This window comes from Hemitrygon akajei, chromosome 11, assembly GCF_048418815.1.
Source record: "Hemitrygon akajei chromosome 11, sHemAka1.3, whole genome shotgun sequence".
In the NCBI taxonomy this organism is placed as follows: domain Eukaryota; kingdom Metazoa; phylum Chordata; class Chondrichthyes; order Myliobatiformes; family Dasyatidae; genus Hemitrygon; species Hemitrygon akajei.
Window position 1 is genome coordinate 68,078,551 of NC_133134.1, and position 118,919 is coordinate 68,197,469.

At 43.2% G+C, this 118,919-nt stretch overlaps 1 protein-coding gene across 7 annotated transcripts; it reads left to right on the forward strand.

Annotated features, from left to right (window-relative positions):
* The first annotated feature begins 10,554 nt into the window (after positions 1-10,554).
* Positions 10,555-113,126, forward strand: rai1 (retinoic acid induced 1). Of its 7 annotated transcripts, none has more exons than XM_073061003.1 (7): positions 10,555-11,032; positions 30,342-30,499; positions 78,105-78,258; positions 79,785-85,117; positions 97,914-98,007; positions 99,145-99,194; positions 112,904-113,126. In XM_073061003.1, the coding sequence occupies exons 4-7, from the start codon at positions 79,811-79,813 to the stop codon at positions 112,925-112,927; spliced, it is 5,475 nt and encodes a 1,824-aa protein (XP_072917104.1). In that variant the 5' UTR covers positions 10,555-11,032; positions 30,342-30,499; positions 78,105-78,258; positions 79,785-79,810; the 3' UTR covers positions 112,928-113,126. The 7 variants fall into 7 exon arrangements, with proteins under 7 accessions (XP_072917104.1, XP_072917099.1, XP_072917105.1 ...); XM_073060998.1 differs by having other exon boundaries at positions 78,105-78,212; XM_073061002.1 differs by lacking the exon at positions 30,342-30,499 and adding an exon at positions 16,734-16,788 and having other exon boundaries at positions 11,003-11,032; positions 78,105-78,212.
* The last annotated feature ends 5,793 nt before the right edge of the window (positions 113,127-118,919 follow it).

Here is a 118,919-nt window from a genome sequence, read left to right on the forward strand (position 1 = left end):
AGTAAGGTGTGGACATGCTATATTGGAGAGGGTTAGTAAGGTGTGGACATGCTATATTGGAGAGGGTTAGTAAGGTGTGGGCATGCTATATTGGAGAGGGTTAGTAAGGTGTGGACATGCTGTACTGGCGAGGGTTAGTAAGGTGTGGATATGCTATATTGGAGAGGGTTAGTAAGGTGTGGACATGCTGTACTGGCGAGGGTTAGTAAGGTGTGGACATGCTATATTGGAGAGGGTTAGTAAGGTGTGGACATGCTATGTTGGAGAGGGTTAGTAAGGTGTGTAGATGCTATGTTGGAGAGGGTTAGTAAAGTGTGGACATTCTATATTGCAGAGGGTTAGTAAAGTGTGGACATTCTATATTGCAGAGGGTTAGTAAGGTGTGGACATGCTATATTGGAGAGGGTTAGTAAGGTGTGGACATGCTATATTGGCGAGGGTTAGTAAGGTGTGGACATGCTATGTTGGAGAGGGTTAGTAAGGTGTGTAGATGCTATGTTGGAGAAGGTTAGTAAAGTGTGGACATTCTATATTGCAGAGGGTTAGTAAAGTGTGGACATTCTATATTGCAGAGGGTTAGTAAGGTGTGGACATGCTATATTGGAGAGGGTTAGTAAGGTGTGGACATGCTATATTGGAGAGGGTTAGTAAGGTGTGGACATGCTATATTGGAGAGGGTTAGTAAGGTGTGGACATGATGTACTGGCGAGGGTTAGTAAGGTGTGGACATGCTATATTGGAGAGGGTTAGTAATTTGTGGACATGCTGTACTGGCGAGGGTTAGTAAGGTGTGGATATGCTATATTGGAGAGGGTTAGTAAGGTGTGGACATGCTATGTTGGAGAGGGTTAGTAAGGTGTGTAAATGCTATGTTGGAGAGGGTTAGTAAGGTGTGGACATGCTATGGCGGAGAGGGTTAGTAAGGTGTGGACATGCTATATTGGAGAGGGTTAGTAAGGTGTGGACATGCTATATTGGAGAGGGTTAGTAAGGTGTGGACATGCTATGTTGGAGAGGGTTAGTAAGGTGTGGACATGCTATGTTGGAGAGGGTTAGTAAGGTGTGTACATGCTATATTGTAGAGGGTTAGTAAGGTGTGTACATGCTATGGTGGAGAGGGTTAGTAAGGTGTGGACTTGCTATATTGGAGAGGGTTAGTAAGGTGTGGACATGCTATATTGGAGAGGGTTAGTAAGGTGTGGACATGCTATATTGGAGAGGCTTAGTAAGGTGTGGACATGCTATAACTGGCACGTGAAGCATGGCAACACGAGCACATTCTTGGGCTGTGCTATTTGTTGATGCAAACGATTCATTTTACTGTAACATACATTTGAGAAATAAAGCTAATCTTTTATCTACTAAGATACCATTTCCCTTCCCTCATGCTTACCACACCCACATGTTGACTTACAGGTACTTGAGTAGAAGGATAACTTTGAACATCAATATTAACTAATAACTCACCATTTGAAAAAAGTCTGCCTTTCTGTTTTGTGTATCGAATCACAGTCACAGTTTTCTGTGTATACATTGCATTTCTCATGTTCTACTCACTGATGGTTTGTCTATTTCCCCTTTATATGTCTCTACATCCCTACTCACAATCTTGTCCTGTTTGAAATGATCAAGAAATATGGAAATCATGTTTGATTTCATCAGCCGTAATGATTGTGAATCATTGGGTGCCAAATACCTATTCCTGTAGTACAGTACCCAATTAATTACAGTACAACAACCTGAGAATGATCTGTTTATCCCACTCTTGGCCCTCTGTCCGCGAGCTAATTTTCAATCCATGTACTGTATCTCCAACTCTGTGTGGGCAGCGGAGTTCAGTGTTCAATTACGATGTCACCTGTAAGGAGTTTGTACATCCGCCCTGTGGAATGCATGGGTTTTCTCCGGGTGTTCCTGTATCCTCCCACAGTCTAAAGTGGTTAAGTTAATTGGTCCTTGTAAATCGTACCATGATTAGGCAAAGGTTAAACCAGGAGTTGCTGGGTGGTACGGCTTGAAGGGCTGTAAGAACCTGTTCCTTGTACAAACTCCTGACAGATGACATCTGAATTGAACTCCAAATTCTGGCACCCCGAGCTACAAGAGCGTTGCATTAATCACTAGGCTACTGTGGCGCTCCATAACTTACCAGCAGAGGCTTTTATGCAGATGTGTGACTTGGTGACCCTAACAGAAAGATATTCCACACTGTATCTCTAAGTAAATTATTGATTGCAGGGGACATTATCTACTTACTGCAGAGGTCCCGAACACAAGAAGATTTCTAGACCAGACTTGAAATTTGCAAGAATGATTTATTTTTAAAACCAGACTTAGAATAATATTCTTCAACATTTAAAATTGCTTACTTCACACAAAAACTTGTGAGACTCTGGAACTCCCTCCCTGAAAAGACATGAGGCTTTAGGGTCAAGTTCACACTTTACAAATGAGAACGGAAGATCTTTGTTAATCACTGCCTTATGCAGAGTTGTATCATTTTTCCAATAAAGAGATCAACTATGGACTAATTAAATGGTGAAATAGCTCAGTGGGTTCAATGGCCGGAATGATTAATTCTTAGGCTGATATAGAGAAAAGTAAAATTTTAAAATGCAGGCATGGAGCAGAAGAAGGAGTTTCTAGTTGCCTCAAAACTGTATTCCGAAATGCTCTGAAAGAGATGAGATGAGATAAATGGAACATAAGCATCAGCACAAATCAGATGGGCTTTATGGCCAGCTTTTATGCTGTAAAATAGACTGAAAGGACAAAACATGAAAATACAGCTCTACTGGACAGCAGGCAGAGAAACACAGTTTACACATGAAAAATTTCACCAGTTTCATCTCTGCAGGTGGTAGTGGCTTAGCTTTTAATTAGAAATCTCTAATGTATTGTTAAGCAACTTGTGATCTGCTTGCTGTTGCCTAGTTCTAACCGGAAGTTTCTATGGTAATCTGTAACCTCAGTAAAATGAAAAATGAGGAGCATGCATGAAGAGCAGCAAAGAAACGAGGCTTATATGACAATGCCACATCAGGAATCATTCTTCTAAAGAGAGCTCACTGGAATTCTTATTCCATCATGTCAATTGGACAGTTACATTTTACGTATTCTGTGCTGTTTAAGCATTATCTGAAGGAGGAATGCTGCTGGAAATGATGCTGTTCCTGTGGGGTAGGCAGTTTACTGAAGTGAGGTCATGAAAACAATTCTCTGTCCTATTTGAGAGTGCAGGAGTTTCCTTAGTTAGTAGCACATTTGCTTCAATCAAAATGCCTTTGATTCAAAACCCCACCGTGGAGACGTGAGATAAAATCCATTCTGATATTTACGTGTACATATACATATACAAACATTGTACATGTACTGTACATACATGTACATTTTCTGATATATTTAATGAAATATGAAGGTAAGCAAGCCAATAATATCAAAGTTAGCTACCAAAAGTTGTTTTTCAGATATACAAAGAGAAAAAGAGAGGCAAGAGTAGCTGTCAGATGGCTGGAAAATCATGCTGGAGTATTGGGGGACAAGGAAATGGCAGGCGATCTGAATGCATTTTGCGCCAAGTCTTCACACTAGCAGTATGGTGGAAGTGTGATAGATAGATAGATAGATACTTTATTCATCCCCATGGGGAAATTCAACTTTTTTCCAATGTCCCATACACTTGTTGTAGCAAAACTAATTACATACAATACTTAACTCAGTAAAGAATATGATATGCATCTAAATCACTATCTCAAAAAGCATTAATAATAGCTTTTTAAAAAAGTTCTTAAGTCCTGGCGGTAGAATTGTAAAGCCTAATGGCATTGGGGAGTATTGACCTCTTCATCCTGTCTGAGGAGCATTGCATCGATAGTAACCTGTCGCTGAAACTGCTTCTCTGTCTCTGGATGGTGCTATGTAGAGGATGTTCAGAGTTATCCATAATTGACCGTAGCCTACTCAGCGCCCTTCGCTCAGCTACCGATGTTAAACTCTCCAGTACTTTGCCCACGACAGAGCCCGCCTTCCTTACCAGCTTATTAAGATGTGAGGCGTCCCTCTTCTTAATGCTTCCTCCCCAACACGCCACCACAAAGAAGAGGGCGCTCTCCACAACTGACTTATAGAACATCTTCAGCATCTCACTACAGACATTGAATGACGCCAACCTTCTTAGGAAGTACAGTCGACTCTGTGCCTTCCTGCACAAGGCATCTGTGTTGGCAGTCCAGTCTAGCTTCTCATCTAACTGTACTCCCAGATACTTGTAGGTCTTAACCTGCTCCACACATTCTCCATTAATGATCACTGGCTCCATATGAGGCCTAGATCTCCTAAAGTCCACCACCATCTCCTTGGTCTTGGTGATATTGAGACGCAGGTAGTTTGAGTTGCACCATATCACAAAGTCCTGTATCAGTTTCCTATACTCCTCCTCCTGTCCATTCCTGACACACCCCACTATGGCCGTGTCATCAGCGAACTTCTGCACATGGCAGGACTCCGAGTTATATTGGAAGTCTGATGTGTACAGGGTGAACAGGACCGGAGAGAGTACGGTTCCCTGCGGCGCCCCTGTGCTGCTGACCACCGTGTCAGACCTACAGTCTCCCAACCGCACATACTGAGGCCTATCTGTCAAGTAGTCCACTATCCAATCCACCATGTGAGAGTCTACTCCCATCTCCATTAGTTTGTGCCTTAAGATCTTGGGCTGGATGGTGTTAAAGGCACTAGAGAAGTCAAGGAATGTAATCCTTGATTACAACTGGCCCCATCTAGGTGAGAGAGTGATTTGTGCAGCAAATACATGATAGCATCCTCCACTCCCACCTTCTCCTTATACGCAAACTGAAGAGGATCCTGGGCGTGCGTATGAGAGTGTCAGGGAGCAGAAGTGAATGAAATTGCCATTGCTAGGGAAACTGAAAGGTCTGAAGGTAGATAAGTCACCTGAAGCAGGCAGACTATGCCCCAGGGTTCTGAAAGAGGTGGCTGAAAAGATTGTGGTGGCATTAGTAATGGTCTTTCAAGAATCAATAGATTCTGCCATGGTTCCAGAGGACTAGAAAATTACAAATGTCACGCCACTCTTCAAGAAGGGAGGGAGGCAGAATAAAGGAAATTATAGGTCAGTTAGCCTGACCTCCATGGTTGGGAAGATGTTGGAGTCAATTGTTAAGGATGAGGGTTCAGGATACTTGGATGTACATAATAAAATAGGCCATAGTCAGTATGGTTTCCTCAAGGGAAATTTTTGCCTGACAAATCGTTTGGAATTCTTTAAGAAATAACCACCAGGATAGACAAAGGAGAATCAATGGATTTTGCGTACTTCAAGTTTTAGAAGGCCTTTGACAAGGTGCTGCACATGAGGCTGCTTAGCAAGGTAAGACTCCATGGTATTACAAGAAAGATACTAGCATGGATAAAACAGTGGCTGACTGGAAGGAGGCAAAGAGTGGGGATAAAAGGAGCTTTTCAGATTGGATGCCGATGACTAGTGGTGTTCCACAGGGGTCAGTGTTGGGACTGCTTCTCTTCACATTGTATGTCAATTATTTGGATGACGGAATTGATGGCTTTCCGATCAAGTTTGCGGACAATACAAAAATGGATGGAGGGCTAGGTAGTGTTAAGGAAGCAGGGAGCCTGCAGCAAGACAGATTGAAAACAGTGTTGGGAAGTGTACTTTGGCAGAAGAAATAAATGCATAGACTATTTTCTAAATGTGGAGAAAATTCAAAAATCCGAAGTGAAAAGGGACTTAGGAGTTCCCTTGCAGGATTCCCTAAAGGTTAATTTGCAGTTTGAGTCAATGGTGAGGAAGGCAAATGTGATGTTAGCATTCATTTCAAGAGAACTAGAATATAAAAGCAAAGGCTTTATAAGACACTAGTGAGGCCTCATTTGGATATAGTAAGCAATTTTGGGCCCCTAATCTAAGAAAGGATGTGCTGAAATTGGAGTGGGTTCAGAGGAGGTTCATCAGGATGATTCTGGGATTAAGAGGGTTTGATGGCTCTGGGCCTGTATTTGCTGGAATTTAGAAGAATGGGGGAGCAGGGGAGTCCTTTTAAAACCAATTGAAAGGTGAAAGGTCTTGATAGGTGGATGTGGAGAGGATGTTTCCTATGAAGGGAGGACCTAAGGCCAGAGGGCTCAAGCTCAGAATAGAGGGTCAGCTGCTTAGATTAGAGATGAGGAGGAATTTCTTTAGCCAGAGGGTGGTAAGTCTGTGGAATTCATTGCCAAGGGCAGCTGTGGAGGCCAAGTCGTTGGGTGTACTTAAGGCAGAGGCTGATACGTTCCTGATTAGTCAAAGGTTACGGGGAGAAGGCAGGAGAATGGGGTTTAGGGGGAAATGGATCAGCCTTAGTGAAATGGCGGAGCAGACTTGATGGGCTGAATGGCCTAATTCTGCTCCCATGTCTTATGGTATTACAGGCTGCACTTTTGGAAATAACTGTTTCAGACAAGAAAATAAGATTGGCAGGAAGAACTGTATTGTTTCAAACATGAAGAAATCTGCAGTTGCTGGTAATCCAAACCAACACACACAAAATGCTGGAGGAACTCATCCATGGAAAAGAGTAAACAGTTGACATTTCAGGCTGAGACCCTTCTTCAGGACTAGAAAGAGAGAGGAGACGTCAGAGCAAGAGGGTGGGACAAGGGGAGGAAGAAGTACAAGGTGGTAGGTGATAGGTGAAATGAGGGGGTGGAGTAAAGAGCTGGGAAGTTGATTGGTGAAAGAGATAAAGGGCTGAAGAAAAAGGAATTTGATAGGAGAGGACATTAGAGCATGGAAGAAAGCAAAGGAGAAGGAGCATCAGAGGGAGGTGATGGGCAGGTAAGGAGAGAAGTGAGAGAGAGAAACAGGAATAAGAAATGGTGAGGGGGGGGGGGGTCACAATTACCAGAAGTTCAAGAAATTGATGTTCATGCCAGATTTTAGGCTACCCAGACAGAATATAAGGTATTTTGTTCCTCCAACCTGAGTGTGGCCTCATTGTGACGGTAGAGGAGGTTATGGACTGACATGTCGGAATGGGAATAGGAAGTAGAATTGAAATGGGTGGCCACCAGGAGATCCTGGCAGGTGGAGTGAAGGTGCTCAGTGAAGCGGTCTCCCAGTCTATGTCAGACCTCACTGATGTACGGGAGGCCACACCGGGAGCACAGATACAGTAGGTAATCTCTACAGACTTACAGGTGAATTGTCACCTCACCTGGGCCCTGAACGGTAGTGAGGGAAGAAATATAGGGGCAAGTGTGGCACTTGTTCCACTTGTAACTGTATTGTTGTTGGGATTTTGCTGAGGCATCTTATCTACAACTGATGTACAGCCACCACCTACAAATAGAAAGAAAGATTGTTGTCGGTACCTCTTGCTGCATAATGAGGTTGTAATTCAATAAACTGAGACTGTAGTACTACTTTGGTCAATAATTATCAGTGAGCTGATGTCATTCAGGCAGTTTCCTTAGACATTATTTTAATAGTTATAGGAGTGCAAATCAGCTGCTGTGTTTCTTGATAATGATGATAATGTTTCAAATATATTTCGTTACTGAGGTTTTGAAAATTAAATTAATTTCTTTCAATGTAAAGATCATATAAAAGCACTTGTTTTTATTTAGGACAAGGTTCTGTGTGCAAAGACTGCCCTAAGCCACCACAATGCTCTGCCAGTAATCCTGTATAGCCTTTTACCTCTCTAATTTGTGCCCAGTGGAGAATCCTTCCCTTGCAGACAAGAGACAAGGAATGTAACAGGAAGGTCAAGAGCTTTAAGTACATTGAAATGTCAACACCTACAAGGACCTCTTCCAATCACACAACATTCCAATGTTTCATCATCAATCTCTTATCATTCTTTGATCAACATCAAGAACGTTACCCAACAGCAACCTCATCACAAAGTTGCAAAGAGTTTGAAAGGGTTCTAAAAGAAGTGACATTAAACAACAGTCTCGGTGGTGACATTCATATCATGAATGAAAATTTAAAGCAATATCAAGTGGAAAATTAGAAAGGTTATATGAAAAACTTACACACTTTATCATCTCAGGACTTCTCACAGTGCAGCACTCCGAGAACAATTGAACTGTTTTTTGAAGTGTAGTCATTGTCATAAGAAACAGAATGGCCAATTAATTGCACACCACAAGCTCTCTTTCAAAATAATGTTTTTTTAAAGTTCCTTCTAAGATATACACAATGGGCACTTTATTGGGTACCTCCTGTAGTCCATCCACTTCAAGTTTCGATGTGCATTCTAAGATACTTTTCTTCATACATGGTTATTTGAGTTACTGTAGTCTTCCTATCAGTTTGAAGCAATCTGGCCATTCTCCTCTGACTACGCTCATTATAAAGGCATGTTTGCCCACAGAATTGGCACTCACTGGACAGGTTTTGTTTCGTGCACTCTCTAAACTCTAGAGACTTTTGTCCATGAAATTCCCAAAACATCAGAAGCTTCTCAGATCCTCAAACCACCCCACCTGGCACCAACAATCATTCCACAGTCAAAGTCACTTAGAACACATTTCATCCCCATTGTAATGTTTGGTCTGAACAACAACTGAACCTCTTGACAATGTCCACCTGCTTTTATGCATTGAGTTGCTGCCACATGATTGGCTAATTAGATATTTGCATTATCGAGCAAGTGTACAGATGTCTACAATGAAGTGGCTTCTAAGTGTATTGACTGTATATTGAAAACTGGTATTCAAAATAGTGCCAAATCTTTTATACACACTTGTATAGATAAATTAAATTTGAATTTAATTTCCCAACCAAAATGACAATGTGACACTTCCTCATAATACTTCAGTAAGTCAGTACTGAGTGGTTTATAAATCCCTGACATTTGTGTCTTAGAACCAAGGCTGATCTACTGTTCATGAGTCACTGCTAAGATAACCTCTAAGTCTGAAGCTTGAGCTTATCAATGCATAACATCATGAATATCATGGTAAGGAGCTTCACCCATGTTATCAGAGATCATAAGAATGCAAAAAGACCAATGCACAAAGAACACACACAAAATGCTGGTGGAACTGTGTGTTGTTTGAATTTCCAGCATCTGCAGATTTCCTCGTGTTTGCTCAATGCACAAAGAAATAGGTTCAAATATCTGAAATATAACATCAGATTTTGTCAATGGCATCCAAAGGAAAACTATAAGAATTTGAAGTAAGCATGCTCCCTATGCCTGCTCTCTCACCATTCCTCAATCCTTCTGTATCTGTAAGTACATATAATAACTTATTGAGTCATACAACTTTAAATTTAGCATTAGTTTCAAGTATTTCAAAAATAATAAACAGTATTAAGAAGGTGTGGTTAACTTGTTAAACTGATTAATATTGATTAGGCTAACTGTAATCATATTGCTACTCTTCTAATGTTACATTGGGACCATTGCACCAAGGCACCTTTTCATATTTCAGTTGATGAGCAGCCCCCTCCCTCCACCCCAGGTTTATAGATAGAAAGTGCCAATCAGTGCAAAACCTCTGTTAACATATCAGAAGATAATAATTAGAAGTAGCAATTCTGATTCTGGCCAGAAGGAGCTTACATATTGAAATTCTATGTGACAAGAGAAAGTGAGAATGGATTGACTCATTAGAATTCTGTGGGCTGGAACAGGAAGATGAGCAATAGAAGGTGGAGAGGGTTGGTCCTGTCCATGTGTACGGATGGGTGGGAGGGGATAAAAGCAAAAATACTTGAATTGATATAGCATCTCACATTCTTTTCAAGATATCCCAAAGCATTTAACAATCAATAAAGTAGTTTCAAAATCGTCATTGTTGTAAAATAGGAAATACAGCAGTCAATTTGCATATGACAAATGCAGGTAATAAGAGAGGCAGTGTGAGGGGTAAATATTGGCCAAAACACCAGGAAAATGGCCTTACTATCAAAATGAGTATTGTAGGATCTCTTAATTCTCCTGAGAGCAGCCAGGATCTCAGTATAACATCTCAGTTGAAAGACACCATTATCTGCTTCCTCATTACAACACTGGAATATCATCAGCTTGGTGCTTGGGCTGTATTGCTCTGCTTGAAATATGTAATGTGGGTAAATGGGAGGATAATTCATCCATAACTTCTATATTTTAGGAATAAAATGAAATGCATTGCCCATTTCAAATATGCCTGATAGGAATGAATAGAAAGACACTATAGTCTTCTTTAATTGTACAAGAGTGAATAGGAATGATGTGTTTGATCTAACGGAATCCTGCTTTGGAACAGGAATGTTGCACGTGAGTAACTGGATATGCCTCTAAAACAATCATTAGTTTCCACACTGAACAGAATGTGCCATTTTTAGAAAATGTGACAGGATGATACAAATTTGCCCCTCAAAATAAATCTCCCTTTTCTCTGTGCTTATGGGTACCTATTAGCATTTTAAACAAATGTAGTTATTGTGGATGAACGATGAATTCATCTAACAGGCTTTACACTTCTAATTAAAACATCCATAATTCATTAAGAAAGAGTACTCATTAGGATGGAGAGCTGGTCATCAGCTTCTGGAGCAGGTCCTGACGTGATCTCCTCTTCGCTTCCTATATCCCCAACACAACACGACAACTGCCGGAGTCTACCTGACGAGGGGAAGTACCTCTTCACAAGGACCTCCCTCCCCTGCCCAGCTGCGAGAAACCTAGGATTTAGCCATGTGAAAAAAAAACAATTGTACTGGGTGGACTTCGGAGATGAGTACCCATCCATTTAGATGCCAGTGGTCTTTAATTGTTTTCACTCTCGCTCTCTCTCTCGTGAGTTGGAACAACATGGCTGCTGAGATTGCGCAGAAAGAATGAAGAGTTAATAAAAATTCTGCATTTTTCCCCTCTCTGGATTTCTGAAGGATCTAGATTGTATTTTTTGGAGTCTACCCCACCCCCACCACCCCGCCTCCCCCCCCTCCCTCTCTCACACACATATTCCCCGTGGAGCAGATAAAGAAGACCCGGGAAGCAGAAAATGACTGCAGGTAAATCTTGCAAGCTATTAACAGTACCCGCAACAAAAAAAAATACAAAGCACCTACACGAGGGCAAAGGATTGTTGTGAATTAATGTGTCTGACTTGATCTAGTGAGCGGGAGGAGGCGGAACTGTGGGGGTGGCGAGGGGGTTGTAATGTTGGGGAAGATAGGACTCGATCCTGGTTCAGATCGGCGTCGTATAGCTCAGATCCGAAGTGGCCAGTGGTAGCTGGTTTTCGTGTCTAACGCATGCTTTGGATGTTCGATTTCTTTCTGCAGCAGGGAGACTGGACAGGATCAGCTGAGCATTTTAGTCTCTGATATTTTCAATTGCAAACTCTAATATATTTTAAGAGGAGGAGGGAAAAGTACTGTTGTAGGGAGAAATCTTTTCAGAAACTGAAGAAGCAACATCCTATGTAAGTCGACTTGTCTTTACATTTTTTCCTCTGCATTGCTTTTCTCTCTTATTCCCTCTCTCTCTCCCTCTCTCTCTGGCGTGTCTTGGAAAAGAGGAGAGGCCCTTTGGCTGACTGCTGTTGCAGTCCCTATTACAGAAGGCTCGAACAGGATAGTATCTGGAGCACTGGCAATGCAAATTGTAGCCCCCGGATTTTTTTTAAAAACTGACTTTAAGTGCAAGGCTGCCTGCTTTGAGAGGCATTGGCAGAGATCAGGAGGGAGGATTCAATATAAAGAATCATTATAATTATGTTTGCGTGTACAGTTACATTCGGAACCGAGGTTTTATAATTGCTAACCTGACTGAAATATAAGGGCTACATGTTACCAGCAGGCTACTACACACTCTGGGCTTTATCTGCGTCACTCGGTGTGGGGTCGGGAGGGGGGAATCCCTGTGTCTCTCCTGTTAAATTAGGTGATGGAGTTCAACAGGGTAACAGTTTACTACAGGTTATAAATATGTGGTGTCCTGGCTGCATGTCGACATGAATTTACTTGGTTAGTACTCTGAATAGTAAAGCTCAATGGTTGAAAGGTGGTGATAGCACTACTTTCAGTCAGAAGGTTGGGGGTTCAAGTCCTGCTCCGGGCTTTTAAACAGAACAGTGTGAGTATTGAGGGAATGCAATACTGCTTATCTTTCATGATAGTAAATATAAATGATATTAGCAAATATATTGCAGAAGAATTCTCACGGTGCCCTGGCTGAAATTTATGCTCCAAACTGTATCACTATAACAGATGGCCTGTTTGTCATGTTGTTGTTTATGGGAGCTTAGTGTTGACAGGTTTCTAGTGTCACCACAGTGACCACATTTCCAACAGAAATCTCCATTTGATGATGAATGCTTTGTAAGGTCTGATGTGGTCACAGGTACAAATGATTTTTTTAACCTTTAACCAGGCAAGCGGTGAAGTAATTTGCTAATTCTACGTTCATCAAGTTGGTTCTAAGGTTGAAAACTCAAGCTGTCCAATGCAAGGTGCATGCTCCTTCCATCTAACCATTTGAATTGAATGGCAGGTTGTTTTCTCACTTGCACCATCTGCAATTTATGAAACTCCACCAACTTAAAACAAACCTGGAAAATACTGGAGGTTTCATCTCTGAAAGGTTATTGACCTGAAATGTTAATTCTCTTTCTTTTGCAACAGACTTTCTTTTCTCTGTTTTTCACAAAAAAAGCAAGTCACATTCTATTCTCACATTCCAGTCACAAGTAGGGAAGGACTGGTGATTTGGAGGCAATGACTGGCCATTAATTAAATGTGGTCCAAGCCAGTGAGTGTCCAAGAGACTGTAGAGAGAGAGAGTCAGTGAAGTCCTACTTTCATGTTCCTATTCCTACCCCGAGACAAAGAAGAACCATCCTAACCTCGTTCAAGTTCAGTTTATTGTCATTCGACTGCACATATATACCGCCAAATGAAACCTCCGAAGTTCCTCCTGATGAAGGTACATATAACTCACATGCATAACACAGTAACGTTACCACGAATAAGGTGCCCAAAGGACTCAAGTTAAAAAGTAAACAGTACAATGCTCCTGGCACTCGGGCACTTCATGCATTATGAGACCTGTGTGGTGACAGAGAGTTCAGTAGTCACACAGCTTGGAGGAAAAAGCTGTTTCCCATTCTAACAGTTCTTGTCCAAATGCTGTCTGATGGTAAGGGGTTTGATTATAATGTTAAACCTACATTAAAGTCACAGAACTACAGAAATAATTTGTTAAATGAACTCAAAATAATTCACTTTGAGTTCATTTGGAAATGTGAAAAAATCCTTGTCCTGATAATTCCGTTCCATGGGCATCAGTAGATTCCTCTGAAGTCCGTATTCCACAGTCAAATACAGCGGCCAATTTTCACCTATCCTGCAAATAACAATGTTATAATGATTCTTGTGGACAATTAGATGTTGGTCATGATGCTACAAGTTACTCTGCTGCCCACTTTAATCATATATTCAATATTTCACTTCCACCTGAACAGATAGTGTTTCAGTTTAGCATTTTTTTTAAACTGGGAGATGCCTGCATTGACAGTGTAGTACTTCCTTAACAATAGCACAGAAAGTTGTTTAAATCATGTCCATGTCTGGAATTGTCCTTCTGATAGAGATCAAATAGAGCAGCAACGCATAGCTTAATCCCTTATCCATTTTCATTAAATTCCAGGTCCTAGAAGTACTGCGTGAAAAATTAGCCTGCTTCCATGTTACAATTCTAGGAAAAAACAAAAAGTGAAGAAAATCAAAAGAACAGTCCTGGATGGTCCAATGTGGTTGAATATAGAATATCTTCTGTTTCCCTTAGTATGTGGTTATCTGCCAGGTCCTTGTATCCCTAACCAATCGACACTAGTCTTTAGTAGAAAACCTGCATACCCATAATTGCCCCTTTCTCTGCCTGAATCTATTTGAGATTTCCTTGGAGACATATCACCATGGAGACAGAACAAAATGTATTATGGTTATCTTTGCTATTTTTCTAGAAAATTATTAATGGCTGGATTCTGTTAATGGTGGCTGGGCTTTCTAGTTTTGAACACCCAAGAATTTTCAACTGTATTCTTTAATTGTATATCTTTAATTCAAGAGTTGAGGTGAGTAATGTTGAATATATTTCTGGTGACTGACCATGTGACCCCCAATGTCATTGTCTTTGGTTCCTCACATATCTACAGTTGTGAGCCACAGCTAATGAGAAAGAGAACAGGCACATACCAGAATCAGGAGGAAAAACGGATCGTACAGCATCTGTGGGAGAAAAGGGATTGTCGATGTTTCTTTCATCCTGAAGAGTGGACGGTTCCTTTCCTGCCACGATGCTGCGGAAGTTGTTCTGTTGGATAGAAAGCAGAATCTTTTACCAAACGGGATGATCCTTGATTCTCATGCAGTCATTGTTCTCCATAACTGGTAAACAAGTGTTCAAAGGGGAACAAATCAGTGAATCTCATCTCCCCCCCGCCACCACAGTTTGTGAGCCTTTAAGGTTTTTTTCTGCTAACTTGCATGCAAATGATTCTTCAAATTAAATGTTACAAGTGGATTTGAGATGTGAGCTATCACAAGATCAAATGTAAAACACTTTAGTTCTTTCACTTCTATGGTTCACAATAACTGTTGGAATCTGATTATGTCTATAAAATAATGACTATCAAGACTTTAAAGATGCTGTGGAGACAACGTTTCTACCTACTCTCTCAGTGAAACTAAAAAGTTAAATTATTGCCCACCCCCCCCCCCCCACCGCATGATTAATCAACCTCTGGTGTTATCGGTGACACACATTTAGAAAACCATTCAGAATTTGGAGACACAGAATGCTGGAGGAATTCAGCAGGTCAGGCAGTATCGATGGAAGAGTTAAACAATTGATGTTTCGGGCCAAGACCCTTCATCAGGACTGATTACTCTTTTACATGGATGCTGCCTGGCCTGGTGAGTTCTTCCAGCATTTTGTTTGTGTTGCTTAGATTTCCAGCATCTGCAGATTTTCTTGTCAGAATTTGGAGAGACCAGAGTCGGTCAGATTGTTTTCTGCAAACTATGTGGCTGCGGAACTGTTTCCGTGACCAGAAGTATCTTGAACTAAAATAACACAGATATAACTAATTCACCAAAGAATCAAAGGTGAGAGAATATCATGTGCATAATAATTATGCAGGCCTCCTGCCCACTGAGTCTACCCCAACAATTGATCATCCATTTACATTAATTCTACAATAATCCTTTCTTTACCTCATATTCTCATCAACAACCACCACCAGCTGATTCAATCACCCACCTACATAGTAGGGGCAATTTGTGGTGGCCAAATAACTGGCCGATCTGCAAGTATTTGGAATGGGAGGAAGCCAAAAGTCACATGGTCATAGAAAGAACGTGCAGACTCCACACAGACAGTGTCAGAAGTCAGGATTGAGGCTAGGTTTTCAGTGTTCACAGCTCTACTAGCTCTGCTGATGTGCAGCCTGATACATGGAGAATTTTTGACGTTCATGGGCATTGCAGGGTAGCCCAACCCATTTCCTTGACATCACTCAAACACAGCTTACCATGAGAACCCTCAAAACACTGACTATCCGATCACACTGCGCCACAACGAAGCCCAGTTCTTTCCTCATCCAATACGTGCGTACACAACATGAAGAACGAGAATTTCTTTCCCACAATAATGTGGTGCCAAGCCTAACCTTGTACTCAGCTGTTACCCTGGAAATAATCGGTCAAGATACCTGCAAATCCATAAATTATTATGACTTGCAGTTCATTGTCTTAAAGGATGCTGGAAAAAAAAATCAGTGGTAACTTTCAAAGGAATTTGGAAAGTATTTTGCTCTCAAAATCCAGTGATTAATCATAGGAACAGGCAGAGAGTACTTTGAGCCTCCTGCAGTTCTCCCATTAATGAGACCACGGCCAGTCTGTGACCCGACACCACATACCTGCTTTTATCCTGCCCACTCTTTCAAGCGGTCTCACCTTTTGACAAACATCCTGACCTGCTTAGGACTTTTAAACTACATTTTATCCATCCAATTGATCAATTTAATCCACTCTACTCATGGGTCTGCACTTTGAATATATAAATATACTGAATAACTAAGGCCTTGTGAAACAATTTACACACCACGGTATCATCCCAGTTAGCATGGCACTATTATTAGATTAGATTCAACTTTATTGTCATTGTGCTGAGTACAGATACAAAGCCAATGAAATGCAGTTAGCATCTAACCAGAAATGCAAAGAATAGTGTTATTTACAAAATAACTGTGTATAAAAAGTAAGTACTACAGCATACGGATATAAAAGTACTGAGACAGTACAATATGGGTGCAATACTGCTTAACGCTGTGATGTGAGGGTCAGCAGGGTCACAGCCTCAGGGAAGAAGCTCTTCCTGTGCCTGTTGATGCGGGAGCGGAGGCTCCTGTAGCGCCTACCGGATGGGAGGAGAATAAAAAGTCCATGGTTAGGTTGAGATGCATCCTTGATAATGCTTTTCGCCCTGTCCAGGCAGTGTTTATGGTAGATGTTCTCAATGTTGGGCAATTGGGTGCCGACAGTCCGCTGGGCAGTTTTCACCACACGCTGGAGTGCTTTGCGGTCCGATATGGGACAATTGCTATACCACACTGAGATGCAGTTGGTGAGTGTGCTCTCGATGGTACAGATGTAAAAGTCCGTTAAGTATCCTGGGACAGAGATGAGCTTTCTTTATGCTCCGCAGGAAATAAAGGCGCTGTTGCAGCTTTTTGATCAGGATGGAGGAGCTCAGGGACCAGGTGAGATCCTCGGAAATGCTGACACCAAGGAGTAGCTCAGGCATCACAGTACAGAGTTCGACACTGGAGCTGTCTGCAAGGAGTTTGAATGTGTGGGAGAGCAAATAAACTGCTTCCTCTGGATGCCCTGGTTTCCTCCCGCAGTCCAAAGATGTACTGGTTAGTAGGTTGTAAGCTATCCTGTGATTAGGCTCGGGTTAGAGCAGTGGGTTGCTGGTTTCTGCAAGGACCTGTTCTGCAGTGCATCTCCAAATAGATAAATAATATTCCACATATGACAATACAGTAGGACATCCACAACTTCCTCACCCATTTCCTTCAAAACAGTGGGAAAAATGGGACTTGGCACTCATTAGAGCCATTATTTTCCTAATTATTGTGACTTTATTTCTTTATTTTTGTCCCCATCCCTGATTCAATATTACTTGAGATGCCTAGCATGCTGTCATCTTCCCCTGTTGTAAATACTTAAACAAGTAATTACTTGGCACAACTGTAATTGCTTTGGTTCCATTTCAATGTCAACATGATCCACTTTGAAGATGGTACATTTTGCTCATGACTACCCTTTTCAACAAAATTGTAAGGATATTTTGATTGTAATATCCATTTAATACTCCTTTATTGTTGATGTTATTATCAGTTACACTTTGGAACTGGGATAGATACACAAGAGCAATCATTGCAGCATTTGCATTAATTGTAGATTTTCCTTCAGCTTTATTTTGTTCCTTTTCTCATTAGTTGCCCATGACTGGTTTTTATTTGGAAAATAGAGTTTTTCCTTCTTACCAGTTTTAAGTGTTATATATTTTTTAATACTTCCTGATGATCTTGTAAATTTGCTCATTAACATTTTTTTTCCAGTTTATCAGGGAGTCGTCTTCTCCACAAAGAAATTCTTCCAGAAGTTTAGAAAGATGAGAGTTATTTGTAATTTTTCCCTTTCAAAAGCAATACTGTTTAACTATACTATTAGCCAAATCTCTGGTTTATTACTCCTTAATAAATCCAATGTTCAGTTTCTAGGACTAATTGTTGCTGAATACCCTCGAGAACATGAGTTAGAATGCTTTCAGGAAAAGACCTGAGCTGGTGTATTTGTCTCAATCTGTATGAAAGTTATCACTCGTTTAAACTTTAAACCTTTCTCTTTATGTTTGTCTAATCTCTGCATTTACAGTGCCAACAAAAAGTATTCAACCCCCCTCTCAGAAGTTTTCATGTTTTATAGTTTTACAACATTGAATCACAGTGAATGTAATTTGGCTTTTTTGACACTGATCAACAGAAAATTCTCTTTTGTGTCAAAGTGAAAGCAAATCACTACAAAGTTATCTAAATTAATTGCATAAGTATCACCCCCTTTAATATGACACACCAAATTTGTATTAGAAGTCACATAATTAGTTACATGGAGTTTCAATTGACTGTGGTAAAAATACACCTGTATCTGGAAGGTCCAACTGTTGGAGAGTCAGTATCCTGGCAAAAACTACATCATGAAGACAAAAGAACACTCCAAGCAACTCTGCGAAAAGGATATTGAAAAGCATGTCAGGAGATGGATACAAGAAAATTTCCAAATCACTGAATATCCCTTGGAGTACAGTTAAGTCAATCATCAAAGAATGGAAAGAATATGGCACAGCTGTAAATCTGCCTAGAGTGGGCCGTCCTCAAAAACTGAGTGACCACGTAAGCAGGGGACTAATGAGGGAGCCACCAAGAGACCTATGACAACTCTGGAGGAGTTACAAGCTTCAGATGGGAGAGACTGTGCATACAACAACTGTTGCCCGGGTGCTTCACCAGTCACAGCTTTATGGGAAAGTAGCAAAGAGAAAGCCACTGATGGAAAAAAAACTCACATGAAATCTCGGCTAGAGTTTGCCAGAAGGCATGGGGAGACTCTGAAGTCAGCTTGAAGAAGGTTCTATGGTCTGATGATCAAAATTGAGCTTCTTAGCAGCAAAATACAGGGAAATCCTGGAGGAAAACCTGATGCAGTCTGTAAGAGAACTGTGTATGACTTGGGAGAAGACTTATTTTCTACCAAGACAATGACCCGAAGCATAAAGCCAAATCTACACAAGAATGTCCTAAAAACAACAAAGTTAATGTCCTGGGGTGGCCAAATCAGAGTCCAGACCTCAATCCAATTGAGAATTTGTAGCTGGACTTAAAAAGGGTTGTTCATTCACGACCCCAAGCAATCTGACAGAACTTGAGCAGTTTTGTGGTGAGGTGAGGTGAGGGCCTCTGTCAGTCAAGGTTGACCATGGCTATTGCATCCTAGCTGTCTGGATACACAAGCCTGGACAGTACGATATGGAGAGCAAGCTGTTGCTCGTGTAGCAAGCTCCCCCTTTCTATGCATCTGACGAACCCAATTAAGGGCAGAGACTGATACACCTTGGTACCAACAGCATTACAGGATTTGCCAGTCAGCGTAGGACTGCCTTAGGGACTCCAGCTCTGGGTTTTTCCCTCGGGATTTACTCCTGAAGCCTTCCCCATGAGTGGGTTTGGCACAAGGCAGTGGAGGTTTGAGATCAAGAGTTTTCCTTCTCCTCGATGAGCTACCAACCACAGCCGACAAGCCCCATCTGCCCAAAGTGACTGGTTTCAAGGTGCCTGTAACCCACCTTTGCCCCTTCTATCAGTAAAAACAGTTCTGCCGGGCTTAGTAGCTAAGGCCAGGAGGCGGACTTGGTTGTCAGAGGCTATTTGAGATGCACGCCATTGGGAGCGTTTAATAGATAGTGGGAACTTGTCCCCATTACCACCTTTGGCTATAACAATGTCAAGGAACCTTTATTTGTAAAGAAGAATGGGGAAAAATTCCAGTACAGCTGTACAAAGCTGATAGAGACCTATCCACACAGACTGGAGGATGTAATTGCTGCCAAAGTTGACTTGAAAACTGACTTGAAGGAGGGGAATACTTATGCAATCAATTATTTTGTGTTTTATATTTGTAATTAATTAAAATCACTTTGTAGGGATCTGTTTTTACTTTTGCATGAAAGAATCTTTCCTGTTGATCAATGTCCAAAAAAGCCAAATTAAATCCATTGTGATTCAATGTTGTAAAAATAAAACATGAAAACATCCGGGGGAGGGGGCGCGTGAATACTTTTTATAGGCACCGTATATGTTCCGCCAATCTTGGTATTGGAGCCTTCCAAATCACATCCAATTTTTTAACGACTGGTAAAGTCTCTGTTATCTACTTTCTTCAACCATGCTGTTTCAGAGCTGTGATATTTAATCCTCAGTCATTGCTTTTCTCCATCTATCAGTTTTCCTATCTTTCCACCCAGTTGTGTAGCCTGAATTCAGTTCCCAGTTTTGACTGTGTAGGGGCAGTGCCTCTGCAATACCTGTTATATCATTACCCTGTATCCCATTCAATCCTTTCTTTATACTGCGTGGTCAGTGTCTCACATTTTAACCTATTTTAGTTATTTTAAAGGTGTACTTCTTATTTCTTTCTCCTGGTTCAGTTGATTTGTTTTTCCTCTGATTGATTTATTTATTATTCAGACACAAGAAGGAATAGGCCCTTCCAGCCCCACAAGCCGCGCTGCCCAGCAGTCCCCTAGTCTGATTCTCGCCTGATCATGGGACCGTTTTCAATGACCAATTAACCTACCAACTGGCACGTCTTGACTGCGGAAGGAAACCAGAGGGAACCCACACGGCGAAGATACAAACTCCTTACAAGCCGTGACGGGAATTAACCACATCGCCTGTACTGTAAAGCGTTGTGCAAACCACTACGCTACCATGCTGCCCCTGTGATTTATATACTTTGCTTTGGTTTAGCTATTTATTAGGAAAGCACAGAAGATTCTTGAAAAAATATTCGCAGGTCAAATCTAGGAAAATGCCAAGGTGTTCTTTAAATACGGGAAGGGTTAGTAAAAATTAGGAACTGTGGCCAACCAGAGTCTGGATCAAAGCATATATAGAGTTCTAAAAAGAATACTTTATGCCTGTTTCCATTAAAGAACATTGACACTGAAGAGAATATGAAATATTAGAAATGGTAAACATAGAGAAATAATATTTTAAGGGGGCCAGTTCTTTAAAAAGAAATATGTTGTCAGGCCTGGATGAAATACTCTTAAGGAAAGCAAGATGAAAAGTTGCAGAACTGATCAGCTTGTAGCCCTTCCAGATTAAGGGCTCTGTAACCAGAGCACCAGAAGACTGCTAATATAGTATTGTCATTTTAAAAGAGAGAAATAAATAAACAAGATAGCTAGTGGTGAAAAAATTATTGGAGAACATTGGAAAAAATTCTGAGACCATGTTAATCAAGAGGGGGGGATGGAGGAACAGGGTTAAATGAGGAGGAAATTATCAAGTAACAAGGAGATATATTGAGAGAAAGCAGGCTGTGCAGAGTTTATGGATGGATTTAAGAAACCGGCAAGAATTTAAGACTGCTTTGGGAATTGTTTAAAGGGTCTAGGCAGCAGCTGTGAAGTAGCACAGGTTAATCAGGAATTTTTTTTAAAGGGAAGGTTCTGTCTGATTAATGATTCACCCTCTTTGTTACCTCTTCAGAAATTCAGTGATGGAGGTGCACATGATTGTAATATGGCTTTTGACATTGTGCTACATGGCAGATGATCAGGAAATTAGCCCATGGGATCCAAGGCAAGGTGGTAGGTTGTATTAAAAATGAGCTCAGTGGGTAATGGTCAAAGGGGGGGGGGGCTTACTGATTAGAAATCTGTATTTAATGTGGATCTACAAAATTTTGTTGTAGATCCCTTACTTTCTGTGTACATGTAGCTATCTAAATTTAAATATAATGACTATATTTAACAAGCTTGCTCCATACTGGTAGCTACAAGCTTGGATTAACATTAAAATGATACTGCTTTTTGGGCTGGCCTGGATATGGAAAGCTGATATGTGATTTTTCTATGATTATTCTCTTTATTTGAGCCCTTTACTACTTCATCCTCAGCCCTTCCTTTCAACACAAACCGGAAGCTGAAGGAACACCTGGAAGAAGCTCGTAAGACAATGAGATGCATAGATAGGGTCAGGGTTTTCCCCAGGGTAGATGTAACAAATATCATGAAATACATCTAGGGTGAGAGGGCGAAAGTTTAAAGAAGATACGTACGTGTAGGTGCCCGAAGTCATGATGGAAGCAGATATGGTAGTGGCTTCTAGAGACATGAATATGCAGGGAATGGAGGGATACACATCATGTGCAGAGAGAAATGATTTAACTTAATTTTACATCGTGTTCAGTACGGATATAGTGGGCTGAAAGGCTTGTTCTGTGTGTTGTACTGTTCTGTGCACCTGATGCCAATTTGGTTCACATGGAGACTGTCTTAGCATATTCTGACCCAGTACTGGTGAAAGAGTCGTACAGAAGGAATCCTTTTTTTCACTGTACCACTTCAGCCATGTGCTTGCCTCCTGAATATTCAATTGTCTGTCCAGAGATGATAGATTTTTGCATGTTGCTTTGTTAGTTCCTGCCTCGTGGCACTCTCCAGGCTAGATTTCTTGCCTATTTTCCCCTTATGTTGTTGGTTGTAATATGGATGACATTTGTTTGATCCTAATTCTTCCTCCCAGAACAGGCTAGCCTGAACTGCCCTATGCATGTATTCATGGGATGTTCAGGCTTTTAGTTAGCTGACCCTCTGTGGGCCTGAAGTGGCTTTATGTCAGTTTCAGAGGAGAATCAGGAGTGATCCACATCCTAATGGGTCCAGAATCACATTTAGGCAGACCAGACTGTTAAGTATATTGCGTCAGTCTTCACTGTAAGATACCAGCCATATGCCAGAAATTTGAGAGTGTCAGGGAACAGAAGTGGGTGCAATCACTATTCCTAAGGACAAGGTGCATGGGAAGCTGAAAGGTCTGAAGGTAGATAAGTCACCTGGACCAGATGGACTACACCGCAGAGTTCTGAAAGAGGTAGCTGTGGAAGCATTGGTATTGATTTTTGTACAATCAAATAGATTCTGGAATGGTTCTGCAGTATTTCCAGTCCTGCAGTATTACAAGTGTCACTCCACTCTTTAAGAGTGAGGGAGGCAAAAGACTATAAATTATTGGCCAGTTAGCCTGATGTTGTGGTTGGCAAGATGTTAGGCTCCATCATTAAGGATGATACTTTGGGGTACTTGGTGGCACATGATAAAATAGGCCAAAGTCAGCATGGTTTCCTTAATGGGAAATCTTACTTGACAAATCTTTGAGGAAATAAGCAGCAGGATAGACGAAAGAGAGTCATGGGTGTTGTTTAGTTGGATTTTCATAGGCCTGTGACAAGATGCTGTTCATGAGGCTGCTTAACAAGATAAGGGCCCATGGTGTAACAAGAAAAATATAAATGTGGACTGGTTGACTGGCAGAAGGCAAAGAGTGGGAAGAAAAGGGGTCTTTTTCTGTTTGGCTGCCAGTGACTCATGGTGTTCCACAGAGGTTGGTGTTGGGACTGCTTCTTTTCACATTATATGTCAGTGATTTGGATATGTGGCCAGGTTTGCAGACCAAAGATAGATGGAGGGGCAGGTAGCGTTGAGAAAGCAGGGAGTCTGCAGTTTAGGAGAATGGCCAAAGATGTAGCAGATGAATACAGTGTAGGGAAGTGTATGGTCATGTACTTTGGTGGAAGGAATAAAGGTGTAGACTATTTTCTAAATGGGAAAAGAATTCAGAAATCGGAGGTACAAAGGAACTTGGTACAAAGAGCCCTAAAGGTTAATTGCAGGTTGAGTCCGTCATAAGAAAGGCAAATGCAATGTTAGTATTCATTTTGAGAGGACTAGAGTATAAAAGTAAGGATGTAATGTGCAGGCTTAATAAGGCATTTGGTCAGACTGCACTTACAGTATTGTGACCAGTTTTGGGCTTCTTACCTAAGAAAGGATATGCTGGCGTTGGAAAGGAGGTTAATGAGAATGACACTGGGAACGAAAGGATTTTCACAAGAGGAGCGTTTGTTGGCTTAGGGCCTGTACTCACTTGGAGTTTAGAAGAATGAGAGGGATCTCAGTGAAACCCTTTGAAAATTGAAAGGTCCAGATAGAGTTGACATGGAGAGGATGTTGCCTATAATGGAGGAATCTAGGACTAGAGAGCACATCCTTAAAATGAAAGGACGTTCCTTTTAGAATAGAGATGAGGAATTTCTTTGGCCAGAGGGTGGTGAATCTGTGTAATTTATTGCCACAGATGGCTTTTGAGGCCAAGTCATTGGGTATTTTTAAAACAGAAGTTGATAGGTTCTTGATTAGTCAGGATGTCAAAGGTTAAGGGAGAATGGAGTTGGGGGAGGAAAATAAATCAGCCATGATGGAATGGCGGAGCAGATTTCGTCGGCCAGATGACCTAATTCTGCTGCTGGGTCTTGTGGTCTTATGGATTTTCAATGGTTCAGTTTAATATCAGATATTCAGTATATAACCTGAAATCCTTACTCTTCGCAAACTACAATCCTGTAGTTTCATGGACAGCATTACAGATTTTGCACATTTTTAAAAATCCAATTTTTTTTTAGTTATTTGAATTTCAATTCCAGAACCCATGTAGTAGAATATAAATTTTACGTATTCAGATCAATAATTCTGTGTTTTAACTGCAGTGCTGCTCTACCACAGATAGTTGGGCAACATCCAATATAGTGTTATATGTTCCTTTCAAAAAAATTATCTCCTTCCTAATTATCAAATCCACTTCAATTACAGCATTACATTTCCTCTTTTCATTTCTCTTGCTCCTGAGTGCTACGGTCCACTTTCGAGTTATCCTTCCGACAGATTTAATCTATTTTCTCACAACAGCAAATAGATAGTTGTCTGTTCGATAGGATCATTTCTGAAGTTTTTCACAATGCCCCACATCTGGATTCCTCTATCAGTTACACCAATCCTCCTCTGATCTTGCACCTGTACAAGCTGGCTGAGATGTGGAACCCACAGTACGACGATTCCTGCCTCTCTAATGTACGTTGCAGTGAAATGCAGGATCCCCTTTTGGTGCCTCACTCATGTGCAATTTGCTCACAAGTTTGCTGGCTGTGCTACCATTTCTTCTAGAATTGGAAATGGTTTATTATTATCACATGTACCAAGATGCAGTAAAAAGTGTAAAAGTACTGTTCATGTGTATCAGGTCATTACACAGTGCTGTGACGAAGCACAATGCAGAATAAAGAGTACCAGCTGCAGGTAAGCAATAAGATGCAAGCTGATAACGAGTGGGGTCAACAGTCCGTCTTACTGTACTAGGGAACCATTTAATAGTCTTATCAAACAATAATGTAACATGGAGGTAGAAGCCGGCCTTCGGCTTGGTGATACGTGCTTTCAGATTTTTGTGTCTTCTGCCCGATGGGAGGGGGAAAAGAGAGAGTGTTTCTGGTGGGTGGCTTCTTTATTATGCTGGCTGCTTTACTGAGTCAATGAGAAGCATAGACAGAGCCGAAAGATGGAAGGCAGGTTTTCGTGATGTCCACAAATCTGCAGTTTCTTGCAGAGCATTTGCCACAGCAAGCTATTGTGCATCCAGGTGTTGTATATGTAGATTTCCAGAAGGCATTTGATAAGGTGCTGCATAAAAAACTTATCTGTAAGCTAAGGATGCATAGAGTTGGGGGTGATGTTTTGGCATAGAAAGAGTATTGGTTAACTAATAGAAGGCAGAGAGTTGGGATGAATGGATGTTTCACAAACATGAGAAAATCTGCAGACACTGGAAATCTGAATGAAGGGTCTCGACCTGAAGTTTCGACTGTTTACTTTTTTCCATAGATGTCTGGCCTGATGAGTTCCTCCAGCATTTTGTGTGATGAATGGGCCTGCACCCATGAATAGACCGTAAGACAAAGGAGCAGAATTAGGCCATCTGGCCCAGCGAGTCTCTCCACCGTTCAGTCATGGCTGATCCTTCTTTTTAATCTCCTCCTTCCCGGCCTTCTCCCCATAACCTTTGATGCCAAGTCCACACTTGGAGTATTGTCAACAGTTTTGGGCCCCTTATCTCAGAAAGGGTGTGTTATCATTAGGGAGAGTCCAATGGAGGTTCACAAGGACGATTCTGGGAACGAAAGGATTAATATACGAGGAGCATTTGAAAGCTTTGGGCCTGCACTCACTGGAATTTAGAAGAATGCGTGGGGATCTCATTGAAACCTACTGAATGTTGATAAGGTGGATGAGGAGAGGATGTTTCCTCTGGTGGGGGTGTCCAGAACTAAAGGCACAGCCTCAAAATTCAGGTGTGACTTTTTAGAACAGAGATAAGGGGGAATTTTTAAGCCAGAGAGTGGTGAATCTGTGGAATGCTCTGCCACAGACTGCAGTTGAGGCCAAGTCCGTGGGTATAATTAAAGTGGAAGTTGATAGATTCCTGATTGGTCGGAGCATCGAGGGATATGGTGAGAGGGCAGGTGTGTGGGGTTGGGGATCAGCCATGATGAAATGGCAGAGTGGACTTGATGCACTGAATGGTCTCCTATGTCTTATGGTCTGATGGGTGTTTCTCTAGTTGGCGAGCATGGTGCCGTAGGTATTGGTGTGGGCCGACAACTCTTCAAAACGTGCATTCACGGCTTGGAAGAGGAGGCTGAGTGCAGTTATCAAAATTTGCTGATGACACTAAATTGAGTGAAAAGCAAATTACGCAGAGCAAATGGAGAGTCTGCAGAATGATATAGGTAGATTAAGCGAGTGGGTAAGGATCTGGCATTTAGAGTACAACAAGGAAAAAGAAGATCAGATTAATATTTAAATGGTGCAAGATTGCAACATGTTGTTGTGCGGAGGGACCTGGGAGTGCTTGTGCATGAATCACAGAAGGTTGTTCTGAGGTGCAACAGGTAATCCAAAATGCAAATAAATGTTGGCCTTCATTGCTAGAAGGATTGAATTTAAGAACAGGGGGGTGATGCTTCACCTATACAGAATACTGGTGAGGCCGTATCTGGAGGAATGCAATGCCAGCTTTGGAGGCAATGCAGAGGATGTTCAGCAGATTGATCCTGGAGATGAGGGGCTAACCTGTGAGGAGAGATCGAGTCGCCTGGGACTATACTCACTGAAATGAAGAAGAATGAGAGGGGATCTTATAGAAACATGAAATTAAGGAAGAGATAGATAAGATAGAGGCAGATGCTAGTGGAACTCAGCAGGCCAGGCAGCATCTATGGAGAAAAGTACAGTCGATGTTTCAGGCCAAAACCCTTTGGCAAGACTGGAGAAACAAAAGCTGAGGAGTAGATTTAAAAGATGGGGGGAGGGGAGAGAGAACAACCAGGTGATATGTGAAACCTGGAGGGGGAGGAATGAAGCAAAGAGCTGGGAAGTTGATTGGTGAGAGAGACAGAAGGCCATGGAAGAAAAAAAAGGGGGAGGCGCAGGAGGAGCACCAGAGGGAGGCGATGGGTGGGCAAGGTGATGAGGTGAGAGAGGGAAAAGGGGATGAGAAATGGTGAAGGAGGGCGGGGGGGGAGGGTCATTACCGGAAGTTTGGGAAGTTTGAGAAATCGAAGTTCATGCCGTCAGGTTCGAGGCTATCCAAATAGAAAATAAGGTGTTGTTCCTCTAACCCAAGTGTGGCCTTATCCCGACTGTGGAGGAGGCCATGGATGGGCATATCAGAATGGAAATGGGAAGTGGAATTGAAATCTGTGGCCGCTGGAAGATCCCACTTGTTGTGGCAGACAGAGTGTAGATACTCGGTGAAGTGGTCTCCCAGTCTACGTTGGGTCTCACCGATATACAGGTGGCCATGCTGAGAGCACCAGACACAGTATTTGATCCCAACAGACTCACAGGTGAAGAGTCCCCTCACCTGGAAGGTCTGTTTAAGGCCCTGAATGGTAGTGAGGGAGGAGGTGTAGGGGCAGAAGGGTGCACTTGCAGAAGGGAGATCAGTGGGGAGGAACGAACGGACAAGGGAGTTACGTAGGGAGCAATCCCTGTAGAAAGTAGAAAGTTGAGAGGAGGGAAAGATGTACTTGGTGGTGGAATCCTGTTGGAGAGGGCACAGGTTTCAGAGAATTATGTGCTGGACGTGGAGGCTGGACGGGTGCTAGGTGAGGATGAGAGGAGCCCTATCCTTGGTAGGTTGGTGGGAGGATGGGGTAAAAGCAGACGTGCGTGAAATGGAAGAGATGCCGTTGAGTGCAGCATTGATGGCAGAGGAAGGGAAACCCCTTTCTTTGAAAAAGGAGGAAATCTTCCTTGTTGTAGAATGGAAGGCCTCATCCTGAAAGCAGACGTGGCAGAGGCGGAGGAATTGAGAGGAGGGGATGGTGTTTTTTACAAGTAACTGGGTGGGATGAGCTGTAGTCCAGGTAGCTGTGAGAGTCTCTGGTTTTGTAATAGACATCGGAGGATAAGCTATCTCTGGAGATAGAGACAGTGAGATTGAGAAAGGGGAGAGAGGTGTCGGAAATGGACCAGATAAATTTGAGGCCAGGAAGTTTGAGGCAAATTGGATGAAGTTGATGAGTTCAGCATGGGTGCAGAAAGCAGCACCAATGTAGTCATGGATGTAGCATAGAAAAGTGTGGGATGGTCACTAGTGTAGGATTGGAACATGGACTGTTCCACATAGCCGACAAACAGGCAGGCATAGCTGGGACCCATGTGAGTGCCCATGGCTACCCTTTTTGTTTGAAGGAAGTGGGAGGAGCCAAAGGGAAAATTATTTAGATTGAGGACAGGTTCCGCCAGACAGAGTGCTGGTGGAGGGGAACTGGTTGGGTCTGGTGTCCAGAAAAATATTGAGAGCTTTGAGGACTTCCTGGTGGGGGTTGGGGGTGTATAGGGACTGGACTTCCAGAGGAAAAAATAAGATGAGGGGGGCCAGGGAACTTGAAATCCATGAAAAGATCGAGTGTGTGAGGTGTCACAGATGTAGGTAGGCAGGAATGCCCCTCAAATCCCCCCCCAAACCCCTCCTCCTCCATTTCCCATCTCCTTTTCTGTCCTTCACCTCATCTCCTTGCCAACCATCACCTCCCTCTGGTGTTCCTCCCCCTTTTACTTTCTTTCATAGCCGTCTGTCTCTTTCACCAATCAACTTCTTAGCTCTTCACTTCATCCTTCCCCCTCCGGGTTTCACTTATCGCCTGGTGTTTCTCTCTTCCTCCTCCACTCACTTTTTAAATCTACGCCTCAGCATTTTTTCTCAAGTCCTGCCGAAGGGTCTCAGCCTGAAATGTCGATTGTACTCTTTTCCATAGATGCTGCCTGGCCTGCTGAGTTCCTCCAGCATTTTGTGCGTGTTGCTAAGGTAGAGGCAGGAAAGTTGATTCCACTGATAGGTGAGACTAGTACGTGGGGATATAGCCTCAATATTCGGGGAATAGATTTAGGACGAAGATGAAGAGGAACTGCTTTTACCAGGGAATTATGAATCTGTCAAATTCTCTGCCCAGGAAAGCAGTAGTGACTACCTCATTAAGTATATTTAAGACACAGTTAGATAGAGTTTTGCGTGGCAGGGGAATTAAGTTTTATGGAGAAAACAGGTAGGTGGAGCTGAGTCCACAACCAGATCAGCCATTGAATGGGAGAACAGGCTGAGTGGTCCATTTCTGACTCCTGCTTCTAGTTCTATGTTCTTGCGTCCTTAAGTTCAGCTAGGATGCTTTCTGTGCTGCATTGATAAACATTGTTAAGGATCAAAGGAGACATGCCAAATGTCTTCAGCCTCTTGAGGAAGTAGAGACACTGGTGAGCTGTCTTACAGGACAGGACAGGCCGTTGGTGATGTTCACTCATAGAGTCTTGAAGCTCTCAACCTCAACACTGTTGATGATGACAGGCGCACGTGCACAGCCTCCTTCCCGAAGTCAATGACCAGCTCTGTCGTTCCACTGACATTGAGAGAAGGTTGTTGTCACGACACCATGTCACTGAAGTTTCTTTCTCTTTCCTGTACTCTGACTCATTGTTCTTTGAGATACAGCTCACTACATTAGTATTATTTGCAAACATATAGAACAAGGGTTCCCAACATTTTTTAATAGCATTAAGCAGGGCTTTGTGGATCCCAGGTTGGGAACCCCTAATGTAGAATCTAATCAGAAAGTTATTGATGTACAGGGAGTAGAGTAGGGAGCTGATGAGGCAGCCTTGTGTTTAAAATAATTGTGGCAGAGTTGTTCTGTCTATCCTTACTGATAGTGCTCTGTTGGTCAGGAAGTCGAGGATCCATTTTTTGAAGGAGGCTGGAGTTTGGTGATGACTTTGCTTGTTATTAAAGTATTAAAGAGGGAGCTGTAGTGGATAAACAGTAGTCTGACATCGGTGTCTTTACTGTCCAGATGCTCCATAGATTAATGTCTGGGAGGGAGTTGGCATCTGCTGTAGACCTGTTTTGGTAGTAGGTGGATTGTAGTGGATCGAGATTGTCTGGAAGCTGGAGTTAATGTGTGATGTGAACAGCTTCTCAAAGCACTTCATGATGATAGATGTTAGAGTTACTGTGCTGTAGCTGTGTTGGTGAGTTATCATGTTACCAGGATGATAGTGGTCTTCTTAAAACAGGTGGGAACCACAGTTTGGAGCAGGGAGAGGTTAAAATGCCTGCAAATACCCCAGGCAGCTGATCTGCACAGAGTCTAAGGATATCGCCAAGGACAACATCCATGCCAGATGCTTTTCATGGATTCACTTTCTGGAAGACTAATCTTGTGTCTGCAACGGTGAGTTTGGATTTTGGTGCACTGGAGGTTATGGGGGGGGGGGGGAGGGGTGGTGGATTGGTTGAAATGACATACAAATTCTCTTCTATTCAAAATGTGTATAGAATGCATTAACAAACACAGATGCTGGAAATCCAAAGCACACAGCTGCTTCCTCCACCCATACTGACTCGTCGACTTCATCAACTTTGCTTCCAACTTCCACCCTGCCCTCAAATTTATCAGGGCCATTTCTGACACCTCCCTCCCCTTTCTCAATCTCTCGAGATAGTCTATCTATTGATACCCTTTGTAATCCCACAGCTTCTGGACTACCTTTTCCCACCCTGTCACTTGTAAAAAATGTAATCCCATTCTCTTAGTCTGCTGTATCTGCTCTCAGGATGAGGCTTTTCATTTGAGAACGAATGAGGTGTCCTCCTCCTCCTCCAAAGAAAGGAACTTGCCTTCCTTCCACCGTCAATGCCGCCCTCACCTGCATCTCTTCCATTTTGCCCATGTCTGCCCTTGTCCCATTGCCGCATCAGGGATAGGGTTCCTCTTGCCCTCACCTACCACCCCACTAGCCTCTGTATTTAGCACATAATTCTGTGTAACTTTTGCCATCTCCAACTGGATCCCACCACCAAGCACATCTTGCCCCCACCCCCCTCCTGCTTTCCACAGGGATCGCTCCCTAAGTGACTCCCTTTTCCACTCATCCTTCCCTGCTGATCTCCCTCATAGAACATAGAAAACCTGCAGCGCAATACAGGCCCTTCGGTCCACAAAGTTGTGCCGAACATGTCCCTCCTGACACTTACCCCTGCAAGCAGAACAGGTGCTGCACCTGCCCCTACACCTCCTCCCTCACTACCATCCAGGGGCCCTAACAGTCCTTCCTTGTGCAACAACACTTCACCTATGAGTCTGTGGGGTCACCTACTGTGTCTGGTGCTTCTGGTGTGGCCTCTTGTATATAAGTGAAACCTGACGTAGATTGGGAGACTGCTTTGCCAAGGATGTACGTTCTGTCTGCCAGAAAAATTGGAATCTCCTGGTAGCCACCCTTTTCAATTCTACTTCCCATTTTCATTCTGACATTTCAGTCCATGGCCTCCTCTGTTGCCACATGAGGCCATATTCAGACTGATGGAGCAGCACATCATATTCCGTGTGGGTAGCCTCCAACCTGATGGCAGGAACATCAATTTCTTCAACTTCTGGTAATTCCTCATTCCAGTTCCCTTTTGTCACCTATACCTTATCTCCTTATGGTGTTCCTCCTTCTTCGCTTTCTTCAATGGTCTGTCCTCTCCTATCAGATTCCCCATCCTCCAGCCCTTTATCTCTTCACCAATGGACCTCCCAGCTCTCTACTTCATCCCCTACCCCTCCGGTTTCGCCTATCACCTTCTTCCCTCCTCCCACCTTCTTACTGTGAATTTGCATCTTTTTTTCTCAGTCCTAATGAAGGATATCGGCCCGAAATGTCGACTGTTTAGTCTTCTCTATGGATGCTGCCTGGCCTGCAGCATTTTGTGTGTGTTGCATTACATTCATCAGGGAGGCCTGTTGTCTGCAATGTTGCCCAACTGCATTTTATAGCTTGTAAGCTGATGGCTGGTCAGGGACTTCACTTTGGCCTGGTGCTGTCTCTTAGCATCATCTTTAGCTTCATGGAGGTTGTATCTCACCTTGTTCGTTGCTCCTCCATACTACTTATAGATGTATATTCTTTCAGATACTTTTTAGCTTTAACCGGTCAGATAACACCAAACAAACTTCAATCATTTAGAGTTTTAACAATGCAACATCTGCGAGAGGGAGGATAGGCAGGTGACAGAGAAGGGAAGCATTCAGACTGAAGGTTTGAGATGCATCTATTTTAACGCGAGGAGTATTATGAACAAAGCAGATGAGCTTGGAGCGTGGATCAGTACTTGGAGATATGATGTGGAGACCATTACAGAGACCTGGATGGTTCAGGGACAGGAATGGTTACTTCAAGTGCCAGGCTTGAGATGTTTCAGAAAGCACAGGGAGGGGGGCAAAAGAGGTGGGAGCATGGCACTGCTGATCAGAAATAGAGTCTCAGCTGCAGGAAAGGAGGAAGACATGGAGGAATTGTCTACGGAGTCTTTGTAGGTGGAAGTTAGAAACAGGAAGGGGTCAATACTCTACTGGGTGTTTTTATAGACCACCCAATAGTAACAGGGACATTGAGGAGCAGATAGGGAACAGATTCTGGAAAGGTGTAATAATAACAGAGTGGTTGTGGTGGGAGATTTTAATTTCCTAAATATCAATTGGCATCTCCCTAGAGTGAGGGGTTTAGATGGGGTAGAGTTTGCTAGGTGTGCAGAAAGGTTTCTTGACACAATATATAGATAAGCCTACAAGAGGAGAGGCTGTACTTGATCTGGTATTGGGAAGTGAACCTGGTCAGGTGTCAGGTCTCTAATTTTGAAGATAGTGATCACACTTCTATCTCTTTGCTGTAGAATTGGAGAGAGATAGGAACAGAAAGGTTAGGAAAGTGTTTAAATGGAGTAAGGGGAAATATGAGACTATCAGGCAGGAACTTGGAAGCATAAATTAGAAACAGATGTTTTCAGAGAAAGGTACAGAAGAAATGTGGCAAATGTTCAGGGGATATTTGTGTGGGGTTCTGCATAGGTACGTTCCAATGAGACATGGAAACGATGGTAGGGTTACAGGAGCTGTGGTGTACAAAGGCTGTTGTAAATCTAGTCAAGAAGAAAATAAGAGCTTACAGAAGGTTCAAGAAACTAGGTAATGATAGAGATCTAGAAGATTATAAACCTAGCAGGAATGAGCTTAAGAATGAAATTAGGAGAACCAGAAGGGTCCATGAAAAGGCCTTGGCGGACAGGATCAGGGAAAACTCCAAGGCATTTGACAAGCATGCAAAGAACAAGAGGATAAGATGTGAGAGAATAGGACCAATCAGGTGTGACAGTGGAAAAGTGTGTATGGAACTGGAGGAGATAGCAGAGGTACTTAATGAATACTTTGCTTCAATATTCACTACGGAAAAGGATCTTGGCAATTGTAACAATGACAGTGGACTGAAAAGCTTAAGCAGGTAAATATTAAGGAAAAGGTTATTAAGGAGCTTTTGGAAAGCATCAAGTTGGATAACTCACTGGGATCGGACAGGATGTACCCCAGGCTACTGTAGGTAGCGAGGGAGGAGATTGCTGAGCCTCTGGCATCTTTGCATCATCAGTGGGGACGGGAGAGGTTCTGGAGGATTGGAGGGTTGTGGATGTGTTCCCTTATTCAAGAAAGGGAGCAGAGATTGCCCAGGAAGTTATAGACCAGCGAGTCTAACTTCAGTGGTTGGTAAGCTGATGAAAAAGATCCTGAGAGGCAGGATTTATGAACATTTGGAGAGGCATAATATGATTAGGAATAGTCAGCATGGCTTTGTAAAAGGCAGGTCGTGCCTTACGAACCTGATTGAATTTTTTGAGGATGTGACTAAACATATTGATGAAGGAAGAGCAGCAGATGTAGTGTATAGGGATTTCAGCAAGGCATTTGATAAGGTACCCCATGCAAGGCTTATTAAGAAAGTAAGGAGGCATGGGATCCAAGGGGACATTGCTTTGTGAATCCAGAACTGGCTTGCCCACAGAAGGCAAAGAGTGGTTGTAGATGGGTCATATTCTGCATGGAGATCGGTGACCAGTGGTGTTTCTCTGGGATCTGTTCTGGGACCCCTACTCTTTGTGATTTTTATAAATGACCTGGATGAGGAAGTGGAAGTATGGGTTAGTAAATTTGCTGATGACACAAAGGTTGGGGGTGTTGTGGATAGTGCGAGGGCTGTCAGAGGTTACAGTGGGATATTAATAGGATGCAAAACTGGGCAGAGAAGTGGCAGATGGAGTTCAACCCAGATAAGTGTGAGGTGGTTCATTTTGGTAGGTTAAGAATGATGAGTCCATAGGACAGTTAAAGTTGCTGCGCAGTTTGACTCTGTGGTTAAGAAGGCATATGGTGCATTGGCCTTCATCAATTATGGGATTGAGTTTAGCTGCCAAGAGGTAATGTTGCAGCTATATTGGACCCTGGTCAGACCCCACTTGGAGTACTATGCTCAGTTCTGGTCACCTCACTACAGGAAGGATGTGGAAACTATAGAAAGAGTACAGAGAAGATTTACAAGGATGTTGCCTGGATTGGGGAGCATGCCTTATGAGAATAGGTTGAGTGAACTTGGCCTTTTCTCCTTGGAGTGACGAGAATGAGAGGTGACCTGATAGAGGTGTACAAGATGATGAGAGATATTGATTGTGTGGATAGTAAGAAGCTTTTCCCCCAGGACTGAAATAGCTAGCATGTTGCTAGCAAAATGGGCATAGTTTTAAGGTGCTTGGAAGTAGGTAGGGAGGAGATGTCAGGGGTAAGTTTCTTTTTACTCAGAGAGTGGTGAGTGCGTGGAATGGGCTGTTGGCAACAGTGGCAGATACAATAGGGTCTTTTAAGAGACTCTGGGATAGGTACATGGAGTTTAGAAAAGTAGAGGGCTATGGGTAACCCTAGGTAATTTTTAAGGTAAGAACACGTTCAGCAGAGCTTTGTGGGGAGAAGGACCTTCTATGTTTCTATCTGCTCTTACTCAATCTCTGCCTTCAGTTCTTCCATTTTCATAGGTTGTTTTTTTTTCTGTCAGGCTAATTCCCCTCTGCTTTTTCTCATTGCTTTGAAATAAGGAAAAATATCCAGCACAATGTATGATACTGCACTTGCTCAGTAATGTTGCAACTAGACTTGTAAAAGGAGACTTGATGAATTTGTTTGTAATGGAAAAGTTGAGTGAAATAAACACAGCAAATGTTAGACTAATATTGTTTACCGTAGTGCTGGAGAGGGATAGGAACAGACAATTTGGGAAAACATTGAATTGGGGTCGAGGGAAATATGATGCTATTGGGCAGGAACTTGGGAACATAAATTGGGAGCAGATGTTCTCAGGGAAATACACAGCAGAAATGTGGCAAATGTTCAGGGAACATTCGCATGGCATTCTGCATAGGTATGTTCCATTGAGGCAGGGAAAGGATGGTAGGGCAAAAGAACCATGTACACAAGAACCGTGTACACATGGTGTAGAAAATCCAGTCAAGAGAAAAACATTGCAAAAGGTTCAAGAAATTAGGTACTGTTAGAAAATTACAAGGCTGGCAGGAAGGAGCTCGGGATCGAAATTAGGAGAGCTAGAAGGGGCCATGAGAAGGCCTTGGCAAGCAGGATTAAGAAAAACCCCAAGGCATTCTACAGGTATCTGAAGAGCAATAGGATGAGCTGTGTGAAAATAGGACCAATCAGGAGTGAGAGTGGAAACGTGTGTGGAGTCAGAGGAGGTAGTGGAGGTTGAGGTACTTACTTAATACTTTGCTTCAGTATTCACCAGTGAAAAGGACCTTGGCAATTGTGGAGATGACTAACAGTGGACTGAAATGCTTCAGTGTATAGACATTAAGAAAGAAGATGTGCTGGATCTTTTGAAAGGTATTAAGTTAAATAAGTTGCTGGAACTGAACAAGATATGCCCAGGCTACTGTGGGAAGAGAGGGAGGAGAATGCTGAGCCTCTGGCGATGATCTTTGTATCATCAATAAGAGTGGGAGAAGTACCAGAGAATTGGAAGGTTGCAAATGTTGTTCCCTTGTTCAAAAAAGGGAGTAGAGATAATCCAGGAAATTATAAACCAGTGTGTCTTACTTCAGTGGTGGGCAAGTTGTTAGAGAAGATCCTGAGAGGCAGAATTTATGAGCATTTGGAGAGATATAATCTGATTAGGGATGGTCAATGTGGCTTTGTCAAGGGTAGGTCATGCCTTATGAGCGTGATTGAGTTCTTTGAGGATGTAACAAAACACATTGATGAAGGTAGAGCAGTGGATGTAGTGTATAAGGATTTCAGTAAGGCATTTGATAAGGTTCCTCATGCAAGGCTCATTCAGAAAGTATTGAGGCATGGGATCCAAGGAGACCTTGCTTTGTGGATCCAGAATTGGCTTGCTCACAGAAGGCAAAGAGTAGTAGTAGATGGTTCATATTGTGCATGGAGGACAGTGACCAGTGGTGTTCTGCAGGGATCTGTTCTGGGACTCCTCTTCGTAATTTTAAAAAAAAATTAACCTGAATGAGGAAGTGGAAGAGTGAGTTAGTAAGTTCGCTGATGACACAAAAGTTAGGTGTTGTGGAGACTGTAGAGGGTTGTCAGAGGTTACAGCAGGACATTGATGGGATGCAGATCTGGGCTGAGAAGTGGCAGGTAGAGTTCAACCCAGATAAGTGTGAAGTTGTTCATTTCGGTAATGGGTAAGACACTTGGCAATGTGGAGGATCAGCGAGATCTTGGGGTCCATGTCCATAGGACACTCAAAGCTGCCACAGGTTGACAGTGTTTTTTAAGAAGGCGTATGGTGTGATGGCATTCATCAAACTTGGGTTTGAGTTCAAGAGCCGTTAAGGTAGTGTAAAAGCTATGTAAGACCTTTGTCAGACCCCACTTGGAGCACTGTGTTCAATTCTAGTCACCTCACTAAAGGAAGGATGTGGATGCTATAGAGAGAGTACAGAGGAGATTTGCAAGGATGTTGCCTGGATTGGGAAGCATCCCTTATGAAAATAGGTTGAGTGAACTCAGCCTTTTCTCCTTGGAGCGACGGAGGATTAGAGGTGTACAAGATAATGAGAGGCATTGATCATGTGGATAGTCAGAGCTTTTTCCCAGGGCTGAAATGGCTAACACGAGGGGGCATAGTTTTAAGGTGCTTGGAAGTAGGTACAGAGGAGATGTCAGGGGTAAGTTTTTTACAGAGAGTAGTGGGTGTGTGGAATGCACTGCCAGCGATGGTGGTAGAGGTGGATACAATAGGGCCTTTTAAGGTAAGTACATGGAGCTTAGAAAAATAGAGAGCTATGAGGTAGGGAAATACTAGGCGGTTTCTAGAATAGATTACGTGGTCGGCACAACATTGTGGGCCGAAGAGCCTGTAATGTGCTGTAGATTTCCATGTTCTATGGTCTATGTTCTATCAAGCTGAGATGGAATGTTAAATGTTTCTCACTCCAAAGATGCCAATTTATCTCCATTGCTGAATATTTCTAGCGTTTTCAGTTTTATTTCTTATTTCTAGAAACTTTTGTGCTTTTTGAATCCGCGGTGAAAGTTTGGGATATGACATTACTGCTCATGTTGGATTCTAAAGATAGTTGCATGATAAATAATATTGCCAGTCTTGATTTGAGTCAATGATTCAGACAAGTCCACAAAGGTCTCCATGGCCTGCTTGGTCTTAGGCTTTTACCACGTTACCTGATCTCAGCCAAAACAAAGTGATGGTAATATAATTGGCCTCAGAGTATTGGAAGTTTGGAAAGGAAAACTGTGTAGTCCTCTAAAATGTGCATGTATGTTTATCATCTAAGATTTGGGTCACATTACGTCGGCTTTTACAGCTCCATCTCATCCCTAGTCATGTATCCTGACCACAGTTACCAACATAGAATAGTTTGGAAGTAACGGGGTTTGGGCATGTTGCTGGAGATGTGTGCCTTGGGAGGTGAAGAGAAAATGTTAATCAATATATGCATAAGATTTCAGTGGAAAGAGCAGTATGGTTCCATCACGAAGTCTGTGCCTGTCTGTTGCTGATTTTAACACGCGCAACAGATGGCTCCATTCTGACATTCAGCAGGCTAATGAGGAAGAGACATGACTCTTGGAACATCTTCAGTGAGGAAAAGATGTAATTCCTGGATCAGTTCAACGATAGCAATGTGTAAATGTAGAGGGAAGAAAGACAATGACAGGCAGTGAGAGTAGGGGCTTATAAATTTGACAGAAACTATGAGAGAGAATATGAGGACACAATGTGAGCAAAAAGGGATGGATTATGAGAGGGACAGAGAGCCGATGCAGAGAATGAATGGGGAAGGTAAGGGCAGAGAAGGACTAAATGAGACAGGAGCCAGTAACACTTATCACTTGGGAACAGAGTGATGTATCAGACAGCAAAAAGAGAAAGCTTGAAATCACCTGCCAAATAGAAAAAGCAAATCAGAAGGAGATATAATCTGTAAAGTGTGAATGCATGTAATCTGTTTTTTTGTTGGTACAGTTTTTAAACTGAGGTGGTTTTAGTGTTTTTGGGCAATGCTTAGTGCACTGATGTGTGATTCCCTTATTCCAGCTCTAGGACTGCATAGTTTTACCTGCCTGTAATACTACAGCCTGTCTGCTGCTTAAATCAACATACATACTCATGTTGCCTTCCAACTCAGTTAGTCTGCTGATCTCCTGACTGGTCTCCCATCCTTTGTCCTCCACCAACGAGTTCATCTGACACTTTGCTCAAATTTCTTTGACATGAAGTGAAATCATTTGGCCCATTGAGTTTCTGCTGCCTCTCAGAAATATCCTATCACTTCACATATTTCGCTAGAATAAACTCTCTCACATGTACACACTTCTCTTCTGAATCAGGGGTACATTTGCAGCAGCTATATTAACCTAAATCAGTATGTTTTCAGGAAACTGGCCACTCAGCAGAAATTCATAGGGTCATTGGGTAGAGCGAGTAGGTTCAGGCTGGGAAGTCAGACTTGAACTCATGAAGCTCAAGTACTCCCTGCTTCATTACTGTGTCACCTCTGCCACTGACTCCTGGTCTACTAATGCCTCAAGTTAAATTGTCATTCTTATATTCGTTCTTCATCAGTCTTCTACCACTCCTCCCTCCTTCCGTCTCATTAATCTTCCACTGTACACTGAAACAAGTTTTCTTTATACCTGAGTATTTCAGATGCATCTCAATACTGTCAGTCTTGCCCTGTTGACTTACTTAGAGTCTTAGAGCACTACAACACTGACACAGACCCTTTGGCCCATCTATACAGTGCCAGCTGCTATTCTAGCTCATTGCATCGACCCACATTTCCACTATAGCCCCCATACCCCTTTCATCATGCACAAGCTCCTCTTAAATGCTGCACTCAAGCCTGCATATGCCATCTCCACTGACAGCTTGTTCCACACTCGCACCACCCTCCGAGTGAAGAAGTTCTCCTTTAGGTTCCCCTTAAATATTTCACCTTTCATCCTTAACCCATGACCTCTAGCTCTTGTCTCACCCAACCTCAGTGGAAAAAGCTTGTTTGCATTTCTCAATCTATACCTTCCATAGTTTTGTAAACCTCGATCAAATGTCTCCTCATTCTCCGATGCCTCAGTGGATCAAACCCTAATGTATTTAACCTTTTCCTTTTTCTCAGGTCCTTAAGTCCCAACAACATCCTTGTAAAATTTCTCTGTGCTCTTTCAGGTTTTTTGATATCTTTCCTGTAGGTAGGTGGTCAGAACCATAGAACATTACAGCACAGAAACAGGCCTTCTGGCCCTTCCAAACCATTTTTCTGCCTAGTCCCACTGACCTGCACCTAGACCATATCCCTCCATGCACCTCTCATCCAAGTTTTCTTAAAAGTTAAAAGTGAGCCTGCATTCACCACTTCAAATGACAGCTCATTCCACACTCCCACTACTTTCTGTGTGAAGAAGCTCCCCCTAATGTTCCCTTTAAACTTTTCTTCCTTAACCCTTAACCCATGTCCTCTGGTTTTTTTCTCCCCTAACCTCAGTGGAAAAAGCCTGCTTGCATTCACTGTATCTATACCCATCATAATTTTATACACCTCTATCAAATCTCCCCTCATTCTTCTACGCTCCAGGGAATAAAGTCCTAACCTATTCAACCTTTCTCTGTAACTCAGTTTCTCAAGTCCCAGCAACATCCTTGTAAACTTTCTCTGCACTCTTTCAACCTTATTAATATCCTTCCTGTAATTTGGTGACCAAAACTGCTCACAATACTCCAAATTCAGCCTCACCAATGCCTTATACAATCTCACCATAATATTCCAACTCTTACACTCAGTACTTTGATTTATAAAAGCCAATGTGCCAAAAGCTCTCTTTACGACCCTATCTACCTGTGACACCACTTTTAGGGAATTATGTATCTGTATTCCCAGATCCCTCTGTTATACTGCACTCCTCAGTGTCCTACCATTTACCTTGTATGTTCTACCTTGGTTTGTCCTTCCAAAGTACAATACCTCACACTTGCCTGCATTAAACTCCATCTGCCATTTTTCAGCCCATTTTTCCAGCTGGTCCAAATCCCTCTGCAAGCTTTGAAAACCTTCCTCACTGTCCACTACACTTCCAATCTTTGTATCATCAGCAAATTTGCTGATCCAATTTACCACATTATCATCCAGATCATTGATATAGATGACAAATAACAGTGGACGCAGCACTGATCCCTGTGGCACACCACTAGTCACAGGCCTCCACTCAGAGAACCAATCCTCCACTACCACTCTCTGGCTTCTTCCATTGAACCAATGTCTAATCCAATTTACTACCTCACCATGTATACCTAGTGACTGAATCTTCCTAACTAACCTCCCATGCGGAACCTTGTCAAAGGCCTTACTGAAGTCCATGAAGACAACATCCACTGCCTTCCCTTCATCCACTTTCCTGGTAACCTCCTTGAAAAATTCTAATAGATTGGCTAAACATGATCTACCACGTACAAAGCCATGTTGACTCTCCCTAATAAGTCCCTGTCTATCCAAATACTTGTGGATCCTATCTCTTAGTACTCCTTCTAATAATTTACCTATTACTGACGTCAAATTTACCAGCCTATAATTTCCCGGATTACTATTAGAGCCTTTTTTAAACAACAGAACAACATGAGCTATCCTCCAATCCTCCGGCATCTCTCCCGTGGATACCGACATTTTAAATATTTCTGCCAGGGCCCCTGCAATTTCAACACTAGTCTCTTTCAAGGTCCAAGGGAATACTCTGTCAGGTCCTGGGGATTTATCTACTCTGATTTGCCTCAAGACAGCAAGCACCTCCTCCTCTTTAATCTGTAGGGGTTCCATGACCTCACTATTTGTTTACCTTATTCCATAGACTCCTTACCAGTTTCCTTAGTAAATACAGATGCAAAAAACCCATTTAAGATCTCCCCCATTTCTTTTGGTTCCATACATGGCTAACCACTCTGATCTTCAAGAGGACTAGTTATATCCCTTACTATCCTGTTGCTCTTAATATGCCTGTAGAAACTCTTAGGATTATTCTTCACCTTGACTGCCAAAGCAACCTCATGTCTTCTTTTAGCCCTCCTGATTTCTTTCTTAAGTATTTTCTTGCACTTTTTATACTCCTCAAGCACCTTATTTGCTCCTTGTTCCCTATACCTGTCATACATCTCTCTCTTCTTCTTTATCAGAGTTCCAATATCCTTCGAAAACCAAGGTTCCTATATTCTTATTCTCTTTGCCTTTAATCCTGACAGGAACATACAAACTCTGCACTCTCAAAATTTCTCCTTTGAAGGCCTCCCACTTACCAATCACATCCTTGCCAGAGAACAACCTGTCCCAATCCGTGCTTTTTAGATCCTTTCTCATTTCTTCAAATTTGGCCTTTTTCTAGTTTAGTACCTCAACCTGAGGACCAGAACTGCAACCAGTACTCAAAATTTGGCCTCACCACCATCTTGTACAACTTTAACATAACATTTAACTCCTGTACTTAATATATTGATTTATGAAGTGTGCCGGAGTTTCTTTTTACAACCCTGTCTATCTGTTGCATGACTTACAAGGAATGATGGATCAGTATTCTCAGATCCTTGTGTTCTACCACACTCCTCAGTGCCCTGCCCTGCCGTTCACTGTACAAGTCCTACCCTGGTTTGTCCATCCAAAGTGCAACACCTCACAGTTGTCTGCATTCATTTAAATCTGCCATTTTCCAGCTGGTCCAGATCTTGCTGCAAACTTTGAAAGCCTTCCTGGATATCCACTGTGTCCTGCAATCTCGATATCATCCACAAATTTTCTGATCCAGTGTATCACAGTATCATCCACATCATTGATGTAAATGACAAACAACAGTGGACCCTACACCGATCCCTGTGGCATTCCACTAATCAGAGAAGTAACCGTCTCCTACCACTCTCTGGCTTCTCCTGTGTCGAATCCAATTTACTACTTCATCCTGAATATCAAGTGACTGACCCTTCTTGACCAGCCTTCCATGCGGTACCTCATCAAAGGCTTTGCTAAAGTCCATGTAGCATGTAGACAACATCCACTGCCTTTCCTGGCAACCTTCTCAAACTCTTTAATACTGGTTAGACATGACCTACCACATACAAAACCATGCTGACTAATCCTAATCAGACCCTGTCTATCCAAAGCAACACACACAAAATGCTGGAGGAACTCAGCAGGCCAGGCAGCATCTATGCAAAAGAGTAAACAGTCGATGTTTTGGGCTGAGACCCTTCATCAGGACTCCACAGATCAGATGTCTGCAGATTTTCTATTGTTCTGTACAAATAGAGTGAATTCCGATTAATTGGGCCACCGGTTAATCAGGGCAGCCCCTTATTTGGGACAACTCTTAAATAACAAAAACTAATTGAGAAACTATTCCGGATTCCGGATTCTGGATGATACAAAGATAGGTGGAGGGGCCGGTAGTGCTGAGGAAACAGAGAGTCTGCAGAGAGACTTGGATAGATTGGGGGAATGGGCAAAGAAGTGGCAAATGAATTACAATGTCGGAAAGTGTACAGTCATGCACTTTGGTAGAAGAAATAAACGGCAGACTATTATTTAAATGGGGAGAGAATTCAAAGTTCTGAGATGCAACGGGACTTGGAAGTCCTCGTGCAGGATACCCTTAAGGTTAACCTCCAGTTTGAGTTGGTGGTGAAGAAGGCGAATGCAACGTTGGCATTTATTTCTAGAGGAATAGAGTATAGGAGCAGGGATGTGATGTTGAGGCTCTATAAGGCACTGGTAAGACCTCACTTGGAATACTGTGTGTAGTTTTGGGCTCCTTAGTTAAGAAAGGATGTACTGACATTCAAGGGGGTTCAGAGAAGATTCACTAGAATGATTCCAGGAATGAGAGGGTTAACATGTGAGGAACGTTTGACCGCTCTTGGACTGTACTCCTTGGAGTTTAGAAGAATGAGGGGGGACCTCATAGAAACATTTCAAATGTTGAAAGGCATGGACAGAGTGGATGTGGCAAAGTTGTTTCCCATGGTGGGGGAGTCTAGTACGAGGGGACATGACTTGAGGATTGCAGGGCGCCCATTCAGAACAGAGATTCGAAAAAAATTTTTAGCCAGAGAGTGGTGAATCTATGGAATTTGTTGCCATGGGCAGCAGTGGAAGCCAAGTCATTGGGTGTATTTAAGGCAGAGAGTGATAGGTATCTGAGTAGTCAGGGCATCAAAGGTTATGGTGAGAAGGCGGGGGAATGGGACTAAAAGGGAGATTGGATCAGCAGACACGATGGGCTGAATGGCCGACTTCTGCTCCTTTGTCTTATGGTCTTATGATTCTGTTTATTTGGTACACTATGCTGCTTAATTGGGACAGGACATTGTTATTGAACAGTTTCTAACTAGCGTCAGTCATGCACGCTTTGTGGCCATTAAACACCACATTGTACTTCAAGCAAACAATTTTTATATAGAGTCAGTTACATGTGCTTGTGTTCAAAAAAGTAGTGATTTTTGTCACTGATATTTGGCAAGAGATGAGCAGTGAGGCAATTCAGAACTGCTTTGCTCATTGTGGTTTCAAGTATTCAAACTTGGAATTGCATAAAACGGCTGGGAGTGAAAATGAAGCGACTCCACTACTACAGCAGGTTAGGAACTATGAAGAATTTGAAGGCAGCAACAATCATCTTGAATGCTACCTTTGGTTCCTACTGGACATTCAACTCCCACCTGTGGCTCCGAGTTGTGGTTTGCATGCAGCAGCGGCCACACTAGTACACCACTGCTACAGGCGGACTGAACCTGGTGAGTGTAGCCAGTGGGTCTCACGCTCGTACACCACTGCTACAGGCGGACTGAACCTGGTGAGTGTAGCCAGTGGGTCTCACGCTCGTACACCACTGCTACAGGCGGACTGAACCTGGTGAGTGTAGCCAGTGGGTCTCACGCTCGTACACCACTGCTACAGGCGGACTGAACCTGGTGAGTGTAGCCAGTGGGTCTCACGCTCGTACACCACTGCTACAGGCGGACTGAATATCTTTCAATAATTTATCCACTACTTGCAGCAGGCTCACTAGACTATCATTTCCCAACTTGCTCTTTGAGCCTTTCTTAAACAATGGAACAACATTAGCTAGATTCTAATTCTCTGGCACTTTTCCCATAGTTAACGATGTTTTAAATTCCTCTGCTAGGGTGGTCTATATTATTATCCCATTAACATGGTCATCCCTTTCTTATTCCTCAGTTCCATCCATATAACTTCAGTAGAAGAGCCCTCCAGTTTGTACTGTCTGAATGCTGCTGTGATATTTTTCTGCACAAATAATGCCACCCTTTAGTGCCTCCTGCTCTACAATGGGATCTACCCTACAACCAAGACTCACTAATGACTACGATGTCATAATTCCACTTGTTGATCCATGCTCTAAGCTCATCCATCTAAACTACAATACTCTTTGCAATGTAGTGGACAAACCTAAGTACATTCGTCCCACCAAGCTCAACCTTTCCTTTCCTGTCTTTGTATGTAGGCTTAATGTCTACTTTGTCCACAACCACTCCACTAGCTGGCCTGGTACTGTGGTTCCCGTTCCCCTGCAACTCTAGTTTAAACCTTCTGGAGCAGCCCCAGCAAGCCTTTCTGCAGGGATATTGGTTCGTTCAGATGCAAGCCACGCTGACTGTACAGGTCCCACCATCCTTGTATGATGGCCCAATGATCCAAAGATCTGATCCCGCCCCCCCCCCCCCCCCCGCTCCATTTTCTTAACCCTCTGTTAAATTGGATTATCTTTTTATAGTAGAACTTTGACCTGCGACCAATCTGGACGTCAGAAGTTTGGAGAGGAGGGAACTTAAGTCAGGTCCACTGCCTGAGGATAAAAGGCAGGAGTGGGTTGTGGTAGCGTAGTGGAACTTTGACCAAAGACCGATCGGCGTATAGGATTGATTAGTGAGAGCAAATTAAGGGAGGGCAGGGGCAAGCGTAATGGCCATCGTCGGAGTGGACAGAGGCAGAGTTTTGATCTGGAGGCTTCACTCAGAGAAAGCAAAGGAAAGAAAAGCTCATTTTTTGCTTCTCTTTTTTATATTGGCTCAGCTAAGACAATAGAGATGCCAGGCAGGATAGTGGAATGCTCCTCTTGAGGGACGTGGGAAGGCAGGGAGATCTCCAGTGCCCTGATGAGTACAACTACAAGAAATGCATCCAGCTGCAGCTTCTAACTAACAGTATTAAGGAGTTGGAGCTGGAACTGGATGAACTCCAGATCATTTGGGAGGCTGAAGGGGGGATAGATAAAGACAGATAGAGAGATCGTTACATCCAAGGTGCAGGACACAGGAAACTGCGTGACAGTCAGGAGGGGGAAAGGGTCAAGGAGCCAGTTCATAGTACCCCCGTGGCCATTCCCCTCAACTACAGGTATATCACTTTAGATACTGTCGGTTGGATGACCTATCACAGGAAAGTCACAGTGGTTGGGTCTCTGGCTCTGAGTTTGCCTCTGTGACTCATAAAGGAAGGGGAGGGGGAGAAGAGGCATGCTGTGGTAATTCATTAATTAAGGGAACGGACCGGAGGTTCTGTGGGTAAGAATGAGATTCCTGGATGGTATGTTGCCTCCTGGGTGCCAGAGTCCAGGGTTATCTCAAGTCAAGTCACTTTTTATTGTCATTTCAACCGTAACTGCTGGTACAGTACACAGCAAAAACGAGATGTTTCTCAGAACCATGATGTTACATGACACAGTACAAAAACTATACTGAATTACATGAAAACAACACAGAAAAATGCTACACTAGACTACAGACCTACCCAGGACTGCATAGAGTGCACAAAACAGTGCAGGTATTACAATAAATAATAAACAAGACAATAGGCACAGTAGAGGGTAGTAAGTTGTTGTCAGTCCAGTCTCTGGGTATTGAGGAGTCTGATAGCTTGGAGGAAGAAACTGTTACATAGTCTGGTTGTGAGAGCCCAAATGCTTCGGTGTCTTTTCCCAGATGGCAGGAGGGAGAAGAGTTTGTATGAGGGGTGCATGGGGTCCTTCATAATGCTGTTTCCTTTGCGGATGCAGTGTGGAGTGTAAATGTCCGTGATGGTGGGAAGAGAGACCCCGATGATCTTCTCAGCTGACCTCACTATCCGCTGCAGGGTCTTGCAATCCGAGATGGTGCAATTTCTGAACAAGGCAATGATGCAGCTGCTCAGGATGCTCTCAATACAACCCCTGTAGAATGTGATGAGGATGGGGGGTGGGAGATGGACTTCCCTCAGCCTTCGCAGAAAGTAGAGACGCTGCTGGGCTTTCTTTGCTATGGAGCTGGTGTTGAGGGACCAGGTGAGATTCTCCGTAAGGTGAACACCAAGAAATTTGGTGCTCTTTACGATCTCTACCGAGGAGCCATCGATGTTCAGCGGGGAGTGGTCGCTCCATGCCCTCCTGAAGTCAACAACCATCTCTTTTGTTTTGTTCACATTCAGAGACAGGTTGTTGGCTCTGCACCAGTCCGTTAGCCGCTGCACCTCCTCTCTGTAAGCTGACTTGTCATTCTTGCTGATGAGACCCACCACGGTCGTGTCATCGACGAACTTGATGATGTGGTTCGAGCTGTGTGTTGCAGCACAGTCGTGGGTCAGCAGAGTGAACAGCAGTGGACTGAGCACACAGCCCTGGGGTGCCCCTGTGCTCAGTGTGATGGTGTTGGAGATACTGCTCCCAATCCGGACTGACTGAGGTCTCCCGGTCAGGAAGTCTAGGATCCATTTGCAGAGGGAGGTGTTCAGGCCCAGTAGGTTCAACTTTCCAATCAGTTTCTGAGGGATGATTGTGTTGAATGCTGAACTGAAGTCTATGAACAGCATTTGAACATACGTGTCTTTTTTGTCCAGGTGGGTTAGGGCCAGGTGATGGCAATGCTGTCGTCTGTTGAGCGGTTGGGACGATGTGCGAACTGCAGGGGGTCCACTGAGGGGAGCAGCAGGGTCTTGATGTGCCTCATGATGAGCCTTTCGAGACACTTCATGATGATGGATGTGAAAGCAATGGGATGGTAATCATTGAGGCAAGACACTGAAGACTTCTTCGGCGCGGGGACAATGGTGGCGGCCTTGAAGCACGTTGGAACGATGGTGCTGCTCAGGGAGATGTTGAAGATGTCAGTGAGAACATCTGCTAGCTGGTCTGCACATCCTCTGAGCACTCTACCAGGGATGTTGTCTGGTCCAGCAGCCTTCCGTGGGTTGATCCTGCACAGGGTTCTTCTCACGTCGGCCACGGAGAGACACAGCACCTGGCATTTGGAGGAGGGGTGGAATTCCTTACCGCCACGTCATTTTCCACCTCAAAATGAGCTTAGAAGTTATTCAGCGCATCTGGGAGGGAGGCATCACAGGCTCAGCATTCATAAGGGGGAAGTTGAACAGCCAGAAGTTGGGCTCCACGTAGGTACCAATGACATGGGTAGGATGAGCGACAAGGTTCTGCACAGGGAGTTAGGTACAAAGTTCAAGGGCAGGATCTCCAGGGTTGTGACCTTCAGGATTGCTACCCGTGCGGCGTGCTAGTGAGGCTAGAACTAGGAAGATTATACAGTTTAATATGTGGATAGGGAGTTTGTGTAGGAGGGAGGGCTTCTGATTTCTGGATCATTGGGCTGTCTTCCAGGGAAGGTGGGGCTGGTTGGTACAGAAGGAACAGCTTCCACTAAGCTGGAGGGGACTGATACCCTAGCGGAAAGCTTTGTTAACGCTGCACGCTGGGGTTTAAACTAGAGCTGCAGGAGGATGGAACTCAGAGTGCCAGAACAGTTAGTGGAGAAGTTGAGGAGACATGTTGTTAACACCCCAGCCAAAGTCAGGAATCAGAAGGTTGAGCATGGTACGACTAGTGTCCTGAGCTGTGTATATTTCAATGCAAGGAATATCGTAGGGAAGGCTGACGAGCTCAGGGCCTGGATCAACACTTGGAATTATGATGTTGTAGCCATTAGTGAGACTTGCTTTCAGGAGGGGCAGGACTGACAGCTCAGTATTCCGGGTTCATGGCAAAGTGGGAAGAATTAAAGAGGGAGGGGTGCTTTACTATTCAGGGAAAATGTCATGACAGTGCTCAGTCGTGACAGACTGGAGAGCTTGCCTAGTGAGATGTTGTGGGTGGAACTGAGGAATAACGAAGGTAAGACTACGTTACTAGGCCACCCAGCAGTCCATGGGATTTAGAGGAGCAAATCTGTAGAGATCACAGGCTGCTGCAAGAAACACAAGGTGGTTATGGTAACTTTCAAAAGGACTAGATGGGATAGAGTTTGTCAATTGTGTTTCCTTCATCAGTATGTGGATGTCCCAACGAGAGAGCACACAATGCTGCATCTGTTATCAGGGACTGAGACAGGGCAGGTGACAGAAGTTTGTGTAGGGGAACACTGCAACCAGTGATCATAATGCCGTAAGTATGGGAAATGATGGGTCTGGTCGTTGAGTTGAGATTCTAAATTCTAAAGGCCAATTTTGATGGTATCTGGCAAGTGTGGGTTGGGACAGGCTGTTTTCTGGCAAAAGTGTACTTGGTAAGTGGGAGGCATTCAAAAGTAAAATTTTGAGAGTACAAAGATTGTATCTTTCTGCCAGAATGAAAGTTAAAGATAACAAGTGTAGGGAACCTTGGTTTCAAAGATTCAAAGGTCAAATTTAATGTCAAAGAAATGTATACAATATACATCCTGAAATGTTTATTCTTCGCAAACATCAACGAAAACAGAGAAGTGCCCCAAAGAAAGAACAACAGTTAAACGTGAGAACCCCAAAGTCCCCCCAGTTCCCCCGCGCGTAAGCGGCAGCAAGCAATGACCCTCCTCCTCCGCCAGCAAAATAAAACGCGCTTCGATACCATCACTGAGCTCCAGTGTGTGCTGACCAGTAGCAAAGACACAGACCAAGGTTACCCCAAAGGCTTCGTATTTCATCCGACATTCAACAAACCAAAGGTTTTCTCTCTCCCTGGCAAGGGAGAGGGAGGTACCCCCAGTTTCACAGCCAGTGGGAGACATGACAACAACCTACTGGTTTAAAATGTTAAAGTCAATTTTGTTGCTTTTTTCAAGCTCTGTGTCCGAAGATCACAAAGATCTTGGGTCTTCGGGCCCACAGCAAAATATTTTCTGGCCTCCCTGACGACACACGAGTCTCCTGCCATGACACCAATCCTCGATCCACCATCTCCAGAGCCCCGAGATCTTAGGCTTCCAAACACGATCAAAACTCTCAGCCAAACCCTTGGCTTGTTGAATAGTGGCCAGTCATGGAACCCCGAGAATGGGTCCCATTCCCGCAAAGAGCCGAAGCCTGCACGTAACTCCAGGTCAGGGTCTTCAAAAGAACCCTGAAAGGGAAAAATAAAGATATTAAAGATGGAAATAGAGCTGTTTCCGAAGATGCAAGCAAAGGAGTTGCTGTTAGGCGCCATTATCCCTCCTAAGCTCCTCAATATTTCAAGAGATATTGAGGCCCTGGTTAAGAAAAAAAAAGCAGGTATCAGCAGGGCTAAAAGAAGGCATGAGATTGCCCTAGTAGATGAGGTGAAGGAGAATCCTAAGGGATTCTACAGAAATGTTAAGAGCAACAGGATTGGAAGGGATAAAATTGGTCCTCTGGAAGATCAGAATGGTAATCCATGCGTGGAGTCAAAAAAGAGAGGGCAAAATCTTAAATGTTTTTTTGCATCTGTATTTACTCAGACAGACACAGGATGTAGTCTATATGGACTTTAGCCAGAAGAGAGAGGGAAGATCTTAAATGAATTTTTTGCATCTGTATTTACTCAGAGGGAGTGAGGCAAAGCAGCAATCAACAGATTACAGATGAGGAGATGTTTGGTGCCTTGAAGCAAATTAAGTTGGATAAATCCTCAGGGCCTGACAAGGTGTTCCCTCAGGCCCTGCAGGAGGCAAATGCAGAGGTTGCCGGGGCCCTAGCAGAGATATTTAAATCATCCGTAGTAACAGGTGAGTTACTAGAGAATTGGAGGATAGCCAATGTTGTTCTGCTGTTTAAAAAAGGCTCTAAATATAAACCAGGAAATTATAGGCTGGTGAGCCTGACATCAGTAGTGGGAAAGATATTAGAAGGTATTCTAAAGGACTGGATATATGAGTATTTGGAAAGACATGGACTGATTAGGGATGGTCAGCTTGGCTTCATGCATGGTAGGTCATGTCTAACAAATCTTGTAGAGTTTTTTGGGGAAGGTGCCGGGAAAATTGTTGAGGGAAGGCAGTGGGTGTAACCTTGATGAACTTTAACAAGGCATTTGACAAGGTCCTGCATGGGAGGCTGGTAAAGATGGTTCAGTCACTCGGCATTCAAGATGAGGTGGTAAATTGGATTAGACATTAGCTTTGTGGGAGAATCCAGACAGTGGTAGTAGATGGTTTGCCTCTCTGACTGGAGTCCTGTGACTGTGCCACATCGCTCGGTGCTTGGTCATTGTTGTTTGTTATCTATATCAATGATCTGGATGATAATGTGGATAACTGGATCAGCAAATTGCAGATGACACCAAAATTGGGGGTGTAGTGGACAGCGAGAAAAAGGATCAGAGCCAGTGGAATCTGGCCAGTTGGGAAAATGGCAGATGGAATTTAATGCAGATGTGTGAGGTGTTGCCCTTTGGTTCGACCAGCCAGGGTAGGTCTCATAGGGTGAACTGCAGGGCACTAGGAGTGCAGTAGAACAAAGGGATTTGGGAATACAGGTTTGTAATTCATTGAAAGTGGCATCACAGGAAAATAGGGTTATAAAGAAAGCTTTTGGCACATTGGCCTTCATAAATCAATGTATTGATTACTGGAGATGAGATGTTATGGTGAAGTGTGTAAGAAGTTGGTGAGGCATAAATTGGACTACTGAGTGTAGTTTTATTCACCTGCCTACAGGAAAGATGTAAATAAGTTGAAAGAATACAGAGAAAATTTACAAGGATGTTACTGGAACTGGTGGACCTGTGTTATAGGGACTTTATTTGTTGGAAATTAGAAAGTTGATGGGAGATTTGATAGAGGTATACAAAATTATGAGGGGTACAGGTAGGGTAAATGCAAGCAGGCTTTTTCCACTGAGGTTGGGTGGGACTACAACTTGAGGTTGCCAGTTAGAGTGAAAGGTGAAAAGTTAAAGGGGAACAAGAGGGGAAACTTCTTCACTTAGAGGGTGGTGAGAGTGTGGAATGAGTGGCCAGTGCAAGTGGTGCATACAAACTCGATTTCAATGTTTAAAAGAACTTTGGATAAGTACATAGATGGTAGAGGTATGGAGGGTTATGGTCCTGGTGCAGGTTGATGGGAGTAGCAGTTTAAATGGCTTGGCACAGACTAGATGGGCAGAAGGGCCTGTTTCTATGCTCTACTTTTCTATGACTCATAGTTAAGGAAAGGGATGAGGTTCCTGAAGAGAGAATGTAGGGAGCTAGGTAGGAAGCTGAGAGCAGGACCTCGTGTGTACTATCTCTGAATTGTGCCTGTGTCACACCCCAGAGTGGGTAAACTGGAGATGAATGTGTAGCTAAGGAATTGGGCAAGCTTTCAGATTTGTGGGTCATGGGGATCTCTTCTGGGAAAGTTATCCTAAGGGATGAGTTACTCCTGAACTCAAGGGGGCTGATATCCTTGTAGAGAGGTTTACTAAAGCTGTGGTGGGGAGTTTAAAATAGAACCAGAGTGATAGGCCAGAGGGTTGTTGCTTGGTGCAGTACGTAAGGACTCTGAGGAAGAATAGGCAGTGGATGAGCATTCTTGCAGTAGTTTGGATGGGTTGAAATGTGTCTATTTCAGGGGTTCCCAACATTTTTATGCCATGGACCCCCACTATTATCCGAGGGTTGTGTGGACCGCAGGTTGGGAACCCCTGGTTTGTTTTTGATGTGAGAAGTATCAGGAGCGAGGGCAATAAATTTAGCGCATAAGTCAGTAAATGGAAATACGATATGTGGCCGTTGCGGATACTTGGCTGTCACAAGGGCAGGATGGCTGCTGAATGTTCTGCAGTTTGGATGTTTCAAAAGGGACTAAAGAGGTGAGGAATGGCATTGATGGTAACCAGTGGTAGTATCACAGCTGCAGAAAGGGAGAACACCTGGAGGGATTGTCTCCTGAGTCAGTATGGGTGGAAGTCTGAAACAGGAAAGGAGCAATCACTCAATTGGGAGTATTCTATAGGCCCCCCCACCCCCAATAGCAACTGAGACAGTTGCAGATCAGAAAGCATACCTTGGAAAGGTACAAAGATAACAGTGTTGTTGTCAGGGATGACTTCAGCTTCCCTAACACTGATTCACACCTCCTTAGCACTAAAGGTTTAGAGGGGCATAATTTATTAGGTGCATCCAGAAAGGATTCCTGACACAATATGGAGGACAGGGTGACTAAAAGAGGGGCCATGTTGGATCTGGTCATTGATAGTGAACCTGGTCAGGTGACACATCTCTCAGTAGGTGAGCATTTTGGAGACAGTGATCACAACTCCATGACCTTTACTACACCCTTGAAAAGGGATAGGAATTTACCATAAAGGAGCAGAAGGTATGGTAAAGTAATTAATTGGGGAATGGTGAATTATGATGCCATAAGGCTAGAACCTAGGAGCATAAATTGGAGATATATATACTCAGGAAAATGCACAACAGAAACGTCAAGATTGCTAGGGAACATTTGCTTGGGGTTCTTTCATGTGTAGTTGCCAGGGTCTCCTGTTTTCCCACATTCTGCTAGACAAAAACTCCATTGTCCTGATCGTCATTCCCATTGTTCTAACTAGGCAATAAGACAGAAAGAAATTTAATAGAAGCTAATTCAAGCTTTGTTTCTTTAATTGAAGCCTCTTGAGTTAAAAGCTGGGCTCCCACTCTTAACACTGCTACGATCCAACAATGGCTGCTCCCACAACGACTGTTCCACTTACACCTAGCTTTTGTTTTTATTGACCCTTGACAATAATCTGCATGATCGCAAGTTCCAAATAAAGTCCAAAAGCCCCCTTGCTCATTAAATCTGACACATTTTTCTTCTACAATTAACCACTCGCTCTATCCTCCCCAAAACACTTTAAGATCTATCTCATGGTGACCTTTGGTCATCAAAACTTCCTTTGAGTAAAGTCAGTTTTTTTGGTCTGTTTATCCTCCTGTGAACCTACTTAAAGCAATTTTTGAGATATTAAATTTGCTATATACAGTTCCAAGAAAAGTTTGTGAACCCTTTGCAGTTACCTGGTTTTCTGCATTAATTACTCAGAAATGTGGTCTGATCTTCTTCATCTAAATCACACTAAAAGACAAACACAATCTGTCTAAACTAATAGCACACAAACAATTGTACTTCTCGTCAATACTGAGTACACCATTTAAACAATCACAGTTGAGGTTCAAAAAAGTATGTGAACTTCTGTGTTAATGCCTTCTGCAAAAGCTATTTGGAATCAGGTGTTCCAATCAATGAGATGAAATTGGAGGTGTGGATTGTAGAGGTGCCCTGCCCTAAGCAAGACACACAGTCATAGATCTGTTTATGTGCACCACTCCTCAATCAAAACAACTTTTAGAGGACCTTAGAAGAAGAACTGTAGCGATGCATGAAGCTAGAAAAGGCTACATAATCATTTCTAAACTCAAACGTTCATCTGTCCATCATCATCATCAGGTGCCATGCCCAGTTTGAGCTTTGACTGCCATGGCCCACACACTCCTGTTTCAGGTCAAGTGGATCAATTCATTAGTATTCATTTCCAGTTCTCTGGCTGCTGTCTCCATTATCATCATTTGTCTTTGCCTTCCTCTCGCTTTCTTCCCTTCAATCTTTCCCATAATTACCATGCATTCTAACTCCTCTTTCCTAACCACATGTCCAATGAAGTTACGTTGCCTTTTCATGATCTCTGTTTGTGCTTGCTCTGTTCATGCCATCCTCATTAGATATTTGTTTTCGTCCATGATATTCTTCGCAACCTCCTCAAAAAATCACATCTCTGCTGCTTCAATTTGTTTCTCATGTTACTAGACATTCTGAACCATATAACATAACTGGATAAACGTAATGTTTCAGTACTCTGAGGCGTGTTGTCATGCCTAGTTTAGTGTTGGTCAGTATACTCTTCATCTCGTAAAGGTGTCTTTTGCCATCCCAATTTTTGATGTCCATAGTAAGAGAAATTGTCTACAAATGGAGGAAACTCGGTACTGTTGCTACTGTCCCTTGGAATGGGCATCCTGCAAAGATCACGCCAAGAGCACAATGTGCAATGCTGAGGGAGGTGAAAAGGACCTGCAGAGATCTCTAGAGCCTGCTAAAGTCTCTGTTCATGTATCGACTAAAAGAAAAATACTGAAAAAGGGTGGTGTCAATGGAAGGACACCACGGAGGAAACCACTGCTCTCCAAAAAAAACATTGCTCTGCGTCTCAAATTTGCAAAAGACTACCTGGATGCTCCAGAACTCTCATGGGACAATGTTCTATGGACAGATGAGACAAAAGTTGAACTTTTTTGGCAGAAGTACACATTACCATGTTTGGAAGAAAAAGGGACTGCACACCAACACCAAACCCTCATCCCACTGTGAAGCACGGTGGAAGGAGCATCATGGTTTGGGGCTGCTTTGCTGCCTCAAGCCCTGGACAGCTTGTATTTGTTGAGGGAACAATGAATTCAAAATTGTAACAAGACATTTCACAGGAGTATGTCAGGGTAGCGGTCTGTCACCTGAAGCTTAATAGAAGTTTGATTAAGTAACAAGACAATGATCTGAAATACAAGAGTAAATCAACAACAGAATGGTTTAAAAACGAAAATTTGTGTTTTGAATGGCCAAGTCAGAGTCCAGACCTTAACCCAATTGAGATGACCTGAAGAGGGCTGTTCATGCAAGGTATCCCAGAAATGTTGACAAACTGAAAGAGTTTTGTTTGGAGGAATGGTTTAAAATTCCTCCTCCCCGTTGTGCAAGTCTGATCAGCAGGTACAGGAAACGTTTGGTGGAAGTTATTGCTGCTAAAGGATGTTCTACCAATTATTGAACACAAGGGTTAGATACTTTTTCCAGCTTGGACTGTGAATGATTAAACAATGTATTTAATAAAGACATGAAAAGTACATTTGTGTGTTATTAGGTTAGGCAGATTGTTGTGACTTATATTGTGACTTAGATGAAGATCAGGCCAGATTTTACGAGTAATTAATGCAGAAAACCAGGGTTCACAAACTTTTTCTTGCAATTGTAAATACAAATCATTGTCATTTCAGGATGGCCAATGTTTTAAATTAACCAGCAATTGTAAATACAAATCATTGTCATTTCAGGATGGCCAATGTTTTAAATTAACCAGCCAGGTCTGATATAGGAAATGAAAATAATTTGTACGTTTGCCTGCTCCTTCCTTCATTTTATTGTTTGAATCTGAGATCTCACTTGAGTATCACGTAGGGCTGTTGTTTCTTGTTGCAAACCTGCTTCTTGTTGCTGAGGTACATGGAATCTGTACCGTTCGAGGTACTTGCAGTTATATTTAAAGCATTCCCAAAAGACCTTCCGTCCAATACAAGTTGCTTGAAAAAGGCTTACTCAATGATGCTTGATAGTTTTAACATCAGGTTGGAGTATACATTGATGTACAGAAGTGGAGGCGGGATTAGCAAAGAATATGAAAATATTCTTAGCAATAAAGGCATTTTAAAAAACCTAGCCTCCTAGCAACCAGGCTCCACTGGCAACCGTGGAGAGGATTATGCTCTTGCATTGTGTTTCCTGGATTGGATTAACTGGTGTATGGTTGGTGGTATTTTGAAATGTTAAAACTTTTAACTCTTGCTGGTCAAAAATGATCTTTGTTCGTCCTCACCTGGAAAAAGCAACTTGTTGGTATTCCAAGGTGTTCCCCCCCCATTCAGCAATCCTTATTTCCCACCCCACTACTTCCGTTTCAATCAACCCTAAACAAGAGAGAATCTGCAGATGCTGAAAATCCCGAGCATCACACACAATGCTGGAGGATCTCAGCAGGTCAGGCAGCATCTGTGGAAAGGAATAGAGAGTTGACATTTCGGGGTGAGACGCTTCATCAGGACCAGCTGAGTTTCTCCAGCATTTTGTGTGTGCTACTTAATCAGCACTGAGCTTTTCCTTTTCCCCAGGTGCGTACAAACAGGCAATTGATAAGACACTGCTAGACTGAGAATAATTTTAACACTTAAGATGTATTAAGGTTATTTGAGTGCTGTTTAACAATAGGATCAGAGTGAAACTTGATGGTCACCCAGTGTCCGTGCAGGACAAATTCCATTATCCCATAGTCCCTCAAGAGCTGTTCACCATCTGAGACATGAACCTCATTTTAACCCCTTCTTAGCACAAAGGACAGGATACCCTTCCCCATCTCACCTGGCCAGCTGAGGAGCTGCTCTGAGGGAAGTAATCAGGGAGAAAAAGTCTGAATTAAACTTATAAAATGATGCAAATATTTGGCCAGTCAGGCAGCATCTGTGGATTGCAGTGTATGTACCACATTGGGACACTGCAGGGTAGCACAGGGGACAGGATATGACCAACTACTGCAGGCTGGCCAGCCCACTCCTCTCAGCTGTCCTAGCAATTTGCCACAGATGTGTTCTATTACAACACTGTGAGCCATAGATGAGACCAAACAGCAGTCCACCCTCTCCCCGAACCAGTTACTTGCTACTGCGAAGTGGTCATCAGTGAGCTGCCTATGGGTCTTCCACCACTGACCTCCTCAGCACCCTGTACCACCAGCCACTGTGCACATGAGGCACATCCTTCTCATCCTCCCTACACTGCTCCTCTCTGCCCGGCCCTCTGATCCTAGACTCTTCCCATCAGTGGAAGCATCCCCTTCCATATCCACTCAGTATCTCATAGTATTCTCATAAACCCCTCTGGAACTTAAATGCGGCACACCCTTCCTTAGATAAGGGGCCCAAAACTGCTCACAATACTCCAATTGTGGTCTGACCAAAGCCTCAGCATTACATCCTTGCTTCTATATTTTAGTCCTCCAGAAATGAATGCTGACTTTGCATTTGGCTTCCTCACTACAGACTCGGCCTTTAGGGAATCCTGTGCTCCCTTTGCCCCTCCGATTGCTGAATTTTCCACCATTTAGAAAATAGTCTATGCCTTTGTTCCTTCCAGCAAAAATGCATGACCAAGTGTATCCAAAAACATCTTCCATCTGCCACTTCTTTACCCATTCCCCTAATCTACCCCAAGTGCTTCTGCAAACTCTCGCTACTTCAATATGATCTGCTCCTCGACCTGTCTTTGTATCATCTGCAAACATGGTCACAAAGCCATCAATTCCATCATTGGCATCATTAACATTTAACATGGAAATTCTGCAGAACACCTTTATTCTCACTTAGCATTTTCCCAGGCAGCCAATCTCCTGCCCATGCTAGTACCTTCCTTGTGATAGCACAGGCTCTTATGTTGGTCAGTTGCTTCGTGTGCAGATTCTTGTTCAGGGCTCCTGAAAATGCAAGTACAAAAACATCCGCTGACAGATCAATTCCAAATCATTCGGGAAGTAATGGGCAGCATAGTAATTTGCCAGGCAAAATCCTATCCCACAACCACCCCCCTCTGCACACACCTCCCTTCTCTTCCCACCCACTCCCCCCTCACAATGCTCCTCTCTATCTGTCACATCTGTCCCCCAAGCCCCACACTCCCCCCAGTCCTGCTCTCTCCCCCGTCCCGCTCTCTCCCCCCGTCCCGCTCTCTCCCCCCGTCCCGCTCTCTCCCCCGTCCCGCTCTCTCCCCCCGTCCCGCTCTCTCCCCCCGTCCCGCTCTCTCCCCCCGTCCCGCTCTCTCCCCCCGTCCCGCTCTCTCCCCCCCAGTCCCGCTCTCTCCCCCCGTCCCGCTCTCTCCCCCTGTCCCGCTCTCTCCCCCCGTCCCGCTCTCTTCCCCCCGTCCCGCTCTCTCTCCCCCGTCCCGCTCTCTCTCCCCGTCCCGCTCTCTCTCCCCCGTCCCGCTCTCTCCCCCCGTCCCGCTCTCTCTCCCCCGTCCCGCTCTCTCTCCCCCGTCCCGCTCTCTCCCCCCAGTCCCGCTCTCTCCCCCGTCCCGCTCTCTCCCCCCGTCCCGCTCTCTCCCCCCAGTCCCGCTCTCTCCCCCCCAGTCCCGCTCTCTCCCCCCCAGTCCCGCTCTCTCCCCCCAGTCCCGCTCTCTCCCCCCAGTCCCGCTCTCTCCCCCCGTCCCGCTCTCTCCCCCCGTCCCGCTCTCTCCCCCCAGTCCCGCTCTCTCCCCCCCAGTCCCGCTCTCTCCCCCCCCAGTCCCGCTCTCTCCCCCCCAGTCCCGCTCTCTCCCCCCCAGTCCCGCTCTCTCCCCCCCAGTCCCGCTCTCTCCCCCCCAGTCCCGCTCTTTCTCCCCCGTCCCGCTCTCTCTCCCCCATCCCGCTCTCTCTCCCCCATCCCGTTCTCTCCCCCCCAGTCCTGCTCTCCCCCCCCAGTCCCGCTCTCTCCCCCCCAGTCCCGCTCTCTCCCCCCCGTCCCGCTCTCTCTCCCCCATCCCGCTCTCTCCCCCCAGTCCCGCTCTCTCTCCCCCGTCCCGCTCTCTCTCCCCCGTCCCGCTCTCTCTCCCCCAGTCCCGCTCTCTCTCCCCCATCCCGCTCTCTCCCCCCCAGTCCCGCTCTCTCCCCCCCAGTCCCGCTCTCTCCCCTCCGTCCCGCTCTCTCCCCCCAGTCCCGCTCTCTCCCCCCCAGTCCTGCTCTCTTCCCCCCGTCCCGCTCTCTCCCCCCCAGTCCCGCTCTCTTCCCCCCGTCCCGCTCTCTCCCCCCCAGTCCCACTGCACTCTGACTACCCCGCCACTCTCCTTCTCTACCACCCCCACCCCTCTCTCCCTCCTCCCCCTCTCTCTTCTCTTCTTGTCTCTTCTCTCCACCTCCCTCCCTTCCTCTTCTCTCCTCCGCCTCCCCCTTCTCAATAATTTTTGTCTTTCTGTCTCTCCATTGTGTCCTAGTTACTTCTTCCCCTCACTGTAACCAGTGTGATTTTTGTAGAAGATATCTTGATCTTTGAATCTAGTCTGGATTTAAAACACGCTTAATGTACCTGGATTCTCACCCTCCCCCTTACCTCTGGACTGGCAATATTCGCTTTGTCCTGATGCCATCCTCACCTGATATGGCAGCCTCTCCTTTGCCTGCACAGATGCCACTCCTGCACCGTCCTGTCCTGCATCAGGCTGTTGGCATATTGATCCAATAATCTGCAGCATCTTACTTGAGAAGGTGATTACCATTTTGGTTCAATTTCATTCTTTCGGCCCAATGAACTGGACTGGAAGAGAGATCTTTCAGCTTGCGGAGAATATTTTGGGTTTCATTCATTCTGGTAATTTTGTATCTGGCCTCCTGAGCTCAGTGGGATGTTTCATTTGTTTTGAATAGAGCTGTAGCCAATTTTGACGTTGTCTGCATTGGTCTGACTGCAGATGAGCCTTTTTATGTTAGTTGAGTCAAGGGATCTGCATGCATTTTCAGTTTAACAATGAGGAAAAGAGAGTACAGAGTGAGTATGCTGGTGGAGTTGAGAATAACTTTTTCACATTGAGGAACGTGTCTGTCATTTCTTTTGACAGGTTTTCCATACCAGCTATTAATTACATAGGCTTGAAAGTGAGAGGTCTTGGGGAATGAAGATCCAAGACAAATTGGTGACTATCTTTGCTGCTCAGATTGAACATAATGTGATTCTGTTCCTGCACACAGATGTATTCTGTCCAGACACACACCCTTTCATATCTCCCATTCTATTTCCCTCTAAGCTGTGCGCGTGTGTGTGTGTGTGTGTGTGTGTGTGTGTGTGTGTGTGTGTGTGTGTGCGTGTGTGTGTGCGTGTGTGTGTGCGTGTGTGTGTGCGCGTGTGTGTGCGTGTGCGTGTGCGTGTGCGTGTGCGTGCGCGTGTGCGTGCGCGTGTGCGTGCGCGTGTGCGTGCGCGTGTGTGTGCGCGTGTGTGTGCGTGTGTGTGTGTGTGTGCGTGTGTGTGTGCGTGTGTGTGTGTGTGTGTGCGTGTGTGTGCGCGTGTGTGTGCGCGTGTGTGTGCGCGTGTGTGTGCGCGTGTGTGTGCGCGTGCGTGTGCGTGTGCGTGTGTGTGTGCGTGTGTGTGTGCGTGTGCGTGTGCGTGTGCGTGTGCGTGCGCGTGTGTGTGCGCGTGTGTGTGCGCGTGTGCGCGCGTGTGTGCGCGCGTGTGTGCGCGTGTGTGCGCGTGTGTGTGTGCGTGTGCGTGTGTGTGTGCGTGTGTGTGTGCGTGTGTGTGTGCGTGTGTGTGTGCGTGTGCGTGTGTGTGTGTGTGTGTGTGTGTGTGTGTGTGTGCGCGTGTGTGTGTGTGTGTGTGTGCGCGTGTGTGTGTGTGTGTGTGTGTGTGTGTGTGCGTGTGTGTGTGTGTGTGCGCGTGTGTGTGTGTGTGTGTGTGTGTGTGTGTGTGTGTGTGTGCGCGTGTGTGTGTGTGTGTGTGTGTGTGCGCGTGTGTGTGTGTGTGTGTGTGTGTGTGCGCGTGTGTGTGTGTGTGTGTGTGTGTGTGTGTGTGTGTGTGTGTGTGTGCGCGTGTGTGTGTGTGTGTGTGTGTGTGTGTGTGTGTGCACACGTTTTTCAACCAGCGCACAAAGGAAGTTAATGTGCGCACAAAAGGTTAGTTACCTAAAATAGTGTAGTAACTAATAATTATACTTAATGAAAATAACCTTTTAGCTAAATGTTTCTGTTAACTAGTTAACAGAATATGTATGTTATTTTGTTGTTATTCTGTGCAGTTTTATGTCAAATATTTTGTGAACCTACATAAACTGTGCCATGTGTGCATTCAGTGCACACATACCATATAACCATCTAAGCATATAACAATTACAGCACGGAAACAGGCCATCTTGACCCTTCTAGTCCGTGCCAAACGCTTACTCTCACCTAGTCCCACCAACCTGCACTCAGCCCATAACCCTCCATTCCTTTCCTGTCCATATACCTGTCCAATTTTACTTTAAATAACAATAACAAACCTGCCTCTACCACTTCTACTGGAAGCTCATTCCACACAGCTACCACTCTCTGAGTAAAGAAATTCCCCCTCGTGTTACCCTTAAACTTTTGCCCCCAACTCTCAACTCATGTCTTCTTGTTTGAATCTCCCTTACTTTCAATGTAAAAAGCCTATCCACGTCAACTCTGTCTATCCCCCTCATAATTTTAAATACCTTTGTCAATTCCCCCCTCAACCTTCTACGCTCCAAAGAATAAAGACCTAACTTGTTCAACCTTTCCCTGTAACTTAGGTGCTGAAACCCAGGTAACATTCTAGTAAATCTCCTCTGTACTCTCTCTATTTTATTGATATCTTTCCTATAATTCGGTGACCAGAACTGTACACAATACTCCAAATTTGGCCTCACCAATGCCTTGTACAATTTTAACATTACATCCCAACTCCTATACCCAATGCTCTGATTTATAAAGGCCAGCATACCAAAAGCTTTCTTCACCACCCTATCCACATGAGATTCCACCTTCAGGGAACTATGCACCATTATTCCTAGATCACTTTTGTCACAGGAAAACAATTTTCACAACATAAGATTTTTGTGCACACTGACTATAAAAATTAGAGGGAACATTGCTCCCATTCGATATCCCACTCCCCTAACTCCTCCATTTTCTCTTGGTCCCCTCCTCTCTTTCTCGAAGCACTGGCTTCTCTCAGCCTGCTCCTTTCCTTCACCTCTCTGCGCATTCACCCCATCGCTTCCATTTTTCTCACTCTACTCTCCTCTTCCCCTCCCACTTTGCCCCCCCCATTCCCTCTGTTGTTTTTTGGTGCACCCCCTGCTTTCTCTCTTACTGTGGTAGCACAGTGCCCTCCGCCACTCACCACAGGGAGGTAAACGTACTGTTTGTGGACACGGGTTGCAGGTCACTCAAACTGACGGTCCAGGAAACCCAGAAAGCTCCATTTGATTTTCCAGGACGACTCGAGTGCCTGTAGCAGTAAAAGCACCATAACTACAGCCCAGATACTGGTCACTGACCTGCAAGACTTCAAACTTAGGCCTTGCAGAGCTGCTTGGCTCTGAGGAAGTGAAAATAATTTGCTTCCAGCAAAGACCAAGATCAGGAAGCAGTATTTCATGTCATTGCAAGCTTGAAATCCTGTCATTCAGAACATGGATTGCACTACCTGTATGTACAATTTATATTTTCATTTATATTTATCATTATTATTGTTATGAGCAGAGAGACAACATCTGCCGGAAGTAAATTCCTTGTATGTGCATAGGTACTTGGCGATTAAAGTCTGATTCTGATTCTGATACAAGGGAATAGGGTATGGAATGTCATGGGTTCCCTGAATAACTAGCTTCAGTAATCTCCCAATGGAACTGTAAATAGAAGTGAATGAGTTATTAAGGATATCTCCAATCACCATCTTGGAAGAGAGCATTTTGAAAAGCGGGTCTGTTGCTCCTGAGTTTCAATGGCCCAGGTTTGATCGTGATCTCTGGTCCAGTCAGTGTAATGTCAAAATGACAGGTTTTATGGGGCGAAGTAGCCCATTTGAGTACATCATGAGTCTTCGTTTTTCTTTGTGCTTTCACATGACTCTATATCAACAGCACTTCAAGGGGTGCTCTTGAAAGAAACTGCAACTTCACAACTATGTTACATTTGTAAGTAGCTGCATTTGCTGATAATTGATCTTCAGAAGGGCTTTTATCCATATATTTCCTGTCACCGTGAGTGTCTGCCCTGTAATGTGTCTCACCTTGATCATATTCACCCTGCAATTTGAGAGAGAGAAGCTAAAGTCGGATGTATAGTATTACAGTGGAGTAAAGGGGATTACAGAGACCTGAGAGAGGAGCTGGCCATTGAAAAGGGACACTAGTAGTGATGACGATGGAGCATCAATGGCTGGAGTTTCTGGAAGCAATTCGGAAGGTGAAGGATGGATGCAATCCAAAGAAGAAGTAGAATTTTAAAAGCAGGATGATGCGACCATGACTGACAAAGGAAGTCAAAGCCAATTCAAAAGTGAAAGAGAAGGCATATAATAGACCAAAAATTAGTGGGAAGTTAGAGGATTGGGAAGCTTTTTAAAAACCAACAGACAGTAATTAAAAAGAACCATAGGGAAGGGAAAAGCTAGCCAATAATATCAAAGAGGACACCAAACATTTTTTTCAAACATATAAAGAGTAAAAAAGAGGCGAGAGTAGATATTTGAATGCTGGAAAGAGAGTAATGTGGGACAAGGAAATGGTGGATGAACCGAATAAGTATTTTGCATCAGTCTTCACTGTGGAAGACACCAGCAGTGTACTGGAAGTTTGAGAGTGTCGGGGCAGAAGCGAGTGCAGATGCCATTACTAGGGAAAAGGTGCTTGGGAAACTGAAAGGTGCCACCCTTTGGACTGATTAGCAAAATAAGAGCCCATGGTCTTACAGGAAAGACACTAACATGGATAGAACATTGGCTGATTGGCAGGAGGCTAAGAGTGGGATAACAGCTTTTTCTGGTGGATCTCTGGTGGGCCTGTATTCACTAGAATTCAGAAGAATGAGGGGTGACCTCGTTGAAACCTATCAAATGGTGAAAGGCCTTGATAGAGTGGATGTGGAAAGGATGTTTCCTATGGTTTCCTAAGACCAGAGGATAGCCTCAGAACAGAGGAGCATCCTTTTAGAATGAAGATGAGAAGGAATTTCTTTAGTCAGGGAGTGGTGAATCTGGAATTCTTTGCCACAGGAAAGGAAGCTAAGTCCTTATGTATATATAAGGCAGAGGTTGATAGATTCTTGATTGGTCGAGGCAAGAAGGGATATGGGGAGAAGGCAGGAGATTGGGCTGAGAGGGAAAATGGATCAGCCATGATGAAATGGTAGAATTCTGCTCCTTTATCTTATGGTTATGATCTTGTATCTGTCCTAGCCCAACGAAAGTGGAAATTATGAATGTGTTGCTTCAGCATTCTCAATTCATCCAACACTTCCTATAGCTTGATCTCCATTCTCAAAGTCCTACTTCTCCTCAAAGTCACCCGTGTCTATTGGAGTGGCATGGTGGCATTGTGGTTGCGTAACACTTCACAGCTGCAGTGATGTGGATTCAATCCCTGCTCCTGTCTATAAGCTATCCGCTGTCATATATGAGAATTGCTACATTTACTGCCTCTCCCTAATTGCTCTTTAGGCACGTTAGTCATCTCATATCATTGCAGTTTGTTTGGTAGGAATAATCCAATACTTCTGTCTGGTTTGTAATTCTAGGAATTTGGCCTACGGGCAAAGTGGGATGCAAGTGAAGATAATGTATATGATTTGAAGGAGATTTTGGGGGTGGTAATATTTGCCTGATGGTTTTTTTACTTGTCTTTTGACTTGATAAAAGTTGTTGATTTGCAGTGTGCCATCAAATAAGCCTTGGTGAATAAGTGAAGTTCACCTTGTAACCGTGATAGGCCAGTGGTGGAGAGCAAGGTGAAAGAGGTGATGATTTTTAACCAGTTTGCTCGTCCAGGTGATGTTGTGTTTACTGAGTGTTCATGGAAGTTGAGCATCTTTAATGTGTGCATTACTTTAAATGGTAAGGGGTTGACTACCTCATAATTCTAGTCCTCTGACCTGCTCTTGTAGTCATGGTGGTCGTGAGCAGAGCTTGTTAGGGTTCTGGTCAAAGCTGACTCTCAGGATTGACAGAGTTAGAGGGAGTTCCGGTGGGAACGAATTTCACAATGATAATGTCAGTCTCTTTGAAGATGGTCACTGCAGGTCAACTGTTCAGAATAACTTCTGGTTTTTGTCCCCTTTCTTCCTAGTCCTGATGAAGAGTTTTGACCTGAAACATAAACTCTTTATTCCCCTCCATGCTGCATGACTTGTTGAGTTTGTCCAGCATTTTATGTGGAATGACATTCTCCTATTTGCTGAGGAATTGTTAATGGAACATCTCCCCACTCTTCCAACATCCCCATCCCATGCCTCCCCCATCTCCTTCACCCCCATGTCCTGGTGTCATCAATGAAGCAGATAAAAATGGCTGGTCTGACGATGATTCATGAAGGAATTTCTGTGCTGATATTCTGAGACTGAAGTGATTCATTTCCTTAATTTCCAAAAACCACAGCCATCTTTTTCCAGAGAACTCCCACTAATTTTCATTTTCACCTGGGCATTTTCAGATCACACTTATTCAAATGCTAACTTGAGAGCAAGAAGAGTGGTCACTCTGACTTCTGTTCATTCAACTGAAACGGAGCTAACTAGACATGGCAGATCTCAAACTGAGCATCTATGAGCAAGTAATTGCTGCATCAGAGTGCTCCCAATAACGTTTATTTGTAAATGTGTTGAGTATTGTGGATTGCTGGAATGGTAATTAGTTGCCTACATTTCCGGGTAACTTTCTGCAGTATTGGGTTAATGTCGTTATTACAGGAACAGCTAAACCTGGGATGGGGGTTGTTCTAGAGAACACTGCAACTGGGGTGTGGTGGGCTTCTGCTCTAAGCTGGTACCTTCAGATGTTGCTTGAGACGTACTTGAATCAAGTTAGCTGAAGACTGGTTTCCATAATGGTGTGACTGCTAGGAAGATGGATCACACCCTTTGTTCTTTTGCCAGAAAATGGATATATTACATCTATTTATTTGCACTTATGAATGTATTTCCAGCTTTGAGTTGAGAATATTTAAAGTGCTTCCTCCCTCTAATGGTTGTTTTAATGATTTTATTCACAATGGGAGCAGAATTGGGCTACCAGGCCCCTCAAACTCACCCACGCACCATTCAACATGATCATAGCTGATCTATGCTAGCCTCATTCCTCTTCTGTGCAGTACCCCAGAACCCTCAATCCCCTGATCTTACAAATATTTATTTACCTTCACCTTAGTTTTTTCTTTTGTTCCCTTCCGCACCTTGTGGCACATCAGGCAGCAACCTTGCCATTTCTTTAACATTTGTTTGTTTCTAACGAGGCCAGATTGCCAGCTTGATGCTCAACCCAGCATGGATGGAAAGTGTGCAAGGAGCCAACCAGATCCAAACTTAGGACCACTGGTCTTGAAGTTCGGTGCAGATACCATTACACCACTGGCCAGCATATCTTCACCTATAAATTTATCTAATGATTTGTTCGCCACTGTCTTTGGAAGCATTCGTTACCCTCTGAGAGAAAATTTCTACACACCTCATTGTTAAATAAATATTTATAGCTCTGCCCTTTTCTTCATAATTTTCCCACTGATCAAAACATCTCGATGTCTATCTTCTTCAAGCCCCCTTAGGAATTTTATCATTTATCTAAACTCTAAGCAATAGAGACTCAAGTTGTACGGCCTCTCTTGATAGGATAGTCCCATTATTCCCAGGAGTCAGCCTGGTGAATTCAACACTGGCAGAATTGAGAGTTTTGATCTAGGCTGTTAGTTATGGGACTGTTCAGATCTATTTTGTGCATATTTCTGATGTGTAGCACACTTGTGATTCTGCATTGTAGTTCAAAAGGTTTTTCATTGACTGGTTGAGTGGTGTTGCACAACGATCTCACACTCAACGTCAGCAAGACGAAAGATTTGATTGTGGATTTCCAGAAGGGGAAGTCAGGAGAACACACACACCAGTCCTCACTGAGGGGTCAGAGGTGGAAAGTGTGAGGAGTGTCAGCATCTTGAAGGATCAGTCCTGGTCCCAACACATTGATACAGTCGTGAAGAAGGCACACCAACACTTTGAGTTTCAGGTTATTTGGTATGTTACAAACACTCTTGAAACTTTCTATAGATGTATGGAGCATTCTGATTGGTTCAGTGAGAGCCTAGTAAGGAATATCCAATGTGCAGTGTCACAAAGGGGCTACAGAGGGTGGAGATTCAGCCAGCTCCATCGTGGGTGCAGCTCTTGCCTGCATGGGGGACATTATCAACAGGCAGTGCCTCAGGAAGGCAGCATCCATCACCAAGGACTCTCACCTCTTCTTATTCCTACCATCAGGGAGGGGGGTACAGGAGCCTGAAGAATTTTTCTTCCCCTTCAGCATTAGATTTCTGAGCAATCTGTGAAGATGAATTCATCACACATATTTGCACCATTTGTTTATTTTGTAATTTAGTAATTTTATATTGTATCTTTGTACTGCATTTCTGCTGCAAAACAGCATATTTCATGACATTAGCCCTGAATATAAAGTATTGAATCTGTCCAATTGGTTTTGCCACAAACAAAATGGCAAGTATTCTCCATGTAAAACTGGACCCCTGCAAAACAACAATTATGCAAAGGTCAGCCCTTCCATATTGACGGAGGCTGATACATTTGCAAAAGATGGATTGTCAGAACAGGATCAAACAGTTATTCTCCCGTTGGTTCTCTCGTAGTTTGCTGCATATTTTCCCTGGCACTTGTATCGTTCATGACCTGACCAGTTTAATTGGCGACGTTACTGTTGTGCCTGTGCAACTACATATCAATTAAATGAAAGCACACATGCGGGAGATGGCTTTAACTGGGGTATTCACATTGCAGCGAGAGGGAGAGCAGATCACATGTGCAGACAACAGATCAATACACATAGCTAAATTATCAGTCCATACGTACTGCTAAGGGGAGTCATTGCTTGTAAAGAAATAGATCCGTACATTACACTTCCCCATTTAGATTAATGTAGCATAAAACTGTCTAAGTACAAAACATTCAATTTCCCTTTCACAAACCATGTTCAAATAAACATGCTTGTAAGATGAAGGTCCATACCTAACTTCACTGTACTAAAGACTCAGTCTTTTGGGTGACACTCTGCATCTTTCAGGATACAGGTATCCCCCTCCTTTACAAAGGTCGAGTGTTCCTATGAAACCTTTCTTAAGCCGAAATGGTGTAAAGCGAAGAACCATTAATTTATATGGGAAAAATTATCATAAAAGCAAAAATCCTCTTTGTAATGTGAAAACAGGTTACTAATGTAGGTCTTTTGTAAAAGTGAAGTGGCGTAAAGCGAACATTCGTAAAACAGGGGACACCTGTAGCACCTCTGGCCTGTGGAGTGGCATCAGGTTTGGTAGGTGTCTTCTCTAAGACAATGTTCTCAGTTGCCGGTGTCACGTTGCTGTTAGTGACATCATCATCACCGAGAGGTAAGTCCGTTGACTGTAATGTGTCCGTCTTGTTGGATGCAGTCGACTCAGGAATGTTCTTTGGCTGAACATCCGGTATCTGCTCCACATGACATCTCCAACAACCACTCTGTACATCTGTGGTCCAGTTCTTGTAGCTATCCTACCAGTTGTCCACTTGTCTTCTCAGTAATTATGCACTAGAACTTTGTGTTCAATCCTGAAGCTCCTTGCAGATTCACTTGGCAACTGGCTGAACTGTTTATTCTGCACTTCCCTCCGTCGATCTGGTTTAGAACATAGAACACAGAATAGTACAGCACATTACAGGCCCTTCAGCCCACAATGATGTGCAGACCCTTAAACCCTGCCTCCCATATAACCCCCCTACCTTAAATTCCTCCATATACCTGTCTAGTAGTCTCTTAAACTTCACTAGTGTATCTGCCTCCACCACCTTTCTCTAATATCCCCCTTGAACTTCCCACCCCTTACCTTAAAGCCATGTCCTCTTGTATTGAGCAGTGGTGCCCTGGGGGAGAGGCACTGGCTATCCACTCTATCTATTCCTCTCAATATCTTGTACACCTCTATCATGTCTCCTCTCATTCTCCTTCTCTCCAAAGAGTAAATCCCTAGCTCCCTTAATCTCTGAAAATAATGCATACTCTCTAAACCAGGCAGCATTCTGGTAAATCTCCTCTGTACCCCTTCCAATGCTTCCACATCCTTCCTATAGTGAGGCGACCAAAACTGGACACAGTACTCCAAGTGTGGCCTAACCAGAGTTTTATAGAGCTGCATCATTACCTCATGACTCTTAAACTATCCCTCAACTTATGAAAGCTAACACCCCATAAGCTTTCTTAACTACCCTATCTACATGTGAGACAACTTTCAGGGATCTGTGGACATGCACCCCAAGATCCCTCTGCTCCTCCACACTACCAAGTATCCTGCCATTTACTTTGAAATCTGCCTTGGAGTTTGTCCTTCCAAAGTGTACCACCTCACACTTCTCTGGGTTGAACTCCATCTGCCACTTCTCAGCCCGCTTCTGCATCTTCAACAATGTCTCTCTGCAATCTTCAACAATTCTCTACACTATCCACAACACCACCAACCTTTGTGTCATCTGCAAACTTGCCAACCCACCCTTCTACCCCCACATCCAGGTCGTTAATAAAAATCACGGAAAGCAGAGGTCCCAGAACCAATCCTTGTGGGACACCACTAGTCACAACCCTCCAATCTGAATGTACTCCCTCCACCATGACCCTCTGCGTTCTGCAGGCAAGCCAGTTCTGAATCCACCTGGCCAAACTTCCCTGGATCCCATGCCTTCTGACTTTCTGAATAAGCCGAGTGTGTGGAACCTTGTCTAAAATCCATGTAGATCACATCCACTGCACTACCCTCATCTATATGCCTGGTCACCTCCTCAAAGAACTCTATCAAGCTTGTTAGATACGATCTGCCCTTCTCAAAGCCATGTTGACTGTCCCTGATCAGACCATGATTCTCTAAATGCCCGTGGATCCTATCTCTAAGAATCTTTTCCAACAGCTTTCCAACCACAGATATAAGGCTCACTGGTCTATAATTACCCAGACTATCCCTACTACCTTTTTTAAACAAGGGGACAACATTCGCCTCCCTCCAATCCTCCGGTACCATTCCCGTGGACAGTGAGGACATAACGATCCTAGCCAGAGGCTCAGCAATCTCTTCCCTCGCCTCGTGGAGCAGCCTGGGGAATATTCCGTCAGGCCCCGGGGACTTATCCGTCCTAATGTGTTTCAACAACTCCAACACCTCCTCTCCCTTAATATCAACATGCTCCAGAACATCAACCTCACTCATATTGTCCTCACCGTCATCAAGTTCCCTCTCAGTGGTGAATACCAAAGAGAAGTATTCATTGAGGGCCTTGCTCACTTCCACAGCCTCCAGGTGCATCTTCCCACCTTTATCTCTAATTGGTCCTACCTTCACTCCTGTCATCCTTTTGTTCTTCACATAATTGAAGAACGCCTTGGGGTTTTCCTTTACCCTACTCGACCACATGTCCATAGTACATTTCCCTGCAAAAACATCATCCCAATTCACACCCTAGCCTTATAGCCTCATAATTTGCCCTTCCCCAATTAAAAATTTCCTGTCCTCTCTGGTTCTGTTCTTTTCCATGATAATGCTAATGGCCAGGGAGCGGTGATCACTGTCCCCCAGATGCTCACCCACTGAGAAATCTGTGACCTGACCTGGTTCGTTATCTAATAATATATCTAGTATGGCATTCCCCTTAGTCGGCCTGTCAACATACTGTGACAGGAATCTGTCCTGGATTCACTTCACAAACTTTGCCCTGTCTAAACCATTGGAACTAATCAGATGCCAATATTGATTGTTACCCTGTTATTTTTGCATCTTTCCAAAATCTGCCTCCCAATCTGCTCCTTGGTATCTCTGCTGCTACCAGGGGCTATAGAATACTCCCAATAGAGTAACTGTTCCACTTGGCATGATTAACTTATTATTTAATTATTTATGGTTTTATATTGCTATATTTCTTCACTATTCTTGGTTGGTGCGGCTGTAACGAAACCCAGTTTCCCTCGGGATCAATAAAGTATGTCTGTCTGTCTGTCTGTCTGTTCTGTTCCTGACTTCCACCCATACTGACTCAAAAGAGGATCCTGCTACATTACCCACCCTTTCTGTAGCTGTAATAGTATCCCTGACCAGTAATGCCACCCCTCCTCCCCTTTTCCCGCCCTCTCTGTCCCTTTTAAAACACTGAAATCCAGAAATATTGAGAATCCATTCCTGTCCTGGTGCCAGCCAAGTCTCTGTAATGGCCACTACATCATGATTCCACGTATGCATCCAAGCTCTCAGTTCATCACCTTTGTTCCTGACGCTTCTTGCATTGAAGTACACGCACTTTAGCCTTTCTACCTTACTACCTTTACACCCTTTATTCTGCTTCTCTTTCCTCAAAGCCTCTCTATATGTTAGATCTGGCTTTACTCCATTCACTTCTTTCACTGCTCTATCACTCCAGGTCCCATCCCCCTTGCAAATTAGTTTAAACCCTCCCGAGCCATGCTAGCAAACCTACCTGTTTGAAGAGGTCCATGCAAGATCTCAGATTCTTGCTCATGAACAGCATTGCAGATGTTTGATTTGTTGTCGCATGAACAGAGTTCCAATACACAGAAAGGAAATGTACTACAGAGAAACGTTCTCCTTGTCCGTAGCTTTAATGGATGACTTGAATGTTTGGATAAACTTTTCAGCTAACCCATTCGTTGCTGGGTGGTGAGGAGCTGACTTGAAATGTTTGATGACATTCTTCTTCATGAATAGTCTGAACTCTTCTGATGTGTATTGTGGTCCGTTGTCACTCACAATTTGTTCTGGTAAGCCGTTTCTGGTGAAGATGGTCCTCAGGGACAGTCATTTCTGAGGTGATTGACTTCATTGGTATGACCTCTAGCCAGTTCAAATGAGCATCCACAGCAATCAGAAATGTGGAAATCCATGAATGGCCCAGAAAAGTCGATATGTACTCTTCACCACGATGAAGACAGCCACTGCCATTGGTGTAATAGTGTTTGTGGGGGTGCATTTTAAACTTTTTGACATCCCAAGGAGCTTTCGGTTAAGTCTTCAAACTGTCTATCCCCGGCCACCACATGTAGCTCTGGGCGAGACTCTTCATCTTGACCAAACCCAGGTGTCCTGTGTCCTTCATACAGATTCTCTAACACTCTGGTGTGCAGTTTAGAGAGAACCAAAACACGAGATCCACACATAAGAGTTCTTTGACATAGAGACAGTTGGTCTCATCTCACTGAGAACTCGGTTACCTTGAGCTGGCCATCCTTGCATGGTGATTTCCTAGACTATTGACTATGTTGAGCCACTCCTTGTTTCCCTTTTGTATTTAAGAATTTGTCACCAGCAACTAGCCCACCAGTGCTGTGTGAAACACTTCTGCTAGGTCACAATATGAAGACTTTTCTCCTTCAGCTCACAACAGTGGAAGACGTGACAAACCGATCTGTCAGTAGCATGAACTTTTTTCCATAGAGATAGTGGTGGAATTTCTTTATTCCTCAGACTAGACTAAGGGCCTCTCGGTCAATCTGTGCATAGTTACATTCTGTGCTTGTCAGTGATCTTGAAGCAAACACAATCGGGCATTCAGATCCATCTTTCATAGTGTGTGACAGAACCCCTCTAATGCCATAAGGGGATTCATCATACACCAGTCTGATGGGCCATGATGGGTGAATAGTTCATCGGATGTTATTAGTCTCTTTGTTTCCTTGAATGCTCTTTCGCATCTTTCTGACCATTCCCACTTTGCTCCTGTCTGCAACAGTGTGTTCAGCAGTACTGTAGCAATGTTTGTGAGAAGCTGCTGGTAGTAGTTTACAAGGCCCAAGTATGCCCTGAGTTGTGACACATTTTCCAGTTTTGATGCCTGTAGCACTGCTTTAATCTTCTCTTGTGACATATGTAAGCCATGCTTGTCAATGGCATGTCCACAGTATGAGATTACATTCTGGTAAAAATCACGTTTCTCTCTCTTTGCACGCAGACCACACTCACTCAGCCTGGTAAGCACTTTACTAAGGCTCTGAGGGTGCTCTTCATCATTTTTTCCAGTCACGATGATGTCATCAAGGTAACATTGTGTTCCTGGGGTATCTTGGAGCTCATGGTCTATTGCTCTTTGCCAGATTGCTGGAGCAGATGCAACGCCAAAGACAAGATGATTTGTGGTGGAACAGCACCCCGTGAGTGTTGACTGTGTAGGAACTTCCTGCTTGACTCCTCAGTCTCCATTTGCAGACAGGCTTGTGACAAATCTATCTCTGCTCACTTGCCAAAGATACAAAAATGTCTTCTATTTGTGACAGGGGATTTTGCACAGAATGCAGCACTGGGTTGATGCTCACTTTGAAAGCTCCACACGTGCAAGTGGCTCCTGGTCTTCCCTTTCTTGATCACTGGGACAATGGATGTGGCCCAATTGCTCCACTCAACCTTGGAGAGAATTCCAGAGGAAGTTCAGCATCCACTTTAGGATGTAGTGTGTCAGGCACTGGATGCACTGTTTGGAATCTTGGTGTTACTGCTTCATTCAGTTCAATTCTGGCCTCATCCCTTTGAGTTTTCCAATCCCCTTCTCAAACACCTTCTCATTAGCACCAAGCAGCTGTGACAGTCTCTGGTCAGTGCTGCCATTTGGGCTGCAGTTGCCTGCTGATGACACATTGTGAGCTTTGATGGTGTGCCAGTCTAGTTGGAATTTCCTCAATCATTCACATCTGAAAGGTGCTGGCCCTCCACTTTCAACACGTAAAGCTCCAACTGTTGTCACATTCACTTTCAGTTTGCCTTTGAGAAACACTTCTTCACCAGTGTAGGTCTTTAGTATCACTGAGTTATTTTCTAATGGCAGCTTAGAAAGCAGTCTGCTGTGGTCAGTCTCTGAAATTATATTCAAAGCTGACCCTGTATCTAACTCCATTCTCAGTTTCCACCAGACTCATCTATTGTGATCCATGTGATTTTGCGATCTGCTTCAGTAATGCCTTGCAGTTCTAGGCATGACAGCTCACCTTTGTCAGACTCTGTTTTGTCTGGTTCTCTTTCACGTTTGGTCACTTTACACATTTGCTTAGTTTTGTGGTTTTCGTTCAGTGTGGTTTTCTCTTTAGTCATGGAGAGTCTTGCACACTCTCTCTATGTGACCTTGTCTGTGACACTTCCTGCAAACTTTTTCTTTGAACCAACAGTCATTTGCATCATGGGAGGATTTGTCACATCAGTAACATTTTTGACTTCTTTCACTATTCAGGGACATTTTGTGCAGTTCACATTCTAAACTCTTTTCTGAAGTTCTGCATATTTTGCTGCAGTCTCTCATGATATTACAATGGTCAGTGCCCATTCTAAGGTTAGGTCTCTTTCTGATAGTAGCCTCTTTTGATTGCTTTGACTATGCATGCCACAATAAGCCTGTCCCTACGTGCATTAGAAAGTCCATCTCTAGAGTCACGGTATTGGGAAATTTTGCACAGTTCTGCAATGTATTCAGAAATACTTTCATCCTTTGACTGGTTCCTTTTGTGAAATCTAAATATCTCAGTTACTAATAATGGTTTGGGGCTCAAGAGATTTTATAAAATTGTGACAATTTCATCAAATATTTTGCTTGCTGGCATTTCGGGAGTTGCTAGATTGTGTAAAAACTTGTAGGTTTTAGCACCCATTAAGCTAAGACCCGTGGAGACTTACCTTTCCTCATCCATGTTGTTCGATTTACAATACAGTTCAACCCTCTCGATATACAACTCCCAGTCTTCATTAGTGCTATCAAATCTTTCAACTTCCCTGACTAAAGCCATTGTCATGTTATTTTCACTTTAACTTTGCTAGTTGGGCGTCTTTCACTGTGTACCATGCAGTTACTCACCTGTCCTTTTGTTAGGGTCCATGACTGTCTACTCCATTCTGTTTAACTCTTTCTTTCGCTGTCTCACCTGTTATCGTCCTGTAACTGTCGGTGCATTTGGTGATATTCTCTGACATTCAGGTTCATACTCGTTGTGTCTTTGCAACTACATATCAATTAAATAAAAGCACGTATGCGGGAGATAGATTTAATTGGTGTATTCACATTGCAGCGAGAGAGCAGTTCAATGCGCATGCGTAGACAACAAATCAATACGCAAAGGTAGGTTATCAGTCCATACACAGTGCTAAAGGGAGTCATTGCTCTAAAAGACGTAATAGTTCTAAACAACACACACAAAATGCTGGTGGAACACAGCAGGCTAGGCAGCATCTATAAGGAGAAGCACTGTCGATGTTTCGGGCTGAGACCCTTTGTCAGGACTAACTGAAAGGAGAGATACTAAGAGATTTGAAAGTAGTGGGGGAGGGGGAAATGCGAAATGATAAGAGTAGACCAGAGGGGGTGGGATGAAACTAAGAGCTGGAAAGGTGATTGGCGAAAGTGATACAGAGCTGGAGAAGGGAAAGGATCATGAGACAGGAGGCCTCGGGAGAAAGAAAGGAGGGGGAGCACCAGAGGGAGATGGAGAACAGGCAGGGTGATGGGCAGAGAGAGAGGAAAAACACAAACAACTAAATATGTCAGGGATGGGGTAAAAAGGGGAGGAGGGGCATTAATGGAAGTTAGAGAAGTCAATGTTCATGCCATCAGGTTGGAGTCTACCCAGCCGGTGTATAAGGTGTTGTTCCTCCAACCTGAGTGTGGCTTCATCTTGAGAGTAGAGGAGGCCATGGATAGACATATCAGAATGGGAATGGGATGTGGAATTAAAATGTGTGGCCATTGGGAGATCCTGCTTTCTCTGGCGGACCAAGCGTAGGTGTTCAGCGAAATGGTCTCCCAGTCTGCGTCGGGTCTCACTAATATATAAAAGGCCACACCGGGAGCACCGGACGCAGTATACCACACCAGCCGACTCACAGGTGAAGTGTCGCCTCACCTGGAAGGACTGTCTGGGGCCCTGAATGGTGGTGAGGGAGGAAGTGTAAGGGCAGGTGTAGCACTTGTTCTGCTTACAAGGATAAGTGCCAGGAGGGAGATTAGTGGGAAGGGATGGGGGGGGGAAACGAATGGACAAGGGAGTCGCGTAGGGAGCAATCCCTGCGGAAAGCAGAAGGGGGGGGGAGGGAAAGATGTGCTTGGTAGTGGGATCCCATTGGAGGTGGCGGAAGTTACGGAGAATTATACGTTGGACCTGGAGGCTGGTGGGGTAGTAGGTGAGGACAAGGGGAACCCTATCCCGAGTGGGGTGGCGGGCGGATGGGGTGAGGGCAGATGTGCGGGAAATGGGAGAGATGCGTTTGAGAGCAGAGCTGATGGTGGAAGAAGGGAAGCCCCTTTGTTTAAAAAAGGAAGACATCTCCTTCATCCTGGACCGAAAAGCCTCATCCTGAGAGCAGATGCGGCGGAGACGGAGGAATTGTGAGAAGGGGATAGCATTTTTGCAAGAGACAGGGTGGGAAGAGGAATAGTCCAGGTAGCATAGTTCTAAACATTACAGCTACCAAGCTGTTGTTGGTGAAGAACATTCAAGTTCTCCAATATAAATTCTGTATCCTTTGCTTTTTTTTCTAAATGTATAGAGTTTGCATTGAGAAATGGGAAAATGGTAGATATTATCAGAAGGACTTTCTTTGCTTGTATTTGATCTGGGACTTCATGGCTTTTTGATTCAACAATGGGGGCTCCCAGGGACAATGACTGTGCACCAACATTGCTGTATCCCTGCTGTTGACACGCACCATGTGCAGGGATAGGACCAGTTGTCAGGGTGGTCTGATTATTTGATTTTTCACATTGGCCTCTGGCTAGATACTTCTGTTTCATTTCATCAAGGAGGTTTTTGCTGGATCAACCAACCTGTCGGCATCACTGGTTTTGTTGAATAGAAAGTTTGAGTTTACAATGGGTGCCCAATTCATTTTATTCCTCTTGTGCTTTATCGTAATATTTGCTAAGACTGAATGAAAGCAGCCATTCAGGGACTAGATAACATTCCAGCACATTCTACACCACATGGGAGGCCAATGGAGGAACGTGTAGGGAGGAGAGATTGGTTTTTGGGGTTTTTAATTTATGTTTTAGCTTGTTTGGCACAACATTGTGGGCTGAAGAGCCTGTTCCTGTGCTGTACTGTTCTGTGTTCTGTCTCTTCCAAAAGTTGCCCTTATTGCTTTTGTGCATTGCAGCATCAGCTGAGTCTCTGGCCAGAGATATGATTTAGTAACCTTCTGGCACATAGGTGAGAGTGCTAACTATTTAGTCACTGTTATTTTGCGTAATTTTTGGTGCCTTGCTATCTTCAGCCATGACAAGAGCCCTAAGTGTTCCAGGCAATTCTACCTCTCTCCTCCTCTTTATGTCTCTTTTACAGCACGCCTACTTAAGCCGATAGTTACCTGTCATGACATCCCAGGGAGCTTGGTATCTATTTTATGCCTGATTAGGCTCCTATGAAGGAAATCTTTCAGCTTTTATGGTACCATATAAATGCAAGTTTCAGCCCTGAATGAGACTGACAAGAAACTTGCATTTACAACCAATGAATGTTTTTAGTGAGACACAGTCACGGTTGTAATGCACAAAAAATTTCCACAATCAGCAAAGTGTAAATGACCAGATAATCTGTTTTTAGTGAGGAGTGGGGCATAGATATCAGCTAGGACATCAGCAACAACCCCTGCTAGACTTTCAATTTGTGTTCACAGGAGACCAGACAGAGGCTCAACTGATATCTCGACCAAACCCTCCCTTGGTATCACGCTGCAGCAAGAGTCTTGAATTTGCGTTAAAATCTATGGCGTGGGACTTCGGAGGTGAGCACAATCCACATACCCACCGGTGACAGCTCCAGGCATCCTTGTAAGTTGTTGACCTTGGAGCAGTTGCACATACCACAAGCACCTTTTCTTGCCCTGAACTCTTGTATCCCCAGAGAGGCGAGCAGATGAGGAGAATCTCCCAGTGATTCAGCAGAGGGTACATCCCTGACTGGAACCATTACTGTGTTGAGCTTGCTGGACCCTGACTGGAGTATTTGATGCTGACACTGTTCCAGCACCTCCGATTTTTCTCACAGCTCACAAATCCCTTAATCCCTTAATTCTGATCAATATTATATGAAAAAAGATCATATGATCTAAAACAATAAAAGCAAATTGTCCTTCAAAACAGCTCTAAATTTCTATCCTGTGACGGGGGCGTTGGAGTGCTTCAGTGTCTGGTTGGTTCTCACTGTCAGCACGCTCCATCTCTCTGGGTGCACACACTAATATACACTGGAAAGATTAAAATGCTAATGACGAACACGAGCAGCTGCACAGTAACACAGCAGTGAATGGAGCGATGCACCCCTGATATCAGGTTTCAAGGAATCTGACAAATTCGGGCACAGACAAATTGTGATATTTTAACATCTGGGATCAGCAATCATATTGTAATAGAAATCAGGCCTGCTATCTTTGTAAGAGGTGCAAAAGACGTGTCTCCTTCAGTGACAGATACAGGTATTATTTGTGTCTGTAGGGAGAGTCTGCTCATTAATAGATATTACTGCAGTTTGCCAGACCGGTGTGTAAACTGTGAAGAAGAGTGAAGACTGCATGAGCACTGTACTGGTAGAGTGCATGACAAAGGCTGCTGGCTATGGTATATATTATACACAGCTTTCAATGTGCATTGCAGAGAACAACAGAGGCTGTAGGGCCTAGAAAAGGAGAGGAGCTGTAGGTGACTGTGCATGTTGTACAGAATAGGAGAGAATGCAGGTGCCTGTGTTTCTCTACAGAATAGCATGCCCTGGCAGTATCTGCTGCAGTTGCATATCGGAAACTGTTGATGGCTGTGTATATCATACGGTATAGCGGAGACAGTAGGTAACAGAGACCGGAGGCACCTGAATATTATACAGTATGGCGAGAATTGGAGGTGCCCGTAGAGATAGTGTAAGTAATTGTACCATACAGTGTAGCACGGGCTGTCAGTGTGAATGACAGAATTGCAGACACCGTACATTATTCACCATAGCAGAGACGGTGGGTTCCAGAGCACACTGTATAGAATCAGAGCTACTTGTGTTATTGTACTGAATAACAGGGACTGCAAAACCCCGTATATTTCAGAGAAGCACAGAGTCTGCAAGCTCCCTAATTCACTATGTGAAATAATGTTGGCCGGAAGTTGCAGGGTGTTTGTTGTTGAAGAGCAGGAGTTGTGAGCTATTGTTTTATAGCAAACGTTAAACTATGCAATTCTAAAGGCTGCAGTGACCTGAGAGTGAATCCAGGAGCTTTACGCTCACTGGGGCAGTACCATTTGAGGCAGAATGTGTCTGTTGTTTGATTATTGCTGAGGCTCCCATGTCTGATTCTGCTCTTGTCTGTTCACAGGGCTCAGTAGGGCAAAGTGAGAAGACATGCAGTCCTTCCGAGACCCTGGGGGCTTCCAAGGTGCCCAGCAAAACTTCCAACAGGTACGGGCCGACTCTGCCCGCATGGACACTTACAGGCAGCAGAACTCTGTAGCCCAGACCTACGAGGCTCATCGGATCAGCTCAAAGGAGTATTACAACCAGCAAGCCTTCCAGAGTTACAGCACCAATGCCACCGGCAGTTACTTCAGTGGCACAAAACAAGTCCCTGCCCAACACCCACAGAGCAGATCTTCCAATTACCAGAGCAGTGGCTACTCCAGACAGTTTCAGAGTGAAGGGCAGCCCTCGAAGTGGGGGTCTCCGGCCTCTTCAGTCGGAGGACTGTCCCAGTACGTGCAAGACTCTTTTAAAGGTTCCGTCCCTTCGACAACCAGCGTGGCTGCCTACCCCCAGCAGCACATGACAGGCGGTGCTGCCCAGAACCCGCCAGGTCCACACACTCATTTCATTCAGCAGCCTCATCACAAGCCTGTGATGCACCAGGCCACCACCTACGTCCCCCGAGCAGCCCACTTCAACCAGGCGTTTCAGTCCTCACCCAGCACCTACCCCGCGGTCCAGGATTACAGCAATTCCTCCCGCTCCTACGAAGGCTTCGCACAAGTGCCCATAAGCTCCCGGTATGACCAGCAGGCCGGGGGCACACCAGACTATTCCACCCAAGCCAGCTATGCGTACAAAGCTGCCATTACCAAGCCCGGGGGGTTCGAGCAGAGTAAAGTGGCTCATGTCAAACAACAAAACCTTCAGTATCACAACCAGACAAAGATGCACCTTTTAAACCAGTCACCGCAAGTCTACTACCAGCCTGATGCTCCTGTGAAATCTCCAGAGCAATTCTATCAGACCTTTAGCCCAACGTCCACCCACTCTTCTGTCTCCACCGTGGTCAGATCCCCGTCTTACAGCTCCACTCCGTCTCCACTGATGCCCACCCCTGAGGCTCTGCAGTTTGCGCCCCCCTCTGAAGCAGGTTCCATAGCACCTGACCTCAAGAGCAATATTTCCCACCTGATGCCCACCGTCACCAATTCCACCAACCAGATCTCCAGCAAGAGCCAGGCTGATGCTTGCAAGGTCTTCCTCAAAGATAAAATTCCTGAGAAATTGCTGTCAGACGGAGCTTTCAGCAGCCTGGTAGCACTGAGCTCACAGGTGGAAAACATCCCCAGGACAGTCCAACAGCTCTTGCTGTCCAACACGTTGGCTCCTCACAGGAAGATAGCCAAACGGCTGCCCAAGAAGTCAGAACTGTTAAAGGAGCTGAAAAGCTCCAAGGAAAGCATGTATTCAGAAGAAGCACTATCAGCACAGACCGACCTGCAGGAGGGCGACTATTCCAGCAGCCCTGACGATCAGATGCAGAAGGGGCATTTCTTTCAGAACCACTCCGTGAATCTGGATGCCCTGAGGAAGAACCTGGACTCCATCCTGGCCTGTTCTGTAACCTCTCCCAATGAGGTGGTGGCAGAAACCAAAGCCGATGACTCGGGGCTGAGCAAGGAAAACTGTTCTGCTTCTTCAGGCTTGTCCACGCTGGTGGCAGATGGGCAACCAAGCCTTTTTGGGAAAGACGACACAAAGGCCTCCAGTGTCATTATTCTCAAGGACTCCTTCAAGGAAAGATTGGAACCAGAACTTAAATTCAATCATCTTGACGAGGACAAAGAAAGCAAGGGCTCTCCGTTAAACTTGGATAGTGGTGATAACTTTTATGGCCATCTCACTCGGCCAAAGCATTTGGGCCAGACTCTCAGCTCAGACTGTAACGAGGGGAGAGTTAAGGGTGACTACTCAATGATGACAAAGGGGTTTGGTGATAGTTGTAGTGAATCTCAGTTTCTCCCCAATAGAATGGACAGCACTAACCTCTTACAGCCGTTGGCAGGAGATTACAAAGATAATTTGGTTTCCTCTCTGTCTGGCAGTAACCATCAGTACTGCTCCTCGCTGATATCAAGTGCCTCACAGGATCTGGAAAAGCTGAATCTTTTGGACTTGCCTGATAAGAGAGGGAAGGAGCAGTCAGAGGAGTGGGAGGAATTGGAGGCTGTTACTCCTGAGTGTGACCTTCAGAAGCAGTTCCTCCAGAAAGTACATGTCAGCTCCAAAGAGCAGAGTCCTTTTCAGGCAGACTTGACCCATGCAGGGTTCACCCAAGCTTTGGAAGGGATGAAGGAAGCTGACGAGAGAGACTCTAAGGACATCGATAGCAGGAATTCTGAACTGAGACTTCTGGCCCCAGAACAGGAGCCACCAAAGACTGACCTGGCAGATGATAAGGAGACAGCAACAGAACCAGATGATTCCATGGTCCCACAAGATCAGGCCACTGCTTTATCTGAGAGAAAATCTGTTATCTGTGATACCTCTCCCACGCGAGCTGCTGCCAAAGAGATTGTTCCTTCACACACACAGGGGAACAGTGGCGTAACAGAGGGCAAACCAAGTGCGGCAGAGAGCAGTGAGGACAAAGTGGGTCTGAGTGCTGGTCCCCGCCTGCTGGGGCCCTCTGTTATTCATGTGGGACCAGCCATACTGGCAGAGTCAAAGGTTGACCAGGAGGAGACCTCAGGAGCTGAGGGCTTCCCAGATCACCTGACAGAAGATGCCTTGGAGCCCAAGGCAGCAGAGACAACTGAGCTGCCGGCACTCTCCTCTGATCTAATCAACTCAGCGTTAACTGAAATAGAAAATGGTCCCACCAAGGTGTCGGGAAGCAGAGGTGGCCGAGTCCGGAGACTCTCGTCAAGAGTGGCACAAGGAACTGGGCCGAGGGGCAAAGAGCATTCGCTGTCACAGCAAGAAGACAACCTCCAGCATCTAAAGATAGTACCTACCAAACCGAGGTGTTTGGGGCCCCTGAGAGATCGAGCTAAAGGCAAAACCCTGCAGGAGGGGAGTGCTGCCACTGAGGCAGTCGTGAATGTGCCCACCCGAATGTGTACCCGATCCTCCAGTGCCCTGCTTGACACAGAACTGAGCCTCCAGTCGCGGGCTCTTCTGAGAAGGAAGATGGGCTCTCAGAGAGAAGATGGGTCAAGGGAGCTAAGCTCCAGGCAGCGGTCACCCTTGGATTCAGACAAGTGTCTGATCCACAGGCAAGGTCTCAGTGCAGGTGTCCGAGCACACCTCGCCCCCTCGGTGGCCCAGGGTCGGCCCAGCTGCACTGGCCACCCTGATCAACAGCTGAAGGGTCGCGACCTCTTGAGCCAGGAGCCCAATTCCTATAAATCTGTTGTGCTAAGGGCCAGGACAAGGGCGCAGGGAATGATAATGCACAAAGATGTGAAACAGCGAAAGAATTGCGATCTCACTGCCAGCCGATGTTTCACTACCAGAAATAACTCATTGATGGCAAAGCCTCAAAAACAGTTAACTGCCAGGCAAGAGACACCAGACTACATTGAAGGGGAGATTGCGGCTGAAAAGTTAAAGGCACGAAACTCGGCTTCAAGGCTAGAGGGAGTAGAGGAGCAAAAATTTCCCCTATCACATCCTTTGAAACGAAAAGGTTATTGCACTTTTCCATTAATCCCGGCCAAAAGGCAACACCAGATGTTAAAAGCGACTGATATCAGGACAGAGAAACAGAAACAATCACCTGGTCCTTCATCAGACACTAATCTAGGCAACACAGAGGAACCCCTTCAAGGTACCAGCTGCAAGGGGCTTTCAGAGCACGCCAACAGCAAGGAACCCTCCCAACCTGACCCAAGCTGCCACTCGGGGATTTCTCTCAAGACCCCACCGAAGACCAAAATTCTCCCTCCCCGAAAAGGCAGGGGCCTCAAATTAGAAGCCATTGTGCAGAAGATCACTTCTCCAAACTCCAAGTCATTCGCCTGTAGCAACTATTCCGATAGCAATGCACCCTGCCTGACCCTGGATGAGATCCTCTCCCTGAAGGAAGAGAAATTGAATGAAAACGCCAGCAGTGAGACATTGTCCGAACAGAACAAACTGATGGCCAAAGATGCTGCTCCAAAGCTTGCCCTGATGGATCTAAGTAAAAAATGCCTTATCCCTTCCAAAAGACTCAAAGAGGACAATGAAATCAAGACACAGGAAAAGAGTTGTCCCCGTGCGATGACTGATGTGAAGGTGACAGCAGAGCCAGAAGTCACAGAGCTGGGAGACCAGAACACTGCAGGGGAGAAAGAGGAGGAGGTCACCACTGTTCCTGACAATTCTCCTCAGCTCTCTTCCACCTTCTCAGTTTTGGCTCCCATTTTGGATCCAGGCACAGCAACAGAGGGGGAGAGTGGTCAGGACACTGTGGAGACGAAAAGGCATACTCCTCCCAAATGTTGCCTCTCTCCTGCAAAGAGACACAGTCAGCTGTCGGGGAGTAAGGTCAAACAGACCAAGGGTAGTTGCAAAGTGAAAAGGCCAGGCGGCCGAGGCGGCAGGAGGAGGAGGAAACACCTCAAAGAGAGCAAGATCACAAAAACTGCCCACAGGCGCAAGAAGCAGATGAAGAGAAGGAATCTCCCATTGGTGGACAGCAAGGAGCCCGTAATACGCCTGAAGTATGTATCATACAAGATGCCAAGAGCAAGTAACAAAACTCTGGCTTTTTCCCCTTACATACGTGTAGAGAAGAATAACGTGGTTTCGTCCTTCTGCACCATTATCAACACATTGTCAGAGGAACAATCCAGCATCCAGAAGATGAAGAAGAGGTCTACGGCTTCACAGGCCCCTATGTCGATGAGCAAGACGCTACCAACATCTTCAGCAATGTTACCGGGTCCAGTGGTGTTGGATTCCACCAAGCAGGGTTATCTGCTCTGCTGTTTATGTGGAAGAGCCAAAAATCACAAGGAACTTGGAGACTTGTTTGGACCCTATTACCCAGAGGACTACATCCCACCACTGACAAAGAACCAACACGTTCGGGGAAAATTTGAGATCAAAATTGGTGTTAAGGAAACACCCAGTAGGCTGTCTGCTGAGCCCAAAGTGGTGGACTCGGAGAATGAGAGCATGGCCAGTAACAAGGAGAAGGCAGTTGAGGTGGAAGATCAGGGTCCACTTCGGACCAGCTCAAGAGAGAAGTGCAAGAAGTTGAGCTGCTACTGCTGTGAGAAGACGACGGAAGACTCAGAGCTAAAGAAGGCAAGGAGGAGAGTGGGTGTGGAGGAAGAGCCACAGCCTCTGGAGCTGCCTCTCGACCCACAGGAGCGCTGGCTGCACGGGGCCTGTGCGGTGTGGACCAGCGGCATCTACCTGGCAGCCGGGAAGCTGTACGGTCTGCAGGAAGCAGTGGAAATGGCCAGTGAGATGGTGAGGGAATAAACCAGCTGCACTGGTTGCAGCCTGGCAGAAATTACATACACAAAATAACTCAAAGTGCAATACCCAGTGGGTTGTACTGAGAGAGGGGATAGGGTTTACTGTACCTAACGCCATGGATCAGTGTGCTGCCTGACCTGCCAGTTGTTCCCAGCTTCTTGTGTGTCCCAGAGATTAGTGCATGAAATATTCTTTATTTGCAGACCCCCATTGAATTCTTTCACTATCCGATTTTGAGGAAGTGGACTTCCAGGCTCTTACATTGTCAGCTCCCTGCTTGGAACGATGGGTGAAAATGTGCAGTATTGGGAGGGTTGTTAGAAGGTTGGAACACTGTCTCAGCCTATTCTCTGGTCAAACTCTGCACTGAGCACACAACTACACAGCAGAATGGTTAGAGCACCAAAGGCCTTTCAGATCATTGAGTGTTTGCTGGTTCTATGTAGGATCCAATATCCAATTAGTCCTGTTCCTCTAACCCTCCCCAGATCCATTACAGGAGTGAGAGTACAGCACCGAAACTGGCCCTTTGCCCACTGTATTCTTGCTAGCCATCATACCCACCTACACTCATCCTATTTCCCAGTGCTTGGCCATAAGACATAGGAGCAGAATTAGGCCATTCAGCCCATTGAATCTGCTCCGCTATTCCATTATGGCTGATCTCAGATCCCACTCAACCCCATACACCTGCCTTCTCACCATATCCTTGATACCCTGACTCCACAGCTCTCTGTGGCAGACCATTTCACAGATACACTACTCTCTGGCTAAAACAATTCCTCCTTATCTCTGTACAAAATGGTCACACCTCAATTTTGAGGCTGTGCCCCCTAGTTCTGGATAAACCCCCATAGAAAACATCCTCTCCACATCAACCATTCAACATTCAGTAAGTTTCAATGAAATCCCCCTGCATTCTTCTAAATTCCAGTGAGTACAGGTCTAAAGCTGCCAAACGCTCTTCATATGTTAACCTCTTCATTTCCAGAATCATCCTTGTGAACCTCCTCTGGACTCTGTCCAATGACAGCACATCCTTTCTGAAATATGGGGACCAAAACTGTTGACAATACTCCAAGTGTGGCCTGACCAGCATCTTATAAAGGCTCAGCATTATCTCCATGCTTTTATATTCTATTCCCCTTGAAATTAATGCCAACATTGTGTTTTCCTTCTTTACCACAGACTGTAAATTAACCTGTAAATTAACCTTCTGGGAGTCTTGCATGAGGACTCCCAAGTCCCTCTGCACCTCTGATGTTTGAAACTTCTCCCATTTAGATAATAGTCCGCACTATTGTTCCTTTTACCAAATGCATTATCATACATTTCCCAACACTGTATTGCATCTGCCACTTTTCTGCCCATTCTTCCAATTTGTCTAAGTCCTTCTGCAATTGCATTGCTTCCTCAGTACTATCTGCCCCTTCACCTATCTTTGTATCATATAACCATATAACAATTACAGAACGGAAACAGGCAATCTCCGCCCTTCTAGTCCATGCCGAATGCTTATGCTCACCTAGTCCCACCGACCTGCACTCAGCCCATAACCCTCCATTCCTTTCCTGTCCATATACCTATCCAATTTTACTTTAAGTGACAATATCGAACCTGCCTCTACCACTTCTACTGGAAGCTCATTCTACAGAGTTACCACTTTCTGAGTAAAGAAGTTCCCCCTCGAGTTATCCCTAAACTTTTGCCCCTTAACTCTCAACTCATGTCCTCTTGTTTGAATCTCCCCTACTCTCAATGGAAAAAGCTTATCCACGTCAACTTTATCTATCCCCCTGATAATTTTAAATACCTCTATCAAGTCCCGCCTCAACCTTCTACGCTCCAAAGAATAAAAACCTAACTTGTTCAACCTTTCTCTGTAACTTAGGTGCTGAAACCCAGGTAACATTCTAGTAAATCTTCTCTGTACTCTCTCTATTTTGTTGACATCTTTCCTATAATTCGGTGACCAGAACTGTACACAATACTCCAAATTTGGCCTCACCAATGCCTTGTACAATTTTAACATTACATCCCAACTCCTATACTCAATGCTCTGATTTATAAAGGCCAGCATACTGAAAGCTTTCTTCACCACCCTATCCACATGAGATTCCACCTTCAGGAACAATGCACCATTATTCCTAGATCACTCTGTTCTACTGCATTCTTCAGTGCCCTACCATTTACCATGTATGTCCTATTTTGATTAGTCCTACCAAAATGTAGCACCTCACACTTATCAGCATTAAACTGCATCTGCCATCGTTCAGCCCACTCTTCTAACTGGCCTAAATCTCTCTGCAAGCTTTGAAAACCTACTTCATTATCCACAACGCCACCTACCTTAGTATCATCTGTATACTTACTAATCCAATTTACCACCCCATCATCCAGATCATTAATGTATACAACAAATAACATTGGACTCAGTACAGATCCCTGAGGTACACCACTAGTCACCGGCCTCTAACCTGACAAACAGTTATCCACCACTACTCTCTGGCATCTCCCATCCTGCCACCATTGAATCCATTTTACTACTTCAATATTAATACCTAACAATTGAACCTTCCTAACTAACCTTCCATGTGGAACCTTGTCAAAGGCTTTACTGAAGTCCATATAGACAACATCCACTGCTTTACCCTCATCAACTTTCCTCGTAACCTCTTCAAAAAGTTCAATAAGATTTGTCAAATATGACCTTACACGCACAAATCCATGTTGACTGTTCCTAATCAGACCCTGTCTATCCAGATAATTATATATACCATCTCTAAGAATGCTTTCCATTAATTTACCAACCACTGACGTCAAACTTACAGGCCTATAATTGCTAGGTTTACTCTCAGAACCCTTTTTAAACAATGGAACCACATGAGCAATACACCAATCCTCCAGCACCATGCCCGTTTCTAATGACATTTGAAATGTTTCTGTCAGAGCTCCTGCTATTTCTACACTAATTTCCCTCAAGGTCCTAGGGAATATCCTGTCAGGACCCGGAGATTTATCCACTTTTATATTCCTTAAAAGCGCCAGTACTTCCTCTTCTTTAATTGTCATAGTTTCCATAACTTCCCTAGTTGTTTCCCTTACCTTACACAATTCAATATCCTTCTGCTTAGTGAATACCGAAGAAAAGAAATTGTTCAAAATCTTCCCCATCTCTTTTGGCTCCACACATAGCTGTCCACTCTGATTCTCTAAGGAACCAATTTTATCCCTCACTATCCTTTTGCTATTAATATAACTGTAGAAACCCTTTGGATTTATTTTCACCTTACTTGCCAAAGCAACCTTGTATCTTCTTTTAGCTTTTCTAATTTCTTTCTTAGGATTCTTTTTACGTTCTTTATATTCCTCAAGCACCTTATTTACTCCATGCTGCCTATGTTAATTGTAGATCTCTCTCTTTTTCCGAACCAAGTTTCCAATATCCCATGGAAACCATGGCTCTCTCAAACTTTTAACCTTTCCTTTCAACCTAACAGGAACATAACGATTCTGTACCCTCAAAATTTCACCTTTAAATGACCTCCATTTCTCTATCACATCCTTCCCATAAAACAATTTGTCCCAATCCACTCCTTCTAAATCCTTCTAAATCCTCAAAGTTAACCTTTCTCCAATCAAAAATCTTAACCCTGAGTCCAGTCCTATCCTTCTCCATAATTATATTGAAACTAATCATCCGCAAACTTTGCCACAAAGCCATAAATTCAGTTGTCTAAATCATTGATAAACAATTTGAAAAATAGTGGTCCCAATACTGACCCCTGAGGAACACCTCTAGTCACTGGCAGCCAACCAGAAAAGGCCCCCTTTTATTCTCACTTGCTGCCTCCTGCTTGTCAGCCACTCCTCTATCCATGTCAGTATCTTTCCTGTAACACCATAGGATTTTATCTTGTTAAGCAGCTTCATGTGTGGCACCTTATCAAATGCCTTCTAAGCCTTGGTGATTCAGTCACTATTCCAGATAGTACTAAGATGTTGTGAGAGCCTCTCCTTACCATAGCAGACTGCATCCACCCTCTGGGTAGGTAAAGAAGCTCCTCAGATCCCTGCTAAACCTCTTGCACCTCACTTAATTCATTCCCTTCAGATATCCACCTAGCTTCCTTTTTGAACACTACAGTAGGACCTCCCTTCACCAGTGCATTCTAGACCACAGCAGGTCACCAAATGATTTTTGTAAATGTCAACCAGTGTGAGACAAAATTGCTTGGTCTAATGAGATAAAAGTGAGGCTCAGGAAAAAGAACAGTACCAGAACCCCTCACAGGTGACTATTCAAGTGTGAATGAATAGCAAAGTCTGTCTTGAAGTGCAATTTAAAGATGATTGTAAAGAAGGTGTGCAGGGGTATGGGGAAAGGAGGAATGTCCTAGCCTAGGGAGCAAATGAATTGTTGTTTTCCATCTTCAGAGGTGAAAATTCGTTCACTTGCTTCAGTACTGCACAGTTCTCAATCTAGAACTGATTATTTCAAGATTGGGAGTCAGTGCATATTTTCACTTTTTTATTTAAAAATTGTAGCAATTTTGCTTCCCACTTGTAGGGTACTAATTTACCAATCTGAATTCTGTAAGTCTTAAAGTCTGATGTTAATTCTTCAAACCAACAGCGTGTGCAAGATATTTCTCCTTTTGCTAGTTCATTAAGTCCTAACAGATTCTCAGATTCAGAATGATATATGCCTTGAAAACTCACGGTTTTGTTCCATTTCACAAAATCACAAAATGATTTACCACCAACGGAAGCCATTTGGCCTAACCAATCTGCGCCAACCAGGAACGAGCTACTGTATCATCTGTATCATTTAGGTTGTAGCACTTCAAATGTGCGCCCTTATAAATATATTTTAAATGGTTTGAGAGGTTCCACCTGTATCACTTTTTCAGACACAAGATCCCTACAACCCCTGGGTGAAAAGTTTATTCCTCATCTTTCCAATCTTTTAATCTTAAGTCAATTTTTTGAAAAAGTATATTGATACAGGAAATCTGGAGTAAAAACAATAGTTGCCAGCAGGTTTTCCATCCACATACCCAACCTCACTGCCTAAAAATAAATCCAGAATTGTACCCTTCTTGTTGGAACTTTTCTTTTTATTCATTTACAGGATGTGGGCATCGCCAGCTAAGCCAGCATTTATTGCCCATCCCTAGTTGCCCTTCAGAAGGTGGTGATGAGCTGCCTTCTTGAACCACTGCAGACCCTGAGGTGTAGGTACACCCACCGTGCTGTTAGGGTGGGAATTCCATGTTTTTAACCCAGCGACAATGAAGGAATGGCGATATGTTTCCAAGTCAGGATGGTGAGTGACTTGGAGGGGGGATTTCCAAGTGGTGGTGTTCCCAGGTATCTGCTGTTCTAGTCCTTCTAGATGGTAGTGGTTGTGGGTCTGGAATATTGGACAAGAAAGTTCTTCAAAATACAGTTTGTAGATTCCCATCCTCTGTGCTTTTTAACCAACTGTGCCTTGTTAATGTTAGAACAATTTATATTTTGCTCTTTTATTGTCCTGGTTTATTTGTTAGAACTTTGTCTTTAAAATGCGTACTTTTTCCCTTTCACTTTTTTGGAAATATTTTCTATACGCTACAACGTCATTACCTCCAGCTTGTCCACCAATCATCATTTGATGATCCTTCTGTATTTAACATCCGTCTCAGTTTTGATTATTCTTCTAATCAATATTGGCTCCCCCATTTGTTTAGTTTTAACTTTGTCTGCCCCATAAGAAAGCCCTGTTTACATGCACGTCAAGCTACCATTCCTGGTGCACTTTAATGAAAATAGAAGAGGTAGAAATATTTTATTTCAGATTTTCAGCAACAGTGATTTTTTTTGTTTGTTTGTTTGTTTCTTTCTTTTTAAATCTTTTTATTAATTTAAACAAACATAAATGAAACATGAATACAGAGAGTTTGAAAGTACATAATTAATAGGTTAAGTATACATTCATATAGATGATAATCCATATATAATAACCTCCCAAACTCATAGTAATTACAAAAAAAGGGAGTAAATAATAAGAAAAAAAATCCCCAAAAAAGAAAAGAAAAAAAACCTAACCAACATGGGCCATTGCATTATGTCAAATATACACAGTAGCGTCAATAACTCCGCACCTCCATCCAAATAGTTAAGGATAATAAAAGCAGGGTTTAGGAAAAGTCAGTTTAACTGATATGAAAATGTTGGATAAATGGTCTCCAAGTTTCTTCAAATTTAACTGAAGAATCAAAGACAACACTTCTAATTTTTTCTAAGCTCAAACAAGAGTTAGTTTGAGAAAACCACTGAAATATAGTTGGAGGATTAATTTCTTTCCAGTTCAATAGGATAGATCTTCTAGCCATTAATGTAACAAATGCAATCATCCGTCGAGCTGGGGGGGATAAACAACTATTATCCACCATTGGTAAACCGAAAATTGCAGTAATAGGATACGGTTGCAATTTGATATTCAGAACTGTTGGAATAATACCGAAAATATCTTTCCAATAATTTTGCAAACAAGGGCAAGACCAAAACATGTGGGTCAATGAAGTGACTTCAGAATGACATCTGTCACAGGTTGGATTAACATGAGAGTAAAATCGAGCAAGTTTATCCTTGGACATGTGAGCCCTATGTACAACCTTAAATTGTATTAGGGCATGTTTAGCACAAATAGAAGAAGAATTGACTAATTGTAAAATTTTCTCCCACTGCTCAGTGGGTATAAGACAATGAAGTTCTTTTTCCCATTCCTTCTTAATTTTTTCTGATACTTCTGGCTGTATTTTCATGATCATATTATAAATGGTGGCTACTAAACCCTTCTGGCAAGGATTCAGAGCTAAAAATTTTTCCGTAATGTCCATTGGACATAATTTCGGAAAAGACTAACATATTATTCAAGAAATTTCTAACTTGCAAATGTCTGAAAAAATGAGTTTTAGGTAAATTATATTTATTAGATAGCTGTTCAAAGGACATAAAACTATTATCTAAAAATAGATCACGAAAACATGTTATACCTTTTGTTTTCCATAATACAAAGGCTTGATCCATAAAAGAGGGTCAAAAAAAAAGTTAGATATAATAGGGCTTGATAAGATAAACTTATTCAAGCAAAAGTATTTACAAAATTGAAACAATATTCGTAATATATGATTAACTATAGGATTAGTTATTTGTTTATTCAATTTAGATAAAGCAAAAGGAAGTGAAAATCCTAAAATTGAAAACAATGAAAAGTCTTGTACAGATTTACATTCCAAATTTACCCATTGTGGGCAAGATGCTATAATCGATTCTTGTATCCAAAATATTAAATATCGAATATTGACTGCCCAATAGTAAAATCTCAGGTTTGGCAAAGTCAAACCACCCTCCTTCTTAGGCTTCTGTAAATATTTTTTGCTTAGTCTAGGATTTTTATTCTGCCACAGATACGATGATATTCTAGAGTCAATAATATCAAAAAAAGATTTAGGAATAAAAATTGGTAGTGCTTGGAATAAATATAAAATTTTGGGTAACACTATCATCTTAATAGCATTAATTTGACCAACCAATGACAAAGATAATGGGGACCACCTGGTAACAAGTTGCTTAATTTGGTCAATTACAGGTAAAAAATTAACTTTAAATAAATCTTTATGTTTCTTGGTAATTTTAATACCCAAATAAGTAAAATGATCTGTGACAACTTTAAATGGTAAGTGTTTATAAATTGGAACTTGCATATTTAATGGAAATAATTCACTCTTATTAAAATTCAGTTTGTAACCAGAAAAGCTACTAAACTGAGCAAGCAAGGACGAAATAGCAGGAATAGATCTCTCAGGGTCAGATATGTGTAGTAACAAATCATCAGCATATAATGATAACTTATAAGTCCCTTCCCCACGGGTAATACCCACAATCTTAGGTGATTCACGAATGGCGATAGCTAAAGGTTCCAAAACAATGTCAAATAGTAAAGGACTTATTGTTTCTTGTCTCTAAGTCAAATTTCAGGAATTTTTAAGTTAACTCAATTTAACATGACTATGTCCTCAGTACTGTTGTTCTTTCACTAAACTCATTGCAGTTATATACATCACATTAGGCACAACCAGCCCTGTCTTCTGCCCATATTCCAAACTCTATCCAACAGGTTCTATATCCCTACTCATGAAAATCCCTGTCCTCTCCTCCCACTAATTATTTATTCAGATCCTCCTTGATTTCTTGAAGATTCTCTACTTAAAGATTGTTGTAAATTCCTAAGGATATGAATTGTTTGGAGCCAATTTAATAATTTCCAGACACCTTTAAATAATTATCTCATCTCTCAACAGATTAACAGTTTGGTAACAGTTTCTATCTGATATTGCATTTGATATTATGGAGATTACACCCAGTCACACAAGGAAATGTTGGGAGCAGATGACTGAAAGTTTTGTCAAGGATTTTAAGGTGTTTCAAAGAGAACAAGAAAGAAATTTATAAAAGGGAATGTCCAAATCTAGGGCCTTGGCAATCGAAGGCATGAGGTTAAAAGAGGATAAATATCTCAGGGAGTTATCAAACTGGGGGAGGTTACAGAACGAGGGAGAGTAAGAGGGGAAAAATATAGAAGAATTAGAAAATAAAGAAATAGAATTTTACACTGGAGCAGAACTGCACCTGGACCCAGCCTCAGACAGATAGGGAAAGGGATTGGGAAGTTGGTGTGACTGGGAATTCCATCTTTTATTGCTGATCCTTATGTACCTGAACTGTGGAGGCAGTTAAGTATCAACCATGTCGAAGCAGGGTGATAGGTTTCCTTCATGAAGGATGTTAATGATCAAAATGGAAGAAGAGAAGAAGAACCGCCCTTAACTCAGCAGTGGAGCTATCAGGGCACAGTCATGATGGTGTTTCCGTAGCTAGCTATTCTTGTTTTTACCAGGCCGAGTTGCTAGCTCGATGCTCAACTTGACTTGGATTCGAACCTTCACTCCAGCGCTGATATTATTGTGCCACTAAGTTGGACGATCAAAATGGGTTTTTCTGAAAATCCAGTGGATTACTGAAGTAATCTTTTTGTTTATAATGTGATTTACTACGGAAAGTTCTTTGGAAAGGTAGTCCTGACATTCAGTTTAGTAACTTTGTTGGGTCAGACTCAGAGAGATGCCGCACAGGAATGGACTCACTGAGTCTGTGCTGATCAACAAACCATTCTTTTACTCTAAACCTATATTGCTCCCACAATTTCATCAATTTTCACAGATCCTACCACTCTCCCACACACCAGGGGCAATTGAATCAGTAATTTGAGATGTTCAGTGGATCCTTGATTTTGGTTTAGCATCTGGTAACGAGAAGGATGGAGTGAACTTAGTGATCAAAAGGGATATAATTAAAGTCTTGTATCTAGCAATTAGATTGAATAGCTTTTGTAAATATCAGTTGTTGCATCTCTGGCTAAGAGTTTGCAAAATGGCAAGTGTATCCTTAGCTTCTTTATTGCCTTAACACTGCTTTTCTACAGTGTGTCCTAGCTCATTTGACTGTGCAGTCTAATTTTGAGTTGTGGCATCAGCCAAGCGGCCATGAGCATGTCTGAGAAATCTCACAGTGGGGATCCTGCAGCTTGGCAAAATTTCATGCAAGTAAGATTACTTATTTCTTCACAAGAATATAATCCAATAAATAGACCACAGGAGCATTAACAATGCAGCTGATCCTTGGGCTAACAAGAATAATAATGACTGGAGCATCCTTAACATCACAGAGTGTCCCAAAGTGGTTTACAGGAGCTATTATCATGCAGAATTTGACTCCGAGATCCAGGTTTGCATAAACACTAACTTGAGGAGAGAACAGCTTAAAGGATGGGATTGGGGAACATGGAAAGCAAAAAGAAAATGGTTTGGGGAGGAATTAATGGTCTGACAGTAAAAGGTGGAGCTGTCATGATGCATTAAGGTGTCTGAAATTGAAATGGTAAGTTCCCTGAGTTTGAAGAACATGCCTTTTACATGTTTTTTTTATTTAGAGACCTGTTGATCAGAGATAGTGTCACGGCTGCAGAAAAGGAGGAAAACCTAGATGGATTGTCTACAGAATCTCTGTGGGTGGAGGCTAGGAACAGGAAGGGGTCAATAACTCTACTGGGTGTTTTTTATAGACCACCCAACAGTAACAGGGACATCGAGGAGCAGATAGGAGACAGATGCTGGAAAGGTGTAATAATAACAGGGTTGTTGTGATGGGAGATTTTGGTTTCCCAATATCAATTGGCATCTCCCTAGAGTGAGGGGTTTAGATGGGGTGGAGTTTGTTAGGTGTGTTCAGGAAGGTTTCCTGACACAATATGTAGATAAGCCTACAAGAGGAGAGGCTGTACTTGATCTGGTATTGGGAAATGAACCTGGTCAGGTGTCAGATTTCTCAGTGGGAGTGCATTTTGGAGATAGTGATCACAATTCTATCTCCCTTCCCATAGAATTGGAGGATAGGAACAGACAAGTTAGGAAAGCGTTTAATTGGAGTAAGGGGAAATAGGAAGCTATCAGGCAGGAACTTGGAAGCATAAATTAGTAACAGATGTTCTCAGGGAAATGTACGGAAGAAATGTGGCAAATGTTCAGGGGATATTTGCGTGGAGTTCTACATAGGTTCATTCCAGTGAGACAAGGAAAGGATGGTAGAGTACAGGAACCGAGGTGTACAAAGCCTGTTGTAAATTTAGTCAAGAAGAAATTAAGAGCTTATGAAACGTTCAAAAAACGAGGTAATGATAGGAACCTAAAAGATTATAAGGCTAACAGGAAGAAGCTTAAGAAAAAAATTAGAAGAGCCAGAAGGGGCCATGAGAAGACCTTAGCAAACAGGATTAAGGAAAACCTCAAGGCATTCTACAAGTATGTGAAGAGTAAGAGGATAAGAGTTGAGGGAATAGGACCAATCAAATGTGACAGTGGAAAAGTGTGTATTTAACCGGAGGAGATAGCAGAGGTACTTAATGAGTATTTTGCTTCAGTATTCACTATGGAAAAGGATCTTGGTGATTGTAGTGATGACTTGCAGCAGACTGAAAAGCTTGAGCATGTAGATATTAAGGAAGAGGATGTGCTGGAGCTTTTGGAAAGCATCAAGTTGGATAAGTCACTGGGACCAGATGAGATGTGCCCCAGGCTACTGTGGGATGCGAGGGAGGAGATTGCTGAGCCTCTGGTGATAATCTTTGCATCATCAATGAGAATGGGAGAGGTTCTGGAGGATTGGAGAGTTGCAGATGTTGTTCCATTATTCAAGAAAGGGAGTAGAGATAGCCCTGGAAATTATAGACCAGTGAGTCTTACTTCAGTGGTTGGTAAGATGATGGAGAAGATCCTGAGTGGCAGGTATAATATGATTTGGAGAGGTATAATATGATTAGGAATAGTCAACATGGCTTTGTGAAAGACAGGTCATGCCTTACGAGCCTGATTGAATTTTTTGAGGATGTGATTAAACACATTGATGAGGGAAGAGCAGTAGATGTAGTGTATATGGATTTCAGCAAGGCATTTGATAAGGTACCCTATGCAAGGCTTACTGAGAAAGTAAGCAGGCATGGGATCCAAGGGGACCTTCCTTTGTGGATCCAGAACTGGTTTGCCCACAGAAGGCAAAGAGTGGTTGCAGATGGATCATATTCTGCATGGAGGCCGGTAACCAGTGGTGTGCCTCAGAGATCTGTTCTGAGACCCCTACTCTTCGTGATTCTTATAAATGATCTGGATGAGGAAGTGGAAGTATGGGTTAGTAACTTTGCTGATGACACAAAGGTTGGGGGTGTTGTGGATAGTGTGGAAGGCTGTCAGAGGTCACAGCAGGACATTGATAGGATGCAAAACTGGGCTGAGAAGTGGTAGATGGAGTTCAACCCAGATATGCGTGAGGTGGTTCATTTTGGAAGGTCAACTAAAATGGCAGAATATAGTATTAATGGTAAGACTCTTGGCAGTGTGGAGGATCAGAGGGATCTTGGGGTCCAAGTCCATAGGACACTCAAAGCTGCTGCGCAGGTTGACTCTGGTTAAGAAAGCATACGGTGCATTGGCCTTCAATCATGGGATTGAGTTTAAGAGCTGAGAGGTAAAGTTGCAGCTATATAGGACCCTGGTCAGACCCCACTTGGAGTACTGTGCTCAGTTCTGGTCGCCTCACTACAGGAAGGATGCAGAAACTATAGAAAGGGTGCAGAGGAGATTTACAAGGATGTTGCCTGGATTGGCGAGCATGCCTTATGAGAATAGGCTGAGTGAATTGGATTGGCAGAGGATTAGAGGTGACCCAATAGAGGTGTATAAGATGATGTGAGACATTGATTATGTGGATAGTTAGAGGCCTTTTCCCAGGGCTGGAATGACTAACACGAGAAGGCTCAGATTTACAGTGCTTGGAAGTAAGTACAGAGGAGATGTCAGAGGTAAGTTTTTTTTTTACACAGAGTGGTGAGTGTGTGGAATGGGCTGCCGGCGACTGTGGTGGAGGTGGATACGATAGGGTCTTTTAAGAGACCCCTGAACAGGTACATGGAGCTCAGCAAAATAGAGGGCTATGGGTAACCCTAGGTAATTTCTAAGGTAAGGACTTGTTCGGCACAGCTTCGTGGGCTGAAGGCCTGTATTGTGTTGTAGGTTTTCTATGTTTCTATGTTTTATTGAATTTGCTCGATGCAGTGATTAATTGGAGATAATCCTAGAAATGATTCCTGCTTTGGGCCAGTATTTATTTATCTTTTTTTCTTCCACTACAGAGATGCTCTATGTGTGAGCAGACGGGCGCCACTCTTGGCTGCTATTCCAAGGGATGCAATCAGAAATATCATTATATCTGTGCCATTGAATCGGGTAAGGAAGCAGCAACTAACTGTCAGTGTGCTTCTTCATCTAGAGATATTTAAGATTATGAAGGGATTTTGATGATTTGTGAGAAACAGCTTTCATTGGCAGGAGAACTGGTAACCAGAGAACATCACTTTAAAGATAACTATCACAAGAGGCATGAAGGGGATGGGAATATTTGTATGCAGACAATTATTGATCTGGAATGCATTTGTCTAAAAGGATTGTGGAAGGAGGCTCAATAATAATTTTCAATTAAGAATTAGATATCTAATAGTTAAAGAGAAAATATAACCTTTTATTGTGAACGGGGAACAGGGAGGTTTTGAAGTGTTTGCACTGGAAAGGCAGGCTGAATGAATTGTGTGATCTTTGAGAAATAGTATCTCTATTGAGATTAAGTTCCATTTTAAATTATCTCTAAAATTAAAAGAAATGAGATTTAATTGTATCTATTCAGAGATTGCACCTGCCTAGTTTCTAGTTCAAGTACAGATTTAGATAAAGTTGCTTGTAGCTAACCTCAATACGCATTCTATGTGTCATTAGCTATAAATATTTGTGTTTTTCCTGTGACTTCAGGAAGTACAATGTTAGAAGAAATGAATGTTTAGTGGGTCTGATAATGCTAGAAAATTACAGAAAAACTCTTACACTTGCATGACAACTTTCACAATCTGAGAATATATTAAATTATTTTAAAATTAAGTATTTTTTGAAGTCATTTGTAATGTAGCAAAGGCAAGAATTGATTGTTCTCCAAAAACTTTCACCGACAGCACAGTAATAATGACTACATTAGTCACATTTGTTGAGGGGTAAATATTAGTTGGAGAACCAGAACTCCTGCTGCTTTTTGAAAAAATGTTACATGTATTTTTCAGTTCCCTGTAATGGGTTTAACATATCATGGAAAGGTGATGCTTTGAATTGCACTGTATTGGAGTTCAGGCTGAGGCATCGCACAGGTCCCTGGAGTGTGGTTTGAATCCACGCCTCTGACTGTGACACAGTTAATACTAACCGAGAAACAGCTTGCACTGTACCCCCAAAATATTTCCTTATGTTGTCTGTTCAGAAATTCTAATAGACCTGTGCTAATCGCTGCTCTCCTGTGTTTTCAATCATCCCGACTCCCTGCAGGATGCCAATTAAGTGAGGAGAATTTTTCAATGAAGTGCTCGAAGCATAAGGTAAGAAAGAAAGGTATATGGGAAATCTTGTTTTCAAAAGAGCCTCATTTCCTTTCAGCTGTCTCTCCAGAGTAAAGATTACAATATAAGATTATAAGACATAGGAATAGAATCTGGCCATTCAGCCCATCTTGATCTGCCATTCAGACATGACTGATTTATTAACCCTCTGAACTCTATTCTCCTGTCTTCTCCCCATAACCTTTCACACCATTACCAATCAAGAACCTATCAACCTCCAATCTAAATACACCCAGTGACTTGTACTCCACAGCTGGCTATGTCACTTCATTCCACATATTCGCCACTGAAGAAATTCCTCTTCATCTCTGTTCTAAAGGGACATCCTTGTCTTCTGAGCTTGTGCCCCCAATCTAGGCTCCCCCACCACTACACACATCCTCTCCACGTCCACTCTATGTAGACCTTTCAATATTCAATAGGTTTTAATGAGATGACCCTTTATTTTTTAAGCTCCAGTGAGTACAGACCCAGAGCCATTAAATGCTCCACATTATTTAACCCTTTCATTCCTGGGATAATTCTCATGAACTTTCTCTGGACCCTCTCCAATGTCAGCAACTTCTTCCTTAGATAAGGGACTACTCTCAATACTCCCAAGTGAAGTTTGACCTAAGCCTCAGCATTGCTTTTATCTTCTATTCCTCTGGAAATAAATGCTAACATTTCATTTGCCTTCCTTCCTGCCAACAACCTGCAAGCTAATCTTTAGCAAATCCTGAGTAGGACCCCCAAGTCCCTGTACACCTCCGATATTTGAATTTGCTTCCCATTTAGAAAATGGCCTACACCTTTATTCTTTCTACCAAAATGAAAACTTCCCAACACTGTATTCCATCTGCCATTTCTTTGCTCATTCCCCTAATCTGTACAAGTCCTTCTGCAGACTCCCTGCCTCCTCAGTGCTACCTGCCCCTCCCCCAATTTTGTATCATCTGAAGACTTTGCCTCAAAGGCCACAATTCCATCATCCAGATCATTAACATATAACTTGAAATGAAGAGGTACCTACACCGACCCCTATGTACACCACTAGTCACCAGCAGCCAACCAGAAGAAAAGGTTCTCTTTATTCCCACTCTGCTTCTTTCTAGTTAGCCAATCTTCTACCTATGCTACTCTGTCTCCTCACACTTGCGCTGTTTAGCAGCCTCGTCTGAGGCACCTTGTCAAAGGCCTTCTGAAAATCCAGCTGGCTCCCCCGCTCTATTCTGCCTGTTAATTCCTCAAAAAGTTCAAAAAGGTTTGTCAGACAAGATTTCCTCTTTAGGAAACCATGCTGACTTCAACGTCCAAGTATCCTGAAACCTTATCCTGAACAATGGACTCAAATATCTTGACAACCACTGAAGTCAGACTAACTGGATAACTGTAATTTCCTGCCTTTTGCCTCCCTTCCTTAAAGAGTGGAGTGGAATTTGTAATTTTCAATTCCTTTGGAATTCCTCCAGGATAAGTTGCAGTGTAGAAGGGTGAATATAGGACTGGAAGTGTTATATTTGATTGCGCACAGCATAAGGAATGAGGTAGATGAACTTGTAGCACTTTTACAGATTGGTATGTATGATGTGGGCATCACTGAGTCAGACTGATAGAAGATCATAGCTGGAAGCTGAAAGTCCAAGGATACATGCTGTATCAAAAGGACAGGCAGGTGGGCAGAGGGAGTGGAGTGGTTTTGTTGGTTTAAAAAAAAAGAAATCAAATCATTAGAAAGAGGTGATTTAGAGTCAGAAGGTGTTGAATCGTTGTGGGTCGAGTTAAGGAACTACAAGGGTAAAAAGACCCTGATGGGAGTTATACACAGACCCGCCCAAAAACAGTAAGGACGCGGTCTACAAATTACAATGGGAAATAGAAGATGCATGTCAAAAGGGCAATGTTACAATCATCATAGGAGACTTCAATATGCTGGTAGGCTGGAAAAATTAGGTTGATGAATTTCTAGAATGCCTTTGAGATGGCTTTTTAGAGCAGCTCGTGGTTGAGCCCACTGGGGATCAGCTGTTCTGTTTTGGGTGTTGTGCACTGAACTGGAATTTATTAGAGATCCTAAGGTAAAGTGACCCTAAGGGACAAGTGATCATAATACATTTACAATGGGAGATAGAAAATGCATGTCAAAAGGGCAATGTTACAATAGTCATTGGGATTTCAATATGCAGGTAGATTGAGAAAAGCAGGTTGGTGCTGGATCAAAGGGGGAGTTTCTAGAATGTCTATGATATGGTGCTTTAGAGCAGCAACCACTCAACCTAGTGGTTGAACCCACTAGGGGATCAGCTATTCTAGATTGTGTGTTGTGTTCGAACTGGAATTAATTAGAAAGCTTAAGGTAAAGGAACCCTTAGGGGCCAGTGTTCATAATATGATAGAATTCACCCTCCAATTGAAGAGAAGCTAAAGTCAGATGTATCAGTACTACAGTGGAGTAAAGGGAGATACAGAGGCATGAGAAAGGAGTTGGCCAGAATTGATTGGGAAAGAACACTGGCAGGGATGATGGCAGAGCAGCAATGACTAGGATTTCTGAGAACAACTCAGAAGACGCAGGATACTTACATACCAAAGAGGAAGAAGTATTCTAAAGGCAGGATGACACAAATGTGCCTGACAGGTCAAAGCCAACATAAAAGCCAAAGAGAGAGCTTATAATAGAGAAAAATTTGTGGGAAGTTAGAGGATTGGGAAGCTTTTCAAAACCAACAGAAGGTAACTAAAACAAGTCATAAAGATGGAATACTTAAGCTAGCCAATAATATTAAAGAGCATACCAGAAGTTTCTTCAGATACATGAAGTGTAAAAGAAAGGTGAGAGTAGATATTGGACTGCTGGAAAATGACGCTGAAGAGGTGGTAATGGGGGACAAGGAAATGGCAGATAAACTGAATTAGTAATTTGCATCAGTCTTCACTGTGGAAGACACTAGCAGTATGCTGGAATTATGTGAGTGTCAGAGGGCAGAGGTGTGTGAAGTTGCCATTACACCCCAAGGTTCAGAAAGAGGTAGCTGAAGAGATTGTGGGGGTACTAGTATTGATCTTCCAAGAATCAATTAATTTTTTGACATGATTCTATAGGAATAAAAAATTGCGAATGTTACTCCATTCTTCAAGAAGGGAGAGGAGCAGAAGAAGGGAAGCTATAGGCCAGTTAGTCTGACCTCAGTGGTTGGGAAGATATTGGAGTCGATTACTTGGAGGCACATGATAAAATAGGCCATTATCAGCATGGTTTCCTCAAGGAAAAATCTTGCCTAATAAATCTGTTAGAATTATTTGAAAAAGTAACAAGTAGGGTAGACAAAGACAATCAATTGGTTGATGTTGTGTACTTGGATTTTCGGAAGGCCTTTGACAAGGAGCCACACATGTGGCTACTTAACGTTAAGAGCCCATGGTATTTATTACAGGCAAGATTTTAGTAGGGATTAAACATTGCCTGATCAGCAGGAGGCAAAGAGTGGGTCTAAATGGAGCCTTTTCTGGCTGGCTGCTGGTGACTAATGGTGTTCCACAGGGGTCTCTGTGGGACACCTTCATTTTATATTATATGTCAATGATTTGGATGATGGAATTGATGGCTTTGTGGATGATCTGAAGTTAGGTGGAGGGACATGTAGTTTGGAGGAAGTAGAGAGGCTATAGAAAGTCTTAGATTAGGAGAATGGGCAGAGAAATGACTGTGTGAATACAGTGTTAGGAAGTGTACGGTCATGCACTTTGGTAAAAGGAATAAAAGTGAAGATTATTTTCTAAATGGAGAGAATTCAAAAATCTGAGGTGCAAAGGGTCTTGGGAGTCCTTGTGCAGAATTCTCTAAAGATTCATTTGCAGGCTGGGTCAGTGGTGAGGAAAGCAAATGTGATGTTGGCATTCATTTTGTGAGAACTACGATATAGAAGCAAGGATGTAACGTTGAGGCTTTATAAAGCACTGGTGAAGCCTCACTTGGAGTATTGTGAGCAGTTTTGGGCCCCTTTTCTAAGAAAGGATGCACTGACATTGAAGAGGGTTCAAAAGGGGCTCACAAAAATAATTCTGGGATTGCCACGTGAGGAGCATTTGATGGCTCTGGGCCTTGACTCACTGGAATTCAGAAGAATGAGGGGTGACCTCATTCGGTGAAAGACCTTGATAGAGTGGATGTGGAGAGGATGTTTCCTATGCTGGGTGAGTCTAAGGCCAGAGGACACGGCCTCAGAACAGAGGGGTGTCCTTTAGAAGGAGATGAGGAGGAATTTATTTAGCCAGAGAGTGGTTAATCTCTGGAATTCATTCCACAGGTGGCTGTGGAGGCCAAGTCACTGGGTATATTTAAGGCAGAGGTTGATAGATACTCGGTTAGTCAGCAAATGAAGGGATACAGGACATCGAGCTGAGAAGAAAAATGGATCAGCCATGATGAAATGGTGGAGCAGATTTGATGAGTCGAATGGCCTAGTCCTCCTCCTATATTTTATGGGCCAATGGAACCATTCCCGAATCTAGTGATTCTTGAAAGATGACTACTAATGCCTCCACAATTCTTTGGGTATCTCTTTCAGAACCTTGGGATGTAATTCATCTACTTCATGTGACGTATCTATCTTCAGACCTCTTAGCTTTGCAAGCACCTTCTCCTTAGTAATAGCAAGCTAATCATTGGGGATTCCCGCACTACGACACTCAAGACCCTTTGCAGCTTTGATTTCTGAGTTTACTCCCTGTTTATACATCTTTATTCCCTCTACCAAAGTGCATGATTATACACTTCCCTACACTGTAGCCAGCTTCCCAAGCTGCTTTTCTTTAATAATAGCAGCTACACTCACTTCTGTCCCCTGATGCTCTTAAATTTCAGGCACGCTGCTGGTGTCTTCCAAAGTGAAAATTGATGCAAAATACTTATTGAGTTCATCCACTTTTCTTTGTTCCCCAGTGCTGCCTCCTCAGCGTCATTTTTTAGTGGTCTGTTATCTATTCTTGTCTCTCCTTTACTCTTTATATATCTGAAAATGCTTTTGGTATCCTCTTCTATATTATTGGCCAGCTTACCATCATATTTCATCCTTTCTCTTATTGCTTTTTTTAGTTGTCTTTTGGGTTTTAAAGCATCTCAGACATCTAGCTTGCCACTGAGCTTTGCTATATTGTATGCCCTCTCTTTTGATTTATGCTGTCTTTGACTTCCTTTGTCAGCCACAGTTACCTCATTCTTCTGCTAGAATGCTGCTTCTCTGGGACGAACCGATCCTGCGCCTTCTGAATTACTTCCAGAAACTTAGGCCATTGCTGCCTGCTTCATCCATGCTAATGTTCCCTTCCAATGAACGTTGACCAGCTCCACTCTCATGCCTCTATAGTTCCCTCTACTCCATTGTATTGCATATACATGTGATTTTATCTTCTCCTTCTCAAGCTTCAGGGTGAATTCTATCATACTATGATGATTAGCTCATAAAGGTTCTTTATCTTGAGCTCCTTAAACAAACCTTGTTCATTACACAACATCCAATCCCGAATTTCCTTTCTGTAGTGGCCTCAACCATAAGATGCTTTGAAAAGACATCTTGAAAGCATTCTACAAATTCCTTCTCTTGGGATCCAACCTGATTTTCCCAATCTGCCTTCATATTGAAATTCCCCATGACCTTTTTATGTGCCTTATCTATCGCCCCTTGTAATTTGTACCCCACATTCTGGCTACTGTCCTGAGGCCTGTATATAAATGCCTTCAGGGTATTTTTACCCTTGCAGTATTCTACCTACAGTTGTTCTACATCTCCTGATCTTATGCCACGTATAAGTATTGAATTTCATTTTTTTTCCACCAACAAAGCCACCCATCCCTTCTGCTTATTTGCCTGTTCTTTTGATACAATATATACCTTTGGTGTTAATCTGCCAACCGTGATCTTTTTTCAGCCACAGCTCAGTGATGTCCATAATGTCATATCTGTCAATTTCTAACTGCACTACAAGATCATCGAACTTATTTTGATACTGCAAATATAACACTTTCTACTCTGTATTCATTACCCTTTTAAACTTTGTCTCTTTGTTATCAGAAGATAAGTTCTTATCCATTTCTAATCTTTGTTTTTTTAATTCCTGAGACCTCCATAAAATCCCCTGCATTCTCCTAATCATTTTGATTAATACTTACTTTTCAAACTGGTCAACCCAATCCTCTATTGTTTCATTTCAAGTTCCAGATGTGCATTTCACCAGGTCCCTGGTCCCAAAATGGTTTTGTGGTACCCGTCCCATGGGAAAAGCACCCTCCTTCTGCAATATTGGTGCCAAAGTCCCACAAATTCAAACCCACTTCTCCCACACCAGTCTTTGAGCTGCACATTTAGCTCTCTGATCTTACTCATCCAGTGCCTATTTGTACATTTCTCTTGTGTTACGAACTGTAACGTTTTAGAAATAAACCAACAGCAATAGATTACACCTGAAGTCTGGTTTTAATGTTAAAACCTCTATCTTTATTAGTAACTACTTATAATATAGCAACTTAACCAAGATAAACAAAAGTTAACAGTGTTATGTGTATGTATGTGTAAATATAACTCCCAAACTATTGAGCTTGGGGGAACAAGGCTTAGAGTCTTGAGATGGTAAAGCATGAATGTTCAGTTCATCCACGGAATAAATGATGGGAGAGAGATATTTGTAATCCAAGGTAAAATGTAGAGAGAAGGCAATTACATCGAACTCCACAGGTTCCACGATGGTAATTAATAAATATCAGTTGTCAAAGATCCTCCATTGAGCCGTTCCAGATCCACACACGAATTACCACCGAAGTGATCTGTCACAGGGATGTCGTCTTCAAGGGGTTACCACATAACATACCCAGGCAAGGGTTAACTTCGAGTGGTCCCACAGGACATTCCCAAATCCACTCCTATGGATTACCAAAGTGACAGCCACAAATTCGATGTGCACTGCATCGATAATCAACCCACCTTTGTGGGTATAGCGGAGTTCCAAATCCCCAGCTTCGACAAGCTGGAACTGCTACCTTTTCCAGGGTCGCTCCTCTCTCTCTCTCTCTTCTGACTCCTGACTGTGACTGTGTGTCCCTGTTTTAAAGGTAAAGAAGCTGCGAATCAGTCAGTGAACAACATAATACTCCTGCCTCACTGAAGCTCTCTTTTAAAGTGACAGTCCACAGTAAATGAAACCTGCGGGTTCATAACACTTCCCCCCCCCCCAAAAGAGAAAATTTTGATCTAAAAGAGCAAACTTTTAATTGCAAACTGCAATATGTAAAACAATACATGTGTGGTTATCATATAATACATTGCAGAAGCGTATACAAATACCAGATTCTACTTCAGTATTAAAAATACATTGCAAGCTTAACATCTGGAAAGAAAATCTGCAATTATATTGTCCTTGCCTTTAATGTGAATTATCATAATATCATATTCTTGCAAAATCAGACTCCAGTTTAACAATCTTTTATTTTTGTCCTTTACTCAAAAACACCAATGGATTGTGATCTGTGTAAACCACAAGTGGTTTCTGAGCTGGGCAAATATAAACATCAAAATGCTGCAAAACTAGAATAAGTGACAATAATTCTTTCTCTATGGTAGAATAATTTCTTTGATGTTCATTGAATTCCCTTGAAAAGTAAGCTACAGGATGTTCAACATCATCATTACCCCTTTGTAATAACATTGCTCCTGCTGCTTCATCACTGGCATCCACAGCTATAGCGAAGGGCTTTGTAAACTCAGGTGCTTTGAGCACAGGTTGATTACATGAAATGGCTTTCAATTGATCAAATGCCTCCTGACAAGGTTCTGTCCAAACAAACTTTTCACCCTTCTTCAGGAGGTTTGTCAAAGGAGGAGCAATATCAGCAAAGTTCTTACAGAACTTATGATAATATCCAACCATTCCCAGAAATCTTCAGAGAGCCTTTTTCCCAGTTGGAATGGGAACTTCAGAAATTGCCTGAATTTTTTCCTGAACAGGAGTTAATTCACCTTGACCCACCACATAACCAAGATAGGTTACAGTAGTGTGGCCAAGTTCACGCTTAGCTAAATTAACTGCAAGGTTGGCCTGGGAAATCTTATCAAACAGCTTTTCTACTGCAGAGAAATGAGCTTCCCAAGTGTCATTTCCTGTGACTAAATCGTCAATATAGACATTTGTGTGTTCACACTCTCGAATTATGGAATTAACCATTCTCTGAAATGTTCCTGGAGCATTTTTCATCCCAAATGGCAAAACATTGTATTCATACAACCCAGAAGGTGTCACAAACGTAGAAATTTCTCTACCCCTGTCCGTCAATGGAACACACCAATACCCTTTCAACAGATCAATCTTTGTAAGAAACTTAGCTTTTCCAACCTTATCTATGCAATCATCCACTCTAGGGATATGATAGGCATCTGTTCTTGTTAATGCATTTACCTTCCTATAATCAGTGCAAAATCTAACACTGCCATCAGGTTTAGGTACAATAACACAAGGTGAACTCCAATTTGAAGTTGAAGGCTAATAATACCATTTATCAGCATATATTCAATTTCTTGCTCAGCCAATTTATATTTTTGCACATTCATACGATAGGGGTGTTGCTTAATTAGTTTGGCATCCCCAGCATTCACATCATGTGATGTGACTGTGGTTCGATTAGGAATATCAGGAAATAAATTTTAAACTTAAAAATTAATTCTTTCATTTGTTGTCTTTGCTGTGGCTGCAAATGGGCCAACTTATCAATGTTTTCTAAAATAGTCTTACTGGGATGATGTTTGGTTTTAAATGAATCTAGCAGAATCAACAATTACCTTTCCAGGCTCTTCAGTCTCACTGCAGCTGTAAACAGCCACCACAGCTGCTGGATGTGTCTCACCAAAGGTCATTTTCTCATAATAAGTTTTTATCATATTAATATGACAAAGCTCTGTTTTTCATTTACAATTGGGTGTTTTGTTTATGAAATTCTCATCACTAACCTGAGATTCAATCTCATAAGGACCTAAAAATCTTGCCTGAAGAGGGTTTGAACTTGTAGGTAACAGTATTAAAACCTTATCTTCTGGCTTAAAAATTCTCTTACTCGCCTGTCGATCATACCAAACCTTAATTTTCCCTTGAGCTGTTTTCAAGTTTTGTTTTGCTAATTCACAAACTTTGTACAGTCTGTCCTTGAATGTCAGCACATAGTCTAACAAATTAATATGTAAGTTTTTATTAATCCACTGTTCCTTTAACAAGGTCAAAGGTCCCCTCACTCAATGACCAAATACAAGTTCGAAAGGGCTAAAGCCCAGTGATTCCTGTACCGATTCTCTTGCTGCGAACAAAAGCAAATGTACCCCTTCATCCCAGTCTTTTTACTTTTCAACGCAGTATGTCTTAATCATTGTTTTGAGGGTAGAATGAAATCTTTCTAAAGCCCCTTGTGATTCCAGATCGTACGCAGATGACATAATTTGTTTAGCTCCCAGTTCATAAACTACCTGCTGGAATAATCCAGATGTAAAATTACTTCCTTGATCAGACTGGATTTCTTTAGGCAAACCAAATAAAGTAAAAAAAAACTTCATGAGAGCGTTTGATACAGTTTTAGCTTTGATATTTCTGAGAGGTACCGCTTCCGGGAATCTGGGTGCTGTACACATGATAGTCAGCAAATTCTGATGGCCAGCTTTAGTCTTTGACAACGGACCAACACAATCCACTATAACTTTAGAAAAAGGTTCACCGAATTCAGGTATAGGCCGGAGTGGGGCCACTGGGGTGACCTGAATGGGTTTACCCACAACTTGACAAGTATGACAAGTCCTGCAAAAGGTCACAGCATCCTTCCTCAAATTAGGCCAGAAAAATTCTTTCATAATCCTGTTTACAACTTTATTCACACCAAAATGGCCACCTAAGGGTATACTGTGGGCCAAAGTTAAAATCTCGTTCCTATAAACTTTAGGAACTACAACTTGGTGAATAATCGCCCATTCCTCACTTGCAGGAATATCAGGTGGTCTCCACTTCCTCATTAACACTCCATCCTTGCTATAATACCCTACTGGCACTTTCTTAATATCATCTGAGAGAGCTTGTTCTTTTAATGCTTCAATCTCAGGGTCTGGGTTTTGTTCTGCTATAAATCCTTCCTAGACAGTGACAAATCTTTCTCGTCAGATTTACTACCTGAATCCTGTTGAATCAATGAAGGCAGAAAAGTCCCTGACAAGTCATCGCACCCTGAATCCCGATTTTGGCTATCATGGGTAGCAGAATCATGCTGCCAGAACTATCTGACTTCTTAGCCATACTTGGAGTTACTGCACAGGAAGGATAAATGTTAAAATCCATCTGTGGTCATCAGTTGTTGTCAGCTGCATTGCTGGAACAACTTTACCATCTGCTTGGTCATTTCCTAACAACAAAGAAACACCATCAACTGGTAAACTGGGCCAGCGTCCTATTTTAACAGGTCCTGTCACTAACTCCGACTGCAAAATTACTTTGTGCAGAGGTACAGAAACAATGTCACTCCCAATGCCTTTAATAAGATTTACATCACCAGTGTCAGTCTCATCATTAAACTTAAGAACACTGTCTAATATAAGTGACTGAGAGCCCCAGTATCTCGAATTTTCACTGGTATCGGGGTTGACTCTTCCTTTACTGATACAAACCCATCTGACATAAAATGATCAAATCCAAACTTGGTCAGACTCCTTAGTCCTTGATTGAGCCTCATTAGAATGTTCAGAACCCTGTGGGTTTATAAGTGTTTCCACCTGCTGAATACAAGCATTTGGGACTGCCTCCTTTTTCTTCTTCAGGATGGAAGAATTAGCCATAACATGACCAGCTTTCCTACAATAGTAACAAGTAACACCAGCATATTTCTCCTTCACTTGCTTCCCTTCATCCTTACTTTTATCACTAGCCCCAGATTTAATTTCTGGTTTACCCTGGTTATCCCTGCTACTCTTTTGGAAGCTCTTACTTGGGGTAAACTTAACCTTGTGGGTTAAAGCAGACTCATCTGCTAATCTAGCAGACTCCTGCAAAGTGGCAGCATTCTTTTCATCTTTAGGTCTTCATGTCATCGGGGCGCACCTTTTAAATTCTTCAATTAAAACCAACTCTTTCAAGCGGTTGAAATCACCATTCACATTTTTAGATGTTCACCATCTTTCAAAACACACAAACTTCTAATAAGCAAATTCCACATAAGCCTGGCTCACAGATTTCCTCAAATTTCTAAACCTTTGCCTATAGGCTTCTGGAACCAATTCATAGGCTTTGAGTACAGCCTGTTTCACAATGTCATAATCAGTTGCCTCTTCAACTGTCAGAGCAGAATAAGCCTGCTGGACCTTACCCTTAAATACACTCTGTAACACGAGAGACCAGCTTCCTTCCAGATCCTCCGTCGAGCCATTCCAAATCCACACACGAATTACCACCAAAGTGATCTGTCACAGGGATGTCGTCTATAAGTGATTACCACATAACATACCCAGGCAAGGGTTAACTTCGAGTGGTCCCACAGGACATTCCTAAATCCACTCCTATGGATTACACAAAGTGACAAATTCAAAGTAGCAGCCACAAATTCAATGTGCACTGCATCGATAATCAACCCACCCTTGTGGGTATAGCGGAGTTCCAAATCCCCAGCTTCGACAAGCTGGAGCTGCTACCTTTTCCAGGGTCGCTCCTCTCTCTCTCTCTCTTCTGACTCCTGATTGTGACTGTCTGTGTCCTTGTTTTAAAGGTAAAGAAGCTGCGAATCAGTCAGTGAACAACATCATAGTCCTGCCTCACTGAAGCTCTCTTTTAAAGTGACAGTCCACAGTAAACGAAACCTGCGGATTCATAACACTTGTAACAATCCAGGGATTATTACCTGTTTGGTTCTGCATTTTAATTTATTCCTTCACTGCTCAACTTTCTTCAGCAGAGCTTCTTGTTCTTCCTATGTCCTTGGTACCCACATAGACAGCGACAAATAGATTTTTCGCCTCCCACTCCAATTTCCTCTGCGGATCAGATGAGATGTCCCGAACCTGGTATCAGTTGAACAAACACGAGGAAATCTGCAGATGCTGGAAATTCAAACAACACACACAAAATGCTGGTGGAACACAGCAGGCCAGGCAGCATCTATAAGGAGAAGCACTGTTGACGTTTCGGGCCGAGACCCTCCTGACGAAGGGTCTCGGCCCGAAACGTCAACAGTGCTTCTCCTTATAGATGCTGCCTGGCCTGCTGTGTTCCACCAGCATTTTGTGTGTGTTATCAGTTGGACAAAACAACCTTCGGGACTCTCGATCCTTGTAACACTGGATTATCAATTCCCCTGACTACAGTATCTCCAATTACAAGTATATTTCTCTCTCTTCTCTCCTCCCCTCTTGAATGGCTCCTTGAACTATGGTACTATGGTTCGGTTGCTCATCCTTCCTACAGATCTACTCTCATTCTCTCAGGGAGCAACAATCTCAGACCTGAATTCTGGCTGCTCCAGCACTACCTCCTGGGTCCCTTACCTGCTTCTCTCACAGTCACACCCACTTGTCCCGAACACAGACCAAATGTGGAGTAGTAACTGCAGCCTGAAACGGAGAATCCGGGGAACTCTCCCCCTTCCTGATGTGTCACAGTGTTTGAAGCTCAGGTTCCAGCTCATCATCTTTGACCCTGAGTTCCTCGAGCAGCCAACATTTCCTGCAGGTGTGGTCTCCAGGAACCACAATGGGGTCCGCCAGCTCCCATTCATGCAGCTACAGCACATCACCTCATCCCGCATCCCTATTTTAATTTGTTGTCATTTGGTACCTTTTTAGTTATATAAAGCTAATATTATATAATGAAAAAAATCTGTCTGTTGTTACCTGCTATCCATCCATGCTCCTTTGCCAAAGTCTCTCACGCTAAAGCCTCAGATCTTAGACTCCTCCACTGGCAACACAAAACTCCCTCTTCCTCCGCTCACCAGAGTCTCAAAGTTCCCACTCTTAACACTAACCAATTCACACAATGGCTGCTCCACTTAAACCTAACTTTTTTTCATTGACCTTCACCCATTTTGTAATAAACCACAATATCTGAAGCCTGCCTAAAACATAATGTGACTATATTGAACCAGACTGCAAAGGAGAAACTGTTATTAGAATTAATATAGAATTACCATATGTAACAAATATAAAGTTGTTGCTCCTTTCCTCCCAATGATCCAATGCAATGCCTGATGTGGTGGTAAGACAAGCATCAGAACCAGATTTGCAGACATGAATACAATTTGTGGCCGATAGTCTCACACCTATTTATCGCTGGTAATCGCATACTGACTCCTCCCTCTAGGGAGTCTCAGGAGTTGCTGTTCAAGCTCCACTTTGATGTATGTAACAATACCAATGGAGAGAAATATATTTGCTAATTTCTGCGAAGCAAGGAATCGTATATAGTAGCCAATGATCAGATAGAAAGTTTTGTTCAGAATTAAATATTGGCTCAGATGCAGAAAATTTTCCAATAAAGCAATAGGGGCAATACTTGCATTGTTACTTCCATTACTGGAATATGAAACCATGGTCAATCTTTAAATCACAAATTATGTAGTTTATTTGTAAGATACAATGCTTTTGTTCATGTGTAGCCTATCATACACTGTTGTCATTTGTAACTAATTCCGTATTTTCTCTTTTTAGAGCATATTGTCTAAAATACTATAACAGCAGGAAGGCTCTACTGTGCCAAGTGATGTTATCCCATATGTGTTAAACCAGACTGCAGTGAATGAATGTATTGTCAAACAGTGCAGTTAAAAGGATGGAAGGATCAAACATTGTAAAGCAACATCAACTATCCCACAATGCCAAGAAGATACCAATAGATTGACGTTCTCAACCATTGAATCCTTGATGTATCTTTCTCCAGTGGGGGGTGGGGGGGTGGGGAGGGATGTGGGTTGGGAAAGGAAGGACAATGGGTAGATAAGGTTTCTAGTTTAATTAAACAGCAAGGTGCCTGTATCATCACCAAATTCAAGAAACTTAAAGTCATCAGTTGTCTTAATGTTGCTGTGCAGATAATCTTATGGAGTGGGATCCAGGGAATCTTGCAAGGGAATGTGAGGGGGTTGCAGAACCATACTAACCTGCAGTCTGCTATTAAATGATTTAAAAAAAAGCTTTGTGAATGAGCATAGTCTAATTTGTTAGAGTTGGTAATGATATACATTTTGGAACAAGGACTGCTGATTGCCTTGCTTTTTTTTAAGTGGTTGAGCTCACTGGTTATTTTATACAGTAAAAGGGTGATGATACCCATGGCCCTTCCAAAGGAAGCACTATGGGAGATTAACTGTCTGACTCACAAAGTGCAAGTATTCCCTTTATCACACGTGACAGTGTTTGTTTATTGACTTTTAAAGTTAATTTTTTAAAAGTTTGTTTTTAAAAAAGGCAAAGGAGGCCAATTGGCATTGTTATGGAGACATTCCCAATATGTCAACTTTGGAGCCAGGAGGAACTATTCTTTCTGAAATTATTCATGTATCCAAGTGTGAAAATAATCATTGAAAATTAATGGTGCCAGATATGTCTGGGTGGTTTGATACCCACTGGGAACTGATCCACAACTCTTAAGCTTTCTTTCAATGTGTAATGTATTGTACATGTAATGCAATGACAATTTTTAGGAATAAAAAGCTGCAGGAAGCAATCTAGCAATGGGTCCTTGTAATTACCATTTTCCTGAACTTGGTGGAATTGCTGGATTAAAAAGTGAAACAGAACAAAAAGCATCATTTATTGGTTTGTAATGTCTAGAATTTCCCCCCTCAAAGGGCTGCAGTTGCTGAGGGCCAATCATATCTGAAACAATTGATTTTAAAAAAATAAGCAATTAGGAAGTATAGGGAAATAAATGGAGTTGGCTGTGATTTGGTTGAATGATTCATGCAGTCAAGTTCAAATTCAATTGTCATTCAACAAAATGTGAATACTCATGACTACAACCAAATGAAACAGTGTTACTCCAGGGCTAAAGTGTAAAGCACAGTACAATTAAATCTCACAAAAACGTAACAGTCCAGCTCCCTGGACCTATAAATGTTGCAGCAGTCTGTAGTTGAACACAGTGCAGCTTGTCTTCTGTTGAGCAAACACTGGAGTGCAGCCCCAATGCCACCAGCCTGGACACTGTAGTTTGAGGCCTAGTCCTTGCTACAACCAAGGTTACGCAGCTCCCCCACCATTTGCCAGTAAACCAGACTTGTGGCATTCCACGTTACCGATGTCCAGCAGGGTCTTGCAATCACAAGAAAAGCAACTAAGGCAATTGCTCACTGTTAGATTGCACACCAACAGCCTCTATGTAGCAGCAGCAGTATGGTCTGCACCGTCCAGCTGATGGGATAGACCTGTAGTACTTTTAAGTCCTTAATGTCCGGCAAGGTCTTCAATTATTAAAAATACTTCAAAAACACCAACAGCACCTCTAGTTGGCTCCGTGGAGTTGCTGCATATGAACACACCATCTTACCAGAAGTATGATATCAGGGCTCAATAGTTTGCTCCTGTTAGACACAGAATCACATAGCACTAATACCCATTATTTCCATGAAACCATTAGGTGCCCATTACACTCATCTCATTTGTTCCATAGTTTTTTATGCTTTGGCAATTCAAATGCTTGTCTAGATATGAGATATGAGTTCCTGCTTCCAAAACCCACTCACATTGTTTTTATATTATACTGGTGTCTAGTGACGGGTGAATTTGAGGATGGAATTGGGTTGGGCTATGTAATCCTAATTGTTAAACTGGTACCACTTCATGCCAGGCTCAAAGAACTAGATAACTGCTGAGCAAATGGAGCTGTATCAAGGATGAAGTGGGAAACAAAATTGGCGCAATATGGCTCGCAGAATGGAGCAGAAATATCTACTACCACACTTATTTGCTGGTGAATAGTTATTGCCAATATTAGTGTACAAATAGAGGGAGAAAACTGTTTATTCAACATGAGCTTAGTTGAACAAAAATGAACATCCTTTACGACAAGCCTTTCAATCCTGGAATCATTTTTGTTAACTTCCTTTGAACCCAATCAATGTCAGCACATCCTTTATTAGATAAATGGCTTAAAACTACTCACAGTACTCCCAAGTGAGCCCTCACCAGTGCTTTATAAAGACACTCAGGAACACTAATCAGCAGCAGCCAACCAAAAAAGGCTTCCTTTATTCTCACTCTTTGTCTCTTGCCAATCAACCAATGCTCTAACCGTATTAGTATCTTTCCTGTAATACCATGGGCTTTTAACTTGTTGAGCAGCCTCATGTGTAACACCTTGTCAAAGGCCTTCTGAAAATCCAAGTACATAACATCTACTGACTGTCCTTTGGTTATCGCACTTATTATTTCTTCAAAGAATTCCAACAGATTTGTCAGGCAAAATTTTCCCTTAAGGAAACCATGCTGACTATGACCTATTTTATCATGTGCCTCCAAGTAACCTAAAACCACATCCTTTGAATACACTAAGTGAATAGGAATTTGGCAAGCTTTGTTGGGCTGAGTGGCCTGTTCTGGTCCAAAACCTTCTAATGCTCTACTGCTTTTGACATTTGACTCCAACATCTTCCTAAGCACTGAGATCATACTAACTGGCCTATAATTTCCTTTCATCTGTCTCTCTTCCTTCCTAAAGAATGGAATGATATTTGCAATTTTTCATTCCTCTGGAATCATTCCAGAATCAATTGATTCTTGAAAGATCATTACTAATACCTCTACAATCTCTTCAGCTACCTCTTTCAGAACGCTGGGGGGTAAACCATTTGGTCCAGATGACTTGTCTACCTTCAGACCATTCAGTTTCCAAGCATATTCTCCCTAGTAATGGCTACTTCACACACTTCTGCCCCCTGACACTGTCAAATTCCAGCATACTGCCAGTGTCTTCCACAGTGAAGACTGATGCAAATTACTTATTCAGTTCATCTGCCATTTCCTTGTCCCCCATTATCACCTCTTCAGCGTCATTTTCCAATGGTCCAATATCTATTCTCACCTCTCTTTTACACTTTATATATCTGAAGAAATGTTTGGTATCCTCTTTAACATTACTGGCTAGCTTAACTTTGTATTCCATCTTTACCTTCTTAATGACTGTTCTTAGTTGCCTTCTATTTTGAAAAGTTTCCAAATCCTCTAACTTCCCACAAATTTTTCTCTATTATAAGCTCTCTCTTTGGCTTTTATGTTGGCTTTGACTTGTCAGGCACATTTGTGTCATCCTGCCTTTAGAATACTTCTTCCTCTTTGGTATGTAAGTATCCTGCGTCTTCTGAGTTGTTCTCAGAAATCCTAGTCATTGCTGCTCTGCCATCATCCCTGCCAGTGTTCTTTCCCAATCAATTCTGGCCAACTCCTTTCTCATGCCTCTGTATCTCACTTTACTCCACTGTAGTACTGATACATCTGACTTCAGCTTCTCCTCAAACTGGAAGGGGAATTCTTCCATATTATGATCACTTGTCCCTTAGGGTTGCTTTACCTTAGGTTCAGTGCACAACACCCAAAACAGAACAGCTGATCCCCAGTGGGCTCAACCACGAGCTGCTCAGCTAGGACAGTAGGGATGCCAGGCAGGGTAGTGAAATGCTCCTATTGTGGGATGTGAGAAAGCAGGGAGATCTCCAGTGCCCCTAATGACTACATTGACAAGAAGTGCATCCAGCTGCAGCTTCTAACAAACTGCGTTGAGGAGTTGGAGCTGGAACTGGATGAACTCCAGATCATTCAGGAGGCTGAGGAGGTGATAGATAGGACACACAGAGAAGTCGTTACACTCAAAGAACAGAGCACAGGAAACTGGGTGACAAGTCAGGAAGGGGAAAGGTGTTAAGGAGCCAGTGGAGAATACCCCTGTGGCCAGTCCCCTGAACAACAGGTATGTCACTTTGGATACTGCTGGTTGGTGGGTGGAATGACCTAACAAGGGAATGTCACAGTGGTCAGGTCTCTGGTACCGAGTTTGCCTCTGTGACTCAGAAGGGAAGAGGCGGGGGGAAGAAGAGGCATGCTCTGATGATAAGTGATTCATTAGTAGGGGAAAAAACAGGAGGTTCTGTGGGTGAGAACAAGATTACCAGATGGTATGTTACCTCTTGGGTGCCAGGGAAAAAAGGAATCTATAGGCTAGTTAGTCTGATCTCAGTGGTTGGGAAGCTATTGGAGACATTATTAAGACCATAAGATATAGGAGCAGAAGTAGGCCATTCAGCCCATCGAGTCTGCTCTGCCAGTCATGGGCTGATGCAATTCTTCCAATCATCTCCACTCCCCTGCCTTCACCCCATACCCTTTGATGCCCTGGCTAATCAAGAACCATCTATCTCTGCCTCCATAGCCACTCGTGGCAACAAATTCCACAGATTTCCCACCCTCTGACTAAAGTAATTTCTCTGAATCTCTATTCTAAATAGGACGTCCTTCAATCCTGAAGTTGTGCCCTCTTCTCCTAGAGTCCCCTACCATGGGAAATAACTTTGCCTTATCCAATCTGTTCAGGCCTTTTAACATTTGAAATGTTTCTATGAGATCCCCCCCTCGTTCTCCTGAACTCCAAGGAATACAGCCCAAGACTTGCCAGATGTTCTTCATACAGTAACCCTTTCACTCCTGGAATCATTCTCCTGACTCTTCGCTGAAACCTCTCCAATGTCAGTATATACTTTCTAAAGAGTCGAAAACTGCACACAATACTCCAAGTGTGGTCTCATGAGTGCTTCATAGAGTCCGAACATCACATCCCTGCTCTTATATTCTATACCTCTAGAAATGAATGCCTACATTGCATTTGCCTTCTTCACCACTTACTCAGCCTGGAGGTTAACCTTTAGGGTATCCTGCACAAGGACTTCCAAGTCCTTTTCCATCTCTGCAGTTTGAATTATCTCCCCATTTAAATAATAGTCTGCCTTATATTTCTTCCACCAAAATGCATGACCAAACACTTTCCAACATTATATTTCATTTGCCACTTCTTTGCCCATACCCCTTAACCAGCTATGTCTCTCTGTTTCCTCAACTACTTGTTCTTCCACCTACCTTTGTATCATCGGCAAATTTAGCCATAAGTGCATTAATCCCATAGCCCAAATCATTGACGTACATCGTAAAAAGCAGCAGTCCCAAAATTGACCCCTGTGGAACTCCACTAGTAACCGGCAGCCAGCCAGAATAGGATCCCTTTAGCCCCACTCTCGTTTTCTGCCAATCAGCCAATGCTCCACCCATGCTAGTAACTCCCCTGTAATTTCATGGGCTTCTATCTTGCTAAGCAGCCTCATGTGCAGCACCTTGTCAAAGGCCTTCTGAAAATCCAAGTACAGCACATCTACTGCATCTCTTTTGTCTACCCTGGTTGTAATTTCCTCAAAAAATTGCAGTAGGTTAGTCAGGCAGGATTTTCTTTTCAGGAAACCATGCTGGCTTTGGCTTATCTTGTTATGTGCCTCCAGGTACTCTGTAATCTCATCCATAACAATCGATTCCAACAACTTCCCAACCACTGATGTCAGGTTAACAGGTCTAGAGTTTCTGTTCTGTTGCCTCTCACCCTTCTTAAATAGTGGAGTAACATTTGCAATTTTCCAGTCATCTGGTACAATGCCAGAATCTATCGACTCTTGAAAGATCATCGTTAATGCCT

Coding starts and splice junctions, on each gene's coding strand:
- rai1 (XM_073061003.1), top strand. CDS start 79,811: ATGCAGTCCTTCCGAGACCCTGGGGGCTTCCAAGGTGCCCAGCAAAAC. Junction 85,118..97,913: donor TGGAAATGGCCAGTGAGATG/GTGAGGGAATAA, acceptor CTTCCACTACAG/AGATGCTCTATGTGTGAGCA. Junction 99,195..112,903: donor TGAAGTGCTCGAAGCATAAG/GTAAGAAAGAAA, acceptor TTCTCTTTTTAG/AGCATATTGTCTAAAATACT.